A 122380-nucleotide genomic window follows, 5' to 3' on the forward strand; every position below is an offset into this window, starting at 1 on the left:
AGAGCCAGTGCCCGGCCGAACCCCGCGAGGCGCTCTTTCCCCGCGCCTTACCCCCGGGGGCGCGCTGGGGCTCGGGCAGAGCTGGTTCCGCTGTTAGGGCGGCTGCGCCCAGTCCCGGGTCCCAGCGAGAGCGCCCGTAGGCGCCCGTCGCCAGCAGCTCTCCGGGGCCTGGAGCGCAGCGCAGCTTCGTGGCGCCGCCGGCCCTCGCAGCCAGGGTGCCGGGGTGCGCGGGGTGCCGGGGGCCCGGGAAGCAGCGCAGCGGGTCGGGCTCCGGGGAGCGCCGCGCGGCCGTAGGGGCGGGAGCCTCCCGGGGGCGGGGCGCCAGCTCCCCCCGCGGGGCGCGCGCTGCTCGGCGACAGGCGGGCGCCGGCGGGCCACCCGGCCGACTGGGCCTCTGCGCCTGCGCCGGCGCCTGCGCGCAGCCGCGCCGCCCGCTCCCCCCCCCCGGCCCCGCCGCGCGGGGGGAGGGACCCGAAAGGCGGGGCGGGCGGGGCGGGGGCCGGCGGGGCGGGGCGGGGCGGGGCGGGTGGCCGCGCCCGCCGCGAGGACCCCCGGAGCCGGCCGCCGCGCGCTGGGGGCCCCTTGTCCTTCCGGCGGGGGGTCCGGGGCCGCGGGGCGGGGCCTCATGGAGGCCCGGGGCCCGGGCGGTTGCGGAGGGGGGGACGCGGCGCGGGGCGCAGAGGGGCGGCCGGCGCCCGAGGCCAGGGTGCACTTCCGAGTGACGAGGTTCATCATGGAGGCAGGTAACCGCGGCTCGGGAGAGGGCCGGCCTCGCGGGGACCCGCTGCCCGCAGGAGGGGGCGCCAGGGCGGGAGCCGGCGCGGCCGGCCGGGCGGGGGGGCTCCCGGGGACGGGCCTCCGCGTCGCGCCGCGCCCGGGGCTCGGCTCTGAGCTGCGCGCGGACGGGCGGGGGCCCGAGGAGAGGACGTGGGAGGCGCCGGCCCCCAGCCCGGGCGCCCGCCGCACCTGCCCGCCGGCGCTGCGGCCCGGGACGAGCCCGAGGGCCGGGGCCCCGCGCGCCCCTCGAAAGCTCCGCCGGCGCGTCCGCAGCCGCGGCGGCCGCCCGGGCTCCCAGTGGAGACAATGAAGCGAAGCGGATTCCGGTAGAAACACTGTCTCTCCCCGGCCCTTGCATCGGCTCTGGCGGCCACACAGTTACTTCCGATCTTTGTTACTTTGTGCGCCCCGTGCGCGTGCGGCCTCTGGGGGGTCCGCTTTCCAGGCCAGCTCAGCGGGGCCCGGGAAATGGTGCAGGACGATTGAGCCCCGGGATTCGGACGCTGCCCGGGGCGGGAGGGAGGACGGCGGGGCCTCTCGGAGGCTGCCGTGCTCCCGCGTGGACGCTCCACGTAACGCAGGGCAGCACGCGGCCCTCTGAGCACTCGCCACCGAAACAGGACTTGGAGGGGCATGCGCAGCTCTAGTGCCTTCTCTGACATCTCTGGGAATGAGGGGACCCTCGTCCCAACGTGTAACTGAATTTCAAAGCTTGAAAGGCCGAAAGCCCTTCCGGGTCCCTCTCGGAGGACTTCTTGAGACAATGGCCTGCATATGCCCTTGCTCCCCCGTGGGACGCTGAACACTGGCCCTCCGAAGGTGTTCCCATCCCAAGCCCCCGCACTGGTGACTGTTCTTACCCCACGTAACGACACGCAAAGGAGAGATTTTGCAGATGACATTCAGCATCTTGATGTGGAGGGCAAACTGCCCTAGATTACTCCCCGGGCCCAGGATGATGCCACCCACCACGTCCTTAGCGAGGCAGGAGTGATGGGCAGAGCGGAAGGCCACGTGAGGACGGAAGCACGGTTAGAAAATGCTTCCCCGCACTTTGACCAGGGAGGAAGTGGCCACGGGCCAAAGACTGCAGCCACCTCCAGAAGCTGCAAAGGGCAAGGAAACGTTCTCCCGTGGAGGCTCCAGGAGGAATCCACCCTGCCCACGCCTCCAGCTTAGCCCCCTGAGACCCATTTCAGGCTCCTGACCACAAGGGCCGTAAGAGAAAGGATGCGTGTTGCTTGAAGCCACAGAGTCTGTGGCGATCTGTTAGAGCAGCCCCAGGGGACTAACGCCCCTCTGGGAGAGGCTAGCGAGTGTAATCTTAATGATGTTGGTTGTCCTCCACCTTCTTTCAGTCTATTGGATGCCATTTAATCTTCTCATTGTGAACTTATATTGGTTCTGTGACCCAATGCCGTGATTTCCTTAGGAGCTGTCCAGAGGCGGGGCCGGGGCGGAGGCTTTCCCCTCTGCTGTCATCTTGGCAGGATTTTTGTTAGGTGAGCTGTGGGGGTGGGGCGGCCTCTAGTTAAATGCCCCCTAAGGTAGCCACAGACACACGACAGCGTGTGGCCCTTTCCGTGATGTGGTGCAGAAGCCGACAAGCCAGCTGCTAACGGAGCACTAGTCTGAAGCCTTGCCTCTCCTAGTGTGGTCTGCACATCTGTAGCTTGGGTGTGACCCGGGGTTGACCCCGGGTGGCGGGGGGGCGGGTGGCTTGGGAGAAGTGTGCAATCCACAGTGCTGCTGGAGGGGACACCGCATTTGCACACGACCCCCCAAGGGCCTCACTGCCCCATTAGGACCTGAGAAGCCTGGCTGCAAACCTCTCAGGTAGAGGGCCCAGTGAAAGACTCAGCACCCAAGGCCAGCTAGGCTCCAAGCTCCTGGTCTTGTCTGAGCAGTGGGGTACCCCCTTAGTGCCCAACAGCAGCTCCACTCACGCGGTAGCACACGCTGAGCACTGGACTGAAGTAGCCTCCTGCCTGCTTTCTTTTGGTAGGTGTCAAGCTGGGGATGCAGTCCATTCCCATCGCCACTGCTTGTACCATTTACCATAAGTTCTTTTGTGAGATCGACCTGGACGCCTACGACCCCTACTTGGTTGCCATGTCTTCCCTTTACTTGGCCGGCAAAGTGGAGGAACAGCACCTGCGCACTCGTGACATCATCAACGTATCCAACAGGTAATGGCTTCCAGGCCTGGGCCTCTGGGAGGACTCACTGGTGTCCACCCAAATGGGAGGGCAGAGAGGTCCTGCTGGGCCCTGACCCCCCCGGGTGCCAGCAGCCAAGCTCAGAAGGAAGCGCCAGGGTGGTCTTGAACCAGGGCAAGAGGCACTAGCCACAAGGGCAGGAATGAGGCCAGTGTCAGAAACCCCCGGGGGTCAGTGGAAGAGAAGCTGGGGCCAGATGAAGGGAAGTCTAGAAGGCCAGAGGGAGTGTAGTGGAGCCAGGCTCATGGCGTGGGGAGCTTGGCTAGAGCACAGGGAGCTTGGTGAGATGTGTCCAAGTGGATCGTTTGGAGTTTTGGGGCAGGATGGATCAAACCAGCTGTGTTTGGTGGGACCTATAGGACCTTTCCATGTGGGGGGAGGGCGTGGACCCAGTTGGGCAATGATTTTATTACGATGGTGTGAGAAGGCGAGTCAGAGTTGCTAACCAGCGTCTCTTGCCCTGCTGTGGCTATGGTGCTCTGCGCGCAGCACCCTTGGGCGCAAGCAGCCGTATTCCCACTGGGGAAGGGTATGGGGGTCCAGCCAGCCAGGCTGCATCGACTCCCAGGGGGCTCAGGAGAAAGCAACTTGTGGAAAGTCACTGACCAGCAGAATGGCATAACCTTTCTAGAAACCAGTCATTAGGAAAGAAACCTGTTTTGTGCTGCTTCTCTTTTAATAAACAGGTAACGGAAAAAGCACTCCCTCCCCCGCTAAGCATGACAGGTTCATGGTGTACCGCTAAAGGCTGAGAGAAAAACCGGAGAGGGAAGCAAGGGAGAGCTGCCAGAGTCCACCTGTAATTGCCAGGTCCCCAGCAGGGAGGACCGGCAGAGGGGAAATTGTGTGGCTCGCTAATTGGACATGAGCACCTGGGTGGGATTCCGTGGGGGAAGTTGGAAAAGGAGTGAGGAACTAGGAAGGCTGAGTCATCAGCAGGGAATTTTGATCACTTGAGTGTGAATTCTGTTCTCCTGCATCTTGGTGATCCTCCTTAGGTGGGAGTGTTGTGGATATATATGGTGTAAATAAGGACAGAAGGATCTGGAACAAAGGAAGGACGATCTGGGAAACGTAAAGCTGAAATACAGTTATTCTTCTGCATAGAGCATCGCCACCACATGTTCAAATACCTCCCGTGGGCCCAGAGTAAGAGCCCTGGGCACTGCCGGGCCAGGTGATCCAGACTGTCCCTCACAGCGGGCCGACCGTAACGGGAGCACGAGCAGTGCAGGGTACTGGAGCTTCCAGGGCTTCTGGAACAATTGCACAGAACTCGTCTTTCCCCTGGACATCCTGTTGAGTGATACGGGACAGCCCATGAGGGCTGAGACTAGAAGCTGGCTTCTTTTTGCTGTTGGTTACCGTTTTATCCTAAAGCCTAGACAGGTAGATGACGAATGAGTTGAAAAGCACCAGCAGAACTGGCCCGATCTATGGCCGAAACCCCCTGGAGTTTGTGTCTCTCTCCACGCAGGTACTTTCACCCAGGCAGTGAACCCTTGGAGCTGGACTCCCGCTTCTGGGCGCTCCGGGACAGTATAGTGCAGTGCGAGCTCCTCATGCTCAGAGTCCTGCGTTTCCAAGTCTCCTTCCAACACCCACACAAGGTACCTGCTGGGGAATCGGCAACTATTTCTACAGGCATGAACCTTTCCGTCTTTGATCCAGAAAGCGCGCCCACCGAACCCTCAAGAACATGTGGGATATGTGCGGGACAGCAGAGGCGCCACCGCCGGGCACCAGGGCTCCTGACTGCGCCCAGTGACCGGCTCAGGCGGCCTCTCTTGTCCCACTCACCGGGGCTTCTCAGACAGTTCCGATTTCTGCTTCTGCCTCCCCGCCTGCTCGGCCGAGGCCACCAGCCGGGATCCGCGCGACTCTTGAAGTCCTTGCAGATCCCGTGACCCATATGGCTTGTGTGCTCAGTGAGCCACAGGGAAGCAGGACGGGTTTCAGGACCTCCCAGACACCCTGGCCCGCAGAGTTGCTGCTCTGCCTCAGAGCTCACACGCAGCCTGGCTGCGCTCAGAAACCCACCAAAAAGCTGAGTCACAAAGTCAAGTAGCACACTTTTCACCACTAGGAACACCTAGGTCCCAATCGAACTGTTTCAGGCAGCAGCAAAAGGGACCTGTGACACCCCTAGAGCCCTTGGGCATGATACCTTCAGGGCCCCAGGCCCCCACATGGGCAGCTGGGAAGCACGGCCTGCAGGGAAAGATGTGGAGCCGTGCGGGGCTGGGACATGGGCTGCGAACAGGATTTTTTTTTTAATTGGCATTTTTATTGAGGCAATGGTAGATTTACAAGCAGTCGGGGGGAATAACCCGGAGATCCTATTTGAGCTGGAGACTTTGCCCAGTCTCCCCGAACGGAAACATTTTGCAAAACTCCAACCCATATACGAGCCAGGGTGTCGGCACCGACACAGCCCCGCCCCTGCCAGGGATTCCGGGTCTTGCCTGCTTGTTACCTGTACCGCGTGGTGCTGTAGGACTTATGACATAGCACCTGCGTATATCCTCCACCGCAGTTAACGTACAAAGGTCCAGCGGCACAGGGGCCCTTATAATCACACCCCACCCTTCCAGACTGCCTTTCCAGTCCCAGAAACCCCTGGTGGAGATTTTGAAATAGTTGTGTCTCCGGTCGGTCGGTCGGTCGGTCTGTCGGATTGTTGGTTGCACGACGCAGGGGGGAAGGCAGCAGCCGCCCTGCCTCTGTGGGGCAGTCACGGTGCCAGGCGCTGGGTCTGGGGAAGAAGGGCACCTGCCAAGGGGGCTGTCGGTGCCTGGAGCCTCGCGGCCCCCGCTTCCATCAGGTCGGGACGGGGCATACGGCGCCGAGGAGCCCCCTCTTCCGGGGCGTGCTGCAGTCCCGTGCGTGTGTGTTCGAGCCCGTCGAGCGGGCCTCTCGGTGGGTTGGCAGGTCGGGTGGTTCAAGCAAAGCAGCCGGCTTCCCAGAGCGGGAGCTCACAGGCAGCTGAGCCAGTAAAGCCAGTAAAGAATTTCCAGCTGAGGACAGCGCTCCTGGCAGTCACCAGCCTCGATCCCGAAAGTGGGCGTCCTGTCTCCGGGCAGCCCCTGGCCTCGGGCCGGGCACGGGGGTGCCATGGTCTGTTTGGAAGATGAGGACGCTATTCCTGGAGCTTATGTTGAGCTGGGCCAGGGCATACACAGAACGATTTTTGACGATGGCTAAGTAGGGCTGTGTGACAGAGAGGGACCGTGGTAGGGGTGGCCACCAAGAGTGGCTCGGGCAGGTCGGGGAGCAGGCCAGGAGTTGAGAGCGGGTGGGCACATGGGCCCTGGGGCGGAGAGAGAGATGATTTGGGGCCGAGGGAGCAGCAGGGAGCAGCAGCGAACGCCAGGGCCCACGCCAGGGCCCGAGGGGAAGCTTGCCTGGCAGGTTCCAGCACGTCGGGCGGGTGGGGCGGGGGTGGGGCGGGGCCCCGAGGCCCGAGGAAGACACCAGGGCCTTTATCCAAGTGACGCGGGCAGCTGTTGGAGGGTAGGACAGAGAGATGATTCGATCCAGTTTGTGTTTGGTTCCTGAGACAGCTCAGGGGGAGAGTGGCCGGTGGGTGGTGTGGGGGGCACAGTACCTCTCAGCGAGGAGTCAGGTGTCTCGGGGGCTGGAGCCCCGAAGGCCAATTGGCTGACTGGTGTGTCTTTGCAGTACCTGCTCCACTACCTGATTTCCCTCAAGAACTGGCTGAATCGTTACAGCTGGCAGCGGACCCCCGTTTCCGTCACTGCCTGGGCCCTGCTGCGGGACAGCTACCATGGGGGGCTGTGCCTCCGCTTCCGGGCTCAGCACATAGCCGTGGCAGTGATCCACCTGGCCCTGCAGGCCTACGGGGTCGAGGTGCCCGCCGAGGCCGAGGCCGAGAAGCCGTGGTGGCAGGTGAGGTGACTGCTCAGTATACTGGCCTGTCCCCCTTTCCTTTGCCTAAGGATTTCCAGATGTCCTAGTACCCAGATGTCCATGTTTCTCTGTAGTAACTGTCCACGAAGGAGGCTACGGGCTGCTTTGGAATGTAGAGGCTGGAACAGACCCCGTCATAGTCGTCTCAGGCGGGGGCTGTCCCCCTTGGCATTGTGGACTTTTGGGGCTAGGTCATTCTCTGTGGCAGGACCGTCCGCTGTAGATGCCAAGGAGCATCCCCCACCCGGGTCATGACACCCAAAAATGTCCCCGGACGTTACCAAGTGTCCTAGGGTGGGGATCACCCCCACTTGAGAGCCACTTTGTTCAGCCAAGCACTTTTATTGAATTGAGCGCAAGCTTGTCACATATCACAGGCTAACAGACTTGGAGTCACATCAGAAGAGGCATAGGGAGCCCTCTAGAAAGATGCATCGATGTTGGAGAGGCAGATAGATGACAGCTAGAACGACACATGACAGAGGGGGAGCGGGGTGCGGGACAGACACATGGAGGACAGAAGAGGGACGGGTGGATGGCTAGACGGCAGATGGTGAGGCTGACAGTCCAAAGGTTTGCCGGCCTGGCCCAGGCCTGCCGAACCCACAGCGCGGTTCGTAGAGCGCGAGCGTGGGGGAAGGGCCGCCGTCCAGGACGTCTGCAGTCCTCTGGCTTGGCCCCGAGGAGTGCCCACTGTTTCCCAGGGTGGAGTTTTGAGATCATTTCCCGCTTTCCCTTTCCCACGCTCGAACTTTGCTGTTCCTCTTCTCTCGCCTCGTTGTCTGGCCTTGCCCTGGACGCGTTCTCTGCGAGCAGTGTTTGCGCTACCTGGAGCTTTCTCGTCCTGTGCACCCGCCCTCCCTGGCAAAACCCCGAGGCCAGAGGTCCTCTAGAATGTGCCGTCTGTTTCCTGAACAGAGGGTGCCTCCTGGGCGCCCTCCTGGGGCCGCTCCGGGCTCCCCCTCCCTTCCTGCAGCCCCCCTCCGCGGACACCCAGCTTCTGCTTTCTGTTCTCTTGTCCTTTATTGTCTGTGGAACCCCTCCACCTGACCAGATGGTGGCTGCCAGGAGGTTAGGGCTCTTGTCTGCTTCACCAGCTGCCCTGGGTCCGGCGCCGAGACCTGGCACACAGTAGGTGCTCGTGCATCCTCGAGCAAACACGTCTGTCGCCCTGGTCTCCGGCGAGACGCCCCTCCTCTGGCAGCATGGGGTCGAACGCCATCTGCATAGACAGCAAGTACTGCTCCATGCTGGGCTTCTCAGGGAACTTCCAGGTCCTGTGACCATAGTGTCGCTGCTCGGCTGGAACCGGGTGGCAGCAGGAGGGGCTGCCACTTGCCAGCCCTGCTCTCCGAGGGCATCTGGTGGGCAGCCCCTGTCTCTTGGCTGCTTGGGTCTGCGATGTCATCACTTGCTTCCCACGTTTTCTGCTCTGCCCGTGTCTTCCTCTCCACTCTCCTTTCTTGTCGCCTGCTTCTGAACTTCCCGGGGCGCCACCTCACCGCCTCTGCCTCCCACTCCCGGCCCTCCGCAGAGGAGGGTGCTGGGAGGCAGCTCCCCCGCCAGCCTGCTTTCACAGGCTTACCCGGGACCTGTGACGGCTGCAAGGAGCGGGGTGGCATACTCGCTCAGCGCTTCACCTTTCCTGGGTGGCTCCGGGCCTCGGGCGCCCGGAGTATCCACAATCTGGGTGCCTTTGGGCTTGTGCCGTGCCAGGCCCAGCACCTTATGATAAACGGCTCTGGATGACGCCCCCCGCCTGCCCGGCTGTGGGCGCTGCCGCCTGAGCTCGGAAATACTTTTCCTCCTTGCGCTCGCTCCCCGCCACTCCTCGCAGCTGCCTCTGTCGTCTCTTGTCTCTTGTCTGCCGGGGGCTGGGGCTTCGCCGTGCTGGTCAGGAGCCCTGGGAGAGCTTGCTGTGCTTCCACACCCGGAGCCTGCCTGCACTTGAGCGTGATAGTGGCGAGGCAGGCTGCGTGCCAAGCTGGGTCGGGCCCTGGGCGGACGAGGCACCGACTCTAAGCAGTAGCGTGTTGTGGCAGGTGTCAGCATCTCTGCCCTCACGAAGGCTGAAAGCTGTTCCTCGCTACGGCTCGACACATCGTGTCCGTGCTTTCCTCCTCGGGGGGACTCTTGGATTGCTTCCACCTTTTGGCCCTGGACTACTTTTTAACAGTCTTTTCTCGGCTTGGGCTCCCCAGGAACATGCAAGTAGCGGCCCTTGGCAAGCAAGCCCAAGCCCATATTTCCGAGGCATTAATTTTCTGCCGAGAGTCTGGGGCGAGCTGGCCCATCTTCCTGAGCCAGGGCTTAGGGGATTTTCGGGCCGCTGTTTCCTACCTGCAGCAGTAGCTTATGGAGGGCCCTGGCTTTCTACGGGGGCCGTGGAGGGGGTACACTCAGGTCTAGTGTTTGCCCTGGCTTGGCCCAAGGTCTTGACCCTTCTGGTACCTTGGTTCCCCAGGCAGCAACCCCCGGCCCAAGGGGCCACAGCATCTAACCAAGATCTCCTTGTTTTGCTTTTTATTTGTGGTATCAGGGCTCCCCTAGCGCACCCTCGGGCTTGGTGCTCCACCAGGGGGGCTCCCAGGACTCAGAAGAGCCGTAGATCAGCTCACAGTTATGGTGGTTGTGGTCACTCACGGTGAAAGCACATGGGTTGGAACCAGCAAGGACGAAAGGAGCTCAGGGCAGGGTTCGGGAGAGAGCAGGGGCGAGCCACCAGGTCCCTTGCCGGGGGAATCTCCTGCGGTGATGTGTGACAACACGCACAGGGCGCTGCCACCAGGGCTGCTTCCCCGTGTGCTGGTGTCTGGGGCCTCGGGTGCAGGGTCGGTCCCGGAGGCCCGGAGCTCCCGTGGGGTGACCTCGGATACCCAGGTCCTGCCCCCCAGACGTGAGGCCGAGAGGTGTGGCCCAGGGCCCTACCAGGAATCACGCTGTCAGCACAGACTGCCTGGCGGAGCCCTCGGCCCCAGGGAGACAGAGACCCTCTCGTCAGGCAGGACACGCCAGGGGCCTAGAGGTCCTTTCCCAGGGGTTGGGCAAGGGCCCCAGCTTCCTTTGGGGACATGTGGGGTTGGCCCTAAGCTGTACAACCCTGTTGGTTTGGGCCCCTGGGGGTTTACTTTACAATTTTATAAGCTCTCCAGCATGGTCTGGAGGATGGCTGGTCCAGGTTATAGAACCAGGCCCCGGGTGTTCTCCAGGGGCCAGCTCAGGGTGGGGTGGGGTTCAGCAGTCTAGCCTGTTTACTTCTGGAAACGCGCTCCTGGCCCAGCTCTGTCACCAAGTCCCTGTCCTATTTGGGTCAGATGATCACCCAGGCCTCTTCCATCTGGAACGTTCTCTGCTTTGTGATCAGCCTTAGCAGGCTGGAGGCGAACTGGCTTTGCAGAGAGCCGCTCTCATATCTGAGAGCCACCCCCCCCCCGCCCCGTGTGATGGGATGCCCTGCTTAGTGGTGGGTGCCTCGTTTAACACAGAGGGAGTCTAATCAGCACCTGTTTTCCTTCTCCTTTCTAGGTGTTTAGTGACGACCTTACCCAGCCAATCATTGATAACATTGTGTCTGATCTCATTCAGATTTATACCATGGACACAGAGATCCCCTAAGGCCCTGGGCCAGGCCTGCCCAAAGAGAAGCCCGGGATGCTCAGCTGCCTGGGGATGGCACCACCGCATCGCCGTGACGGCTGGTCCCCAGACGACCAGCTGGGAGGACTGGTTTTGTGCTGCTGGAGACGGGCTGGCGAAGGCGATGACCTGCAGCCGCTTTGGTTCTCATGCTTTGACTGTCCCTGGCAGCTGCGGTCCGGACGGTGACGGGAGCTGTGCCTCCTGCGGGCAGGCCGGGGTGCGCCAGGGGAGGGGCCCCCAAGGCATCCGTGTCTGCTTTTGTCCTTTGAGAGGACACCAACTGCAGTTGAATGTGGAATCATTGGAAGGAAAAATCAAAGAACACATGAGACTGCACTCTTGGGGATTTTTTTAACGCCAGATTTATAGGAAGTATGAATGTGCAACATAGATGGAATTTTATTTTGTGTAATAAAAGATGATGCAAATCAATGGAGATGCCCTGTCTCTGCTCTGTGGCCGAGGCTGCTCTGGCTGCTGGGGGTGCCGTCCAACCTCAGTTTCCCCTGAAATGCTCTCCTCGCGTGGAATCGCCCCTTGTGCTCCGGAGGCGTCCTGGAGGCAGGCCCCTCTGTTGCCTTCTGAGGGCGTGGCGGCCCGGCGTGCACTCACACCGTGGTGGTGTCCCCCGACGGAGTCCCCGTGTCCTCCCTCCTCCACTACTGGGATGTTCGTGGAGCTTGGCGCTCGTCCTGTTCGGTGGGTGAGCATCGGTTTTGGAGAGAGGGATGAGGGCCTATCCTTTGGGTTCCCCAAACCCAGATCTGACCAAAATGTAACTGGAAAGTAATTGATGGAGTTTTCTTTAATGTCAAGACTGTGACTCTAGATGGAGAGCCTGGGGAATCTCGGGGCCACGGCACCCTCCTGACCCACTCGAAGGGCAGTTCTTCCAGAAGACCTGCTTTTGGGTGCATTAGAGAAACCGAGCAGCCTAGGTGGTTCTCCTGGGAATCCCCACTGGGCTCCACATGCCATCGAGGTGGGACTGTCCCTCAAGACATGATGGTGTGGGGGCCCGGGGACTGTCCCAGGTGCTTCCCCGGATTTGTGACGTTGTTGCCAGGGGAGCACGGGTTTTGGATACTGGCTGCTTACTGTCGGTTTCCATGGAACTGGGCCACGGCTGTTTCACCTTTGGAATCTGTCTTCTCTCCCCTGACCAGATCACAGGCTCTTAGAGCAGCTTCAGTTTCTTTGGATCTGTTCAGCTTCAGCCTCCCGTGAGGCAGCTGCCCTCCACCCCTCCCCGCTGGATGCGAGGTTGTTTTCTCAGCTCTCAGAAATCAGAACCGCCTGCTCTGGATGGGAGGGCTGGGAGGGCTGGGTGGGGGGGTCCGGGCCAGCCCTCTGGCGAGTTCTCTCCGTCTGCACCTGTTCAATCTGTTTGCTCGCCACCCCCTGCCCCGGGGCCTACCAGAAGGAAGGGAGGATGGTTGGATCAAGCCCTGGAGGGATTGGTGACCCTCCCCACCCCAGGTTGTGAGGCGCCGAGCTGAACTGGGAAAGCATAGCTCGGGGCTAGCGGCGCTGTGTGGAGATTATGCAGCTCTAGGTTTCCTTTTATGCCTGCCGCATAGCAGGCCGCATAGCAGGCCGGTTCCTTTCTTTCTGTGGGACTCGGTTTCCCACTTGGTAAATTGAGCAGGTTGGACCAGATGATGTCAGACTGGGATTGCTGGTTGCTATTTTTATTTTCACTCTTTTCTGACTGCTGTTTTAGAGCCCTTGGCCCGCCTGTGTGCCTGTCCTGCTGCCCGGCGGGACTTGCAGGCCTCGCGGGCTGGCCCCTGGGCCTTGTCCTGTCAGCGCCGGGCGCTCTGGGGTCATCCGTCTGCCTCGCTGCGGCTGGGGCCCGAAGCTGTACCTTCAGTGTGCCATCCTCGGAACAGAGAAGCAGGGAAGGCACCGGTCAGCAATGCAGGAGGCAGATAAGATGTTCTGAAACCCCAAGCTTCCACGAGCTTCTCGGTTCAGAGCACGTCTTCCTTACTGGAAAGTGATAAATCGCCGAGCCTTGCCTGGCCTGTTGAACCGGTTGAAGGAGTGGGGTGGGGTGGGGTGGGGGCAATCCGGGTTCTAGGACAACCTGGGCCAGTCTCTGGAAAGCTGTGGTGCAGTGGACCCGGCCCCCAAAACATGTGTTTGTGTCCTAACCCTTGGAACATGGGGTCTTTGTAGGAATTGTCAATGTAAGATGAGACCCTATGGGAGTCGGCTGGGTCCGAAGCCAGGGTGGCTGGTGACCTTATAAGACACAGTGGTGGAGTGTGCAGAGGGAGACGGCCGTGTGACAACAGAGATGGGAGCCATGCGTCTGGCAGCCAAGGAAGGCCAAGGGCAGCAGCTGGACGAGACGAGCTTGGGTGCCAGAGCCCTGGGAGGGGGCTCCGCCCTGCCCACACCCGCGTCCCTGACTCCTGGCCCCCGGAGCTGGGGGAGCTGGGGGACGCTAACTTCTGCTACTTTAACCACCGCCCCACCCGCCAGCGTGTGGAACTTCGGCAGCTCACACCGGGCCTTCCCTGGACTCCCACACCTGCTGGTGAAAATGGTGAAACCCTGGCGGGCTTCGTGAAGGAATGAGCGCCGGAGCGCTTCCTTGCGCCCCCTCAGTTGGCTAGCTACCAATCTGTGCACGGGAACCTGTGGTGTCCTTGATAGCGGGAGCGGAAGAGTGTCCACAGGCAGGAATGAGCAACGTGGGGGGGCGGCATCGCTCCCTAAGGTGCCAGCTGTCTTGACGTGGCATCCGGCCCCATCTAAACTCGCTCAGCCTTGTGCTTCGAGGTGGATTCACACATCCGTGAAGCAAGGGCTCTTTGCTATTTGTTTGCTGTTTTGTGTTATTTGTCTTTTTGCCTTTTTTAGAAGTATGGACTCGTGGTGGTGGGGAGGGAGCTTTTTTATGGGGAGGGTGGAGCTTTTTCTCCTTTCTTGGCAGCTTCCCTGGAAAAGGCATCCGCTGGCATTGCCAAGTTTGGAAGGGTGATGTGTGGAGTGGAAAAATAGAAACACAGGGAAAGGAGATGTGGGTAGTCTTGGCTGTCACCGTGGTCGTCATTTGCAAGGGTTGGACCCGAGCTGCCTTTGTGGGCAGGGGCTGGGTCGCAGAGCACAGAGGCCCCCCTCCCCACAGGTGTTCAGAGACACCAAGTGTGCGAAGGAACGGGTAGGGGAATGACCCGGCGAACAAGTGAATGAAATAATGGATTTTCTTTCCATGGCTTTGGCTTAAAGGGGAAGTCTGTGATTGCAACCCTCGTGTGCTGCTGGCGGGAGTTTAAAATGGTGCGGCCGCCGTGGAACACAGTGTGGCACCTCTTCAAAAAATGAAGCCTAGCACTACCGAATGACCCGGCAACCCCACTCGTGCATGTAGACCCAGGAGGATTGAAAACAGGGACTCAAAACACACATCTGCACACCCGTGTCCACGGCAGCATGGTTCACGGTAGCCGAAAGGCAGAAAGGAACCCAACGGTCCACTGGCGGGTGAACGGGTAGGGAAACTGCGGTCCATCCACGCAGTGGAATGTTATTCAGCTTTAAAAAGGCGGGAAATACAAAAATTAATAAATAAAAAAAATAAAAACAGGAAATTCTGACACAGGCTACAACGCGCGTGAAGCTCGAGGACACTAGGCAGCGTCTCTTGGAGCAGTCGATTCAGGGACAGGAAGGATGCTGGGCACGGGGACCTCGGGGCGCACGATGAGGGATTAATGTCTAATGCGGACACGTTTCAGTTCGGGGAGATAAAGATATTCTGGGGACAGATGGTGGGGATGACTGCGCAGCGCTGTGAAAGTACTTGATGTCATCGAGCTGTTTGCTTCAAAACGGTCAGGACAGTGACTTTTATGTTCTATATCTTTTGCCACAATAAAAAAAAAAAAGAGGGAGGCCGCATGTGTGCCAGGGTTCTAACATTTGGGTTGGTGGCCTCTGCCCTCACCTTCCTTTGAGGACCCCGGCCTGGACATTCAGGCTGGGAGCCTCTAGGCCACGACAGTTAGAGGACCACCATGCAAACCTCGGCTAGCAGGGCCTCCGACCCCACAGGGCAGCCGAGCCCTTTCTTCCTTCCAGAAGGATTGGGCAGGTGGCTGCATACCAGGGGGCGCTCCGCACACCCTTCCTGGGGCTCGTCGCAGCTTGGTGAAGCGGATGAAGACACCTCCTTTTCATTCCAAACGAGAATTCACCAACTAATAAATCACACATGTTACCCAGACTGGGACTGTAGCAGCCTTTCATTTTTTTTTTTTTAATACACAGAAATTTTGGTCTATTCTTTAGGAAATTCAACTACAGACTCGAAATTATTATGCATCTGGTCTTCCTCACGAAGATAATTTTTGTTCAACTTTATAACAGGCAAATAAAAAGGTAAAACATATTTAAGAACTGAACACAGTTGACCAAGCCATTCCGTATAATATGCTTTTATAGAGAGGGGCTTCCTCACGAGACAGGTCCCTCGGCCTGAAGACTGTACAGAAACCAGAGCGACAATCCGAGGTCACGGCGCCCCTTTTCTGAACCCCACACCCCGAGGAAAGGCAACGTAGAAACTCAACAATGGACACACACAGTAGGCAACTTTGTACAGCAGCAGTGAGGGTTTTTGTTTAATATATATTGACCGTTTGTTCTACCGAAGTGTCTCTAACAGAGAATGAAAAGAAGCCCATGAGCAGAGCGTATGCAGCTTATCTTCTTCAATTGAAAGATTTCCGATTTTATTTCTAGTTTAAGAACACACAGACCCTCAACAAATTGAGTTGCCCTTTTTGTTGTTGAAACAAGGACATTAGGGAACAGTTTACAAATGGGTAACATTCTCGATGTGCCCTTTGGAATAAAGGGATGGCTTTAAGTTATCTGTAGCTGGCATTTTGAGTGGGATTTTCTTTTCTAACTGAAATTCCTTTGCCCGAGATTGGACTACTCCTGCTCAGGGGTGACATGGCATTCGCGTTAACGGTAGGGACCGAGCGTGTTTGGGATGTCGACCCGGATGCTCACACAGGCAGGTGGAGGTGAGACGAGTCCCCTGCCGGTGGGTGCAGCACAGGGGACGTGACGGGTGAGCCAGCCTCGCTGCCCATCCACACCTGCGTTTCCGTTCTGACCCGTGTCCCTCAGCCCCCCGCTGTCCCTCAGTGGCTCAGCCTCAGGCCCAAGTGATAGGCACATGTACAAGCTGTGGTCGGGCCTCAGTGGCCTCTCTGCAAAACGTGAGACAGATGAATTCAGAAGGTAAAGGAGCCTCTGCTTTTCCTGCATTTCCCTCCCTGGTTAGTGTGCGTTCGGGGGAAACTGAGGCTTGGCACCAGCGGTGCCCATACGGCAAGGAGAGGTCCCCGAGGGAACCGTCTGGGGAGCCCAGGCCCAGCTCTCCCACCCGCAGACACGGGGCTCCGCCGGCTCGGCGAAGCTGACCTCCTCAGCCTTCCGGGGCGCGCGAGGAGGAGCCACAGGTGTGGCAGGAGCAGCAGCAGCCAGGTGCCCTTGCTCCCAGGTGCCCTTGCTCCCAGGGGCTGCACTTCTGCATCTGCGTCCCCTGCGTCGCCGCAGGTGGCCGCAGACACGAAGCCATGCCTCCGTGGGTCAGAGTTGTCCTTGAACGAGAAGACCCGGGTCGGAAGAGTGCTTTGGCGGGTGGCGACTGAGACCTTGGCCCAGTCACTCGACAGATCCCTCAGCCCACCTTCTCGCTTGCACTCGCGTCCGCTCCTCTTGGGTTTGGATGGTGCCTCTTCCTGTGCCACCTTCCACCTGGCTCGCGCTGCTCTCCCCGCCACCCCACTACCTCGGGGCCCTGGGGCTGCTCCGGGATTCTGGGCTCTGCCAAGGGGTCGACGAGGCGGTGGGGGGGGGGGCGGCACTTCATGCTCTTGAACTTGGGCTGCGGACAGAGAGTCCACGAGGCCGACTTCAGGACTGGGAGCCGAAACCGACGGAAACCGAGAGCGAAACTCCCCTTTCCACCTACTGGAGGGGATCATTCTCGTCAATACTTTGGTATTTTCCTTTTAAATAAAAAATTCCATTGAAAGGGTTTGTTTCTCCGCTATAGGCAGGGGTCTCAAAGTGCAAGAGTTCCAATTAGATCCGCCCCGGCCTCGTGTCTCTCTCCCCGACCTTCCCAGGGGTCTGCACAGCGACGGTCCCCGGGACTGTGTGAGACAGAGGCCCGGGGTGGAGAACGGAGGCTGGGCGGGAGGTGGGGGGGCCGCGATCGGGGAGGCCGGAGGGCGGGGGGGCGGGCAAGCAACCAAAAAGATATTCTCGCAGTCTCGTTCCCTGAAAAAAACCTGCCACAATAAATAATGAAATTTCAAAATCAAAACACCTGATAAGAGGAATGGAAAGATCATGCTGATAAATAGCTCCTTATTCTTTAAATATGCATCTGGTCATCTGTGCACGTATATGTCTATACGCACGCACATACCTACGCACACACGCACACACATACAGACCGCACGTGGTCCTGGGGAAGGGGCGCTCGGTGATGCGGGTACATTTGCAGGCGGCTCCCAGCTTTTGGGGGGCTGTCCGGGCGGGGCCGTCCCCCCCGGCCCTGCGGAGCAACGTTCATCCTTTCTCTTTCCGTCTGAACCTACCGGGCCCACCGCTCTCCGGCGGGTGCAGGGAAATAAAAAAAAACAAAAAACAAAACCTGACACCAGCCCCCTGCCCCACCGCACAGCCCCAGCAGCCAACATCTGGTGGAATTGTCGTGTTCATTAGAAAAAAAAAAAAAGCTTCGATAGAAAAAAGGGAAACACAGCTGTTCTCACGCTCCGGCTTCTCCGTCCTCGTCCTGGGTCCCAGGTCAGAAGCCCCGGGTGGGGAGGCTTCTTGCCAGCGCCGTGCTGCGAGCCCCGTCTCCAGCCGCCTCGGCCACGTCCACGTCCACGTCCACGTCCTTGCAGGCCCGAGCCGTCCGTGCGCGTGTGTGCGGCGCGCCGAGAGCGCTCCCCTAGAGGGACGTCTCCACGCTGTGGAGGGGGCTCCCCGGTCTGGAAGAAAGCACTGACGAGGTAGCTGACTTGGTGCCGTGCGTGCTCAGGTAGATGCCGCTGTCTATGGCGTTGTTGTTCTGGTTGGGGGACGGGGGCGGGGGGGCCCGCAGGCGCTCCTCGTTCTCGTCCACGTCCGTGTCATCGATGAGTGGGATGTTGTGGGTGTAGTCGTTGATCAGAAACTCGGGCGTCGCCATGAAGTTATGAATGGACGTCTTGGATTCGGGTTTCTCCAGGCCTTCGTAGAGCGAGCTACGGAATGCTTTCACCACCCGGATCTGGAGGGGGACGGGGGAGCCCAGGGGCCCGCGGCGGGAGCAGGGACGGAGGGACGGAGGGAGGAGACAAAGAAGGAAACAAGGAGACAGTCAGTGGCTGGCCGGTGCTGGCAACGTCCACCCACACCAAGAGCGCAAGCTAGGCTGCGTGACAAATGTTCATCCGCGGGAACGGGACGGCGGGGGTGGCAAGGGCCCTCAGGCTGGGGTCCGCGTCCCACCAACCGGTCCCTCTGCAGGACACGTGGCAGCGGCTCTCTCTGGGCCGGCCTGGGCAGGTAATTAGGAACTCGAGAGTGACCACTGCGCAGGACTGTTGGCTGTTGCCTCCCGCTTCCCAGCACTGGGAAGTGGGGGGGGGGGCGGCTTAGGCGGCCCCTGGGCCCTCTGCCACATGCGAACTCCAATTTGGGAGGACAGAAAGGTGACCCCACAAAGGGACAATGCTACAGAGTGGACTCTCCACTTCCTCTTACCAGAAAGGCGGCAGAACTTTCTGGTAAGAGAAGGTCCCCGGCCTATGGGCGCGTGGCTGGCCTTTCTCCAGTGGGGTTTCCCTCCCTGGCTTCTCTATAGTCCTCCACTCTGTCCCGCCAGCTCTTGTGACTGTCGCCAGCACCCGCCATGCCCAGACCCATAGGGCCATCAGCCTTCCTTGCTGCTAAGTCCAGTGGCTGCTTTTGTGTCCCTGTCTTATGTGGTCTCTCAGGGGCACCCAACAGAGCTGACTGCTCCTCTTTCTGGAAGCTCCTCCCGCCTTCCCTGACATTGCCACGGCCTGGCCCTCCTCCTACGTCACCGGCCGCTCTGGCCCTGTCTCCTCCACTTCTCCTTCCTCTGTCCCACGGGGCCCCAGAGCCCTGGCCTGGCCCTGGTCCTCCTCTTCCTTTCCGTTCATAAGCCCGGGCCCGCCTCCGGGCCTGACCACTACCACGGGGCTCACCTGGCTGTAGCCGGGGGCTGTGGCCCAGGTCCCCCCCTGCCCCAGAGCTCCAGGCCCGAGAGCCTGCCACTCTCCCGTCTGGAGGCATCCGACCCTGAAAATGGCCCTACTTTTGATATGCACCCACTAAACCTGTCCTGCTTGGGTGCCCTGATCCCCCGCAATGCTTGCTCCTGCCTCCTAAAGCCCCCCCAGCCCGTGGCTGGGTGCCTCTGACTGGTGGTCACTTCCCTTCGCAGACCCCGCTGCCTCCGTGTCTCCTGCCTTCACAGGCACTTTGCAATCTGGTGCCGCTTGCCTCTCCAGCCCTCCCCGGCCTGCACTCTCCTCCTCCTCCTCCTCCTCCTCCTCCTCCTCTTCACTTTCCAAGCCAGACAACTTCTTTTAGTTCCTGGAATCTGCCCTGTTCTCCCTCTACTCAGGCTTTTCTACGTCTTGTTCCCTGGCTGTCCCACGGTCACTGGCAGACCTCGGATCAGCATAACTCCACAGGGAAGAGCTTCCCACAGTGCCCTGGGCCCCGGCTATGGTGGCCCTTGGCCCCAGCCGAGCTCAGGCACCCTCTGACCCCCGCACCTCCCCTCCTGCGGGATCTTGCTCCCAGAACTAGCCCGTCAGTCTGTGCGATCACACCTTCGCCTCCGTGAGTGCTCAAATGTCGCCGGGCCCATGAGCCACAGAGCCGCTGCCTCTCTCTGTTCCCTCCCTGGTGCCCCCACCTGGGCTCCCTCTTGGTTCTAGAAGCCCGACTTGCTGGGAAGGCCTCTGCTGGGCCCCACAGGAGCCAGCTGGCCTGGTGCTGAGATGGACCAGCCAGCTCTTCCCCACGTGAGAGGGTGGACATGGCATCAGTTCTAAAGTCATTTCCAGGTCGAAGGTTCTAGGGCTTGGTGTTCGTGGTCTAGACTAGGCGTTGGCCAATTGTGGCCCAAGGGCTCACGCTGGCCCTCAGCTTGGTCTTCTAAAGTGTTATTGCCACACAGCCACGCCGTTGGCTTCTGCATCGTCTACGGCTGTCTTCGAGATCCCAGGGCAGGGCTGGCTAGTTGTGACCAAGACCTGGCCTGCAAAGCTAACCCTGATTACTTGAAGGTCCTTGAGAGGAAAAGTCGGTGGCCCCTAGGTTAGACCGTGAATCGTACCGCTCACAACGAGTCCCTTTCGACCCTCCGCTGTCTGGATCCCGGCACTGCCATCGCGTGGCCAAGCACAGGGCTCCTAAGTCACCTGAAGCAAAGACAGTCAGCCAGAGCTCGGGAAACTGGGATTTCCTAACCCCAGATCTCACATCTGGTGAGGATTTTCTCGGAAGTTGGTGAAGTCACATCTTCTGGGTTACGGATGGCCAACTATTTGCCCTCACTCCCTTGACTCCCCCAGGCTGGCCTCTGAGAAAGGAGCCACCCAGAAATCGAGGTGAGATTCATTTGACACTTTAATGCAAAGAAACAGAATTCACGTTTTGGAGGCATTGCAGATGGAGCCTCATTCTTTGGGCCTTTTCTGGTGCCAGAATTGTGGGGGAGCTGCCGGGACATTTGTGGCGGCTGCGTGGCGGTGCTGCGGTGTCTGCCCCAGCTGTCGGCCACAGCCCTCAGGTCACCGCACCCCAACGCCGCCGGGCCTGGGGGCCTGGGGGGTAAGCCTGGCAGCAGTGACCTGGCCACGCTGGCTACACCCTTTCCTGTAGCTGAGCAGCTCCCCTCAATTGGACCGGGGTCCCCTGACGGCTGGACCCCTGCTGAAACCCATCTTTGGGTCTCCCCGTGCCTGGCTCAACTCCAAAGCCTGCCCCCAAACGGCAGCCAGCCCTTCCCTCTCTAGCTTCTGCAGTTCTGGAATGTTCCTTCAGGGCGCTCCTCCCGGTCTAATGACCCTCTTGCCACCAGCTCGACGGAGCGAGGTGGCAGGTGGCGCCGGGGCTGCTCACGCACCCACGCGGCCGGGGGCTCGAGGCTAGGCTTGTGTCACCCCAAGTGTCTGAGAGCTGGCGGACAGTCAGCTTTCCTCCACGTCCCACTTCCCTGCGTGAGACCTCAGCCTGTCATCAAGGTGCTCGGTGTTGGTGTTCTGATGGGGTGTTTTCAGGCCCCCCAACCCCGAAGAGCCCCGAAGAACTAACCTCTTGGGATGCTGGTTGGGTAAGAACCAGCCAACGCTTCGAGAAGAGAGGCCTGCCCTAGAGACCCGAGCTCACGCGCGGGGTGGGGTGCTGGGGGGACCTGGGACCGCCCCACGGCAGAGCTCAGCGTGTCCCGGCACGAGAGGGAGCGAGGCTGAGCCAGAACAGGGCCCTTCCCCCACGCCCTGCCCTGCTCCTCAAGCTCCAGCCGAGGCCCAGGGCGGGCTCCCTCGGGTCACCTCTCCAAAGGGACCTTGCCGCCCTCCAGGCTGTCCGTGCCACCGCACCACCCGTGTCCGCAGCCGCACGGGCCCGTCCCAGCGCACGCGGTGGCTGACGGCTCTGTCCAACCGAAGGGGCTGAGGGTCACCCCGGGCTGCCAGTCCCAGGGCCGCCGATCCCCGACCCCAGTGCCATGCTTCAGCATGTCCCGCAGCCCCCGGTTCCCCAGCCTCTCCACCTTAGAGCCCTCCGTGGCTCCCCTGAGTCCCTGGCGGCCCCTGGGGCTCGGCCCCCAAGGCCAGAGGCCCTGACTGCCCGGCCTCTTGAGCCTCCCTGCCTCCCGCCCGCGGGGCGGACGTCTCTGGGGCCCCTGGCAGCCTCCTTCCCCTCTGCCTAGCGAACCGCGCCCTGCCCTCCAGCCTAGCTGGTGGGGACGCCCAGCATTCCAGCAGGCGATGGGGCTGCCCTGGCTCCACCCTGAGCAGTGGCGGCATTCACCCCGCTGGACCCCGAGCCCCCCAAAAGTCCAGTGACTGTAAACGTTACAGACAGACACGACAAGCACTTCCCAGTAAAGATGCCTCCTAGGGTTACGGCCACGGCGTCTGGGAAGGCTGAGGAGGATCAGGTCGGGGCCCGCTGTGCCCCCCATTTCCTGAGGCCCGAGAGGCAGCTCTGCTTGCCCTGGCACTGCCTGGGTGCCCCCTCCCCCGGCCCCTGCACCCACTTAAGCATGTTGCCCCCCTCCCTTGCCTGCTCACACATCTTGTCTGAAAAAAGAGACCCTCTCGGTGCCGTGGTCCTCTCTAGCCGCTGCCAGTGGCTCCTTCCTGGCCCCCTGCTCCCCAGGGACGTCCCCAGCTGGGCACTCAATGCTCCCCACACCACACCCCTGCTGCCTGGCTGTAGCCGGGGCCCCAGGTTCTCCATCCTCTCCCCATCCCCCCACACCCGAGGGCCCCGGGGCTCATCTTTGGGCCTCCCCCCGCCCCCCACGTTTCCTAGCTGCTGTGACCCCAATGGCATCTGTCTGCTGACCAGCCCCACATCTCTATCTCCAGGCTCGGGGCTCGGCCTGCCACTGTAACCTCACCCCCCACCCCACGCCTCTTCCTCGGTCTCCCTGCTGCTGCCCTTGGCCTCTGCGGTCTCCTCTTATGGCAGCCCAAGGAAGCCGGTCAAACCGAAGCCAGAGCCTGTCACACCCTGCGCCCGTCTGAACCCTTCAATAGGCGGGGGTCAGGGCCTGCCTCAGTTCTTATCCTTGACTGTCTCCGGCCTCAGCCTCCTGGCTCTTCCCACGCTCCTACCTCAGGGCCTTCGCACAAGCTGTTCCCTCCGCTGGGAAGCCTCCTCCCCAGGGAGCCTCCTGGCCCCCCCTCACCTTTTCTGTTTCCAGGCTCAAACCTCCCGGCTCCCTCAGAAACCCTGCACCTGTTCCTTTCTTCCCCGGCGTGGCTCACTTTCAATTCACCGCCCCTGCCCATTGTTCTCTCCTCCGCCTCCTTTCCGCAGGCCCCTGAACACTGGGGTCTGTCTGGTTCACTGACCACCCCGCTCCCAGCACCCAGCACGGTGGCCGCGCGGCCGGGGCCCAGTGGGCGGCTGCTGAAGGTACCTCTCACCAGCTAGCTCGGGTCCCCCCGGCAACATGACACCTGCCCTTTCCGCTGCCTAGATTCTTTTGCCAGGATGTCCCGTGCTGGCCTTGTCTCTTTGTTCAGAACCCGGCTCACATATCCATCCTTCGAGAGGCCGTCCCCAGACAACCTTCATCCAGAATAGCCCCCCTGACACTTCTCTTGCTCTGCTTTCTTCTCTCCTGGGGCTTGTGACCATCTACACTTAACAGAAGCTTACTTCTCGATTTGTGCTTTGCTGTCCGAGCCGAGAGCTCCGTCAGCGGGGACAGGCAGGGTGACACTTCGAACCCACAGCACTGCTCCAGCCACACGGAGCCAAAGCAGAAGGGGTGCTTATGTCACACTGTGACACATGACCATGCTGCTGATGGATGGCTGGGGACGGGGCGGCAGCGGGGCTGAAGGTCGCGGTTCCAAGTGGACGTGCTCCGCTTTTGGTCTGACCTCCCATCGCTCAAGTTTGCAATGCAGGTGCTGATGGGGGTGGAGAGGGGACGTGGAAACGGGGAGGCGAGGCGAGGAGGGAACACCCACCCAAGGAAAGGAATGCAAAAAGGGAATGAAAAGAAAAGAAGAGAAGAGAAAAAGAAAAGCAAAGGCCCCCGAACAATGATGACAACGGCAACAACAGAAACTGGGTTCGACAACCTTCTGGCCTTTTCTGCTCTGTACCGTGGGACACGCAGACCCCGGATGGGGAGGGGTCGTCATGCTATCCGCCCCCTGCTTCTGTCTTGCTGCTGCTCCCTCAAAGCCCCCTCATGCCTGATGGGCACGCCTGCCTCTGTACCAGCCACTCATCCAGAGTCTTCTGCGGGAGGAAGGGGACCTTCTGCTCTCCTGGCATCCAGGCTGTGGGTTTATAGCACATTCTGCACATAGCGGCTGGGGAGAGCCAGGGGGACTGCTTTCCAGGAACTTCGGGGCTCCCAGGCCCCAAAGCATCCCTGTACGCATGAGGGGGTGTCTCGGGGCTTGGATGGGACACCAAGAGGCGTGGGGTGACATACCCACAATCGAAGAGGAAGGCTCCCTTTCCTCACCATGGAATCAGGACATGTGAAAATGCAAACTCCTTTCTGAGGGATCGAACCCCAAACCAAACTAAAGACAGGGCTTTGTGCGCGTTGGCAAGTCAAAAATGCTAACGGCCGGCACCTTTCGTGAAGTTTACCTCCCGTCCTGTGTGCATGCACCTGGGCCCAGCCTGGGAGAGTCCAGACTCACGCTGCTGCTGTCAACAAGCTGCTGCACTGAGCTGACCCAGGCACGGTGAGTCCCGGGCCTTTCGGGTGGTCGGCCTGGCTTTTCATCCCGGCCACGTCCGGCTGCAGGGCCTTGAATAAGTCTTGAGCTTCCCGGGCTCTGGCTCCCAGCCCCGGGAGTCAGCCTGGAAGTGCCTACTGGGGAGGGCTGGGAGCAGGGGTTCTGGGTCTGCCTCAGGCCTCGAGCCAGCCGGCACGTTAGGAAGGAGCCGGAAGGTCCCTCCCTGTGGTCGGGCCCTCGGTGACGGGAAGGCTCGGGCAGGGCACGGCTGATGCTATTCCTAATGTGGAAACAACGCTGGCGAATAGCTGAGACAAGATGCCAGCACACTGTTCCCAGAAGCCCAAGTGGAGAGACTTGGCTTGGAATCAACGAAGTTCCCGAGAAAGGCGCAAACTCCAGCAAACAAGACTGCTTGCCCTCCGCAAGGCTCCTTCCTCCGCGGGGCTGCTGCCCTGCGAGTGTGCGATGAGCTCGGCTCCCCAGGCCCCAGAGGGTGGTCCCAGGAAATCGGGGGGCGGGGGGGCTTACCTGGCATCGGCTTTGCCAAGTTGGATGGAAGGCTTTCGTGTTGCAAAAGGCAATTCAAACAAAGCAACTGCTACGGTCTGTTCCTGGCACGGAGGGTCGGAACCAAACAGCCCCGGGGAGCCCTTTGGGCCGCATCTGACCAAACTCCCCGGCCGCCCCTGCCGCTGTGGCCCGGCTGGGTCAGGAGCCCGCTCTGCCGCCGCGGGGGGCTGGGGGAGCCAGGGGGGCAAGCGGGGTGGGGGGAGCAGGAATGCAGGTGTGGCTGGGAGGGGGCGCCGGGGCGCTCAGGCCTGGGGGCAGCCACCTGGCGCCCGCCTGCTGCCCGGGAGTGAACCCGAGTGAGCACAACACCCTGTCGGGCCAGGCCTTCGGGCCCCCGCAGCCAGCCGGGGAGTGGGCCCGGGCGTCCTGCAGCGCGAGTGGGTGCGAGCGGGCCGGGCCTGACGGGCCTGGGGACGGGGCACGGGATGGCAGTCCCTGCTAGCTTCCGGAAGACGGACAGGGCTGGTCAACGATCGCAGGGACGACGACGGCCGAGGTCCCGTGCGGGCCGGGGGGTGGCCTGGAGGTGGCGGCCCGTGAAGGGCAGGTGTGATGCCCCGGCCAAGAACGAGAAGGCTGAGTGAGCCGTCCTGGGGCTGCGAGGTCGCCGTGTGTGTGGCCAGGGCAGTGGGGGCCGAGTGGGGCTCCCAGATCCAGAAGCCGCAAAGACACGTGGGTGTAGAAAGCCCGGGGGCCCGGAGGTTGGCTGGAAAGCTTGGGTGCGTGTGAGCGTGGGTGTGCTGAGCCCCAAGGATCTCTGCGCCGCCAACCGTCCTGCTCACCCCTCCAGGGGGCTGTCCCTTGCCTCCGGCTCCCCCTGCACCGCGCTGCGCGCTGGGACCTGTGTCGGTGAGCCACGTCCCCTGCCCTGCGGCCCCGGGGCTCCTGCACTCGCCCGGCCCTGGGCCTTCGGCCGGGAGAGCCCGGGTTTCTCGGCGGGAGTGAGTCAGAGCAGGGGCCCGGTGTGCTGGAGAGACTTGCCCCGGCCTGTGCGATCACGGGCAGACCGGCGGGGCGGTGGGCGCAGGGGACAGGAATCTTCCTGTGAGAAAGGGCTGGGTTTTCCTGGGGAAAACCTTGCGGCCTGTGAGCACTGCAGCCTCTGCCAGGCTGCCTCTCGGCTAGGCGAGGAGCTGTTGTGAGCCGCGCCCGGCCTTCCTTCCGGTAAGTTCCCAGAGGGGGTGAGGGCCAGTGCCCAGCCCCCCTCCCCGTCCCCCGTGCCCTGTCCTGATTCGTCCAAAGAGGGTGCCGGGCTTAATGATTTCTCTAGGTCCTCACAGCTTGCACTGGGGGCCGGTTCTGAGTTCCAAACCCGTCTGCCACACAGTGATGATGGCGGGAAGTGCTTTTGGTTGGTGGCTTCCAGAAGCAGGCATGTCCCCTGGTGTTGCCAGCATCTTCCTCCACAGGGGGGTCCTTTCTGAGGTGCGGCCGCTCAAGTGGGATGAGCCTTTTAGGCTGGTGCTCGTAGGTTGGGACCTGGGGACCCCCTCGCTATCACAGCAGCACCCTCCTCAGACAGAAGGTGCTCCGCTCTCACTGGGGCCCGTTCCTCACCCGGCGGCACGTGGGTGGAAGGGACGGTGGCCCTGTTTTTGGTCAGGCACGAGTTCGATTCCCCGGGAGTAGCTCGTGACCGGGGGGCGGGGGGTGTCTCTCGCACTGTTCTTACCAGGCACTGCTGGGCTCCCCAGAGTGGGAAGTGGGATGATAGATGGCTGCAGAAGGAAGGAAGGCGCTAGGAAGACAGGAGAGAAAGAGCCTACCGCCAGGGAGGAAGCCCAAGGAATCCAGAGGGAGCCAAGAGACAGCAGGCCTCGCCAGGTTCCCAGAGGGTGGCCCTGGCTGGCCCTGGAGTGGAGAAGGCCTGAGGGGTGTGACGAGTGGGGGCTCTGTCGGCTGCCTCCCCTCCCTCGCAAGTCAACAGACAGATGGACAGACAGACAGACAGACAGGAAGTGCAGAGAGAGCTGGCAAAGAAACGTATGGAAAAAAGTCAAGGGAGAGGGAAGAACAGGGGCAGGTCAGTATGTGCCCCTTGGGCCGACCCACGCCCCCTTTTGTCCCTTCATTTCCAGGAAGGGGGGTGCTGCTGCCTCAGCCAGGCCCTAGCTGAGGTGCTCCCGGGGGCCGAGACCCGTTTCTGTCCTCAAGTGACCTGGAGCTGAGCCTCCTGCACACCTCTCTGGGTGGAGTGGTGGCAAGACCCCTCTGGGACAAGCTCCCGCCTACGTGATGGCTGTTGGCTAATGTTTGTGGCCCGGGTGGGGAGCCCATTGAGTGTGCAAGGGAGCTGGAGGTGTGTGCGGCCCGTGGTTTGGGGAAGGGGTGTGTGTGTGTATGTGTGTGTGGGTGCGCGTGCGTGCATGCACACGTGCTGTTTCCGGAGGGGACAAGGTGGTCCGGCGGGGACTGGTGCGGCCCACATCCCTTCCTTAAAGGGCAGAGTGGCCTGAAACGATAGTGTAAGCAAGAGGAGGGATGCCCCCCACTGGGGACCTCTCACCAAGTCCTAAAAAAGGAAAAAGAAAACGAGAAAAAAAAAAAAGAAGAAAAACAAAGAAGGGGAAGGGAGGGAAGACAAAGAAAGACAAAAGAAAAAAGAGAAAGAGAAAGAGAAAGAGAAGAAATCAAGCAAAAAGAAAATCCCAGAGTCTGGTGAGGGAAAAAGCGTAGTTAACGGCTCCCATCTGGGGGGAAGCGATGTGTTCACGGAGGTGAGAGTTGCCGGGTCTCACTGGAAGGAAAGGAAAGAGGTAGCATCGAACCATCCCGGGGGGCTCTGGGCTCATACTCGAAGGCTCACTGTCTGGTGTTTGACATCTCGAGGTTGTTACAAGAGGCAGGAGGCCCGGGAGGAGCTGGGGCTCACACGGTTCCCGGCCCTCTGGCTCGTTGGGGAAACCCCGCCGTGGCGGGTTCGGGGGGGCTCTAGTGGCTTTCCTTTTGTCTTTGTAAAAAGATGTGAGCAATGGTGGAAGCTTCTACCTCGCTTAGGGCAGCCCTTGGGGGGGGGGTTGCCCTGGAGCACAGAGGAGGGAGCCTCCTTCTCCCAGCTTCTCGGAGGAAGGAGGACAGGGCATGTGGACCGGATCGGGGTAAGACCTGCCAATGCTGAGGCCTGTTCGGAAAGAGCGGAGGTGCCTGGGGGACAAGTGGAAAGGTGGCAGGGTGCAGGCTCGGGCTGTGAGGAGGACTCCGGGCCCAGGAACACCTTGGACGCCTCTAGCGGCGTGGGCTCGGGGCACGTGAGCACAAGCGGCTGGCCACCCCGGAGCCCGCCCGGGACCCGGTGCCGGGGCCTCCCGAAGCCCGCCTCCAGTGTGACACCTCCGCAGGGGGAGTTCTGGAAGCTGCCGCTCCCGCCCCACGTAGGTGGGCTGGAGCCCTGCGCTGCCAGCGATGCCCGGGACGGCAGCTGCCTCCCCGTCCGGCCCTGGAGGGCAGCCCCGAGCCCGCGGGCCCCCCCACGGGCCGCCCCACGGAACCTTAGCAAGGCCCTGCCCCGACACCAGACAGCACCAGAAGCGGCCCGAGTTCATGAAGAACCATCGGCAAGTGCAGACAAGTTCAAGAAAAGAAAGACCGATGACAGAAGGAGCGCTAAACGAAAACCAAAAAAAACCAAACAAAGCAAAGAACAGGAGGTCCAGCAGTGCCATGGACTCAGGACATTTCATAAGAGAATATGGCTTTGGAGAGACACACCGTCTGGGCGGGAAGGACTGGACAGGGCGGTGGAGGAAGAACGGAAAAGCCACGGTGAGCGGAGGATGCAAGACTGGAAAAAAAGAGAAGGAAGAGGCGGGGAGGCTTTTCTCCCCCCGAGATGCCATTTATGAGAGAAAAGGGGACTCAAGACTCACTCCCAGCGGCACTGGTGGGATTGGCGGCGGAGAGAATTGCGTGAGTAGGGGTAGAAAGATTGGTTACGTCATGGAGCTGGCTGAGGACCGAGGACCTCCGGCGCACGGCACCCTGAAATGAAGCGCTTCTCTTGAAGGTACTCACTACCTCCATCTGTGGGAGAGAAAATGAGATAAAGGTTGGCTTGCACTGTTGTCCCTGCCAGCGCGCGGGGGTGGGGCTGGGTGAGGACGGGGCGCCACGCTGGGCTCGGGGTGTGACCGCGACGCCTCATCTAGGCCGCCCCGCTCCCTGGGAGCCGACAGTGCGTCCGCGCCGTCCAGCAAGAGAGGGACGGTTTGCTGAGCGAATGACGAGCACCCACAAGACCGGGAGGGCGGGGTGGGGGGGGCGCCGCAAGCAACCGTCGGGGAAGGAGCCGCTTGCGTTCACCGCATGCTCATCGCAAGCCGCGTGTCAACAGGTCCCCGCGTCGGCCGGCTGCGGGGGGCATGTGACAGCTCCCCTTAGGACGAGGCCCCCTGCGGCCATCCTCGCGGGTGGGGTGGCGTGGGTACAGGGGCCCTTCCCTGGCCTGCCCTGGTCTACGCGACACGCATCGACCGCTTGGCACTCCGCTGGCCTGGCCCGCCCTGCCCTGCAGTGACTCAGGGGGCTCCCCCGTGGGCGTGGGCGCTCTCGGTGAAAGACTGGACTTAAAAAGAGAGAGGGGGGGATTTTGCCAAAGCACCCGCTCTGTCTTCCCGGACCCCTTCCGCAGGGCCACAGGTGTGGCGGGAGGGACAGCAGAGAGACCGGAGGGGCCTGGGAGCAAAGACGGCTTTTGCTTTGTCCTCCGCCCTTTAAGCCTCCCAGGCGTCAAAAGGCAGGTGGGTCTATGGGAAGTGAGAGCCACGTGGCAGCTTGCTCGGAGTCCCCGGGCCTTCCGACTTCCCGCCCGCGGCCCTTCACCGGCCTGGAGGCCTGGGGGTGAATCAGGCCTGTGGCTCAGTGGCCTCGCTGCATGTGGCCCCGTCGGAGACCGTGTGCCTGGGTTCCGGGAGGGGAGGCCGGCCCAGCACGGCACGCTTTTGGCTGCCTCTTTGGGGATGCCTTCCAGGGCTGGGGTGGGGGCAGGCCGTTTTGGCCTTCGAGGGTGGCTCTGATTTCTGGAAAGTGCCATACAGTTCACTGGATGATGTGAGCAGCAAAGCAAATATGCAATTCTGGACCTGATGCACACTGGCTACCTACTCTGGCCCAGAGCGAGGGGCCCCATGCCACCCCCAAGTCCTGCGGTGGCTCTGTGCTGGCCACTAGGTCCAGCGGGGTGTCTGACACGGGGCCAGGCTTCTCGGAAGAAGGCAGTTGAGTGCTCAGACTCCCCCACCCCAACCGAGATGAAGATGTGCATGATTTCGATTCCTAGACGCGCAGTGGAAAAGGCTACTGCCGTGTACTCTGCCGCCGAGCCCCCTTCCACCCACACAGCCCGCTCTTCAGCAAGGGCACCTCACTGCCGGGACGGACACCCATGCATAAGGCACACTGAGTGGCCACGGGGGGCTGGCACGGCGTCTAGTGTGCCCCAAGGCACGGAAGGAAGACGACCCAGGCCATAGGGCCCCCTCTCCCTGGGGGCAGGGAGGCTCTCCTCCCTCGATGGCCAACAGGTGTCTAAGGTCTGTCTCAAGAGGGCACTCTCTACGGCAGCAGAGGCGACGAGGGAAGGAAAAGATGCTTTTCCTGCCTCTGATTTGACCTCTCCTCACGGTGGCCCGATGGGATGATGGTATCAATCAAAATACCTCACACTGGCCCCCTGCCCCCCAAAAGCCAACTTGCTGCTGAAGCTTCTCATTGGCCCATAATGCAACGTGAAGTAGACCGCAGCATGAGCGCTTCAAAAAAGCTCCATGGTCTCCATTTCAAGGACTCTTAGCAATTCTGGAATGACCCCCCCCCCCCCCCCCCCGGTCCCCAACCCTTTGGGTGTATTAACACGTTAGTATGGAATGATGGTGACAGCAGGTAGCAGGTTACAAAATGCCTTCACTTAGCAACGTAAAATGCTGCGCTGGCCTCCCAAATCCAGAGAGCAACTTTGTGGTTCGCAAAATCCAGAAATCTAGGGCCGGCTGCCTGGAGCGATGCTTCCCTTGGCTTGGGGGATGCCTACAGCTGGAGGACTTGATTTGTTTCTCAAGCAGGTATTTTGAATCACAAAGAACAGATGCTCTTTAAGAAAATGAGCTCAAGTATCAAGTAGCCAATTGGTTTGGCACTCTTGATGAGCATGGGGGATGTGAGGTGACAGTGTGACCTCTGGAGGCAAGAGTGGCTGTATGGGGAGGGCTAGGAGTACGCTAGGGGATGGGGAGGGGAGACTCTTGCTGGGTGACTTCGGACAAGTCCCTTCTGTCTGGGTCCCATTTCACCATGTATAAAGTGACTGGTCAGCGTCTACATGGGCGGTGATTATCAGAACGGCCCGTAACTCCAAGACCCTGATTGAGGGGACACACTTGACTAGCCAGGCAGCGGTGGCAGGCCCGGGAGCCCATGGGCACACCGACACAGCTGGCCGGGAACCGCTGACCCCCAGATGCCTCACACTGGGCAGGGCTGCTGTCTCAGCTGCTAGAAAAGCACCATCACCTTGGGCTCATCAGCGGAAGTGGAGGGGGCTGCCTGGAGGAGCGGGGTGCTGCTGCAGTCACCCCCCGCCTGCCCCCTGCCGTCTCAGGCTGACTGGGCTCTGCCGCTGAACTGGGGCATGACAGATGGGAGCCCATGGGGCCAGGATGGGCTGGGCAGGGGCTCACGGCGTGCTGCAAGGCAATGAGGGGAGACCTGGACATCTGGCCACGGAGTCGTTCCTGTTCCTCTACTGGGCACTCAGCGGTCCATTTGGACCTAAGACATTCGTCCCTGGCCACGTTGGCCTAGGTGCTCGGGATGCAAAGACGAACGAGCCAGAGAACTGGCCTCCTGCTTCTCCGCTGGAGAAGCCCCTTGCATCCCTGGGGAGCTCCTTGAAGGTGACTTATTTGGGGCCGCCTCACCCAGCCCTACAATATCCCCAGCCCTGGGAGCAGCCCAGGACTCTGCAGTGTCGGTAAGTTCCCTGGGGCATTGTGCTCCTCGCCGATTCTAGCGCCCTGGGCTGGGAGCACGGAGGGAGTGGACTCAGAAGGCTGCAGGAGGAGGAGGGGCCCCGAGGGAGCACGTGGGAGCCGGGGAGTCCTGGGGCCCCGAGTGGCCAGCATGGACGCATAGCGAATGCATGTCTAGAAAAGCAGCCGGGGTAACAGGAACACAGGGTGCGTGGGATGACGACGCCAAGGGGCAGGGGCTGGAAGGCCACGGTCGGGACTCGGGACTCGGCCCTTAAGACAGGAAGAGCGGCTACACGGCCACGGCGGGGACGGGGGTCACCGGAGGGGCTCGGCGAGCAGAGGCTGGAGGGGCAGGCGGGAGGCCGAGAGCCTGTGGCCGGAGCTGAGGCTGGGGCCCGGGGAGGGGGCCTGAGGCTGCGCCCCGGGACACTGCCGGGGACCGTGCGGCACTAGCTGGCAAGCTGCGTGCGCCAGGAGCGTCAGGCCCGGGCGGGGTAGGCACGGCTGCTGAGGGCACCTTTGTGTGAGCTTCTTTGGGACGAGCCCGTAGCGCTGCGTGACAGGCCGTGTGACACCCCGGAGGCACACACTGGGGAGAGGTGTGCTCTCAGGTCATGCCCCTGGCCCAGGGGCCCTCGCGGGAATGTGCAGAAGGGCGGGGCTGGGCGCGAGGTGGGACCCCCAGCAGAGCAGTGGGAGCCAGGTCAGGGGCACGGGGCTGGGCGTCCTGGACAGAATGGACAGAATGTGGAGAGAGACCGGTGTCACCGGGGGCGACAGAGGCAGCAGGGAGACCTGAGCCAGGCAGACACTGGCGGGTAGGCCAGGAGGATGGGGGCCGGGGTGGCTGATTGAGGACATGCGTTCGAGGGGGACGGCTGGCGTACCAGCTGTGTGCGGACACAGGAAGAGCGTCTGGGATGGCACTGGGGCCCCGGCTGGCTCAGGGGAGGTGACGGAGCCATCAGCCAGCAGCTCAGGGGCTGGGAGGAGTTGGGCTCCGGGACTGTGGTCTGGGCCAAGGCCACTGTGGGCGTCTCGGTTCAGGCGTGGCACTCTGGGGGCTTCGGGTCGGGCAGAGGAGGAGACGGGGAGTGGGGGGCACTGGGGCGCCGTGCGAAGGCTGCCAGGGAAGGGGCAGGCAGCGGGGAATTGGCCAAGAGGCGTCCACAGGGCCCAAGCAGAGGCCACGGGACAGGGTAAAAGGAGGGGGACTGCAGCTGAGGCAGCCGAGGGTGGGGTGAGCTCTCACCCGCTCTTCCTTCCGCCCCTACTAGGTCCCGTGCCCCCAGCTCTGTGGGACTGTGCACGTGTGAGGGCCGCAGCAGCGGGGACCAAGGTGTGGGTGGGAAGTGGGGGTGCCAAGCAAGCGAGGCTGAGGAGCAGACAGTGGGATGGAGGGGACGGCAGAGAGCGGGGCCGACTGCACTCATGGAAGGGCGCTGGGAAGAAGCCTTGACGCAGGATGGAGGGACAGCCCTTGGTGACAACTGCCTCTGGGACGTTGGGGCAGAGGCCAGGCTGTGGTGGGACCACCAGTGAGTGCGAGGAGAGGATGTGGAGAGACAGCGAGTACAGAACATTCCAGCAGGAAGGCCACCTGGGAAGGGTTGGGGGCAAAGAACAGGGGTTCCTCGGGCAAGCGAGTCTCGTGAAGCCTGGGAAAGCGCCCGAGGCCGAGTGGTCCCCGTGACCAGGTGACTCCGGAGACCCCGGGCTCCCCGAGCTCTGATATTTGGACACTGAGATGAACAGAAAGGCCCAACCCTGTGGCCAGAGTCCGCTTGCACAGAATTCACAACACAGGCCGTGAACGGCGAGCTCGCCAAAGGCTGTTTGTAATGGGCATCTGGCTCCTCCAGGTTGTCACCCCCCTGCCACCCGGCTGTGTCCGGCAAATGACGCAAGGCCCCGCAGCCACGCAGACGGTGGCTGGTCTGTGCCCCCCAAGAGACAACTATCGGTCACAACAGATACCTTTCGGTGACACCTGCACCCGGCACGGGGGAGGGCCCCCGGGCTCTGAGGGACGTGACAGAGACAGGCCATCGAGACACCGCAGCCGCCAGCAGGCGCACCTGGGGATGGCCCTTGTCGCCGAGGCAGCAACACCCAAGGGTTTCCCTACTGGTAGGGGGCTCAGGTCGCCCGCTCTCTGCCTCTTGCTTGCTTGCCACCCTCCGAGGGCGGGAAAGCCAGGGTGGCCGAGTGGCACGGCGGCTTACCTGCGTCTGAATCCGATTGAGGCCCCGGAACCAGAGGATCTGGCCGCGGCGGAGCTCCCGCTCGGCATGGTCGATCTCTTCCTCCCCCTCGGCCAGCTCCTCGTCGGTCATCTCATCCTTCCCGGGCCCGTGCCCTGCTTCCTTCAGGCACTTGAGCTGGCTGGTGGGGATGGTGGCGATGACCTGCGGGGCCACAGGTGAGGGCAGCGGACACAGGCGGCTGTCAGAGCAGCGCTGGTCCTTTCCGGGGTGTGTGGGGGTGGAGGCGGTGGGGGCTCTGCTGGGCCCGGGAAAGGCCCCAGCCCGCCCGCCGCCCTCTGACCCAGGCCGAGGCCCGCGTCTATGCCCCTTGCGCTCCGGCCTCGTGCACCACTGTCTCCCCAACGGCTCTTCCTTGCGGGTGGAGCCGGGGACGGGATGTCCTTTCCTGGTCCCCGAGGCTGCCTGCCTGGGCCACCTGTGCCTGCTGCCAAGTGCTGCTCTCCAGAGAGATGCCAGCCTCTTTCCCCTGACCCGGAGCGGTCCTGGGGGAGCGGGGCGTGGAGGCCGTCGGGAGCAAGGAGTGGTTTCCAGCGAGGGGAGGTGTGGCCTTGGGCCTCGGCTCCCGATGGGACCTCTAGGCCCCCAGTGCGTCCTGCCTGACGAGGGGGTCTCCGTCTCCCTGGGGCCGAGGGCCCGCCAGGCAGTCTGTGCCGACGCGTGATTCCTGGCGGGGCCCTGGGCCACACCTCTCGGCCTCACGTCTGGGGGGCAGGGCCTGGGTATCCGAGGTCACCCCGCGGGAGCTCCGGGCCTCCGGGACCGACCCTGCACCCGAGGCTCCGGACAGCGGCCCTGGTGGCAGCGCCCCGTGCGTGTTGTCACACTTCACCGCGGGGGGTTCCCCCCCGGCAAGGGACCTGGTGGCTCGCCCCTGCTCTCTCCCGGACCCTGCCCTGCACACACTCGATCTTGGACTTGCAGCTGCCAGAGCTGTGACAGGATGGCATCCGCTGTTTAAGCTGTGCTGTTTGGTTGGGGTGGCCTGAAGGGACTAAGACGCAGGACAAAGTGGATCCTGGACTTGGCCTCCTGTACAGTGTTCTAGAACTGCAGAGCAACGCTCTTGGGAGCCTCCTGTGCACTGTGGCCTGGGCTGTTTCCTAACGTAATCGCTGGGTGCCACCAGCCTCCCGCCGCACGTGGCTTTAACTGCCAAGGGCTTGAGGTGTCCGACTTTCACCTTCCATCATCTCAAAGTGTTTCTTCACTTCCCTTGACCCTTTCTCTTTGCCCTTCGGAGAATTTCACAGGGTTGTTTAGTTTCAAATGTATGGGTACTTTCCAAGCCACCCCCATTTTAGGGGACGATTTTTGGCTTCTACCATGAAAAGGGGAGTGGTGGGTGATTTTGCTGGGGCTTTGTGACATCCCAGCCATGGCCCTTTGCCTTTCCTGTGCTGACACTGTCACCTGCGGCCTTGCCCCCGAGTGGTGACACGGCCCAGCCCTGAGCCCTGCTGTGAACCCACCGGGTGCAAGGGCCCCGAGGCGCCACGATCCCCCCGCATCGTGCCCCTCTCTGGTGCTGTTGTGAAGGACACAGCTAAGGCGTGGGGCTGGGGAAGGCGACAAGGCAGACACTCACCTGTCCCCAGACCAGCTCCCCAACGCCAACGAACAGGCACCAGAGCCACTGCTCCGTGGACAGGGGGGAGCAGCTGAAGGGCTTTCCACCGAACTGGACGATGACAATCTGCAGGGGTGGGGTGGGAGGGAGGCAGGTCCAGCCCGGCACAGCTACTGAGGCCCCTCCTCCAGCACTCAGGGCCCGCCCTCCAGCCCCCCTCCCCGTCAGAGGTCACAGGGGCTGTTGGTTCCCCAGGCAGACGGGCCTCTGGCGGGGCTCAGCGGATGGGCCGCATTTCCAGCTTCTCTAGACCCGACGCTTTAACACCTGCCCTGCGCGCGTGCTGGCAGGCCGTGATCCGGACACCGAGGACATGCCCCGCTAGCCCTGCCCGGGCCACCTGATGCCCCGCGGCCCCTTCCTAGGGAAGAACAGCCCTCCGTGGGGTGAGCTTTTTCAATACAGACCAACCAATCCGGGGCCCACGCCGCAGCCACCCCTGTAACTGTGCTCTCCTCTCCAGGCCACTGCCCCTGCCTGCCTGACCCAGGGCCAGGGCCCAGACCAGCAGAGGCAGCCCTGTGGCCCCCAGAGCCCTGAAATCATTCATACCGTGAGTCCTCAGCCTGCTCACCCCACCTCAGTTTCTCCCAAGAAGCCTCCATAAGCCTCCCCGCTCCCTGCTCTGCCTCCTGACTGACCCAGGTGCTTCCGCGGGCGGCCCCCCCACGGCAGGGCGGCCCCCTCCTTCGGGAAGCGAGGAGCTCCTGTAAGGAGCGAACTGTGCTGGCCTGTTGCCCTCACCACGCCTCGTGTTTTCTATTAATACACCCCATTTCTGAAGGCTCAGCCTCTCCTCGAGAGTTGACTGGCCAGCCTGTCCACAGCACGGGGCAGGCAGAGGCTGGTGTGTCAGCACCGGAGCTAGGAAGCGCATCCCGAGGAACTTTCCGGGGTTCTGGTGGCCCCCCACCAAGGAATCATATGCTGGAAACGGGAGCGGCAGATTCCGAGAGGACGGTGAGGGGGTTCATCCTGAGTAAGGCCCTCTCCGGCTCTCTGGGACCCAGCGGGTGAAGCCAGGGCAAGGCCAGGACGCTCTGAAGATGGGCACAGAGGACACGGGGTCCCAGGGAACGCGGGCAGGGGCTGGGAGAGCACAACGGGATGGGCGGGCCCCTCGCGGGCCCGGGACAGAGCCCCTGCGCCCCCACCTGCTGTAAGAGTGGGACCGCCCCTCCTACCTGAATTGCAAAGGTGCCCAGGACGATGGTGCAGAAGATGGGGTTGCTGAAGATGCCATGGAAGACGTTCCGCTCACCATGGATCTTGCGGGCATTGATCTCGTTGAAGAGCTGCATCATGACGAAGGTGTTGAAGATGATGGTGTAGTGCTCGGAGGGTGGGGAGTGCAGGGGTGCGTTCCTCCCGCTGTCGATGTCAAAGAAGAGCTCCCCTGCAAGCCAAGGGGCGCGTGAGGGGAGCCAAGCCCTGGGCGGACACGGCTCCCTGCCGGTGTCACCTGAGGGGTGCCGGGGGGCCGTGCCGGGGGCACACGCAGCCCCAACCCTGTGGCGGGACGGCTGAGGGCAAGTAAGGAGTCTCACCCCACAACCTGACTCGCAGCCAGGTGAGAAACCCCAGGTGAGAAACCCTCCCCAGGGCAGGAACGGAGACGCTCAGGCCAGGTTGAGCCGCGGGTGGGCCCGGGAGGAAGCAGGCTGCAGGCCGGGCCTCCTCTCTGCCCTGTCCCTAAGCCCGGGGCCAGGCGACGGCCCTCAGCCAGGCCACGGGGCGCTTGGGCTCCCAGGACATCAGAGGAAGGCCCCCCGAGAGACCCCCTGCGCCCCCCTCCCCGGGACTGCTGTCCCGCAGCAAAAGCTGTCATTGGGGACTTGCCCAGGGCGCCCTGACATGAGGGACAGGGGCCAGGACCAGCAAACCCAGCCCCGCTGCGAATCAGGGGAAGTGCCAGACACAGAGGCAGACGGGAGGGGGGCATAGCTGCCACTGCTGAGGCTCGGGCTCCCGACTCCTCCCGCAACTGCCTTCCCCTCCTGCCCTCGCCCCCCTTCCCGCTTCCTGACCCTTAGTGCCTCTCCCCTCCTCCTCCTCTCTGCCTTCCTCTACCGCCTTCTTCTTCCTCCTCCTCCCCCTCCTGCTCTCCCTCCTCCTCCCTCTCTTTCCTCCCCATCCCCCTCCTCGCACAGGGCTCTGCTCATTGTCCCCTGGAGAGATGGTCGTGGGGCGCGTGGACGGGTGTGCGCGATCTGGCTCTGGGTGGAGGGTGACACATGCTGTCTGTTCTCTGGGGAGTGGACGGTTTCTCGGCTGCTCAGGGGCCTGTGACCCCTGGGGGGGGCACACAGACAGGGCCGGCAGGGAGGTGAGGGAGGGGGCTCCGAGGTGCTCATCCGTCCCTTCCGCGGGCGACCTACCGACGAACAGCAGCGTGAAGATGATGGTGAGCTGGTACACTGCGTGGCCCAGAATGTTCTTCATCATGGTGCGAGAGATCAGGGGCTTGTCGCGGCCGTACGGTTTCCGCAGCAGCAGTGCCTCGGTCGGTGGCTCCGTGGCCAGGGCCAGAGAGGCGAACGTGTCCATGATCAGGTTCACCCACAACATCTGCACGGCTTTGAGGGGAGAGTCCTGTGGAGAGGAGGCAGTCACCCGAGCGCGGGGCGGGAGGCCCGCCGGCGCCACTCCCGGCGACCAAGTCGGCTTGGGGGCAGCGTCCCTGGCAGGACATGCGGCAAATCTGACTCCCAGAAAAAACATGACCTGGGGCAGCCCGGGTGGCTCAGCGGTTTAGTGCCACCTGCAGCCCAGGGTGTGACCCTGGGGTACCGGGATCGAGTCCCACGTCGGGCTCCCTGCATGGAGCCCGCTTCTCCCTCTGCCTGTGTCTCTGTCTCTCTTTCTCTCTCTCTCTCTCTCTGTGTCTCATGAATAAATAAATAAAATTAAAAAAGCAAACGTGACCTCTCCGTCCCTGTCGTTAAGGTTGGCGGCGAGTTTTTGGTGTGTTTTCGGAGTCCTGCTCCCTGTGTCACCTGGGGGCAGTGGTCTAGAAGGTGCGGTCCCAACTGTCAGCAGGAGCTTGGCAGCCCCGGCCACTGCAACGGGCGCTCTCCCGACCTCCCGCACCCAAGGGGCAGGAAGACACAGGGTCTCCCCCGCACCTTTCTCCTCATTGCCCCTGTGCTGGCGAGAAACCAGCCCCGTTCTGGATGATTGTGTTGCTCTGAAACTTCCAGAACTACAGATCCACAGAGGCAGAAAGCAGATGAGTGGGTGTGGGGAGCTGGGGGCAGGGAGGCTGGCATCGGGGTGAGGCAAAGGTGGTGGCCCGGGTGCTGCCGGGCGGTGCGCGTCCAGTGGCTACGACAGGGCAGCGTATGCGATGTGGACTTTGTCTCCCTGAGGAAGACTTTTCAGAGGGACGCGGATTCTGGACACTCAACTACGGGGGAGAACTGGACTATCGAAAACGGGGAAGGGGCTCCTCCGTGGGTTTAAATACGGAGCTCCCATCGGAGCCGGCACTGGCCTCCCGGATCTAGCCCCACGAGAAGGGAGAGGTCCCCACAAACGCTTGTACGCGCCTGTTCACAGCCCACAAACGGTGGAAGCGACCCCAGTGCCCATCGATGGAGCCAGGGACAAACGAGAGGCGCTCGCTCCATGCGACGGAGCACGGGTCTCACCAGAAGGGACGAGGTGCCGATCCAAGCCATCGCATGGATGGACCCCGAAAACATGATGCGCACCGAAAGGTGCCAGACACAGAGGACCACGTGTTATTTGGTCCCATTTGCACGAAAGGTTCCAGAACGGGCAAGTGTGTAAAGATGGAAAGCAGACCCGTGGGTGCCAGGGACTGGGGGACGGGCACGGGGATGGGGTCTTCTTAGGGGCTGTGAAAATGTCCAGAAGCCAGACAGGGGCAGGGGCTGCACACACTGTGGCTGCACCGAATGCCACTGAACGGCGTGTGCTCTCAGATGGTGACCTTTTTAGCATGTGATTTCCACGTCAGTTAAAAACAACGTGCAGCGGAGCAAAGACCTGGCTGTCGCCGGCGAGCCCTCGGGCAGGGCTCTTCGCCCGCACGCTCCTGGGAGGGGGGGGTCGCACTGGCAGGGGGGGGAGCGCCGCCTTCTGCAGACCCCGTGGCTGGTGGGAGGGCGAGCCCGGGGTCGGCCTCGGGCACGGCACCCCCTAGTGCCCACCTGAGTGATGCAGGCGCCGGTGAAGGCCACGATCACGGCCACCACGTTGACCGTCAGCTGGAACTGCAGGAACTTGGAGATGCTGTCGTACACGTTGCGTCCCCACATGACCGCCTTGACGATGCTGGTGAAGTTGTCATCGGTCAGGATGATGTCCGAGGCCTCCTTGGCCACGTCAGTCCCTGCGATGCCCTGGTTGGGGGGTGCGGAGACACGCACAGTGTCCACGGGCCCCTTCCCCAGCCCCCCACCTGGGCCGCCGGCCCGGCCTCCCTTCCAAACGAGCCTCCCCACCAGCTAGACACGGATCTTGTGTCGCGCATCGCGGCCTCTCCTACGGGGCAGGTGGTCTCACGGCAAGGTGAGGGTCTTGGCTCAAAAACCGAGAGGGTGCCGCCACCATGGCCACCGCTGTGGCATCACGTGCGGGGCCCAGCTGCCAGCGCGTGGCCGCCGACCAGCCTTCCGTGCGGTGTGAGCGTGCCAGGGCCGCTTGCCATAGGAGCTCCGGGAGCGCTGGGCCGGGCGCCTCGGCAGAGCAGGGACATGGCTGTCCGGCCTGCACGGAGCTGTTTGGAGGAGGACCTGCGTCCCTGCTGCTCAAAGCCCCGGGTGCCCGGACAGCTGCGGCCTGGCAAAGCTGCACACCCCGTCTGCTGCCCCGAGGCTGGTTCTCACCGAGCCTGGGGGCTGGGGCTTGGTCCCCTTCTGGGCCCGGGGTTCTGAGCCGGACTGGCCTGTACCCCTGGCGCCCGCCCACGGCGCGCTGCAACCACTGTGGTGCCAGGCGGGGAGAGGGGCTCGCAGGGTTTCCGCCTTCGGCCACCGAGCGGGCCTCGTCGCCCTGCCACCCGGGCAGCGGGCTCAGGGCTTTACAGCAATACTGGCTCCACAGAAGCAACAGGAGAGCAACACAGAGGACAAGCTCGTCTGGGGGGCTGTGGTGATCACACTTGGGCCTGAGGGTCACTTCATTTTATTTTATTTTATTTTATTATTTTATTTTAATTTATTTATTATTATTATTTTTTCTGAAGGTCACTTCATTTTTTTAAATTTATTTTTAATGTATTTTTATTTTTTTTGTTTTTTTGTTTTTTTTGAAGGTCACTTCAAATGACCCAGTCCCGGCCGAGGCGGGTGCACAAGTGCCAAGTCCCCCCGCGTCACCTCGAGCATCCCCACACCGAGTGCCTTTAAACAAATCGCACGTTTGTCCCCTGCCCCGCAGAGCCTGTGGGGGCCCAAGTGGCCGGGATGAGAGAGGAGGAGGCCTCGACACCAGCTCCCACCTTCCTGCATGAAGCTCACATCCTCGAGACATAAGACACTACCTGGTGTGGCGAACCAGGTGGGCGCGGGGTGGCTTACCATGGCGAAGCCCACATCTGCCTTTTTGAGGGCTGGCCCGTCGTTGGTGCCGTCCCCGGTCACGGCCACCACCTGCCGCTGCTCGCCCGTGTTGCTGTCGATGATGCCTGCAATGCAGAGTGGGGCGTCTGTGCCCAGGGCTCCTGCCTGGGCGCCGTGGGGGGCTGGTGACTCACGAAGCCCTTCGGGCTCGCCACCGTGCCGACGGCCCCCCGGCCTCTGCACTTCTGTCACCTTCGCGGTCCAGTCCCTGTGCCTTGACAGCGGCCCGGCCCCCTCCCCCGGCCCCGGCCCCACACCCGTCAGATGAGACAGGATGGTGCAAAGGGGCAGAGGCAGGGGGCTCAGCACCGGGGGACTTGGAAAAGCGTCTCCCTCCCCGGCGCCTCAGTTTCCCCATGTGTTACAACGAAAGGCCATCCTGTCCTGGCGTCTTCCACCCAGGTTGTCAGCCAGGAGGGGCAGAGGAGTGAGCCCTGGCCTGTCAGCCCTCGTTACCCCCTGTTTTCCTGGCGAGGAGACTAAAGTGCGGGGGGCGGGCATGTCCAGCAGCAGCCCAGGACCCCACCTCCTAGGCAGGCCCTGGAGCTGGGCTTTGGGAGTCTGGCGGGGCGGCACCTCGGGGAGGGGTGGGGCGTGGCGGGGCGAGCCCCATTACCTTTGACCAGGGTGTGCTTGTCGGTGGGAGACGATCGGGCGAGGACCCTCAGCTTGGGCCACACCTTGTCCAGCCGCTCCTGCTCTATCTGGGAGGGGGAAGCACACAGAGGCTGCAGAGCCCGGGTGGGGGGTGCCGGGCAGAGGTGGGGGGACAAACAGCCAGAACCCTGCACTGAGGCCGGGGCGCCGCCAGCCCGGGACTACCTCGCCTTTCTCATTGCGGATCCGCCGGTTGAACTCCTTCCCCTCCAGGCACAGGAAGTCCTCCCCAGGCTGGATGATGCCGCACTTGGCCGCGATGGCCCGGGCCGTGTTGATGTTGTCTCCAGTCACCATGCGGACCGTGATGCCAGCACGCTGGCATTTGCGGATGGCCTCAGGGACCTGGAAGAGACGAGAGAGTCACTGAGGCCGGGCCCATCTGTGTCTGGGCTGTTCCCTCTCCCTCTGTGCCATCCAGATGTGTGGCACCCTCCCCCCATCGTGGTCCCCAAGGAGGGCATCTGGGGAAGACACAGCTTGTCTCCTCTACTGCCTGGTCCGCAGCGGGCAGGGTGCCTCCTCAGGCCCCCAGCACCCCTCCCCAGCCCTGGTGCTTGCTTCACGGTGCTGGGCCCCAGGACCGGCGATGACTCAGACCCAGGCCTCCAAGCACCAAGAGGGCTAGGAGATGGCACTGGAAGCTTTTGCGCTGTCGAGGAGGCACCACCGGAGTCGTGTCTGGAAAGGTGACCAGAGAAATCGGCCGGCTCCGTCAACCCCATTTTCCACTGGGAAACGGAGACGCAGAGCCGCCAAGCCAGGAGGGGCCCTGGTCACCAGGCTGGCTGGCAAGGTGGCTGTGTCAGTTAGCTCTGCGAGAGTGAGAAGGCACCTCTGTCCCCAGCTACCCTGCCAGATGGCAGGGCTGACGGCAGGCCTGTCCCTTTGGGGCCCTGACTCAGGGCCGGCTCCTGGGCATCAGCAGGCTTGTGGCCAAGCTCTCACTCGCCCGCCCCAGCCCGCTCGTTTTTACGACAACACAAAATCTGAGACACATAGAGCCACAGGCTTCACGTGACAAGGTCCTGTCACTCCTCCTTAGGGGAGACGGAGCAAGTGGATGAGCTGCTGAGGTGGAAGGGGGGCAGGCTGCCTTCGGCGGTACAGAGATGGCTGTGGCCAGGGTCCTGGGAGTACAGGGACGATGCCCCCCTGGGTCCCGGGGGTGTTCCCACACCCAGCAGCCTGGGAGCACCGTTGAACGCCAGCCAGGGGCCTGTGGCCGTGCAGGGCTGTGGGGGGGCGGGGGCGGTGGTGGGCAGCTCCGTCCAGAAGGCGAAGGCCCTCGGGTCTATGCCAGGGGAGCAGAGCGGTGTGACTCGGCCTCCTCGTCTGTGCCTCCCCTCCCCTCTGGGTCGAAGAGGAGAAAGGCCCAAGACCGTGCATCCCCAGGGGTGGCCCTGCTTTTGACACGACGTGGGTGCCACCGGAGAGGCCTCGGGAGGAGACAGAGGGTCCCTCCGTGCCTCTGGCAACCCGCGCCGCCTGCACCTTGCACGGTCCCCATGGGGCCTGGTGTCCTAGTGCTGCCGTGGGCGCTCCACCCTGGGCTCAGCCCCGCGGCTCTCCCTCTCTCAGGGACCTCCTGTCCCTGGGGACCGACAAGTGGCCCCTGTGTTCCTTTGTTCTACGGCCTGTTCAGCTCCCGCCCAGTTTGTCCGTTCCCTCTGCAGAAAAGCTGCTGGTAGAGCCATCTACGCAGACCAGCTTCCCATCTGGACCCTTCCTACAAGTCTCTTTGAAGCCTCCTCCCCCATCTGTCCCAGCTGCACGCTCACTCCATGACATCCCTCAGATAAGGATGCTTCCGGAATCTCTCCCCCGCCAGGATCTTCTGCTTTGAGCTCCCCACTCCTACAGATGCCTACCCCTTGACATCTCTACGGGGATGCCCCGAACCTCACTTGGCCCCAACCGAACCCTTGACTGAGGACTGCCCCCCACCCCCCAGACCTGTGTCCTCTCGGACTCCCAGCCCAGTGACAGCACTGCCATCCACCCGTGTGTCTGAACCAGAGCCCTGGGAGTGGCGCCTGACTCTTCCCTCTCCCTGACTCCATCAGTCCTGCGGGTGTCACAGCCCTCGAGGTCCTACCGGCGCCGCCTCTCACCTGGTGGAGGCAGAGCATGAGCAAGGGCGGGAGGGCAAGGGGGATCGAGTGTGCCGGGGAGGTCTGACCTGGGGGACTCCGAGGCCCTGCCCTCGCCCGCCTTTCCTGACCTTTCTGGACTCCAGCAGGAGGTCGTGCGGTGGCAGGGCAGGCAGGAGAAAGGGGCCATGCCACGGAGGCCGGATGGGAAGAAGGGCTGCCCCTCCACCCAGCCAACCACCTGGGCCGCTCGCAGAGAGGCGGGTGGCTACCTCGGGCCGCACGGGGTCCTCGATGCCCACGACGGCTATGCAGGTGAGGTCGCCCACGACCTCGTTCTCGTTGTCCCAGTCGGGCTCCTGAGCGGCGGCGAAGTCCCGGTAGGCAATACATATAGTGCGCAGGCCGTCGCAGGCCATGGGCTCGATGATCTTCTTCACCATGTCATCCCGGTCCCGGGGGCGAAAGCCACGCAGTTCACCGTGGCTGTTTAAGATGTTGCTGCACCTGGGGGGAGGCGGGGGACAGAACGACACGGCTTGGTGCCAATGAGGCGAGGGGAGCTGGACCAGCCGGCGGTCTCAGCGGGCGCCACTCAGTGAGCCGTCCGTCCTGTGTGGCAGAGGCTTCTCAGGGAGGACGTGGCCTGCCTCTGCGGGGCCTAGCGGGGTCCCCCCACGCCTTCACGTTCCTCCCAGCCCCTCAGAATGTGACCTTATTTGGAAAGAAGGTTGTTGCAAATTCAGATGAGGTCATGTTGGTTTGCAGTGGGCCCTTGGTCCACTAACTGGTGTCCTCATAAAAAGGACATCGAGACAGAGACACACACGGACGGGGCAGCGTGAGGACGCAGGCAAAGATGGGGTGACACATCTCTGCGCCGAGGAGCTCCAAGGACTGCTGGCAGTCGCCAGAAGCTGCGAGAGACCAGGAAAGAGCCTCCTCTGGCAGCTTCGAAGGGAGCACGGACCTGCCCACACCTTCGTCTTGGAATTCTGGACTCCAGAACTCTGAGAGAACAGTTTTCTATGCTTTTAAGCCATCAAGTTTATGGTCCTTTGTCCTGGCAGCTCCAGGAGCCGGAAACTCATAGACCTGTGTAGGCAAGGCTGACCCCAGCCTCACAGGGACTCTGGGAGTTGAGGCACATTGTTCTTGCCCCTCTAGGCTTTAGGGCGAGAGTGTGGGACACCAGCAGAACTGTCACTCCATGGAGTGAGGCCATGACAAAGAAGCCACGGTGGCGTAAGCCCTGGTGAGCCCACGATGGCGGGACTGGTGGGACTCAGGTGCAGAAAAGAAGGGGCAAAGGCACCAAGGACACCAGAAGCAGGCGGAGGGCGAACGGGAGCCCCAGACAGATTGGGGAAGGGCGGGAAGTCACCATCACAGGAAGAGCCGGTGGGGACTCCAGCCTTTCTGTGGATTCAGTCACGTAAATCTCACGACATTCCCAGGAGGGAAGTATTTGTGGTGTCTCCGTGCAGGGGAAACTGAGTCTGTGGCAGAGGAGTAACTCGATGTTCACATGCCGGCTAAGAGCAGAGCACGGGCTGGAGCCCAGCGCCCAACTACAGGAATCGGGCTTTTGGGCATGGTACTGCGCCTGCCGGAGGGGAAGGGAAGCACACGAAGGGGGCTGGGCCCCCAAATCCAGCTGCCACACCCACTGGGATGCGGCAGGACAGCTTCAGGGAGAGGAGATGAACCCCGGGCCTCCCCCAGTTGCAGCAACAACTGCTGCAAAGGGGGGGGCCTTTGCACCCGGGGAGTCTGTGCCTGGGCCGAGTTTTGGGGGAGGATATTCTTGTTTTAGAAGGTGGCTTTGGAGGAAGTGAGGAGCTAGGTGGGCAGAGTGGAGGGCGGGGGTGGGGGCCTGGAGGTGGAGCTGCCTGCTCCCCCCAGTTTAGTTCTCATTACAGCTTTATTGAGATCTAATCCACACACCACACAATTTGCCCATTTAAGATGTAGAGTCGTGGGCCGCCTGCGTGGCTCAGTGGTTGAGCGTCTGCCTTCGGCTCGGGGCGTGATCCCAGTCCGGGGATCGAGTCCCACATCGGCTTCCCTGGAGCCTGCTTGTCCCTCTGCCTGTGTGTCTACCTCTTTCTCTGTGTCTCTCATGAATAATTAAATAAAACCCTTTAAGAAAAATGTGGAGTCGTGCAACTGTCACCACAGTCGATTTTAGGACATTTTCATCACCCCTAAGAGAAACCCCATACAAGCAACACAAGAAATAAAGAGATGAACTGGACTTTGCCATTGGAAGACACTTGTGCATCCAGGGATGAGTCAAGAGGATGAAAAGAAAAAAAAAAAAAGCCAATCAGGAGAGCGAAAGACGGACCTCGGCCGGGGAGAAGGTAATTAGAAATCAGGTGTGGTGAGGGTCTGGTACCCGGCGTACAGCAAGAGCTCTTCCAGCTCAGCGACATCAAACCCAAAAACTCAAATCGAAGAAGAGCAAAGGCCTGGACTAGCTTTTTCTCCAAAGAAGGCACACAAATGGCCAGGGAGGGTATGGGAAAGTGCCGACATCACGAGTCGTCGGGGAAGCGCAAAGACAACCACCGAGAGGCCCCAGATCACAGCTAGTGGGATGGCTACGAGGATGATAGCAGTCGTGACAGTCCTAAGGGACGCAGAGGGACCCATGTTGGCGAGAATGAGGAGACGCTGGAACCCTCAATTCAAGTGGCCGGGCTTGATGTCACAGGCACTCTACCGCCATAGGGCCCCCGTCCTGCGTGGCCGGCCGCCAGCCCCCGGGCGCCCGCTCACTTTTTCAGCAGGATCTCCGAGGCGCCCTTGCTGAAGAGGCGGAAGCCGCCGTCAGGCATGCGGATGACTGTGCTCATGGACTTGCGGACGGAGTTGAAGGTGTACACTTTGTAGAGCTTGTCTTCTGGAATCTGCTCCCGCACAGGCTGGAAGTCCCGCTTCAGGTCCAGGACAAAGCCCAGCAGGGCACACTCCGTCTTGTTGCCCACCTGGCGTGGGAGCGCGCCTTCCTTCTCTGGAGGCTACGAGGCAAGGGGAACCAGCATGGCACCGGGGCGGGGGCCGCGTCTGCCCTCCTGGTGGCCCCCGGGGCCCCGCCTGGCTGTGGCCGCCTTGTCTCTAGGGGGTGCTGGCAGGGAGCCGACGAGGGCCTCCGCGGGGACTAGATGGGCAGGCTGCCCACCGCGCACGGGGCTTGGAAGGGGTTTCCAGAAGCTATGGGTGCCCGCCCCGCAGCCAGGACCGGAGCCCAGGGATGAGTGGAGGCCGACCAGCGTCCCGGAGACCACGGCAGCCCTGGTGCCAGCTGACGCTGCCGTCTCCCGGCTGGTCCCCTTCCTTCGCCCCGCCCCAGCCTGGCCCGGCCCGCGGCCCGCTGCCCGCTGCCCGCTCACTAGTATTTTCGTGGTGTAGGCACTGTTGATGGAGATGGCGTGGACCAGGAGGTCGAGGATCTTGGGGGTCAGGGTGCTGGGGGCTGGAACCTCCTTGTAGTGGGTGTCCCCGAGGTAGGACTGGACCACGGTCATACGGTTGGTGGTGAGTGTGCCGGTCTTGTCCGAGCAGATGGCTGTGGCGTTGCCCATGGTCTCGCAGGCATCCAGGTGGCGGACCAGGTTGTTGTCCCTCATCATTTTCTGTAGAGGGCACGGACGGGGGCTTGGGTAGCCAGCTGTCCCCGGGAAGCTTGGCCCATGGGGTGGGGGAGCGGGAGGTTGTCAGCATGTCCCGTGCCAGTCTGCTCGGGCGTGCCAGCCTTCTGGGTGGCACTGACAGCCCGGACGGCCTCGGTCAGCTGGCCAAGCGGTCAACTCTGGGCAGCCGCTCTCCCTAGAGCTCGCCTGGGGCCTCCCTGCTTCCAGGACACCCCCCTGCGTGTAGCCCCCTCTCAGATCACCCGCTGTCTCTGTGGTCCCCCCACCCCGCCCCCCATGATCTCCCAGTGTCTTCAGCCCCCTCCTGGTCACCCACTTTGTCTCCGAGCCCTCTTCTGCGAGTGACACCAGCACCCTCAACGTCCTGCAGAGGCCAGGGCTATCCCACGGCCTCCCTGCTTCCCGGCTCATCTCACGGCTCCCCTGCTCAGCGCCCCCGCGCCCCCCACCCCGACCTGATCCCAAATTTCCTCCAATCCCCGCCGCGCCAAGTTGCTTAATGGCTTCGAACTCCGCCTTCTGGGTCTGTGTCCTGGTATCAAGGGATTCTCACTCCTACTGTGTTGTTCATTATTATGATTACCTTGACCGAGTAGGCTAAGGAGATGGTGACAGCCAGAGGCAGGCCCTCCGGGACGGCCACGACCAGCACAGTGACACCGATGATGAAAAACTTCACAAAGTACTGCACGTAGACGGGCGTGCACTCCGCCAGCCACACTCGGCCGTCCACGACGAAGGTCTCGATCACAAAGTAGAGGACCAGGATGATGACAGTGATGGCAGACATCACCAGCCCTGCGGGCCACGGGAGCCACCGAGGGTGGGGGGGAGGGGAGTTAGCGGGGTGAGGGAGGGACGGGGGAGAGCGAAGGAGACGTAAGGGGGGCTGCAGCAGGGGCCGCTCCGGCTCAGGGGGGCTGGGGGGCACTCCCTTCGCCCGGCCTCGCGGAGGAGGTCGGGAGCCCCGCTCTCTGCCTGGGGCTGCGCCAGACCCCATGGCCACTGCGGCCCCGGCGGGCCCCTGGCTGCCTGGCTCCCCCCCGCCACCTGCGGCCCGAGCCCGGAGCCCAGCGTGGGCACCCACGGGTGGCGCCGCGGCCCCGCCTCCCCTGGCCGCACCTGCTTTCCCGATCTGCACCGCCAGCTTGGTGAGCTTGCCCTGCAGGACCGACTTCTCCTTCTTGGGCACGCTGGCTTTCTTCTTCTCCCGTTCCTCCATCTCCCCGCCCTCCGCGCTCTTCAGGGGCTGCATTTCCATGGCCACCGCCCCGTCCTGCTTCTTAGCTGCGCACAGGGGAGCCCCCCAGCCCAAGTTAGGGCCCCGGGGCGGCTGCGAGGGGCTGGCGGGCTCAGGGGCTGTCTGTGATTTCCGAGTGACACAGCCCAGGGGCGCTGTCCTCTCCCTCCTCTCTGCCCGGCAGCCCAGGCCCTCCTGACGCGGGCGGGGGCTCCAGGGCCGTCCTGGCCGGGGTGGACGTGGCCGTCTCGGGCCCTCTCAGCGCAGAGGACACGCACCAGCACGAGTCACTGGGACACACACACACACACACACACACGGTGGCCGGTCCCATGAGGCCCCAAATCTCGACACCTGACAGCAGAGGCCCGGGACCCAGGGAAAGTTCCAGAACCTTGAGCTGACCAACTGGTCCTCCGGTGTCCAAGCCACCTCCCTGCTCTCCCCAGGAGGCCTAGGGCCCCCTGCACCCTTCTCCCCTGCTCCCTGCCTCTCCAGTGGGTGCCTTGACTTCCATCAGGCTCCGGGCCCGCCCTGGGCGCCCCCTCGGCCCAGTCCCTGGCAGCAGGTGGCTGCCGCTGGGACGGGCCAGGCCTCTACGGGCAAGCCTCGCCCCTCTCTCTCCTCATGGGGCCCTCGCTACTCTCCTGCAGCCACTTTGCTGTCTTCTGGGACAGGTGGCTGTCCCCCTGACCCAAATGCCCTCCCAACCTTAGCTATCCTCTGAACTCCAGTGTCCTTGTCTGACCTCCTCTTGGTCTCTGGGTCCCTGGGTCCCACAATGCACTGGAGTCTTGCCCCAGGTCCGTTCCTCTGCACCGTCACTGTCCCAACATCCAGGACCGTGCTTATCCACCTGTGCATCCCCGGCACCTGCATCTGACCACTGACAAGCCTCATCCGGCCCCAGAGTAGCAGCACCCACAAGACACTCGGCTGACAGGAGAGCGGGCGCCAGATGGCCACCCAGTCACCCTGCCTCAAAGCTGCAGCCGAACTGGGAAACCCACAGGCCTGAGCCTCAGTTTCCTCACCCGGAAGCCCACTCACAGGTGATCTCTGCATACTTCTGGCAGGGTCTGCGGATGCCCCCCTCCCCCCGCCACCCCACTCACCTGGGTGCTGCTCCTGCAACTGAGGCGGGCGGCCCCCACCCCGTGCCACACCCCCGCCACCCCACCCTGAGCACAGGGCGCACATTACCTTTGGTCTGGCTACTCTCCATCGCCCCGTCCTGCTGCTTGCCTACAGTGGAAGAGGAACGACAGACACGAACACTTGAGAACACCCACATGGTCCTGGCACACCCCCATGCACACGGGACAACGGGACACAGACAGCGAGGCCAGAGAGCACGGTGGAGAGTGCGGAGGGAGGGGACGACGGCTCCGTACCCCCAGCCACACTCCGGCGGCCCATCGCGGCCTCCCGGCACGTGGGCGCCCCGCTCTGGGCTTCCTGACGGACGCCCCAGGCCTCCAGTGATCCCTCAAAGCCGGCCCTGGACGCACTGTGGGTCACGCGTGGCCAGCAGTGGGAGGTCTCCAAAGAGGCCGCCACCGTGGGGAGCTAGAGCTGCCAGCTGTGCCGACGTGGAGCAGGGCCCCGAGCGGCTGACCCAGGGGGCCCCTAGCCCCGACCGGCCTCGACATCGGCTCTGCGCACAGCCAGCAGGTAGCTCCAGGAGGGCGAGGCTCTAGAAACCTGCCAGCTCTGGGTGCCCGCCCGGGGGCCCTGGAGGGGGGCCTGCGGGGGGGGTCATTCACGAACACGCTCTGTGACCACAAAGCCGGTGCTGCGGACCGTGGCAGTGGCTGGCTCCCCAGGCCAAGGTCAACAGTGCTGGCGGCGAGTCCGGCACCGCGCTCAGGGTCAGGCTCTGCAGCCAGCTCCTCCGGCCCCGTCTCTCCAGGGCATCAGGGGTGGGCCACCGGCGGGCTTTTGCCCAGCTGGGTGAGGAGGGGCCCAGAACCGAGTCCTGGAGACCTCGGACACTTAGGGGCCAGAGCTGGAGGCGGGGAGCCCGGGGAGGAGGGTAGAAGGAGCGCCCTGCCAAGCAGCCGTCGCCGTGTCGAGGCTTCCCTGGAGAGGGGGTGGGGACTCCGGCCCAGCCCAAGGCCCAGGGCCACCCACCCACCTGCCTATGGACCCCAGGGGGCTCACCGTGGGAGCCACTAGGCTGAGCCCTGCAGGGGGAGAGGCTTGGCACGGCCAAGCTGGACAGGGCCCGCGGAAGCTTCTAGGCCACAGCGGGTCATCCGTCCCCTCCTCACCGCCTCCAGGAGCAGAGTAGCCTAGGGCTGGGGACGCTAGCACACCCTTTCCCATGCTGACCTGCCCCCTTGTTGCCTATTTTCTGGGCCTAGGGGCCCTGACTGAGGTGCAGCCGGGGACTGGCACCCCGATGTCCCACTGCCCCAGGGGCCCCAGCTGCAGGCTTTTTACACGCTCTCCGCACACACGTGCAGGTTCTCTGTGCTTCTAGTAGACCCGAGTGAATTCTCTCGGAGGCACACATCTAGAAAGTTCTGCTCCCCACCTGGCTGGACTGCAGGAGCAGCCTGAGGGGAGACCCAGGTCAGAGCAAGGTGAGCGCTGAGCTGGTGCAGGTAATGGGGTCCTGACCCTGGGATTGGGACTCTGGGAGGGGGCTGGTGCCGAAGACAGTTCTGTCGTTTTGTCGGCGCTGCTCTGAGGACTGGAGAGGAGGACGCTGGCCACACCCGGGGCTCAGAGCAGGGGCGGGAGGAGGCAGCAGGAGGGCCGTGTGCCGGGGAGGCCACGGTGGCTACAGAGCTGGGCTCTCACAACACATCCGTCCCTCAACACTGTTTTCCCTGGGGGTGACGGCCCCCACCCCGTCCCAGCTTCCTCTGGCCCTGCGCGTCCTCTGGGGGCGGGGCGGTCCGTTCCGCTTGGGATGAGCGCACCCAGGGTGGGCACAAGGTCCCCGGCAGCACCGTCCCGAGCCCAGGTGGCTGGCCCCTGTCCCTCCAACCCCATTCCCACCCTGGCCCACACTTCCCAAAGCCTTTGGGGAATAGCTGCCCGAGGGAAGCTGCCCTTACGCAGAACTGCCCTCTACCCCATGCTGGCTCTGGGCAGACCCCAGAAGACGGGGTCCCCGAAAGGAGTGAGAAGAGAGGGTGTAGCCTTTCACCCCTGAGGGCTGGAGCTGGAGCATGGAATGAGGCCACAGGGGATGAAAGGAGCAAGAGGCGGCTGCACACACAGACGGCCAGGCCCTCGTCGCCGCTGGGGACGGACGTCGCCGTTTCCTTACCTTTCTTATCCTTCTTCTCCTCCTCCTCTCCACCGGCTCCGAGCAAGGTAAAGATGATGCCTGTCTGGGAGTTCACACCAACGGCAGTCACCACCATTCTTCCAGAACCTTCCATGACATGAGTACCTGGCAACACAGAGGGACCAGGACAGGGATTTGTACCGCTGGTAGGAGGCGCACCAGACACCTCCAGTTCTCTCCTACGAATCCCAGAAGCAGGGACTCATGTTTGCAGGCCCCTGGAGGCTCTGCTGACCCTGGCTCCGAGGGGACCTGGAGGCCCACACGGGAGCAGCTGCCTGCCCAGGAGCATAAGGCGGGGTCCTCGCAGGTCCCACCTGGGGTCTCCGGCCTCTCTGTCCTCTTTCCCCCTGCATTTGCCGCTGGGATAAGCACTGGGCTTAGCCAAAACCTTCTGGAAAGGGAACGCTACCCGCCCTGGTTCTTCCTGAGTGTCTGGGTTGGGGCGGCCCACCGCAGGATGCTGACTCAGCCAGTTCCCCACCTCTAGGGGTTTTCGTCTGGGTATCGGGGGGCCCTTGGGGCTTGGAGTGCCCATTTCCGTTCCCAGTGGCTGGAGCCACCACCACCATGCCTGCCACAGGCCGCTCTGGCTCCTGGGTGGGGGGCGTCTTCAGACTCTCTGACCAGGGGACCCCTGGCTGCGGGGTGGCGGGGCCGCATGGCCTCCCAGGCTCTTGGGTGCTGAGCTGGCCCCCAGGGCAGCGGCAGCCTGCGTCCTGGCCTCCCCACAGCCTGGCCCGGCGCCCCGGGCCTCACCTGAGAGCAGCATGGGGTCCTTGTCAGCTGATTTGCGCACGTGGTCTGACTCGCCTGTCAGGGAGCTCTCGTCGATCTTGAGGTCGTTGCCTTGGATGAGCACGCCGTCAGCAGGCAGCAGGTCTCCTAAGGCCAGCCAGGTTCAGGTGGCCTTCCTCCCTGCCGCCTCCCAGCTGCCCCAGGAGGGCTCTCGAGCCTGGAGTGTGGGGCCCTTGTCCCCGGGCTCCTCCCTTCCGGGCCGGATTCCCCCGACCCCCAGCCCTGTCTCCGCCCGAGCCCCCACCTTCGGCCCCCCGACCCGGCGGGTGAAGGCCCAGGCGCTCCTGGGGGGCAAGGCCAGCTCGGGGTGCACTCACCGTACTTGACCTGGGCGATGTCTCCCACCACCAGCGCGGCCACGGGGACCTGCAGCAGCTGGCCATCCCGGATGACGGAGAACCTCTGCTCCTGCTCGATGCGGCTCTGCAGGCCCCGGAACTGCCTCTCCTTGCTCCAGTCGTTGAAGGCCGTGACCAGCACCACGCAGGTGACCGACAGCAGGATGGCGGCTCCCTCGATCCAGCCCGCCTCGGCCTCCCCTTCGTCCTCTGCCCCCGCTGACACGTTCCCGCACGCTGTGCCCGAGGGCGGCAGGGAGGGACGGGGTGGCACACAGTCACGCCGCGGTCCCTGGGCTCAGGCCCCCTCCGTGCTCCCTGCCGGGCCCGCCGCTCACCTTCGCTCTCCTCTCCGGGCGGCGCGTAGAATGACAGGCCCAGGGACACGATGGCGGCCACCTCGAGGATGATGAGGGTCACGTCCTGCAGGGCCTCCCACACCAGCTGCAGGAAGGTCTTGGGCTGCTTGGGGGGGATGAAGTTCTGCCCGTAGATCTGCCTGCGCTTCTCCAGGTCGTTGGCATTGTTGGCCAGGCCTGTGTGGCGCGGGGACGGAGAGCGGGGACACGGGGGACCGTGGGGGACCAGCAGCACCAGGCCCTGCCCTTCCGCCCCGGCTCGACCCGGGCGTCCGTCCCGCCCCCCAGCCCGCCGCACCCCAGCCCTTCTGCAAGCCCCGAGGGCACGGATGCGGGGGCGCACGCCCCCCAGCTGCCTGGGCCACCCTGGCACGCCAGCACCCAACATGCAGCGAGCGACGTGGAGCCCCTGGCATGCGGGGGGCTGGACCATCCCCCCGAGGGGCCCGGGGACATCTCCGGGCTGCGCTGGGTCCCCCAAAGGGCTGATAGGAAGGAGAGCAATAACACACAACGTGGGGGGGGGTGGGCAGAGGGAACCCAGCCGGGCCCGGGATGGCCGAGTGTCACCTGGACACAGAAGAGAACGGAGCTTGGTACGAGACTGGGGTGCACGGCCCGGGGGCAGCAGGCCACCGTCAACTGGGCCCAGTGGTTGGTCCCACTTGGGCCGTGAGCCGGCCAAAGGGCTCGCTCCGTCCCTCCAGGCTCCAGAGGAGGAAACTGAGGCCGGAGAGGGAAGGGGCCTTGTACCCGTGAGTCAGAGCTCTGGACGGCAGCCCAGGACTCCAGGTCAGGACGACAGGGGCCTCACGGATGCGCAGCCACCGAGACGGGGGCAGGGCCAATCACTGCGTGTGGGCCCCGGAGCCTTTATCATCTGACAGGACATGGGGGAGGGTCGGGCTAGGGGCCCCAAGACCCTTTCACCCGAGCATGGGAGCGTGGGCCTCGCACCCATGGCGCCTAGGAGGTGCGCAGGAACCATCCCCGGCCCTGTGTCCTCACGGCCTGCCCTCTGGACACAGCTGGCTCCTCCCTGACGCCTTCTCTAGACCCCGCTGCCGTGCCAACCTTGAGCTCCGCGCTGGGCGCCCCGGAGAAGGGCGGCGATGGGACGCGGGACACCCTGCGCACGCGCACCTGCTCCGGCCTGGGCGGCCGCGTAGGTGGCAGTTGGTGAATGAACATGTATGAGGCTAATGGGATTGCCGGTGATTCATGCTGATGCCACCGTGTCCCCGGGCCACCAGGCAGAGGACAAGGAGGGTGAAGGATGAGGAAGCCAGTCCCAGTGGGGACCCCGTGCGCTCAAGGCCCGGGAGGCCCCGTCCACATCCCAGACAAGCTGCTGTGCCGGCGCAGGAGGCAGGATGAAGGACTCAGGATCGACGCCCACGGAGGGGCGAGCTCCGGCGTCTGGAAGGTGGGCCCTTAGCTTACTTCTCACTCTTGCCACAGCCCACTTCCTACCCAGGCCGGCACCCAGCCCTCTGGGTCTGCCTCTAGAGCACGAGCCCCGTCCGCTCCATGCCTGAAGCTACCAGAAGCTTCCATGTGGGAACCGACACCCAGGCCACCGCCCCCCAAGGCCAGATGCCCACTTGGCCATCTTCCCCCGAGGCGGGCAGCCGGGACACAGTCCCCTGGACCCGCCCTCAGCCCTCAGGACGCGGCTTCCTTCTAGGCCTGTCCCCCGGGTGTCCAGTCCCACACTGACACCTGGTGGACGGACGGCGGCTCGCCGCTCCCGGTCCAGAGGAGTTGCAACTCCGTTGGCCTCCTGAGGGGGCAGGGAGCAAGCGGCAGGGCGACGCGAGGTGGGGGTCCCCATCCCCAGCCTCTGGGGTGTCCCCAGCTGGCTCGGGCGGGCACACAGGACGTGGCCCCCAGGCACCCTGAGAGCAAGGAAGTGAAGTGCTACGTGGGGGCGCGGAAGGACTGGGGAGGGAGGAGGGTGGGTGTCCCCCGGCAGGGACATCTGGCTTTGGGGGGGCGCAGTGGGGCCCACCTGAGGCGGGAGTAGAGCCAAAGGCCGCGGGCGGGCGGCACAGCCCCGGCGCGCCTCCCCAGCTGGGCCCCCCACCTCGCCGAGCCCAGCTGTCCCTGGCCTCCTCCCTGGGGCCTCCCGGAGCTGGGCCCTGCAGGGGCTCAAGTTTCTAGAGGCTGCAACTTTCCAGTTGGGTGCCCGGGAGCTCAGGACCTCGGCTCGTGGGGGCTGGGGGCCTGGCTGAGGGCCTGGGCCCCGCTCCCCACTGAGGCTCGGGCCTCTAAGCTACGAGACGTGTGACAGGTGGGGTCAGGACTCTGGAGGCCCCTGCACCCTGGCCCTCACGGGCACCCAGAGTTGCCACGATGCCTGCCTCAGGAGGCCACAGGTCCGGAGACCCTCAAGAGAGAGCCCACGGATCCCCTCGGCGCCCTAAGTCTGCATCCTGCCTGCCTCACTTCCCGCGCCAGCTTGTTCCCAAGGGAGGCCAGGCCCTTGGGGCCCCTTTCCCAGGACTGAGCTGGCTCGGTTCCTCCCTCCCCCTCCCCCCTCCCCCCCACCTTCAGCCTGTCCCTTGGCCTTGGGTTGCCCTTGGTGCTCCAGCCATGCTTCCTCTCCCTTGCCCTACCGCAGCCCGAGGCCACGGCATTCCTGTCGGGCTTGGGGGTCTCGGCTGCTCCCGGTAGTCATGTGGGGGTCAGAAGGGAGCTGCGGCCGCCCGGTTCCAAGCATGTGGCTGCCCGGCAGGCCCCCAGCAGCGGCCGGAGTGCCGGGGCAGGGGCGGGCCGGTTGGCATGGACACAGATGAGGGCCCTACCCAGAGCAGAGGCCAGATGCCATCGGAATTGGATTAGGACCACGCCGTGCGGTTCCTGCATAACCCGCCCGCTCCTTTCCACGGCTGCTGGTGAAGGCCAGGCCGGGGAGGGCTGGGACTCGGGTCCCTCCGGTCGCCTTGCCACCGAGCTTGGCCCAAACCCCAGTTCCCCCAGCTTCTGGAATCCTCTTAGAATAGCTACAAGGGCCGAGCCCATTGATGCGCTTATTGCCGGGAACAGACTAGGCCTCCTGCCCCGGTACGCCCTGCCCCCCGCCCCCCTGGCACACCTTGCCAGGGCATTGATGTGGGGCCTGGGGTGCAGCTAAGCCGCACAGTGGCCTCGGCGTTGAGAGGGGCCCAACGCCGAGGCCACCGTGTCTGGGCAGGAGCGGGGACATCTGGGTGACGGGCTCCAGGGCCGAGTCGGCCTGGGTGCAGGGGGCCAGGGCTCCGGGGCTCGAGAGGGGAGGGGTAGTCCTCACACTGCTGGTGCTTCAGGATGCAGATCAGGCCCGGCTGGCTCCCTCTGTCGCGGCCTGGCCACCCACCTGGGCACTTGCCCTTCCCTCCACCCACCCTCCACAGGCACCGGGCAGGCTCCAGAGCCACTGTGGCAGAATCAGGCAGGTTCCCAGGGGCCTTGACATTTTAAATATTTAACAAGGCCTGACAGGCAGAGGAAAGAGCTGCCAGCTGAAGCCCATCTGCTTCCTTTTATCTGGGAGAGGCCAGAGCCCTTGTGGCTAAATGGCCCTCCACCCCAGCCTCCCCCCAGCCCCAAATCCTGGGGGGGGGGCAAGGAGGAGGGAAGGAGAGAGATCCCTCTGGCCCTGAGCCAGGCCATCTGCCCTGATAACACAACACACCAGGCTGAGTCCCTTTGGAGCACAAAGAAGAGAGACCCAGGCGGCCCGGGGAAGGCCACTTAGGCTTGGAATTTCCTGACCTGGTGCGGTGGGCACCCTCTCACCCAGCCCTCGGGCCCACTGCCTCCTGGGTGGGCCACCTCTGCCCCCTGCCCCAGCCATGTACCCCCCACAGATGGACAGGGCCAGGGAGCGGGGGACAGGGGTGACGGCCAGAGCCCTGGGTCGACAACGGTGTGACAGCTGAGATGCGAGCTGATGAGATCAATCAGTGCTGGCTGAGAACAAGCCTGGCACTGGGCTGGGACGGGCCTAGTGGCCCTGCCAGGGAGGTGCCAGCTGGGCCAGAAAACACTCCAACTGCTGGAATCTGGGGCCAACCTGGCTCCTGGTGGTCCCAGCCTCCCAGCAGCCCCAGCGAGCAGGACTGGGGAAGGCTGGTGCAGGGTAGGGCAGAGCTTTCTCTCCAAAGCAGGGACAAAGGGCTACTGGGCCTCAAGATGGCAGTCAGGCCTCTACCTCTGGAACCTTCTCGAAGTGGTTCCTCAGCCTTCCTAAGGCTCTGTGCGGCAGCTCTCTTCAGGTCTACGCCGCCTCAGGCTTGCACCCCGTTGGCAGGCGCCAACTCTACCAGCGAACCTCCCGTGCACCAGGCTTGTGCGTCTCTGGGACGGCCTGCGGCCAGTGGCACCTCCACCCAGCACCCTGCTCCCCTCGGTTTCCAGAGAGAGGCCCCCCGTAACCAAAGCCCTCACAGGACCGGGGCCCTGCACCCCTTCCTCGTCTTCCTGCGCCCTCAGGGAGCCCTGGGGCCGATAGACAGGGCCTTGCCCGCGTCCTCCGCCGTGCGCGGGAGGGTGCCCATCCTGTTGCTCACAAGAGCTTCTGGGCTTTCTGTACCGTCCTCTTCCTGCCCCTTCTCTGTTGCTCCATTTCTACCGAGTCCAGAGAGGCGAGAGCAGAGAGCTGCTGATTATGGAGCGGATCAGACCACAGCTCCTCGAGGACCCCAGGTCACCGAGAGGAGGACCTCCACACCCCACACACAGCAGCTCCCGCTGGAGGGTGGGGGGGGGGGAGGTGGGCAGCCACCGTGGGAGGGCACAGTCAGGGTCAAGACTGCCTCTAGGAAGCGGCTGCAGTAGCCCCACCCAGCCTTGACCAGGCCTGCCCTGGGGGTACGGAGCACCCTCAGGACCCCTTGAATGGGGGGTGTCGGGTGGCCCGTGACCGTACGTCCCTGATGCCCGCGTGGCCTGCACCGGGGCCCTGCCGGGAGCCTTACCCTCTGTGGGCGAGGTCTTCAGCCTCCTGCAAAGCCCACTGACGTCGCCGTAGGCTTCCTGGACCTTCTGCAGCGCTTCGGCTCCTCGGAGCTCCATGAGGGAGCGCAGCTCAGCCAGTGTGCACCCGAAGCCGCCGGCATGGGGGGCCTCCCGCTGCTGCTGGGGCTTGGGGTGGAACTCGATGGAACTGTTGGCCATGTCGCCCATCCTGCCTGCCGCGCTGGGAGGACAGGGCGCCCGACCTCTTCACAGGTGCAGCCTCGGCTAGGGGCGGGCGGCCACCCGAGGTCCCAGGGCCCGGGTGAGGAGGGGTGCGGGGAGCTGCAGCCGGGGACGGGGACGCGGCTGAGCACGGACACCTGGGGAGAGGTGAGAAGAAGCCAGGGGTGAAGGTGAGACAAAACTGGGGTCCACGCTTCCCAGCCATTTTCCGCAGCTCTGCACTCCTTCGGGGCCACGGAGATGCCGACCGCAAGGTTCACCTCCGAGCCTGGGCCCGTGGCCCTCGTGCCCTGCCAGGCCCACTGCCGGGCGACCCCTAGTCCTGCGCAGCATGAGCTGGGGCAGGAGGACTTGCCTCGGTGCGGAGGGAGCCAGCGTTAGTGTCCCCTGGAAGGGACCTGCTGCTGCCGGCACAGCCTAGCTGGGATCCGGGGGCTCTAACTGCCTCCCAATCTGTCTAGGAGCCAACAGCGAAGTGGAGGCGATGTGCTGGGGGGCACGGCGGCACGGGCGGGGGTGCGTGGACCACCGTTCTCCGTGGCCGAGCCCCACAGCGGCGGGGGCGCTGGTCCAGCACAGCCTCTGTGGCTCCCGGTCTCAGGCTCGGGGCCGAGGGGGGGCGGCGGGCAGGGAGCGGGCCAGGCCCGGGCTTAGTGTGCAGGGGTCTCGGCTGCCCTGAGGGCACCTGGGCGGCTTGGGCAAGGAAGGGAGGTGGCCCGGAGGGAGGGAGCGCGGAGGGGGAAGGAGGGGGGAAGGGGAGAGGTGGGGGCGGGCACACAGGAGAGAGCGGAGGGCAGCGCGGGGGCCCTGGCCACTTGCGCATCAGCCCCCCCGCGGCTCGGTGCCACCCGCCCCGTGCACGGCCTCCTGCCCTCCACGTGGTGGGTGGAGGAGCCGCCACAGACACACATACTGCCAGCGTGAGTGCAAGCGTCCCCGAAGGTCACACTCCCAGGACTGCACTAGGCTAGGTGCACGCGGCCTTGGCCTTCACAGCCGCGGGCGGCCTCCTGACAGCGAGGCCCAGGTGGGCCTCACCCTTGCCTTCGGGGAGGCTCCGGGCTCCGAGGGATCTTCTGGGAAGCAGATCGTGGCCAGCGCCCCAGGTTTCTGACCTAGGACCGCCCGTGGAGGCCCAAGGGCCCGGAGCCCTGCGGCCTCTGCTCCCGGGAGAGCCCCCGCCTCCTACTGCGGGCCCAGCAGACACCACAGGCCCCGGGGGACAAGGCCAGGGTCCCTGGGAGGAAAGGGCCAGCCCCCGTGCCTACAGCCCCGACGGGCCTCGGTTCCTCCGGACGCTGGCCCTGCGACGTCAAGAAGCAGCGCAGGTCCCTGGGCCGGTCCCCGCCCGTGACGTCCCCCTGCGGTGGGGCGCAGACAGGCACCTCAGAAGGCGCCTTCCACACTCTGTAAACTCGAGCACCGAAGTGTTAATCCTCTAGCCTCTGCACAGGGAGCAGCCTCCGTCCAGAAGATGCGGGAACATCTGCACCCTCCCCCCCGAGGATGCGCGGCCTCCGCCCTCCCACTCGGCCTCCCGCTGCCCGCCTCCCTGTTTGCCCTCTGAGGGGTCCTTACTGAGCACCTACTAGGTGCCGGGGCCCGGCCGCCCGGGGGGCTGACAGAGAAAACGGCTTCAGTCGGCGCCCGGGCCAGGGGGCACATTCGAGAAAAGACCAGAACGTGCTGGAGGAGTGATCCATTCCTCCGAAGGGAGGAGTGCTCTGATAGTAGGGAGAAGGCGGGGGCCGGGACAGGCTGGGGGGCGGGGGCTGCAGACCCCGCGGGTCCACAGGGGACCCGGGCGTCACCAAGCAGGAGCTGCCGGCTGAGGACAGGCTGGAGGGGCGGAATTTGAAGGAAGTGAAGCTTTCATGTTCAGGGCGTGTGAGGCAGAGTGGGCTCCCTCCGGGGTGCTATGCCAGGGCACCCCCTCGCCTGGGTGGTCGCAGGAGGGATCACCGGGAACAGAGGTCGGCCGGATGCAGTGGGCCACCTGGGTACTCTGACCGCAGGCCATTTCCGGAACCTAAGGAGGCAGCCGTGGCCGCCTTGGATCTCTCTAGATGCCTTGCCTGTTGCCCCCCGACCCCCAGGATCCTCCCCTGCTGCTCAGGACAGTGCCCCTACTGGGCGCACCTTGTCCCCCCCTCTCTCGGACCCTGAGCGCCGCCGGTCTGCCTCTCCCTTCCCAGTATGTGGCGACCCCAGGGGGAAACCCGCAGTGTTGGGCTCCGTGTCCCAGCCCTCTAGCCTGTCGGCCGTGGGGCACAAGGGACAGGTCTGGCTCATCTGTGCAGACATTGGTCTCACCCCGCCGATGGGCACAGATGCCTCCGCGAGCAGGCCCCAGGCAGGCAGGGCTGCTGCGAGAAGACCAACCAATGGGCTGTGGGAGGTGTGAGTCCTGGTAGGGGTCGGGGTGGGGGATAGGGCGGCACTTAGCAAAGATGTGAGTCAATTGTCCCGGAGCAGAGTCCCATGCCATGTCAGTCCGGGCCGGCTGGTAGGTCCCCTCGTCAGGCTGAGGGGAACGGGCGGCACTCACCCCAGGCTCTGATGCCTCTGGCAGGCAGGCCACTGGCCAGCACCCTAGACCTTCCACTTGGGCTCCCGGGCCCCGGGGGCCAGCTATGTGTCTGCACGGCCCCCCCAGAGCTGCCTAGGGACTCCACGGGGCTCCTTCTAGAAGGGAAGCCAGGTGAATTATTTGGTTCCTTCGGAACCCTTTTATCTCTTTGGCCTCTACACCCACTTGGAGAAGGTTCGGTTGGAAGGCACCCAACCCCACCCAGATGGCGTCAGAGGGCTTCAGGGGTGACAGAATGAATGGTCCAGGGGCGGGCGGGCTCAGGGGCAGGTGCTGGGAGACGGCAGCACAGCCTGGAGGAGGGCACCCCTCCGTACACCTGCTCACAGCGGAGGCACAGCCCCCCCAACAGGGCTCCCCGAAGGTGAGCTCTGGCCTCCCCTCCTGTTCCTATGCCTGCCCCCTGGGGTGGCCCCGCCTTTGATTAAGCAACAGCGGTGGCCCAGACAGCCACACAGGGTCCTTGAGCCGCTCCTAATTGGTGTGCTGTCATCACTGCGGCCTACTGGGCCTGTGGTGACTCATGTAAGGGAACCGGGCAGGGAGGCGAGGCCTGACCTTCGGCGGGACACAGCGCGCTCCTGCCCTCGCCGCTGCCTCTCAGCTGGTCCTGCCGCTCCTCCGCACTCAGGATCCCCTGGCTCCCCGCCTGCAGCTGTGGCCGCTCCCTCTCGCTCAGCGCCCACCGCGCAGGCCCCACGTCTCCACCTGCCACCTCACAGCTTGCCCCCAGCTGGGCAGCTTGTCACCGCCCTGCTCTGGGAGACCACTTTCCCCGGTTCAGATGCTGCCGCTCTCTCTGCCTCTGCGCTGCCTTCTGGGAAGCCATGCCCCCCGTTTCAATGTCCACCTCCCCCATGAAACAGAAACCAGCTCCTCTCTGCCTCCGCTGGTACCGCAGCTGCCTACCCGTGGCATCATGCGCCCTGCCCCAACGGCCCTGCCCGCTCCGCACGCCCCGCTCGCTCCACAGGCACCTCGCCCCGCACACCCTCCGTCCCCTCTCCACCGGATGACCCCTGACACATCTGCGTGGCAATTCAAGGGGAACATTCTCCACAAAGTCTCTGCCCAAATTGATCACTGCTGAGTCTGTAATCCGGCGACCGTCCCTGTTCTACGGTGCTCGCCGGTGACCGGTGAGCGCGTCTTCCCCGCTCTCGGGGTCGTAAGCCGTTGGCGAGACGTGGTCATTGAACCGGCAGGAAGTCCACCCCGTGGCCAGCCCTGAACGGGAACGGGGGCCTGGAGGCGTGCGTGACCTGGGGCCTGGCTAGCGAGGAAGAGCTGGGAGTGTTTTGTGTGAGGTGGGGTCACCATCCCGAGAGCACGAGGATGAAGGGCAGGAGTGCCTGGACCCCCAGCACATCCCTCTCAGTGTGCCCAGGGGCTCCGCCCGGGTCTGGGGGGCCCCTGGAGTCCAAGACCGTGCTCATGCTAACCTTCCTTGGCTTCATTAACTCTACAGGCAACAGGGCAGCCAGGAGCCATCAGTTAAATCGAAGTCTGTCTTGCGTGACTGTTGGCTCCTGTAGAGACCGAAGGCAAATACTATCGTTTTTCTGGGGGGTTCTCTGTAAGCTGGGCAATTCATTCCCTCGTTCCGAATAAGGACAGTAACCGTCGCTGGAAGGGCCGAGAACAGAAGCGACCGGGCCTATCTGCAGGCCTGACGGAGACTTTCTGGCCTGGGCTGGCTGCCTAGAACGGACTGTAGGCACTAAAAGTGCAGGGAACATACCATTTTGGTACTTTCATCTTTCAGACCTTAATTGGCTTAATTGAATTGCAAACCTCCACAGAGAGGGACTCGCGCCTTCTGATATTTGCTCCATCCTGACCCAAGTTGGCCAGCACGGTAGGGCGGGAAGGGGGGGACTACAGCAGAGACCTGTGGCGGGTCCTCCGGCCCGCCACACCCCTGCTCTGTCACTTTCAACAGGGTGCTGCCAGAGGTCAAGTTCGGGCCTGTCACCTTCTGGACCCTTCCCTCCTGTGGGGCCTCAACACCCTGAGGCCTCCTGTCCCCCCGCCCAGGGACTCACGGCGATGTGATGAGAGACCCGGGAGTCCCCGTCTGCTCTGTGCCTGCCCTCCCTGGCCACTTCTAATTAGGTTTTGGAGGGTCTCCCAGCACCCCTGACTTACCCTGCCCTGATCTCCCACTTGGCCTCCTGGATCTCCTCCCTCAAGGCTCTGGGCAGCCCACCACCCGGCAGGAGGCTAGGAGCTTCCTGAAGGAGGTGGGGGCACCTCTGTTCCCAGGCTCCCTTCTCTCGGGACCCCAGTCCAGATGCTTCCCTCACGGTACCTCATAAGCAAGGGGCAAGAACACAGCTGTCCGTTTCACGGATGCAAAAACTGAGGCTGAATCCTAACGCGTCGCCACCTCTGACTTGCGGGATTTCGTTCTCCAGTCCTTGTCCCCTCCGTGAAGGCGAGCGTGGGCAGCCCCCACGGGAGACCAGGCCCCCTGGGGGAGCACCGGGGGGGGTCTCCCTCCTGGCAGCCAAGGAATTCAGCCCATCCTCAACTGTGGCGACACGGTCCCCCTGCAGCCCCTGCCCGCTGCCGCCGGGGTCTGAGTGGACAGGTGTCCCCAGGACGATGGGTCCTGGCTGGCAGCAGAGACTAAAAGCCAGGAAGTCCCAGGTCCCTGCGTCACTCCAAGTCACGGTGTCCTCACCCTGTGGTCAGTAAACTGGTGACAAGAACATCCCCCCTGTGCTTGCCCAAGGCAAGAAAGGAGCAGAATCCGGCAGAGCCAAGTCACCTCTGAAGCGGGGTCGGAGGGCAGGACACGGGCCTCAGGGCCCTCCCGGGCACATGCCCTCCACCACCGGCCTCCTTGGGGCACACTGCCTGCCGCCAACTCCCGACAGACCCACCGAGCCGGGCCGCTTTCCAGAAAGACCCATGGCTCAGCAACGTGACTCACTGTGGGGATTCCTTGGAAAAACTGTCCCCTCCTCTGTCCACCTCCTGGGCCCCCGGAGCCTGAGGGGGGACAGCGGGAGGCCCCCCAGGCTGGCCCTGGGCCTCCCTCGCACCTGCAGAGGTGGGGCGTGGCCAGCGGGAGCAGGAGCAGGTGGGGAGTGGGTGCAGGGGCCCTCGGCAACCCGCCGCCAGAGCCCTGCCCTCTCCTGTCCCAGGCAGGTGAAGAGGTGGCTGGGCGCCCCCGGGACCCCTGGCCGCCCCCTCCCTTGCGGGGGGCCCTGTTCCTCCTGCCCAGCCCCGCCCCTCCCCTCTGCTTGACACACCTTGGCTGGCCACCAGGTAGGGGGAAAGAGGGCTCCGGGGATGAGGCCTGCATTCAGCCGAGGAGGGAGGGAGCGCGCTGGGAGGGGGGAGCCAGGCCGAGAGCAGCCTCATTAATATTTCAGAGGCACCGTCACTGCAGCTCCTGGGCCCTCGCAGCCCCAGCACTGGTGCTAGCCGAGGGAGGAGGATGGGAAGAAAGAAGGAAATCAAACAGAGAAAACAGATTTAAAGGGACAGTCCCCCCTCCGCTCCTTCCTCCTCCTTGTTCCTGGTACAATCTGTGCACAGCCAGGCGGCTCTCACGGGGAACGGCTTTGGGCAAAAACAGAAACAGCAGAGAAGGGCCAGCCCCCCGCTCCCCCCACACCCCTGTACCCCGCAGCACCCTCTTCCCAAATTCACGCACACACGCCCCCCATCAGCAGGTCCCTGCACCTCCGCCCCCGCAGGGCCGCCCCCAGGCCACAACCAGGCCACGAGGGCCACCTCAGGGACCCACTGGGGGCTGCCAGCAAGGGCAAAGGATGCTCCCTACCAGTGCCTGGTCCAGGCTCACACGACCGTCTGAGGCCGGCAGAAAGACAGATGCACAGACGCCAGACATTGGAAGTCTGCTAATTAGAGCCGAGCCAAGGAGGATTCTGGAACCCGGAGAAACTCAAGTCTAGATTCCTAGAGGCGGCAGGGACCTGGGGTTTAGCCCCGGCCTACAGGTGCGTGAACTTCTACAGTAGCCCTGGCTACTAGGGCCCAGGACTATTCTAGAGAGGTGGATGCCAGCCGTGCAGGGCCCCCTTTCCACAGGGACTTGAAAGATGCACAGCCCCAGCCGAGGCTTCGCAGTCGCGAGAGGGTGGCCCTGGGAGCGTGCAAAGCCCCTGCCCGCGGAGCCCCGGGGCCCAGCCAGCTTTGATGCCCCACGTTGGCCTGCCTTCGTGGCTCGGGGAGGGCCCAGAAGCCTCCAGCTAAAACACGCCCCGACGGATAATGTAAAATGGTGCAGCTGCTACGGAAAACAGTACAGCCACTCCTCAAAAAACCGAAACACACAATCACCGTGGGATCCAGCAATTCCGTGTCGGGGTCCAGCCCTAGAAGAATCGGAAGCAGGGTCTCTAAGAGACTCGCACACCCGTGTTCGTAGCGGCTTGATGCCCAGTAGCCAAAAGGCAGGAGCAGCCCCAGGGCCCCGGGGGCACGGGGGGATAAGCCCGATGTGGCCGGCGGTGCAATGGCACGCCGTGCGGTCCCCCAGAGGGAGGACTTTCAGACACCTGCTACGACACGACACGCGTGAACGCGGGAGACATCCTGCTGAGCCCGAGAAGCCAGACACAAAAGGACAGATGCGCGGGAGTCCGCGTCTACGAGGTGCCCGGAGCAGTCGGATTCGGAGGGACGGGACGTGGGATGGTGGGCGCGCTGGGGGGGGGGTGGCAGAGGGGGCGTCCGTGTCTCACGGGACAGGGTTTCAGTGGGGACGCCCGAAAGGTGCCGGGGCAGGGTGGCAGGGGCGGCTGCACAAAATAGGGACGCTCTTGGTGCCACCGCGCCGTGCACGTGGTTAACATGGTGAATTTGAGGTCCTCGGGGTTTAACCACAATTGAGAAACCAAACAGGTCTCACCGCCCCCTTTGCCCTGTGTCCAGGGATCGCAGGAGTCCCACCGCCTTGACTGGCGGGCGGGCCGGTGGTCGTGCCCACGGAAATTTTAACTTTCAGGAGCATCCATCCCCTATCTGAGGTGGAAACCTAAGGCGAGCCGTCTGGGCGGCCCTACCCCCACCCTTTGCGCTGGCTCGTCGTGACCTTTGACACCGCCCACATCCTGCCTCGGCTGGGTGGTTGCCCTATTAGGTGGCAGAGACGCAGAGAAGCCGGGAAGCTGGGCTCACTGGCGGCCACTGGCACCGGCTGTTGCCCTCCTACCTGCCGGAAGTGTGGCCCCCCACTTCCCACGCGCCCCCCACCCTGTCCTCAGAAGGGACCAGAAGGGATGGCCAGAGCCGTTGGGGAAGGCCGGGCCTCCCCCTCTGCATTCTGCTTACATAAGAGGCCTGCGGAAGTGCTAACGAACCCCCAGGAGGTTGTGGCAGAGACTTGCTAGACATTCCCCGATCTCTGCGCCTCTTTTCCAATGTTGTATTTTAATTTTTAATCAGGCGTCTTGTCATCCAGCAGAACGACTGCATTCCCCCAACTCTGGTGCAGCTCCCTGTGACCACGTGACTCGGTCCTGGCCAACGGCAGCGGGCACAGGGACAGGGCCTCAGCTCACTCTTGGACTGCACGTGGGATGGCACACGGGACAGAAGGGGGACAGGGCCAGCTTCAGGGCCGCGTCGGAAAGGGCAGGAATGCCCCCGCGGCTCGCCGAAGTCTCTGCCACCTAACCCAGGCCCACGCGTCCACGCGCTCCCTGGGACACGCGACGACCCGGAGCTGGGCTCCCGCTCACCTGTGTATTGGACCCTGTCCCGGAAGTTGTAGCCGAAGCAGAAGACGCAACCGCGCTAGTACTGAAGACAGACAGAAGGACAGTCTGGTGACAGGCGATGCCCCGCGCCTGGGCCTGGGCCACGAGCAGCGCCGCTCCCCGTGCCTGACGGAGGCACGCAGGAACGGATTTGTTCCGAGCGGCCGGCCGCTCAGCCAGGAAGGGGGGTCATCCCCACTTCTGAGCTGAGGCCCAGAGAGGTTGAGGAGCTCCCTCGAGGTCACACAGCCAGCAAGGAGCAGAGGCCAACGTGAACCCGAGTGGTCTGGCTCCAGAGAATTCTACATCGCTCCTCTGCCAAGTGACTGCCCAGGAAACCCCAGAAAAGCAATGAACACATGATTAAAACCAATTAAAAGAGTTCAACAAAGTGGCTAGACAGGAAATCTGTTCCCATAAACCTCAGGGCTCGGGAGTGCAGCCACCGGAGCCAGGCCTGGCTGTCCCAGGCGGCTCAAGGCACAGTAAGCAGCAGCTCTCTGGGGCTCCACGTTCGCATCTGGGAAATGGCCATCGTTCCTCCTGGCTGGGTGGCTGTGAGCTCTGAGGACGGTCCCGCAGGCCCGCGTGCCTAGCCAGGTCCCCAGGGCACCTGCTTCCCCGGAGGGAAGATGAGGAAGGCCCCGCCCCTTGTTGGCTGCTCCCTCTGCCACGCCCACCTGCCCGGAAGCCCTGAGCTCTCTCTGAGCCCATGTGGACCCCAGAATTCAGAGGTCGGAACCAGGCTCCACTAGAGAGACCAGAACATTCTGCTTGGTCAGACGCCAACCCCATGCAGCGCTCGGACGCTTCCCCATTCCTGGGGCCATGCCCCAAGCCGGCCGGGGCCACGGATCCCTCCTGGAGAGTGCTAGACACTGCGGGGACAGCTGGCTCCCCACGATGCTTCGGGAGGGAAGTCCACACCCCCACACCCCCACACCGGTGCCTCTCAGAGCACCAGGTGCCCCTGGGTCCCACAGGGAAGTCGGAAGCCCCTTTCTGGCTGGGGCCTTGAAGTGTCATTATAGGGGTCACAACTGTACCCTGGGGAAGGCAGTCATTTGTTTCCTGCCAGAGAAGGCGAGAGCTGGGGAAGGAGAGTGCGAGAGAGCAGGAGAGGAGAGCTGATGGGCAGGAAGCATAATGACACTAATTATCCAATTACAGCGGGCTGCTCAGGACAGAGCTGCATTGCAGCAGGGAGCCCGAGCCAGCCGCCCCTTCCCCCCCGGACTCGTGGCCTGGCACACTGTGGCCCACGCCCCTCCTGCTCTATCCCACGAGCACTTGGCAGGTAGTGAGGTCCCGGGCCTGCCCCACAGAGCGCTGAGCCGGGCCCGGCCTATGGTCTCAGGAGTGACTGGCGGGAGGGGACCCGGGCACACCATGGCTGGCCTCTGGGACCTGCCTCCAGCCCACGAAGGGGCCGAGAAAATACACGGGGGGTCTCGGAGGTAGCAGATCCCTGTTTCCCAGGCTTTCGTAGAGGACACACGGACAGAAGGAGGGGTGCCCCATCCCACTCCTCTCCCGTCTCCCCAGCTCTGTCCGTGGTACCACACACTGGCCGCCCCGCCAGCTTCTGATCCCCAAAGCCAGCATCGAGCCACTGGAAGCACCCAAGGCCCAGACAGGAAATTAAGGAAATGGCAGGCCGCTGAAGGCCACGGGACGCTGCAGGCCCACGGGTGACCAGACAAGGAGGCTGCCGGGAAACACACGTGTCCCCCTGGGATCAGGCTCCACGGGGGTCCCATTGTGGCTCCTGCTGAGGAGAGGATCTGGTTTCTGGAGTCAGGCTGAAGCCCTTGGGAGGACGGGCTTGGGGAGACTCAGTGGGTCAAGGTCAGGGGCCAGGAGGACTGTCAGGGAAGGAGACCCACTTCTTGGTGGCCAGTAAGAGTCTGGAAGACCAGGTGCAAACTCCCACACATGTCCCATCCCACAGACAAAAGGGTGAAGCCTTGTAAGGCCCCAGTTGGCTGAGGTTAGGGGCAGGTCCCTAGAGCCAACTCGACGTGGAGAAGGAGCTGACCGGGGCCATCACCATCTGGGGAACTTAGGCACAGGTCACTCTGAGCACTTAGGAAAGACCTGGGCCTTGGCCATTGCTTTGCAAGGGGAGTGGCAAGGGTGCGGGCCGAAGCGGAGAAGCCGTGTTCAGACTGCAGATGGCAGTTGACTCTAGCTGGCCTTCCGTGACCCAGACACCAGAGCGCTCACGCCACCTTTCCGGGCTGACTTTGGAGGAGTACCTGCTGCTAACGGCGGTGACAGAGGAGCCAGTGACGGGCAGGGAGGGCTAGCTGCAACGCCTCCAGGCCCGGCGCTGGCACCCTTACTAACCCCGGCCGGCCACTGTGGCAGGAAGCACCGGAAGGTCACCGAGGGCCTGGCTGCCATCTCCTGAAAGATCAAGCCCCGCCACGTCCCGAAAGCCTATTTCTGGCAGAGGACCCCAGGACACAAAGCCAGAAGCATCTCCTGCAAAGCCCTGAGAGGACACTGCAAAGCTCTCGCAGGCCCAGGAGGTGCCGAGAGGGACGGAGGGCTGGCGCAGAGGCGCGAGGGCCCCTCCCGTGTGGGGACGCCTCGACGGTGACGGCAACGTGGCGGGCGCTGAGCCTCCCCCCTCGGCATACCCCACACCACGGCCCATCGGCCAAGGACCAGGGGCCTCGACAAGGAGGCACCAGGCGGGGGTGGGGGCACCCTGCACTGGCCTCTGCCGGGCATGTGCCCACACCCCTCTCCTGCAGGTGTTGGACCGATCAGGTGCGGGCCTTCCTCTGACCGCGGGGGCGCCCCACTCACGGGGCAGCACTCGGGGACCCCAGCAGCCCAGGGAGCCCAGGCTGCCTGTCCCCGGGCCACGTGCCTCTCTCATGGGCCTGTGGGTCCAAGGCAAGATGGGAAAATCGGGCCCCGAGGCACCAGCGGGGCCCAGGAAGCACTCGCCCGGGCACCTCCCCACGCTATGCACCCAGGGCGCTGAGCACTCCCTGCCGGCCGGGTCGACTGTGGAGAAGGACCCTCCCCGCACGGTCGCGCCCCGTGCCACCCTCGAGGCCTGTGCCAGCAATCTTGCCCACGGAGCTGCTGCAGAGACGGGCTGCCCACGCGTCTCGACCCCGGTGCGGGGTTTGTGCCCAAACGGCAGCGTGCGGGGATTCCCAGGGTCCGGATGGTCCAGGGACCCACGCCGTCCCCAGGCCACTTGGGGGGAAAGCAGGCGGTGGTGGCTCTTGGGACTCTCCTTCATTTGGGGCAAGCCAGCGACGTGACTCAGCCCTGTGGTCGAGTCCCACGCCCCAGCCGGGTGAAGGTGGCCAGCGGCGATCCCCACCTCTCCCTGCCCCTTCCCGGCTTTGCCAGCTTTGTTTTCCTGTTTCTTAATCAAGAGGCCCTGGTGCTCCTGGGCTGTCTGGCCGTCCTCAGCTGTGAGCCTTTGCTGCGCACACTCGCCTGCCCACACCCGCCTCCCCCTGGGCATCTCTGTGAGGAAAACCCACGGTGTCTGTGGACAGCAGAGGACGTTCGTCTGGCTTTAAGATTTCTAAGGTGTGACCTGCAGGTCGGGTATTAAGAGATACAAGGTGTGGGGCCACACACAGGTCCGCAGAATGGGCCGGGCAGCTCAGAAACGGGCCCTACTCCACATCAGGACCCCTGGGCTTAGGAGGCCCCCACGTTAGCTGGGGCCAAAGCATCCGAGAAAAGAAACGGGGATGACGGGCTGGCCCTCAGGGAGACAACGCACCCCAGAGCCTCACCTTGAATTAGTCCCCAAGGCAGGTTTCCTTTGGATGAAATGGGGTTTGGTAAACTATGGCCCAAGGGCCAAAGCTGGCAGCCAAGTGTTTTTGTGAATAAAGTTTTATTGGCGCACGGCCACATCCATTCATTTCTGTCCTGTTTGCGTTTGGGACAGAGACTGTGTGGCCTGCAAAGGGGAAAATATTCACTCTCTGACCCTCTGTAGGAAAAGCTTGCCCACCCCTGAATCAAAGGGTTGAACATCTTCGAAGTGCAAACTACACACACACACACACACACGCACGCATGCACGCACGCACGCACACACGCACACCCAGGGCAAACCCCAGAAAGGCTAGCTCTCAGATTTTTGTCGGGGGTTTTGTAAGCCCAGAAGCAGTGGAAGAAATCACAAGAACCCGTGACATAGAAAGTGTTTATCTTGTACGTGAAAACATTCAAAGGCAAGGAACAAAGGATTTTCCAAATCACTTGCAACAGGCACGCTCAATTGTCAACAGCGTTCATGTGTCGAGTTTATCCAAACCCACGAGAAAACCACTAGGGTCGCAATAAAGGCGGGGCAGGGACAAACCCCTAAAAAAGCGAGAGACGCAACTAAATGAACGTGGGAAAACGCTCACGCTCACAGACAATTAAAGAAATGGATACTGAAGTCGATATTTTGGACCTGGATATTTCTGCCAGGTTGTTTGATTATAATATCTGATGCTGGCACGGCTTCGGTGAGCCAGTCTTTCGGATGTGCTGAAGAGCCCTTCTGGAGAACAATTTGGCAGAACGAGCTTCTGTCTGGGCACTCTCTCCTCGGGACAGGATGAGCATTACCCACCAAGATGCTCAGCAGAGCCTCACGTATGACAGCAAAACGGATCTGACTGCCTGGATCTCCACAAATAGCCAAATAATTAAGCGAATTATAATCTCTTGAGAGAATATTATTCAGCCATTAAAAATTGTAATTACAGCCCTGAGGACTGCCTTGATACATCCTGGGTGCCGGGTAAATCGCTGTTGAATGGGCAAATGAGCATTCGCAGCTCTTTCTTCGCACGATTCAAATGCCTTCCCGATTTTTGCAAGAAGCACTTACTGCTTTCGAAAGCTTCAAAAAATTAAACCATATCCATTTTGGGAAAAAAAATTCATTTAGGAAGGGATTATATTAATAAAGAAAATGCTTATGTGAAGTAAAAAATAGATTACACGATTGTGCCCACGGTATAATTACAGTAATGTGAAAATAAACGGCCTATGCAAAGAAAGCGGAGAGGAGCCCAGTCCAATAAGATGGAAACCCTGGCTTGCATTCTGGTGATAGGATGGAGGGGGTTCCTACGTCGTCTACGTCTCTGTGTTTTATGAATCTTCTATAAAGAGCATGCATGTTAAGAGCATGATTTTTAAATGGAAAGAAATAAATGGTTTTTTTTTAATTTTTTTTTTTAGACCCAAGAACCTCGCCCATCTGTGCAGAGCTGTTCGGGGCCGCCAGCATGTTCCAGGTGAGCAAGCCTGAGGCGCAGGGCAGGGCCAGATCCACATTTGCCCTCAAGCCAGTGTGCCAGGGCCTCGTGCACGTGTGCTCCCAGCATGAGGTGCTCTCTCGCCATGTTTGTGGGGGCCCCTGGGCTGGCCTTCCGCAGTGGTGGCAAAGGTCCCCAGGCTCCCCAGGGGGCAGGCGGGCTGCCCAGAGGCCTCCACACCACCCTTGACCCAGTCCCTTGCAAGGAACCATGGGGGGATAGGCAGGGCAGTGAGCTCGGGGTCCGGGTGACGACTGGAGTCTGTACTGGCTCCGGTGGCGCAATGTGACAGAAGCTTCTGGAATGATGGAAATGTTCTCTGTCTGTGGGCTGTCCGGTACAGTAGCCACCAGCCACGTGTCGCTACTGGGCACTTGAAATGTGGCTGCTGAGACTGAGAAACGGAATTTTTAAGTTTACTTAATTTGAACTAAATTACCACTTGTGGCTAGTGGACTGCGAGGCTCTCTGGACAGCGCCTCAACATCGTTGCTGCAGGAAAGGACGTCCCGTTTGTATAAGGGGTTCCCTTTTACTGAGGGACCCACCTACGGAACCTCAGGCAGGCTCAGGACCATTTCAAATAAGGCGCTCCCCGATAACATGGGCCCGGCACCCCATCCGCCCAACTCCGATTCCGAGCCAAGTCTCTGGAAACCTCTTGTGCTCCAAGGCCCCCGCCAGTGCCCGGAGGTGGGAATCGGGAGAAACCTCCAGCCCTTTCCTCCCCCCGGGCCTTTCCACTTGATCCTGTGGCTCTGGCCCGGGCTCTGCCAGCGACTCGGCCATGTGACCTCGACCTCTGTCCCCTCCCGACCTCGGCAGCCCAGGACACCCAGCCTTGATTGACTCCCGCATCCGAGATCCTTTCCCTCCATCCCGGCGACGCGTGGGCTCGGATCCCGCTCTCCAGGCGGTACCCCGGCCGCCTTCCAGCGCCTCCCACCCGACAGAAGGTGCACAGGCAGGGGACGGCGTGCCAGCCGGGCGCCACTTGGCCCGGCTTCTGCCAGCCTAGGCAGGGCAGGGAAGAGGGGCGCGGTGAGGCGCCAGAGCCCCAGCCCAGGACGCGGCCCTCCGGGAAATGACGGCGCCCGGGAGGGGAGGCCACATCTGCGCACGCCGCACCTCTGCCCTGCCCCGCAAGCACGCAGCCCGAGCCTGGCTCGCGGGCCCATCTCGGAGATGGCACCGGCGAGGCTCCCGCGCAGCTCGCCGTCGGAGGCAGGCACCCGCCTTTCAAGCCACAGCCGGGCCCGTCCACCAGCTGCCGCGGACACCCGCGGAGACGCTCCTCCTAGAGGTGACCCGGAGGGGCCAGCACACTTGCTGAAGATCGACCCCCAACTTGCTTGGGATTGACATCCACCCACCGTGGGTCCGACCCCCAACTTGCTTGGGATTGACATCCACCCACGGTCGGCCGTTTGCCTCAGTGGCTTCGGGGCGGCGGGGCCTTCCCGGGGCGGAAGGGCCCTCGATCATCGGCTCCCCCGTCCAGCTAAGGGCCTGCTCTCCGATCTTGGTTTTGCCACCTGCCGGCTGCACGACCTTGGGCAAGTCACCTAACCTCTCTGGGCCCCATCCGAAAAATGGGACAGTCACAGCCCTTGCTTCATTTGGTTGTCCTTTCAACGGAGTGAGGGAATGTGCGTGAAGCACTCCAGGGAAAGACGAGTGCCATTATGACGACTGTCACTACTGACTTTATTGAGCGGGCCGGTGACCTCCGACGCAGATGGCAGCCCCGAGTTTAAAACTGGAAGGCAGTGCAATGGGCAGAGCCCACGTGCGTGCTGACAACTTGATCCGTAAGTGGAAGCAGGAAGTGGGGCCTGAAGCTCAGCCCTCAAAGCCCCCAGGGGCCCGGGCACTCCGGTCCCATCCAGCGGGAAGGCAGGGGGCCCCTCTCTCCAAGCCACGCTGAGGAGGGGGAGGGGCCGGAGCTGCCCCCAGCACCCTTGGTTGCCTTCCTGGGCTGGGAGATGTTCTGGGGTGGCGAGCGCGCACTGACTCAGGGCCCGGCCTCTCCCCACTCGCTCACAAATGATTCAACCTCCAGAGCTCTGGGCTCAGAAGCCTGAAATGTCAGGGGAGCCTCTGAGACCCCCCCCCCCGCCCTCCCCAGGCCTGGAGCAGGGAAGGGACTTGGCCAAGGTCACGACGACCATCAGGCCGGGAGCTGGCAGCAAAGTGGAGCTCCCCGTGGGCCAGGACACCTCCGACCAGCGTCCCTGGCCCCTGGGTCCCCTGCAGCATCTCTGCTGCGCTCTCCCCTGCGCTCTTAGCCTCGGGGGCTTCCATCCCCAAGGCATGGCTTTCCTTCTGGCTCTGCACAAAGCCCCCTCCCACGCCACCCCAGTTCCATCTGCCTGTGCCCCCCCAACACACACACACTTCTGTGCTAGAGCTGCCTGCCCCTTCACTTGAACCACCTGGCAGCGCTGGGCAGGGACCAGGTTGATTTGATCAAGACTAGCCGTGTCCTTGGCCGTCTGTCTCCTCTGGGCCGGCAGTGGGGACAATCAATGCCCTGGGACCGACGCTGCCCGGCCCCTTCCAACCGGCTGGCTCTCCAGGGGCCAGCTCTACCCGCGGACGCGCCGCCAGGCTAAGGCCCTGGCAGCCCCGCGGCCCTCTTCTTTGTGGGCCAGTCGGTGGGGGCTCCCAGCAGCCTGCTCAGCAACCACATGGCTCGCCTGAAAGGGGGCAGTGCAAACAGTGCGGGCCTGTGGTGTTGACAGAGTCGGCCTCGGGGTGGGGGTGGGGGTGAGGGGGGTCCAGGAACCTGCTTTGAATGGTGCTGGGACACGTGGGAGGTGCTCTGTCCCACCAGGTGCCTGGCAGTGTCCCCAGCCATCCACCCAACCAGTCAATGCAGGGCCGAGGCCCGTCCCCTCCTGAGGCCTCAATGATCCCAGGTGAAAAATGGGAACAGAGAGCCCAGCCTTGCCTCCCTTGTTGGGTGATTCTGCAGATTCAGTGAGGTCAAGGTCGCCAACGTGCCACACAGACACCTGTGCCCACTGTGAGCCAGGCCTGTGCTGGGCACTCCAGTGCTCCCTGCCTTAAAGGGCTCCCAGAGGAGTGAAGGGTGATGGCCGTGGAGAGGGCACCGATCTCGTGGGTGAATGAGGGGGATGACTTCCGGGCTGGGGGCCAGGGGAGACTGGGATGGCCAGGGTCAAGGCTGGACTCGACTCTGTGGCCCGCAGGGATCCACTTTCGGTCCCAGGCTCAATGACCTCATCTTTGAAATACGGAGTGGGAGAGGGTGCACTCACCTGCCCGGACCTGGGGAGTGTCACGCTCCCAGCTGAGGGATGCTGGCCCTGCCCTGCCCTGCCCCTTGAGGGAGTGTTCCCCAGGGTCTTCCACGCCCTCACAGGCTCGCACCCCAACACTGCCAACACATCAGCCCTGGGCCCTGCCTCTACCCTGCTTGCCACCCCTCCTCGCCTGGCCAGCTGCTAAGCCTGCGGGGGGTGGGGGGCAGCAGAAGGAGGGAGACCAGGTCCTAGAGAGAGGATCTAACTGTCAAAGGCGGAGACCCAGGGCTCCCTCCTTTGGGAGATGCCGCTCGCACCAGGCTCCAAATTCCAGAATCCTAAGCCCAGAGAGCACTGAGGCCCGATAGGAGAAGCCATCTGGCCAAGGTCACACAGGTGAGGAGGGGGAGGACAGCTGTGCGTGGAGGGATGGAAAAGGAGTTACCGAAGTGTGGCCTGGGAGGCTTGTCGTCGGCGCTGCCCGGGCCAGCGGCGGGGTCTGCTGGGCAGCTGTGTGGGCGTGCTGGGGACAGTGTGGGAACGCGGGAGGGTTTCTCGGTGTGCTGGGGAAGATGACACGGTGAGGGTGCACGGGGGGAGGGGGGGGTGTCAAGAGACTCCGGGAGGGTGCTTCGGGCGCAGCCTGGCTCCAGCCCAGGCCCCGGCGCCCAGGCTATGCCCGCCCAGGACCCCGCCCGCAGCCCCCAGCGCCTTTTCCCCCCCACCGCGGCGCAGATGCGCGTGCGCGCGGGATGCGGGGCGCGGGGCGCGGGGTGCGGGGCGCTGCCCGCCGGCCCAGGGCCCCCGGGGTGACGCTCGGCGCCGCAAGGACACGCAGGCCGGCCGCGGGGCGCAGGTGCCGTGGGCGGGGACCCGCGTCCCCCCACCTGCCGGCCGCGCCACCTGCCGGGCCGCCCGCCCCGCCCGCCCTTGCCTGCGCGCCCCAGGCACCACTCACCCGGTCCTGGGCACGGCCAACGCCGCGGCCTCGGCTCCAGCGGCTGCTGTCGCTGCAGGCGGGCGCCCGGCGGGCAGCGATCCGCTCCAAGGACGGAAAGGCCCGAGCACAGGGCGGCCTGGCCGGAGGCGCGGGGCGCGACCCTCCGCGGCAGGCGAGAGCTGCGGCCGAGTGCTCCCCACGCTCCGCACCGGCGGCGGGCGACGCGGCGCGCTCGGCTCCAGCCGCAGCTCTGAGCGCGGAGGGAGGGAGGGAGGGAGGGAGGAGGGAGGGGAGGGAGGCAGCGAGCGAGCGGGGGGGGGGGGGGGGGAGGAGAAGGGAGGAGGAAGGAGGGAGCGGGCGCGGGGGGCGGCGCGCTGCGAGGGGGCCGCGGGGCTCCGGAGCCACACTCCTGGCGCGCGCCCTTCGGTCCCCGGGATGCGCGGGGGTGTCTGTCCCTCCTGGCCTGCCCGTGCCCCCGGAGGGCGCCAGGGCGCCGGCGGCTGAGAGGTGGGCTTGGCTGCAAACCCGGGGGCCCTGGCACCTGGGAGCGCACAGAAAGAGCGCTGAGCGTGGGAGTGGGCGCAGGGCGGCTGCTCCCCCTCAAGACCCCGTCCTCTGGGTCCTCGCCCTAACAGTCAGGTGGAGTGAGGCGCTGGGTTACGGATCGGTAGCCTGGGGTGCTTGGGCGCCTGTGGTTTTCCAGGGGGCGGAGATACTCTAGAACCTGCCTGCTGTTGGAAGCATGACCATCCAAGGCGTCTTTGGGAAGGCCACTGGAGCTTATGACCCGTTCTCAAAGTTGGTGACCCCAAAAGGTCATCACAGAAACACCATTACACAGGACACCGAGATACTGCACGCAGGTGGACACCCAGAGACATGCACGGGGACGTGTACACTCCAGACGGAGGCCGAGACAGACACACAGACCCCAACTCGGAGAAGACCCACACCCACACCCACACCCACCGACACACATAGGCACACCCCCGGCCAGGGACCCGAGGGTGTGCCCACGGACACCTAGCAGCGGGGGGGGGGGGGGGTGCTGGCTGGCCCATGCGGCTCCTCCGGAGAGTCCCTAGCTTCCCCAGGTCCAGGGATAGTGGGCGCCTCCAGACCCGGAGGAGGCCTTCCCCACCTTCCTCGAGCATCGCGAAGAAGTGCAAGGGGGCTGGGGTGGCCTAGGAAGGGGACCGGGTCTGTAGGGAAGAGAAGCGACAGGCCCACAGTATGCGCCACCACCTCAGGGCAGGCGGGGCTCAGAGCCCCAGAATGTGGCCGCTGGAAGACACTTGGACCTAGCCACACGGTCTTTCTTGCCTTGCACAAACAGGGCCCCGGGGTGTGCAAGGTCCATGCTGGGCGCCGGGGACACAGCGGGGCGCAGAAAACAGGGAGCCGGCAGGCAGAGACGTAAAGGACACAGAGGGTTTGCCCTGGGCCGGGGACTGTCGCACCTCCCCAAAGTGGGGTTCCGAGGGTGGCCCTGGAGACCCGGCACCTCTCCCCACAGGCGGAGGCTCACGCTCACATGTGCTCTCTCACACACACCGATGCTCGCTCACATTCATGCCTGCTCAGTCGCACTCACACACACTCACACGCAAGGTCACATTGCCACAACCCACACTCTGTCACTCACACACCCTCGTGCGGACACGTGCTCCTGTGCACTCGCCAACCTACCTGCGCACACCCACACCCGGCTCTTCACATGCACTCACCTACTGTCGCACTCACACACTTGGACACGCTCAGTTATCCACACGTGTATCTAGTCAGACACATCCACACTTACAATCATTTGCATCTATTCACACGCACACCCACTGACACCCATTGAGCTACGCACACTCTCGTACACCCCGACACAGAGAGCTCTCCCACGCACGGCTGCGCACAGTCGTTCAGCCCTGCTCCTGCACCCTCGTTCTCACGCACGCTCACGCGCTCACGCGCACTCTTGCACACCTCCTGCGGGCCTTTCCTGGCTGTTTGCTCTTGGAGAGCTAGCAGGCGGCCCCCGGCCGGGGTTGCCCCAGACGGCTGCAGCTGTCCGCCGCCCCAGAGCCCAGCCTGCCGCCGCACGGTGCCCAGAATAGGGCCCGTCAGAGGCGGGGCGGGCCGGGGCTGCCCGTGGAGCCTCCCGCCACGTGACGGGCGGCCTCGGAGTTGTTCTTGCTGTGCCGCCCTCCGAGCGGGCGCCCACCGGGCCCCACCTGAAGCCGGCTGTGAAGCTGGGTGGGCCTTCCCCCGGGGCCAGGAGATGGGGTGCCAGCCCAGCCCCGGGGCAGCCACACGAGGCAAGAGGAACCCTGAGGGGTGCGAGCGCCTCCTGAGAGCCTGTGGCCTCCTCTACCCCACAGACTCGCCCTGGGTCCCCTGCTCAGCCCCCCACAGCGTGGCAGGCCACCGAGCCTGGCCCAGTGGCATGTCCTTCCGTCCCACGCCCGAGGCCCCTGACTCCAGAGCCAGAGGAGGCCCTGGTGGCCCTTACGAGAGCCTCCCTGGGGCAGGACGCACACTCTGCCCGAGCAAACATTCGGTTATTGGTCAGCCTCTGAGCACAGGTGTGCGGGGGAGAAGTGGGTGCTGAGCTGGAGGGGGGCTCTCTGGTGTGCAGGCCTGGGAGTGGCTGAAGAGAAGGGCTGAGACTCCCTTGGGACCGCGTCACTGCCTTCCTTCAGGGACCAGCGGACACATGGATTGCCCCTGGGGACACGTTCATTTCCCCGCTGGCTGCTGTCGCCATGGGGGCAGTGGCACCAGCACGTGAAGTCCCCGAGAGCTTGGAGCCAGCCACCTCAGCTGGACAGTTACGTGGGCCCCCCTCCTTGCTCTGCATGGGGTTGCCCTTGAACACCCAGGGGGAAGAAAGGAGTCAAGGGGAGAAAGTGAGAGGCGGGGCGCACTCACCACCACCCCTCCGCCTCTTTCCTAGGGGTACTGCCAAGGGCTAGCCCAGGCCAGAGTTGGCCGGGCCACACGCCTTTGTGATGAGGCCTGCTGTGGCCCAAGTCAGCTGGCCAAGGAACAAGGTATGTGGCCTTCAGGAGAGCCCAAGGGACGGAGCCACAGCTCCACGGGGTGTCGTGAAAATCCCCAGTCTCTGGCTAACAGCCAGCCCCAAACAGCTCATGAGCCAGGAGAGGGGATGGCCCCCTTTCTGTGCTTCAGAACAGTTGATCCGAAGCCTGTGGCCCCGAGGCCAAGAGGGAGGTCTCAGGCCAGTGAGGGGGCCTGGGTGCTAGGGAAACTGTCCCACCGTCGTCAGCGATGGCCCTTGCTCATTGGCCAGCCCCTCTTGGCTTCTCCGTCTCTACAGAGGTGGGGGGGAGCTTCTCTAGAAAGTTCTTGTTTGCATCAGGCCCTGTCCCCTGTACTGGAAATGCTTAGGGGGCAGCTTCGCGGGGAGGCCCACGGCTGGGGTGTGAGCAGGGGAAGGCGCTGGGCTCGGGCCGGGCCTCCCTGCTTCCCTGTACCCTCCCTTGGTGGCTCCTGCAGCCCCACACCTGTCAGCACTGTGCTCGAGCCCCCTCCTGCCCCCTCGGGAGCCTCGGGCCTGGGCCTGGGTCACTGCCCCTCACTCCCGCTCTCCTCCTGGGACGTCTCAAAGGCACTCTTGGCCCAAGAAACAAAGCCAAGAACGGGAGGCCCGCCCTCAGGCCCGGCTCCCTCCAGCCCTTCCGCACACGCTCCGTGTAACAGGAATCCACCCTCCCCCTTCCTGCTGACCACCCCCTCCTTGTCACCTGCCTCCAGCTCCCCTCCCCCACCGCCGGGTGCTTTCTTTCCCAGGTCTTCAGCCAACCGTCCCCACTCCCCTCTTCCTGGGCCCAGCAGCTGCCGCCCCTCCTCCCCTGCCTGGTTTCTCTCCTGCTACTTTCGCTGGGGCCTCCGCAGCCACCTCTGGGGAGGGCAATTCTCAGCCCAGCCCTGACATGGGGGGCCTCTGGCTGGGCCCCGGGGCCTTCTCTTTTCTCAGTGCTCCCTGTCTCCCTGGCTGAGATCATAGACCCTTCCTCTCCCTGACCCCCAAGGCCTTGGGGGCCACCATCGTGCTGGGGTCCCCGGGTCAGTACTCCCCTGCGGCCCTGCGGCGGGCTGCCATGCCCCCCAAGAGCTGTGCATGTCCTAACCCCTGAAGCAGGCTGGGATCTTATTTGGAAACGGGGACTTTGCAGATGTGATTGAGTTGGGGATCTTGACGTGGAGAGATGATCTTGGCTTATCTGGGCAGGCCTGAGATGCAGTGACAGGTGTCCTCATAAGAGGGAGGCAGAAAGAGATTTGACACACGCACCCACGGAGGGGGAAGCCACGTGAAGACAGAGGCAGAGACTGAAGGGGTAGCCGCAAGCCAAGGGATGAGCGGGGCCACCGGAGGCTGGGAGAGGCAGGAAGGATCCTCCCCTGGAGTTTTCAGGGGGAGCAGGGCCCTTGACTTGAGCCCTGAGACAATCAGTGTTTGAAGCCAGGTGCAGAAAACTCATACCAGTCCCTGACCCGGCCCCCAAGAAGTCCTGGGTGTCCCTGAACCCTGCCTGCAGCATACCTCCCCTTGGGCCTCGCGGGTGCTTGGCCTCAGTAGATGATACCCCAGAGGTTCTGGAGAGCCAGGCTTCCCTCTCCATCCTCAGGAGCGGCTTGGGGCTGGCTGGGGGGAGGTGGCCTTTTGGCTCTGGGCTGCCCAGGGCGGCGGCCCCTGCCCTCCCAAGACCCAAGCCCAGAGCCCACGGGGACGGGCCTGGAGACCACAGGGGGAGCAGAAGTGAATGAACACTGGCCCCGCTTCCCAGCTTCTCGAAGCAAGCCCTCCACCTGCCCGTTCAGGTCCTTCAAGGAGGGGTTGTCCTTCGGAGGCGCCCTGCCCCCAGCCCCGGCCATGGGCTGTGGACGCCTGGCTGGCTGCCCCTCCGACAAGCCCCAGCTTGTCTAAACCCGAGCAGTGGATTCGGCTTAGGCTCCAGCTGGGCCCCGCTGCATTCAGAAGGCACCTGACCCGCAGTAAGTACTTGGAAATGTCCCCCACCCGGGCCCCGTGTCACTGACAATGCTCCTTGGCAGCCACTTCTTGCACGGGACAGCCCTCCCCGCGACTGAGCTGCTCCCGTGACTTTTATGGCCCTGTGTGCATGCGCGAGCACGCGCGTGCGTCTGTGTGTGTGTGTGTGTGTGCGCGCACGCACTTGTGCCCGCCTCAGCTCACTCTCTGCCTTAGGTCCCTCTGAGCCGCATCCACACACTCAAAGCGCCGGGGGGCCTCCTGGTCCTCATGTGATATTCCTGGCCTCCCCTTCCTCTGCCTCCAGAGGCCTAGGACCTGGGGGTGCCACACCCCCATCCTGTCACCATCCCACCCCCTTCCTGTCACCCCACATCCAATCTATCCCCAAGTGCAGGGGCTGGAGCCTGGTCCCTCCTAGCATCCTTCCTGCCGCCTTTTGGGCATAGCCGAGGCTTTGAAAACGGGCACCCCTGAGCCCATCTGCGTACCCACAGCTCATAGTGGGGCACCCCAGCCCTCTGGGGCTTCCTGTGACCTCGGCCAGGCCCTGAGCTCCACGAGGAGGGCACTCTGCATGGCCTGAGCCGTAGGTGGGGGCTGGCGGCTGGCAGGGGTAACCTTCATGTTGCCCTGGGTTTTATTTATTTATTTATTTTTAAAAGATTTTATTCATTTATTCATGAGAGACAGAGAGAGAGAGAGAGAGAGAGAGAGGCAGAGACACAGGCAGAGGGAGAAGCAGGCTCCATGCACCGGGAGCCCGACGTGGGACTCGATCCTGGGACTCCAGGATCACGCCCTGGGCTAAAGGCAGGCGCCAAACCCCTAAGCCACCCAGGGATCCCCCCTGGGTTTTATTTTTAAGCCCAATCAGTCCCCACTTTTGTATCGTCATCATCACCACCTAACAGCTTGCGACACACTTGAAGCACAGGGAGACGACGTCCTCCATCTCTGACCAGCTGCTCTGAGGATAGAACCCTGTTTTCCAACCACGACTCACAAGCTTTTGTGGGGTGAGGCCCTGTTCACCTCGCTGGGCTCCCGCCACGGGCCCAGATGGTCCCCTGGGTGCCTCGAGGCCTCTGGTCTTGGCAGAGTATGCGTCCCGACTTCAGGGCATGGTCTCCTATTGTGCAGGGTGACCCACAAGGTCCACGGATGCTTTCCCTGGAGCCCAGCCACCGGGATCTTATCTGAGCCTAGCAGCATTATTACAGTTGTCCTACTAGTTTTTTTTTTTTTTTTTAGAGAGAGAGGGAGAGAGAGAGTACACGTGTGTGAGTGGCTGGGGTGGGGGGGACAGAGGGACAGAGAGAGAGAGAATCCCAAGCAGACTCCATGCTCAGTGCAGAGCCCGAGGGGGGCCTCTACCTCACAACCCTGAGACCCCGTCCCCGGGCTCAGATCAGGGGTCAGCGGCTTAACCAACTGAGCCCCACTCGTCTCACTGGTTTGTCAGGGCACCTCTGTCCCTGCGAGAGAGGGAGGCAGAGAGGAAGGGAAGGGCGGGAAGGCTGGGAGAGAAGACCGAGACCTACGGGGACTACGTTGGACCTGCACGACAGGGTTCAGTGCCCCGGGCCGGCCCACAGAGAAATGGCCTGAGGGCTCCACGTCCCTGGCTCCTGCAGGCCCCAGTTCTGGCTCTCCCTCCTCACAGCCAGTGAGGGGACTTGACTGAGGCCCTGTCTCTTGGCCCCTGGCCAGTGCCCTTGCCCTGAGCCTGCCCAGCTCAGCAGAGATTGCTGGGCTGTGCAGCACATGGCCCAGAATAGTGCTATGATGCCGACGGGTGACATTCTATCACAGGGCCACCATGCTGAGCGGCGCCTCCCATCCCCAAAACGGGAAACTCAGGGACGCCGGGCACCCTGGTGCCAGGCCAGGCAGAAGGGCACGCAGCTCTGTGCTGGGAGCCAGCACGTGGAGCCTCCGAGCTCCTTCTGTCCTGGGCTGGCACTCGTCATGGGCTCCGCCTGCTGTATTTTCATGGGTGACCGGTGGCTCTGGGGAAGCCCTGGCCCCCCACCACCCGAGGCGGAGGGCCCTCGTGGGGGATGAAGGAAGAGCGGCCAGGCTCTGGCCCGCCACCACCTCAGTCTGCTGGGCCTGCCAACTGAGGGCACACTGCTCTGGGGACCGTCCCTCCCCTGCCCGTGCTGCCCTTTCTGGGGCAGACCAGTGTCCCCAGCGGGTAGGCTTCTCAGGCCGTGTCCTGGATCCTTTGTCGGGAGCCAGTGGCAGAGCGCTGCAACCTGGGCTTGGCTCTGCGGGCGCACGGTGCGAGCTCCTGGGCCGAGCTCCTGGGCCAGGCTCCTGGGCCAGGCTCCTGGGCCGAGAGGCCAGCGCAGGTGCGCGCTCGCGGCCCGTCTGAGGCCTGTCCTGCCCAGGTGTGCGCCCCCTGGTGCTGACTGGGGTGCTGCGCACGGTCCCCCCACAGCCGGGATGTAGCGTTGCTCGCAGCCTCCCCCAGCCCATCAGGACAGGCTCCCCTCTCAGAGCGAGGGTCTGGTTGGGTGCTCTGAAGGTGGCAGGTGCTTGGCAAATGCTCCGCTCTGGGAGGGCGGATGCTCCCTCAGCCAGGCCCGCTCTAGGGGCCCAGTATAAGGACCGCTGGGGCGATGGAAGTGCCTAGAAAGAAGTGGAAGGGATCTCCTTGTCCGGAGTCAGACCTGGAGGAATTGAGGACCCTGGCCTGCGGGCAGGGAAAGCAGCAAAGGGGAAGCCCACGGCTCGGAGAGGGCACGAGGAGGTGGAGCCTGGGCCCACCCCGGTTCCCCTCTCCGCTCGGTCCCCGGTGCCACCCTGCGAGTGGCAGCACACAAAGCCATATTGCACAGTGTTTCTTTAATTGAAAGACAACAACCGACCTCAGAAGCAGCCCCTCCTCAAGCTGGGTGTGATCGTTAGAAACCCCCACCATACCAGGGGCCAGAAGGCGAAGGGAGGGGAGAGCTAGCCATCTCGTGGGGAGAGGGGGACGATGAAAGCTGGCTGGGGCTCCAGTGGGAGGCTGGGCCCTTTCCGGGGCCAATGCTCCCCTTTGGAGTGCGGAGTGCATGCAGGGTGCATCGTCTCCACCTGCTGACCTCCTCCAGGACTGTCCAGGCTTGGGGGCAGCTGCCCTCTGCCCCGGGGCTTGCCTGGGTAGGGGCTGAGCAGAGGCCCCGCGCCACAGACAGCGGACCCAGCTGGGAGATGTGAGAGAGGAGAGGGAGGATGAGACGGACACGTGGAGAGGGACAGGGAGAGAGAGCGAGCCAGGGAGGAAGATCCTGGTCTGGAGGCCAGTAGAGGAAAGGGGCTTGGATGGACGGGCCAGGCCATGAACTTGCAGAAGGGGGGGCGTGGGAGGCCAGGAGCAGCAGGCCAGGCCAAGGACGGTTGGGAGCCGGAAGCACACGAGAAGGAGGAACGTGCGCCCGGCAGGTGCGGTGGGCTGTGTCCATCCTTGTTAGCCCCTTCCCACCCCTAGACCCAGGGCCCGTCTTTCTTGGACTGGAGCCTCGGGCCGTTTGATTCGAGGGTGAATGGGAAGAGAGCTCTATGAGGGGGCCTCTGAGTGGCTAGGACGGTGGGGGGCGGGCAGGGGCAGCTCTGAGGCCAACAGGCATGTGATGGGCGGCTGGGTCTTGTGCCCCATCTGCGTGCTTGGGAGCCAGGATGAGGGCGTCAGGAGGCAGCGAGTCAGGGTCCGGGATCAGGGCGGGGCTGGGTTGGGCGCAGCTGGGCGCTGGCTCGGCTCCTTGGCTCTGCCCTCCCCTTCGGGATGTCTGCTGTGCTCCCCAGAGACCCGGCCCAGGCCACCACGGCGGCTGCCGCTGCCTCTACTTTTTGTAGTTGCCAAACTGGATGGCCAGGCGGTCAGTGACGCAGCGGAAAGTGGCCGGCTGCACCTCCCAGTAGGGCACGGGGTTATTGAAGAGGCTGATGCCGTTGTAGTAGGCCCGCTTGACCCCGAAGCCCACAGGGCAGAAGTCGTTGACGCCCACCTTGGTGATGTTGTTGGTGTGCAGGTACACCACCTGGGGGCAGAGGGGGTGGCTCAGGCCCAGCGCCTGCCCTCCCAGCCCGGTCCAGCCGGCCGCCCAGTGGCGGGCAGACCAGACGGCAGAGGGCTCGGGCCTTCCCTCCTGGCTGAGTCCCGCCGGGCCGCCCCACGGGTGGGGTTTCATGGCCGCGCTTGCCCTTGGAGGGCCAGGACGTGGTCCTTCCATTGTTGGGAGGAGCCAACCGAGGCTTGGGGGTGGCTCTCCGGTAGGTGTTGCTTGGGATGTGGAGGCACAGGTGCGTGGCCAGGGGCCGGGATGAGGGGCCCGGATGCGGCGCGTGGCGGTGGGAAGTGAGGGGCACGGGACGTGGGTTCGGGTGCAGGAAGGAGGGCACCTGGGGCTCCCCCGGGCTTCCCAAACTCCAGGCCTGCCCCTGGGCCGCAGCCGGTCACTCCGGAGACCCCGTGGCATAGGTGCGAGAGGAGAAGGAGCCCGGATATGACCTCCTCTTCCTTCCGGGCCCCAGGGGCGCTCGCTCTCCGGCAGCCCTCAACCTCCCGAAGCCCCCCTCTGGATGGGGGGGCGGAGGAAACCCCCAAGCGAGGAGGTGCTCAGACTGCAGCAGCGCCCTCTAGAGGCAGAGCGGACAGCGGCCGCTAGAGGGCGCGCTTAGCCGGGAACGGGCCTCCGTGAGGCAGCATCTGGGCGCCCCCGCCAGCCCCCCTCCCCGGGGCAGGGCCCGTCCGGACAGCCTGTGAGCGGGCAGGTCTCCTGGCCAGTGCCAATGGGGCCGAGGAAGAGACTGGAAGCCAAGCCAGGGACGAGGTCCCTGAAAGAACCCCAGGCAAGACCCTGCACCCCCCTTCCCACCTCGACCTACTTCCTGCCCTGAGCTGAACCCCCCCAGCCGCACATCTGTGCACCTCCAGTGCCCAGGCTGTTCCCTGACCCCCCAGGCTCCGCCGTGCCTTTCTGGGGTCCCACCGCCTACGAAAACTTCAGCTGCAAAATCTACCAGGCCAACTCCTGCGGGCACCTCGCACCCCCACTCCACGCACCCCCAGCCCGCCATCCCCAGTGCAGTCCCCGCTCGCCTTCCCTGCTTCCTCAGCACGGATCCCTGTGATTGCTTCTTTCCAGATGACGAGGGGGCGCAGGGAGAGCAGGAGCGGCTGGCCAGCGGCACAGCAAGGCCCTACTAGGCCCCTCCGGCTCAGGGCAGCCGGCATGGGGGCGGCGGGCGGCTCTCACCTGCAGGAGCTTGAGGTCCGGAAGGCCGGAAGGCACCCTGGACAGCTTGTTATTATCCAAGTGCAGCTCCCGCAGGGTGGGCAGGAAGCTTAGGCTCCCGTTCTCGATCATGCGGATCTGGTTGTGGCCCAGGCCCAACCTGCAAAGGACACGTGACATGTACCGAAAGGTAGAGGAGTGAAGAGCAGTGGGGGCAGGGCGCCCGGCTTGGATCCCCAGCCCACCTGTACAGCTTGGAGTAACGGAGCAGGTCCTCCAGCTCGATGGCCTGGATTTTGTTGTGGTCCAGGTGGAGTTCATTCAGGGTCTCGGGGAGGTCTGCCAGGAAGACAGGGTGCTTGCAGGGGAATGCAGGTGGGGGGAGGCCAGGTGTGTGGGCTGGGTCTGAGTGCGGGGTGACGACGGGAGCACAGGGCTCCCCAAGCCTTCCCTGAGTTGACTGGTGACTCCAGATATCTCCGGGCCCCCCCCACTGGCGCCCACCTGTGCCATGGACGCTGGACAGCAGGGGGAAAGGGCTGCCTTCCTACCTTTGGGGATGCCGGTGAGCTTGGCCTCAGAGATGCGCAGGTAGTTGAGCTTCAGGCCATCGAAGGCTCCAGGCTCAAAGCCACTGTTTTCCAGGGGGTTCCCGCCCATCTCTAGGAGAGAGGCCCTGCTCAGCCCCAGCGCCGGCGCTCGGTGGCCGCCCGCACAGCCCCAAGTCCTGCTGGCCTCCTGGCTTGGGCTGGCCTGACGGGCCCGGCTCCCCCAGGTCCCCCAGAAAGCAGCCCTGCTAATGTACCGGGCTGATCGCGAACTCCTGGCTGTCCAAGACCGTGACCTCCCAAGGGTGTTGGCCCAGGCATCGGCCTCCGGGAGGAAGGGAGGCAGGAGGAAAGGGACGGGACCCAGAGATCAGCTGCTCAGCTCCTCTGGCTGGGCCCTTGGTGGACCCCGGCTGGCCGTCTGGCTGCACTGGCCCTTTCCCTTCCTTCTCTCTACGGACCCCAGGTTTCTCTTCATCTTGCCATGGCAGCCCTGGGGCATGCCCCGAGACCAGCCTCTGGAATGTTCTATGAAGCCCACCAGGCTTGTCCATGGCACCCGGCCACGCCGGCTGGAAGAGGTCCCTCTCCCTGCGCCCTTCCCGCCGGCCACGGGGTTGGCCAGGCCGCACTCACCGATGCAGTTCATGTTTCGCAGCCCGCTGAACACGCCCTTTGGCACCTTGCGGATGCGGTTGTCATGGATGCGGAGCTCCACCAGGGAGCTGGGCAGGTTGGGAGGGATCTCCACCAGGTGGTTCTTGGAGATGTAGAGCTTCTGCAGCTTCCGCAGGGGGCTGAAGGCCTTCTCGTGGATCTTGGAGATCTTGTTGTTCACCAGGACGAGAGCCTGGGGCAGGGAGGGCGTGGGACGTGAAGGCACCGGCTCCCCACTCCGCCCTGCCCTCACCACTTTCCCCCTCCCTGGCCGCCCGGGGTTGGCGATCAGTGGGGCTGCCAGTGGGGCCTTGAGGGGATCCTGCGGGCAGCGTGTAGAGCCCGGAGCCAGCGCTCGGGCCTGGCCATGTCATTATTGCCCGCATGGCCCACCGCCTCGCGGCACCCCGGTTTCCTGGCTGGCACCCGGGCCGTGAGAGACTGTTTCCTTCTCATGTCGCTGGGATGCAGCAGTACAGCAAGAAGTTCTCAGCTGGAGAGGGAGTGGGGCTGAGCGACTGTGTCCCGTGCTTGTGGCTGCTGACATCCACACATGTGACCTGGGTCCTGGGGCACTCCCACCGAGCCCTCGTCCAGACTCCACGGCCCCCGCCCCCTCTCGCACTGCACACATCTGCCCCCACAGCCGTAAGCGCCCAACCCCTGACACTGCCACCTCCGAGCCCCGCGGCGGCCCGGGCGGCCTTACGTAGAGGTGGTGGAGGCCCTTGAAGTCATCGGCGCGGAGCTCTGAGATGTCGTTGTTCTGCAGGTCCAGCAGCATTGTGTCGGGTGAGATCTCCTTGGGCACGGCCTTCAGACCTGGGGGCCGGGGCCGCCGTCACCAGTGTGAGCGCCTCCGAGCAGGGGACACACACGCACACACGCACACACGCGCTCGTGCAGGGGCTCTGCCACAGGTGAGGGCCCTTCTCACTCTCCGCTCGCCGGCAGCCGAGCAACCGGACACCATTCCACGCTGAAACCAGGCTCCCCACGCCCGCGCGCTGGAGTCACCCCATCCCTGACCCCACCCCTTCGTACCATCCCGCCGGGCAGGTGTGTGTCTCCCCAGTAGGGCACCGAGGCCGGCCGGCGCCTTCCTGCACCCGCCCCGCCCTGGTCCCGGGACTGACCCAGGTCGGAGCACTGAACAACCCGCAGGTGGCAGTGGCAGCCAAAAGGACACATGGCGCTGTAGGTGGGCGTGAGGGCGTCCAGGTCCGGGACGCCTGAAGTTGTCTCAGCGCCTGAAGCCTCCTCGTCGTTCAGCATGGGCAGCCCGTCGTCCAGGGTGAAGTCCCAGAAGCCCTTCTGCTCAAAGGGCAGGGCCTGGCTCAGGGCCAGCAGGGAGGCGACGAGCCACAGGGGCCACATGGTGGGCATGCCTGGGAGGCTGGGGTGAGGAGGGGCGGTCAGGAGGGCCCGGCTGGCACCCGTACGTGCCCCCTGGGCCCTTTCCCGAAAACCTCCAAACACCAGGAGCTGAGGACCCGCACGTGTTGGCACCGTGTTCACCATCCCTCACATGGGGCCAGCCGGACCCCAAGGCGGGAGTGGCGTGGGGGAAGGTGGCAGAGGGACGGGGCGTGGGCAGGCGGGAGACACCTCCTTCCGCTCCCCTCTGATCCTGGGCAGGACAACGGCTTTCATGGGCAATGGGTCGTCTTGCCGGTCAGTGAGTCGCGTTCACCCCCCCCCCCCGCCCACTGCCCCCCACACACCCCCTCAGCTGGCAGCCTGCCTGGGGACAGGGGTCAGTGAGGCGAGCAAAGGGAGTGGAGGAGGCAGAGAGGGAAAGGCAGCTGTCTGCCCCATAAAGGCTTTGAAGAATTGGGATTTGAATAACCTATTGTGGCCAGGGCCGATCCCACATGCTCCGGGCCCTGTGGTGCAGTCAGCATTGAGCTAGACCACCATGAGTCACTTCCTTTCCTGCCTGAGCTCCCCCTTGCAGCACACCCACATTTTCTGAAGAAAAGTCGAGAGGCCAAGACACCCTGCTGGGCACGCTGGGCTGAGGCCTGGGGGAGCCACGGAGGCACTGCGGACAGAGAGAGGGGCGGCCTCCCGGCCAATCGCTGCCGGGGAGGGGGCGCGGCCCCCAGCTCCCCTCCCTAAGGCCCCCCAGGGCCTCGGCACCCTCTCCTGGCCCGCAAGACTCCCCCTGGCTTGGCCTGCAGAGCCCCGGGGCTCCCACACCGGCTCCTGCCTTCCTTCTGCCCGTGGCCCAGCCCCCCGGAGAGGCCACCAGAGGGGAGCTGGCTGCTGCCAAGGTGGCAGGCAGGATCGGGCTTGTCCGAAGTCTCCCCCAGGCCAGGCAGCGGGGTGGGCGTGAGGGGGAAGCTGCCCTGCCCGAACCTGCCCCAGGGGCCCGTTTTTACCACCTCCTTCCTTCCCCCATCCAGAGGCTCCTCTGCTGGAAGGTCCCGTACAGGGAAAGGCCGAGCCCCTGCCTCTCCCACCACCCTCACCCTCCCGGATTTCCCCCAGAAAGTCCCAGCCAGCCTCATTTCCCCATGTGTTCCGCGGGCGTCCGTGTGCCTGCCCTGCTCCGCTCCCGGGCTCCGGTGTCCGGGGTTGCCCCGCGTGCATCTGTGGGCAGTGAGCCTGGCCGGGGGCCTGGGGCTTCCTGCAGACCCTCCTCACTTGGGGCCGTGACGGGCTTCAGTGGGGCCCGGGGCACCTCTGAGCCTGACTGCTGCAAATAAACGTGGCAGGAGTCCCCGGGGACTGGAGGGCTCTGCTGGATTTAAGCCTCGAGAGCATCTCGGCCCGGTCTGCTGCTTTGTTGGGCGAGCCCGGTTGGTGTGGGGCTGGGCTGGGTGCTGCGCAGCCCCCTGGAGCCCTCCCACCAGCAGGCCAGGGCACAACTACTCTGTGCCCCAGGTTCCCATCGATCCCAGTCCTGCCAGCCCCTTGCATGCTCCCCAGGCATCCCCTAAGTGGGTCATGTAGCTTGCCCCGGCTCCCACTATCCCCGAGGACACTGGTGACCCGGGGTGCAGTGTGCTGGGCAGGCCGAGGTCACAGACCCAGGACATGGTTCAGTGGACTCGGCTGGAGGGCCAGCCCCAGAGTGCCCCCAGCAGGTCCCAGCGGCCCTCCTGAGTGCATGGCCCCCAGTGGCAAGCTCAGAGAAGCTGCCTGCCTGTCCCAGGTGACACAGCAAAGTAAGCGTCCCCCACGTCAGGGGAGCACCCAGTCTGCCTGGCTCCCTCAAGCCCCAAGACACCACGATCACACCCCAGGTCCTGCCAGCCCCAGACTGGCCGGGCAGGACCCAGCGGAGCCCCCGGGAGGTCCTGGTGTCGAGTAGGGAGGAGGCCCTGTGCTTGCCTACCTGACAAGGTGTCCCTCCTTCTTCCCCTGATTCTGCAACCTCCAGCGCAGAACAGGACAGGCCGAGGCCCTGGGTGCCTGCTGCCACTGCTTGGGACCCTTGCTTGGGAACCACTGGAAGCCCGGGGCTGGGACGAGGACGAGTGGTCGGAGAGAACAGGAAGGGGAGGATGGAGGCAGGAGAGCAAGATGGAATGGGAGAGAGGGAGGAGACTGTTGTCTTCTTGCCTGGCACCCCTGCCAAAGCCGCTACCTCACAGGGGGGATGAGTCAGGGCTGGAACGCCCAGTGGGAGCCTGGGAAGGCCTTGGGATCCACGGCTCACCTGGATAGGTGGGGGTGGATGGGGTCGTCTGGCCGGGCCCAGGGGAGGCTGTGGTGGGAGGTGGGCAAGACCAGGCCTCCTCTAGCCCGCCGGGGGCTGGGAAGGGCCAGGGGTCTCCCGGGGAGCCTCCGCCCCCAGATCTGGCCCGGCCGCCAGAGTAGAGCAGGACGGCACTGGAAAGGCCAACCGGGGTGAGACTGGCCACCCAGGCTCCACGTGGGCTCGTGGGACGTGTCCTGGAGGAGTGGGGGCTCGAGATGATTCGGCTCGAAGCAGCCAGGCTTGATGTTGCTGCATCTGGGGGCCACAGGCAGGGGCCCTGGGCTCTAGTGCAGGCTCACTCTCGGGGCGTGGGGTGGGGGGACGGAGGCTGACGGCCGGGAGGCCCTCCACCAGGGCCCTGTGACCGAGGCCGAGGACAAGGCGTGGCTGGTTCCCCCGCCGCCCGCTCCCGGCTGGGCCCGGGCAGTGGACAGGCTGGCAGGGTGGGGGCTGGGCGGGCTTGCCAGCAGAGCCTCATTTCCACTCTGGAAGCTGGTGGAACTGCACAGGGAGGGGAGGGCTGGCCGGACAAGGAGCCGGGCAGGGTGTCCCCGAGGACTCCGGGGAGGGCCTCGAGCCCTGTCAAGCTGTGCTTGGAGCTCGCTGGACCCCTGGCCCTGACAGCAAAGGCAAGAAGTGGTTGCGGCGCCGAGGCCTCCGGCCCAGTGCCCACAGGTGTGAGCGAGGGAAAGGGCCGGGCTTCCTGGAGCCCGCGCCCCAGACCAATAGGGCCTCCTTGTCTCGCTCTCTGAAAGCAGGCGCAGTCCTGCGAGCGAGGTTGCTCCCGGTCCGCGCCAAACAAGACGCATTGGCAGCCTCTGAGAACATGGAGCGGCCGTGCCAGGCATTCAGGCCAGGCCAAGGGCGGCGGGAGCAGGACTTAAGGTCTGGCATGCCCTGGGAGCTTGCTTGCGAATGTGTGGCCTGCAGCTGCCAAGTCGGAGACGCCGGGCACCGTCCCGAGGCCTCAGCCCGGCGTGTCCCCCCCCCAGCAACCCGACCTGAACTCTGGCGCGGGTGCCACCGTCTACCTAGCCTGCCGGGTCCCCGGGGCTGTGTGGAAGAGGAGGGGCGGGAGGGGACGGGCAACACGGGGTCCCCTTTCCCTCCGCACCCCTCTGTCCGCCAAAGGCCTCGGAGGCCGGCCTCGAACAGCCGGCGGGGGGCGGGAGCGCCGTCCAGAGCTGCGTTCCGCAGGTGGGTGCGCAGCCGCTCCTCCTGCCCCAGGCCCCAGCCCGCCCGCCCTCTGGCAGCCTCTCACCTGCTCTCGGGGCCACCCGTGGGCCTGCTGGGGCCCCCGCACGTGCGCGTGTGTGCGTGTGGGGGGACCGCGTGAGGGGCTGGCGGCTGGGGTGGCGAGGGCGCAGGCCTGTGCCCGAGCCTCCTGAGGCTGCAGGGCGAGCAGACGCCTGCACGTGGCCGGCCAGGGCAGCTCCTTCCCGTCATGGCCCTGGCACCGCGGGGTATTCAGGGAGCGATGCGAACTGGACGTGGCAGGCGGAGGCCGTGGGGAGCTGGCAGGGAGCCGGCCCATTGGCGGGAGAGGGCTGGGACCGGGGAGCTGGCGGGGTGGCTGCGCGGGCGAGGCCAGACCTCTGTCCCCACAGCATTCGGGAGAGCCCTCCGCTCTGTCGGGAAACCTCTGGAAGGTGGGGCGGGGGTGGGGTGGGGAAGGGGTTAAACTGCCGGCCAGGGGCCAGGCAGCCGATGACCCAGGTCAGCTGGGGGTCCTGAAGTTCCCAGTCCCTTCACACCTGGGCCCGGTGTCCTTCCTCCTCCTCCTCCCAACTCACTGAAGAAATCCTGAGCTCCGCCTCACCTCATTCTAGAATGTTTGAGGAAGAGGGTGGATGCTATCGCCTCCCACGGATGGGGCAGGGGACTCAAATGATCCCTTAACGTAGCCCTCCCAAAGACCAAAAGAAGAAAGTGCTGTTTTTGCCACTTGATGAAAAGGTAAACTGAGGCTCACACTTTGCCCAAAACTCTGGCCCGAGGCCACACAGTAAGGAAGCGGTAGGACTGGGGCTCCCTGTCTGTCCATCTGTCTATCTGCCTGTGTGTCTGGCTCCATCCTCTGCTGTTCCAAAGCCACGAGACCCTATACTCCCTGGGCTGTGCAGGGGGTGCTGGACCAGCCTGTGGGGCCCTGGCGAGGCTCCCCGGCAGCTCCCTCACCCGAGCTGGGAGGTGATGCTGTTGGAAAGTCAAAGGGCCCTGCTCTGTGGGCCCTTTGCCCATCGTGGCTCCTGAGGCACAACGGCCCCTGGCTCTGACCGCCACTGATGGTAGGTCTTCGGGTGCCTCGGGCCAGCCGCCCCGCTGGCCCCAGCACCCCCAGCGGGCTGGCCACAAGCCTGGGGCTTCGGCGTGCCCCGGGTCTGCAGGGGCATGGAAAGGCCATCATCCCAGCCAGCCAGGGAGCTTCCCTGGAGCCGTTTAGGTCCCAGCTGGCAGCAGCCCCCACAGGGAGATGTCCTCAGCCTGGCTCCCAGAGCCTGGCGCCCCCCTCGCCTTGCTCCCTGGCTGAGCCCGGCCGAGGCGAGGGGGCTGGGCCCCGCTTCCCGGGCAGGACGGTGGCCAGGCACCCCTGGGAGTGAGGAGTGAGGCCCTGCCCTTCCTGGGCCCAGGGTTTCCTGCAGCTCCTTCCGCGCACCGGCTGTCAGCCAGGGGCTCCGGCTGGTGGTGGGAGCCAGCCCTCGGCACCCGGCCCTGGGCAACCCCCAGTGCACCCCGCCTTGCAGCCGGGGGCCTCCATGGCCCTGCTGGACCATAATCAGGGGTGAGCAGGGACTCAGACTGAAGGATGATCAAAGTCACCTTTGCCTCTGGTGTCCTGGGACAGAGCTGCTGGAGCCAGCCTCTCCTTGCCCCTTCCCTCTCTCCTCCAAGTCCCACTTCAGTTCCCCAAATCCCCAGCCCTGTGTGCTGGGTCCCCCTGGGCCATCTGTCTCCCAAGGGGTGGATGGTGGAGGAGAAACCAGGGTGAGTCTTGCAGCTCAGCCCAGGCTGGTGTTTTTGTGGAGTTTGGCTTTCAGGTGCCAGGGACCGGGAACGCCGGGTGCAAGGAGGCTGGACAGAGACCCCAGCCCCTTGAAACCCAGAGATGTGTCACCACAGGGAGGGGCCGGTGAGTCATCTGAGTTCCCGGCTGGGGAATGTCAGTGATGCTGCTCTGTAGGCTGCCGTGGGAACTGAGGCTGGTGGGCCCTAGGCGAGAAGGCTTCCTCCACGGCCACCCCAGGATCTGCCCTGACCCAGAGCGGGGCGGGGGGCGGGGACAGGAGAAGCCAAATGGGGGGGCTCTGGGCAGCTCCCAGGAGCTGGAGTCCCGGAGGGAGTGAAGGAGGCCCCGGGAAGCTCGGGCTGGGGGCTCCAGTTGAGGGGGGACAAATCGCAGTCACCCATCCCTAGAGGAGGTGGCCACGCGGGCCCCACGCCCACCCCCGGGGCCACTGGGAGACTGGCTCTGGGAGACGGAAGAAGGGCCCGGCCGTGTAGCCTCCATGGGTCTCAGGCCCCGGGGGACGCGGCGGAGCTGACACCCTCCCGCCCCCAGCATAGCCCCTCTACCTGCCTCCTACTGCTCCCTGGGAGGTGGGACTTCCAGAAGGCCATTCTGTGGGTGATCAAGGTGTGGGCCCCAGCGTGTGAGCAGGGGACAGGAGGGAGAGGAGGGGCACTGACTGCCACAGGGGCCAGCTGACAGGAGGGGACAGAGCTGCCACGACTCTGCCTTCAGGGGGAGCCCTTGCTCACTGTCACCGCCACCAGCCAGTGCCGCACACGGAGGCCCACAGGAGGGAGGGTGCCCTGGGACAGCCACCATCACTCCTCAGCCTCTCGATTTGAGCCGAGCCCTTGGGCTGGTGTGCCCCCCTTGCACCAATGTAGAGGGAGACAGCTCCGGGCAGAGACTGAGCTCTCTCACCCTGGGGTGACTGATGAGGAGGGTGGGGAGGGAGTCATGGTGGGGTGGGAAGAGCTTTCTTACAATCAGGGGTTTGGGAAGCTCCGCAGAGACGTGTGAGACAAATGACCCCGCGGCCCAGCAGATGAGGCTTCAGAGGCCCTGGGGCTGGGGCCAGGGCTGGGACCATCCTTGGGGCGCGGCGGGGAGGGGGTGCAGAGTGGACGGTGCCCGGGCCACAGCCTACTGCTTGTGTGTCCCAGGGAGATCCTGGGGGACTGCCACTCTCTCGTGCCTCAGCTGTGTCCCCGGGCAACTAAGGACAACTGACTGCTGGGACGATCCCGTGCTGCGCTGTCTCCACGGGGCTTCTCCAGGGAGTAGGCGAGGGATGGCAGTGGGTGGCCCGGGAAGCAGGGCGGCTGGGAGAGATGGGAGGCCCTATTGAAGGCTCTGCCGTCTTCTGGGGACTTGGCACTGGCACCGGAAAGGCCACTCTGGGGTCTCTCCTCATTTACGCCCCCCAATGAGCCAGGGCCACTGGTAGGACTGGGGCGGGTTCGGTCAGAGGATGGCATGCCAACTTTCTGGGCCCCTGAAATGAGCCTGCAGAGAACTGCCAGCAGCCACAGCTGGGCTTCAGACTCCCCACACACGCGACGGGGACTCGGGGCCCTGCTCCAGGGCAGGGCACAAGAGCGCTGGGACGGTTAATGCCCACCGTGGCCCGGGGTCTCGGGGCTTGCGGGTAGGCCCCTGGGCGGGCGGGCCCCTCGGCAGCTGCCCCCCGGCTCTCCGTCTGTTCTCGCGGTCCCGTGGGGCGCCCTCCTTTCCATGCACCCCACAGTCCCGCCCTCAAAGGCCGCCCCATGCTGTGGGGGGGGGGCAGAGGGCAACTCCCCAGGGAGGCACCCACTGGGGGAGGCACAGGCGGCCTCGGGGCGCCAGGAGGCGCTCACCTGCGCGCTCCTCACTGCGGGCCAACCCGCGCCCCCGAGGGAGATCCCCAGGAAGCTGAGCATGTCCAGCTTGTCCCCGGGCCAGTCGGTCCCTCCAGGCGGAGACCTGGCAGGCCAGGGAGCAGGGGAGGGCACAGATGCAGGAGCACACTGAGGATGGGGCTGGCCCTATCTGCCACCCCAGCGGCCCTTCACCAAAAGTATTCAAGAACAACCTCCCTGGCCGGGACGAAGTCTACCCTGCCCGCCCCAGCCCCCCACCCTCTCCTGGGGTACCCCGGGCCTCCTGCTGCACCCAGCAGAACCGACCTGGGCAGCCCCCACTAACCAGTGCCCAGGCCCAGGCCCAGCCCCACCCACGGAGCAGTGGGAGGGGGGCGCTCCCCTCCCCCAACCTCCCAGGAGACCCCGCGACCGGGAAGAGAGCTCCGTTCTGCCTGTCTCCCGTCCTGGGTCCCCTGGCGGCCCCTCAGCACTCCAGCCATCCTGGGAACTTGCAGGACAGCGGCCAGGGGCCCTGTCACATCCCTCTCCAATGCCCACGCGGTGCCACAATTGTCAGTATCCATGGCCCGGTGACCCCGAGGCTTCCCCGGGTGCTATGGTGTCAATAGGCAGGGCTTGTGGGTCAGGAGCCCTGGCTCGTGGCCCCAGCTTTGTGTCCGACTCGCTGTGCAACTGCGGGCACGTGCCTGCCTGTCTCTGGGCCTCGGTTGTCCCTTTTGTACAATGGAAGGAGTGAGGGTGAGACCAGCAGGGGCCCCTCCTCCCCTCCCTGAGAACTCTGGGGGCAACCTCGCAGCTAGTTTTGCTTCAGACCTGGGGTGCACCCTCCGTTCTGGAGGCGTCCCATGCACCAGTAGGCGGGGGCTACTTTTGGGGGACAGAGCAATTAGTCAGCGAGCTCTTGAGCCTCACCGGTCGTTAAAGGCACCCATCCTGGGACCATGGTGTCCGAGTCTGGAAGTGGGCCTGTGGTCTCACTCCTCCCCAGGGTCCCCAGGGGCCCTCCAGGGCCCCAAGCCAGGCCTCACAGGGTAACATGGCACAGTCGCCTGCATCTCTCTGTGCCCACCCCTCCCCATCCTGAGTCTCAATCCAACGGGGTTCCGGGGACAGACAGGACCGAGCCCCCCAGGCAGCCGCACCCAGGGGACCCTGTGGCCAGGGCCTTGAGGAGCCACCCCTCTCTCAGGAGGAGGCAGAGGAAGGGAATTAGCCTGCGGGTAAGGGAGAAATATCTGGGCAGGCTGCCTGGGGTGTGCCGGGGAAACCAAGTCTCTGAGCCCACGCCAAGGACTGGTCCTGGCCGCCGGGGACCGCTCCCCGGCGCGGAGCCCTGCCAGCCCTGTCCCCAGGCTGCCCTCGGGACCCACAGTGAAGGAAGAGGGCTGGGATGCCGGCCACCGGGCCATGCCCAGGCCATGCTCGGGGTGGGGGGGCGGCAAGGGGCAGAACCCGAGGGGGCGAGGGAGGCAGGGAGAGTGGAGCTGCGTGAGGTCAGAGGGGAGAGGAAGGCTGGGCAGAAAATGCAGGAAGGGCCAGGGACGGCGGGGCCGTGGGAATCACAGGAGCCCGGGAGCAGGACACGGAGGTAACGTGGCGGGGCCGAGGGGAGGGATGCGGAGGGCTGGCGGGGGGCAGCAGGGACGTGGGCATCTCCAGGGCGGCGAGAGGGCAGTGGCAGCAGGGATGAGACAAGGGGGGGACAGCGGGCACAGCGGGGTGGGGGGCGCTGGGGTGGGGACCCTACCTGGGGAGGGCGAGCGGCTGGGCACAGGCTGGCTGGCAGGCTCGGGTGTCTGGCAGTCAGCGCGTCCGTCCGTCCGTCCGTCCGGGCCCTCCGAGAGCAGCTGCTCGCTCCTGGGCAGTTCGCGGAGAGAGGGAGCCGGCGGTGGGAGGGAGGCTAAAGGCGGGGCGGGCTGGCCGCCGGGGAGGGGACGCGGGAGGGGGCGGGGAGGGAGGAAAGGAGGGAGGGGGCTGCCGGCGGAGAGGGAAGGCGCGGCGGGAGGGAAGACGCAGGGAGGGGGCCGGCCTCCGGGCCCCCCTGGAAGCTTCAAAGGGAGCAATTTTCTCGTAGACGGCTGGGCTGGGCGAGCTGCGCACCCCCCTGCCGCCCGCCCACCCCAGGCGCGTGGGGAAGGGACACGCTCTCACTCACACAAGGACCCTCCGTGTCTCTGGGCCGGCACAGCCTCAGACACTCAAACTTTCCACTGCCCAGATAGGGACACTGAGGCCGGGAGAGGGGCGGGAGCTGGCTTGCTGGCACTTGCAGGCGGAGGGCAGAAGGGGAAGGGCGGCGAGGGGGAGGCGGCCTCGGGCTGCCGGTCCAGTGAGTGGCCCCCGGAATTCTGGCCTGAGCCCGCCCAGAACCTCCAGCAGCCCAGCCTGAACAAGGAGGTGGTTCTCCCCAGTCGGGGCGGGGTGGGGGGGTAGCGGCTGTGGCTTTCTGGAAGGCCTTGATGCAGGCTTCCAGGTACTCTGGACACCCCAGCCCCCCAGCCCTCGGCAGTCTTTGTCCCCCCTCCAAAGCAGGACTGGTCCTCTCTGCGTGATCTCACCCCGGGGCTCAGCTGGGGCCTGACGAGAAGGCGTCCCAGACTCTGGGGGGCTTCCCCAGCCTGCCTGCCCCGAGGCGCAGAGGCCCGGGCAAGCTGAGAGTGGAACAGTGAGTCATCTTTCTTTACTCCGTCCGTGCGGTCCCCCAGGAGGCAGTGAATGCTCTGTGGGTGGGCACTTCCTCGGGGCTGAGCCCCACGCTGGCCACGTACAGGGGCGAACCGGGCGGGCCTGCCAAGGGTCCCAGGAAGAGGCCGCCAGCGGCCACCACCCCACGTGGTCGCGCGGAGCTCAGCTGCTCCCCCAGGGCCCGGAGGAGCCCAGCTCCACCTCGGTCCCGAGCCCAGGGCCTTAGCACACGTCTTCCCTGTCCTGTGGGGTCCCCTTCCTCCCGTGGTCCGTGTACCCCACGTGCAGCGGAGCGGGGCCACAGCCAGCCTCTGTCACCGGCTGACACGGCCTGGAGGGAGACTCCCACCGGCGAGGTGAGGGTAGACACAGCTGGAAACCGAGGTGAGGAGGCCCACTAAGGGAACAGCCGGAGAAGCTAAAGGCAGGCAACAAGACGGGAGGGCATGGCCTCGAGATCGAGAGACGAAGGTGCATGGAGAGAGGACAAGCTGTCCAGGGCCAAGTGCAGGTGGGCTCTAGAAGGCTCTGCCTGGGGATGTGGCTGGGCCCAGAGCCCCTCCCTTCCATGTGCACCAGTGTCAGTTCAGGGCCCCCCGCTGAGGACCTGAGACACATGGTGGCCTGATCAAGCCGTGGCGCCTACCTGCAAGAAGCTTCCAGGCCATGGAGAAGGGAGACGTGGGCAAAACGGGGTCTGGGGTGGGAGCTCTTATTTCCCTGGGGGAGATGGCTGCAAATCCCCGGGCCCGGCCAGAGACTGGCGAGAACACAAGCCCTTCTAGAGAGGGGGAGCCATTGGTCTGCTTGCTCGTTGGTGTTTTTAACGTTTTTCAGAAACATCCTGAAACTTCTCTGGCAGCGGAAAGACGAGATCGTAGAAGCCCCCGTAGCCTCACGGAGCCTCGGCATCCCCACGCACAGTTCCTGGCCGTGCACAGAACACTGTGCTCTGGGAAAGAAGCCGGTCACAAAGCCCCACATATTGTATGATTCCACACGAAAAATCCAGAATAGGCCAACCTATAGGGACAGAAGGTGCATGAGCGGCTTCTAAGGAAGCGGGGATAGAGGGTGACGGCTGAAGGCGTCAGTTTTCTTTTCTGGGTGATGGAAGTGTTCTGAAGTGGACCGTGGCGCTGTTGCACACCACACATACTAAAAACCACTGAACTGGACGTGTTAAATCGGTGAATTTTATGGCATGTGCGTTATATCTCAATAAAGCTCTTTTGAAAAATGAAAAAAACCCCACAAAACCCCGCGTAAGACAAACCTGTGGCCCCAGGAGCCTGTAGCTGCGCCTGAGGCCCCAGCTGGTCTCAGGCCCCCGGGCCGCCCTCCACTGCACCCCGCACCGTCCTGGGGGCTGGGCCCCGGGAGCCATCACTCAGCTCCTCGGCCCCAGGAGTTGCGGTGGGGCAAAAAGCCGTGAGTATGGTGGCCGGAGCTCTGCTGGGGGACGCCACTCTGGGGGCTCGGGAACTGAGCCCTGCATCCTGTGGGGATGGGACTGGGGCACTCTTGTTTTCGGCCTCTCCGGGGCCACACACAGCACCAGAGGCTCCGAAGGGCTTCCTGGAGGAGGTGACTTGGAGTAGACAAGAGAAAGAGGAGGGAAGACAAATGTTGGTAGTGGAAGGAGTAGCACATGGCAAGGAGCAGCGGGGTGGGGGGCAATCGGCACAGTGGCACCCAGCAGCCTCAGTGTCCCCTGCACACTGCACAGCCTTGGGTGTTGGCCAGGCCCGCTCCTGGAGGGTGCTTGTCGGGGGGCGCGGGGAGGGACGATGGGCAGCACCCCGCACAGGGCCCATTGCGCGTCCTGCAGCTCTTTTCTGCACTTGGGGGACGCATCTGGAGCAATCCCTCTGTAAATACGGTTCTTGCGCCTGGAAGGCTCTCGTGTCTGTGGTTTGCAGTCTGCAATAAGGCCGGACTGCACGCCCGGCCCAAGGCCCACTGAATCACTCGGCCGGCCGGGCCCTCTAATTTGGGGGCCACTCCCAGCCCAGCCAGGCAGCACCTCAGTCCGGGCCTTCCCCTTCCCCCTCTTTCTCCCCAGGCCTCTGCTCCTCCCGGAGCCCAGGAAAAACCTGCCCCCCAGCTGGGAACAACACGTCCCTGCGGCCGCACAAGAGTCAGCGGGCCCCTGCCCTCTGGCCTCCCCGCGCGGGGAGGAGGCGGCAGGAGGCAGAGGAGGGCAGGCGTCGGGGGCAAGGCCAGAGGAAGAGCAGGCATTTCCTGAGGCCCCGGGCTGCGGAGGAGGCCCATGCGCAGCTGTCTTAGCTCCCCCAGAACACGTGGTGGACAGGGCTGGCCAAGTCAGGGGGTCCGGGGGCTGGGTGACGAGGGCGCTCTCCTGCCCGAGCCCGCACGCTTTCCCACCAGGGCTCCAGGGCGCTGGCTGAGCCTGCTGCTCCAGGCTCCAGGCCGCTCCCTCACCTGGCTGTCCTGCCCGTTCCCCCCGCACCCAGACCCGGGCCCCAGAGTTCGGGCGAGGCGCTCGAAGGGAGCGGGGCAGGGGCGGCAGGCAGGGGACAGGACAGGGGCCAGGCCGAGGGCGAGTGCAGGAGGGAGGGGGGCCGGGGACGAAGGGAAGGCAGGGCTGCTAGCAGCTGCGAGGGGCTCCTGGGGCAGGGCCGTCTAAGCCAAGCCCACTGCCGTCCTGTGTGCCTGTGTGCGAAGGGCCTGGACTCAGCTGCAGCCTGTCCTCCGACAGCTGGCTCGCAGCTGTGTGTGCCCGGCCCTCGGAGTCGGAGGGGGACGAGGGGCAGGAAGCAGGGCACCCAGCAGGCGGGCTGCGAGTCTCCTTTGCACTTGAAACCCCGCATCTGCTGCTGCTGCTGGCGCTCCCTGGGGCGGGGGGAGGAGGCTGGGAGGTGGCCCAGTGGGTCAAGGCCCAGGGGCTCCAAGGGGCCCCCACCAAGGTACCAGCAGTTGACGGAGCTCCCTCTGAGCTCCAGCCCACCCAGCTGCTGGTCCCATGAGCCTCCGGGGCCTGGAAGGAGCGGCATGGCCCGAGCTGCAGGGGCCCTCCGCCAGCCCCCTTCTGGCCTCCCTGCCGAGCCCTGTCTGCCTGGGCCCCTGCTCATTCGCTCATTCGCTCATTCGTCTCTGCCTCTACGCATTGTCCTCCCTGTCTGTGCTTCCCGGTTCCTCACTCTTTCCTCAGATCTCCCGTCTGTCCCTCTGTCCCTTCCCTGGGGACCGCGTCAGCCAGCCTCACTGTTCTCCGCCCTGCCGAGCACATGTGTTCCTGGACCAGAAGCCAGGATGTGCTTGAGGAAGCACGATGGTGACCAAGTGTGATGAGCGCTACAGAGGGAGGGGCACCAGCCTAGGTACTAGCACCACTGGGGGTGCAGGGAGGGCTTCCTGGGGATAGGGGTGGCTCTCCAGTGGCCCCCTGGGCTGCCTTCCAGCCTCTCCCTGGAGTGGCCACACGGGGCTCCTGCAAAGCCAGCCCAGAGCAAGTGCTCTCACCCCAGGGAGGAGCCCCTTACGCCCTAGCCTCCAGGACAGATGCCCAGGCAGGGACGCAGCACATGCACACACGGAGGTCACATCCTGAGCAAGCGACCCTGCCCAGAACTCAGCCGAGATCCCAGAGAGGGCCCTGAGGATCTCGGGCACCGCAGCCCCCAAAGCCAAGCTCACGTCGTCGTTGTGCATGGGCCTCACTCAGCCTGCTGGCTTCCTGCACTCCCCATCTCCACGGCCTCGGGGGCTGGGCAGTGAGGGGGGAGGCGAGCCACTGGGGGGCAGCCCCTCCCACCCCGAGCACCCCAGAGGCTAGCGTCGGAACCCTCTGGAGCCCAGACGTGGCCTACCTAATGGAGCTCAGGGGCCCCCTGGGTGTGGGAGCCTGGGAACCTTTCCCGAGGCTCACATTAAGCACCCAAGAGGGAGCCGACTAGTGCAGAGTGAGCCGAGCCTCCACTATCTGGAAGCTTCCCAGCGCCGATAGCCGAGGTGTGGCCAGTGAAAGCTGGCACTCTGTATGCCAGAGCTTTTTTTGACCTTCCCCCGAGGACATAATCACACAGCGGCTCTCTGGCCCAGGCCGCCAGGCTGTAATTTCAGGGCCCGAAGGGGTCTCCACGGAGGCTGGGCCTGTGTCTGGCTATCTTTAGAGAGGCATGGCCTGGGGTGTGGCCAGATGAGGGAAGGTGGACAGGGGGCTGTGCCACCGGGAGGCGTCTGCGGGCTGCCCGGCAGGCCGGTGCGACACAGGGAGGCCCTGAGGCACCCCGGGAGGCCCTGGTCTTCCGCCAGGGGGAGGCCGGCCCCCAGGAGCTGTGCCTGCATCTGGCTGCTGCCTGCAGGGCCAGGCGGCTCCGGTGGGGACAGTGGGTGAGGGCAGCACAGGGGAGGGGCCTGGGCAGCCCGTGTCTGGCCGACTGGCTCCGCTCACCTGCCATGGTGGCAACTGTTACGGGGCAGGGCCTGGGGGGCGGTGGAACAGGCATGGGGCACACCATGCGACACATACGCTTTGCTCCGCCCTGGGCCTGTTGTCCTGGAGGTGGGGCCTTGGGCTAAGCTTGCCACCACCTGGGGTACGAGGCAGGGGAAAGGCTTGGAACCAGATGTGCAGAGAGGTCGGCAGGGAGCCTGGCCCCCAAGTGGGGGTGCTGGGGATAGAAAGGAGAAGGCAGGTCGGAGGATTTGGAAGGCGATGGGCAGGACAGCGGGACTGTGGCTGGGCGGGGCGGGCAGAGGTGCGTGGCTCCACGGAGGTCCTGGGGAGGAGACATCGGTCCAGCCCCAAGGGCTACACCTCTGCTCCCTGTCCCCGTTCCCTACCACTGCACTTGTTGGCTTATGTGTCCCCCTTCCTGGTCCCCACTTGCCCCCACTGTCCTGACCCTCCGCCTCCCCCCTACATGGGACTCCTGTCTCAGTTGGAGGGCTGACAACGGCCTCCCTTCCTGCCATCTGACTGTAGTCACCCCTCAGATGCCCAGCGCTTTGGGTGTGACTGACTGGGCCTTGCCTACCCCTGTACCCTCCAGTGGGGTCAGTGGCTGCCCTGAAGAGGAGGGCAGTGGCCTCTCTCATGCTGGCACAAGAGCTGTCAAGGCTGACCCAGGATGTGGGTGAAGAAGGGGCGGCTGCAGGGCAACAGCGGGGGGGGGGTGCGGGGTGCTTGGTCCTGCCAGCCGGTATGACGTGTTCGTTCGCTGCCCGGGCTGGGGCTCCGTGGGGACGTCTCCCTGGGGGTGTGCCATGCCGCCTGGGCAGTCTCCCCTCTAGGCCGGAAGCCCCTGGCCTCTAGCTGCTGGCAAGCCTGCCCTGAGCTCCTGGCCCCTTTGCGGGCACCCCCGTGTAATGACGATGGGCTACGCACAGGCCGGGTCCGCTTGCCCCCCTCAGGACCCGCTCAGCTCCAGAGCACCTGCGAGGCTTGGCGTGGCCGTCATCCGTCACCGGCCATCTCCCCCCCCCCCACTGCTATTCCTATCCTCCCATCCCCGGGGTGGTGGCCCCAAGAGCCTCCCAGTCAACCTCCTGGGGGCAAATCCAGTTTTGGGGGGCCCAGTGGCAGACAGCCACTCGGGGCTTAGATGCATCTGTGCCACGTTGGGCGCCAGTCTGCTCAGGCGTGGCTTCCAGGCCTGGGTTCAGCCCACCTGACAGCACCCCAAGGGCCCAGCAGCTTCGATCCGAAGTGGGATTTACCCCAGTAACCACCTGGGGCTGCCCACCTCCTGTGTCCCCTGCCCTCCTCTGCCCCTCCTCCTGCCTCCAGGCCAGTGGCCTTGACAAACTGCAGGCCCTGGGACCTGGGATATGGCCAGACTCCTCCTGAGCGCCCCCCACTCCCCGCCCCCCCATCTGCTCGGCAGAGGTGAGAACAGCAGGGGGGAGAGGCCAGCAGGGGAGGGGGTTCGCCTAGCCTGAACTCTCTGTGCCTCCCAGGGCCTGACCTCCGCGACTGCAGGGAAGGGGGGCACGGGGGCTGACCAGAGCAGGGGAGCAGCGGCCGGGCGGGCAGCTGGGGTGGAACGGTCATGAGAGCTGGGAAAGCAGCAAGCCCTCCCTCCCATCGGGGGCCAGCGCCTCCAGGGCTGCTGACCTCTGACCCAGCCCAAACAGGATGTGCCATATCTGTGGGCCTGGGCCCCGGAGGAGAAGGAATGCTCCGATGAGTCCAAAGCAAACACTCCCCAAGCTTCCCAGGCCTCTCCCCGCCCCCTGCCCGAGTCTGGCCCTTTCTGGGCTGAGAATTCGGGGGTGGGGGGGTGGGGGGCTGGCTCAAGAATGGGACCCACACAAGAGAGTTCCCAGGCCCAGACCCCAGCCAGAGGCGGTGGCCAAGCGGGGTCTCTGCAGCGGGTACTCGCTGCCCTTTCTCCCTCTCTCCACCCACATCCGGCGACACTGAAAGCCAGGGCCGGTCCTGCTCCCGCCACATCCTTGATGCCTGTCGCCGGGCTCTGTCTCTGGCCCCCACACCACTGTGAGCCTCCCACTGTCCCAGGGGGAGGGCAGGGGCAGGCTCAGCTGTGCTCTCCACTGGTTGCGGAACTCTGCCTGGTCCCTCAGCCTCCCTAGCATCGGGTGTGGTGGCATCGTGAGCTGTCAAGGCTGACCCCGTGAAGCCACTAGGGCAGTTGTCCCGCTGCCCTGGTGGCTTCAGGGAGCTCTGCAGATCCCATGTCCCCACCCAGCACAGCTGCCCTGTCCCGTCCTCGGGGCTTGGCCGGGCTGCGCTCTCACAGCTTGCTGGTGTCCGTGTCTGCCTCTCCACCAGGCAGACAGGCAGCAAGTCTGGCCCGGGGGACAGTCACCGCTGGGTTCCAGGGCCAGGCCTGGCCTTCCACAGACCAAGCACTCTCCACCCTTCCCTGGTACCGGGTCTCATGAAGGTACATTCGGGTCCTGCAACACTGCCTGAGGACTTTGGGTGCGGCCCTGGTGACCCACAGGCTGGCCTGGGGATGTGCCTGCACCAGACATGGGGGGAGGGGAACCAGGATCAGGACCCGGGGACTTGGATTAGGGGTAGAGGGGGAGGCAAGGCGTCCCTGGTGTGACTGTGAGTGGCTTTAGGACAAAGGGCGGGCACCCTGGGCCTCCACATCAGCGTGCTCTGCCAGCAGAGCCAGGCCCTGTGGGTCCACACCGGGACCCAGATGCCTCCTGGAAGAGAGGTACTGATGCTGTCCTGAGCCGCCGCACTGAGCTTGGCCCCCAGGTGGCTCGGAGCTGAGCTGCTGAACTGCCACATCCTTGTGAAGGGTGACTTCAGTACCCTGGCCAGGGCAGGTAGGGGTGGGGAGGCTCTTGGAGATGCTTCTGGAACCAGGCCCTCTTAACTCCCTGCTAATAGAGCAGTGTCCAGGATGCAGGCCCTGGGGGCTCTATGCACCACCGAGAGCCAGCATGCAAATGCAGCTTAAATCCAGGAGGGAGAGGGGGAGGCTGGTGCGGGCTCCGGGGCTTGAATGAAATGCATTTATTATGTTCATTATGTTCGAGTCCAAACCAGCGCTGCACCCTGCTGAGCCATTTACTAAGTGAAGGGGCCTCAGCCCTCAGTGGGAAGTGGGAGCATCTGAAGTGGCCGGGTCCTCTCGATCTTTCTCCTAGTAGTGCAAAGATCAAGTGGAGCTAGGCCTGCCCACCCCCTGCCACCAGTCCTAAAGGAGCAGGAGGCTCCTAGGAGCCCTCCGCCACCCCCTCCCGCTGCTGAGGCCGGAGGACCACGCTGCGATAGACCCGGATGCAGGAGAAGGCGGTGGGCGGGATGCGGCGCCGGTCAATAAGGTTGTTCTCCAGGTGTGTGGAGATGAGATTGGAGTTCTGAGCCACTCGAGCGTCACAGATGGAATTCAGGGGCATGTGCCTACAGGGTGGGGGTGGCAGCGTCAAGCAGAGGGGAGAAGACCTCAGAAAGGGGAGGCAGGTGTCACACAGGAGGAGAGGAGCAGAGGGCTCTGCGTGGAGGGGGCGGTGCCACCGAGGCACAGACACCAGACCCAGGGCAGTGGGTCAGGCAGGTCGCTGCCACCACCTGCCACCTCCTCACCTGAGGCTCAGCCAGGGCCCTCTCACCTCCCCTTTGCCAGCCCCCGGCCAGATTTTTGCCATCTGCAGCCCTTGGCTGCCCGGGCCTGCCAAGCACCGGGCACAGCCTCCCGTGGTGGCAACCGTGATGGACAGTGGGGACAGCAAACGGTTTCTCCCGCGGGCCCACCTGGCAGGCAGGATACCCTGGCCTCCGCTGCCCTTCCCCCCACCCCCGGCCGGCAGTGCGGGGGGCTGGGACGGCGTGAGGGGTGCAGGAGGCGGCCCTACCGGATCTCGTTGTGGCTCAGGTGCAGCACCTGCAGCCCCCTGAGGCCCAGGAGGCCGCGTGGGATGGCCCGCAGCTGGTTGTGGTCCAGCAGCAGCTTGGCCAGGGAGCGGCGAAGGCCCAGGAAGGAGGTGCCGCGGATGCTGTCGGTGCGCAGGCTGTTGTGGGACAGGCGCAGGAGCTCCAGGCCCGGCCTCATGTGCGCAAACACGTAGGCCGGGATGCGCTCGATGCGGTTGTGGTGCAGCGTCAGGCGCCGAAGGCCCCGTGGCAGGGAGGAGGGCACGCGCGCCAGGCGGTTGTGCGACAGGTCGAGGACCTCCAGCTTCCTGCGGGCCGGGGTGCAGGCGTGCAGTGAGCCGGCGGGCACCCCGGTCAGGTGCCCAGTGCACACCCCACGAGAGAGCAGGGTTTGGCTCCCTCCCTGCCGGCAGCGCCCAGCGGTGGGGAAGGGCCGGGAGGCCGGCCAGGCCCTGTCTGGCTTCCGCGTCCTCCTCTGTCTAAAGAGGCTGCGAAGAGGGGATCCGGGTGGGGTTCCTCCTTGTTCACCGCAGGGCCACTGAGGCCAAGGGGCTCCTCCAGTGCACACGGGACGAGTGAGGCGCTCGCCCACCTCCGCCTGTCTCTGCTCTGCCCTCCTCGGCCTGGGTCTCGGCCCCGCGGCCCTTGCCTCTCATCCCTACGCTCTCCTGTCATCTTCCTGTCTCACCCCAGGCCGAGAAGCAGAAGAAAGATCGGGAGGGAAAGGGAAGTCAGGCTCCCGGGGGTCAGGGCCGGGGACCCCGAGGGGTCAGGCGAGCAGGCGGTGGGGCTGGGGTGGCTGTTAGCCCGGGTCACTGGCTCCACGGCGGGCTGCGGGTCGGAACCAGGGCCGGGCAGGGGAAGAGCAGGAACGGAGGGTAGTGATGCTTCCAGCCCGGGGCCGAGCAGGGGAAGCGGCTTTCCCGGGCGATGCCCCCAGCTCCTGCGGCTGAGGTCGGCCCTTTGGCCTTGGGGCCCACGCGGCCCCCAGTCCCCGGGGGTCGGGGCTCCAGTGTCTCCCTAGCCTGCTTTGCCAGCAGCCCCCTCCCCTTCCCCGGGCGGGGACGAGCTGGGCGGCGCCAGCAGGGCTTGACTGGCCGCCAGCCCCCTGCCCAGGCCCCGCGGTGGGAGTGGAGCGGCTGCGTGGCCCCGCCCTGGGCCGCTGTCTGCTTTCCTTTGCCCCCTTGGCAAGAGGGGGAGAGGAAAAAAGAATAATTAAACCCAAACGTCCTGGTAACTTTTTCCTGGAACGTGAGGGTGCAGGGCGGGAGGCGCTGGTCCCTGCAATGTCAGGTTGGAGTGTCTGTTGACCCCGGCCTGCCACCCCGCTGCCCGGCCATGGTGGTCTCCAGACCCCATGGATTGCGCTCCCCAGCCCTCCTGCTGCTTCCCGGGCCGCAGCCTTGCCCCTTCGGTAGGCAGCGCCTGTCACGGCCGGCTCTCCTCCCTGGACCCCTTCTGTTGGCGCCTCCACCCTGCTATCCAAACCAGACCATAAGGACTCATCCTGGACCCTTCCTGTAGTGGGGTGACTAGTGGCCCCCAAATATGTGTCTGCCCAGAACCGGTGAGCACGACCTTATTTGGCAAAGGGATCGTTGTCGATGTAAGTGAGGGGTCTCCAGAAGAGCTCATCCTGCATTAGGGATGGCCTGAGATTCAGTGACAAGTGTCTTTATGAGAGACACAAGAGGACAGACTCAGAGACGGACAGACAAGGCCACATGACAACAGAGGCAGAGACTGGAGCACCGTGGCCACGAGCGGAGCCGAGGGACACCTGGGGCCGCCCGCAGCTGGAAGAGGCGAGGAAGGACTGTCCCCTAGAGCCTGAAGAGGGAGCGACGCCCTGCTGCCACTTGGCTTTTAGGCTTCTGGCCTCCAGAGCTGTGGGAGTAGAAAACTCTGTGGTCGTAAGCTCCCCAGTTTGTGGTATCTGTCTGGTACCCTGTGTGGCCCCAGGAAGCTCAGATGCTGTGCTTTCCCATGCCCACTGCCTCTTCCGTGCCCTTCCTGTCCCTGTCACCTCCCCGCTGAACTGCCCTTCTGTCCAGGCCCATGGCACATCCCAGGCCAGCTGGCTGGGGGCCTGTGGGGTGAATCCGGGTATGGGCAGAGGAAGGGGTTCCTGTGGCTTTGGGGATTTTGCTGGGTGGGAGCGACATAAGGAAATCTTGGAGGAGGACATAGGGGGCTCAGGACCACCCTGAGCCCTGGGCACGGAGGCTCATGACCCACCTGACACCAGACCTGAGCCACAGAGCCACCCCTCCTCCTGTCTGGGTTCCTCTGGGTGAATCCTCCCTCTCTGGCCTCCGTGCACCTGTCGGGGTAAAGCTCAGGCGGTGCCAGGGCAGGTGGCAGCACTCACGGGAGATCAGTCCAAGCTCGGGGTGCCAGCCGGTCCTCCTGGAGCTGGTTGTTGCTGAGCACCAGCACGCTGAGGCTGTGACTATGGTTCAGCATGCCCTCTGTCACCTCCTCGATGACATTGGTACCCAGGTGCAGCTCCTAGGGCCAGGGCTGACAGTGAGGGTGAGGGGCCCACCTGCCCCACCTGGCTCCCTCTCCCCTTGTACCTGGCCCCGTCCGTGAGACCCAGGTGTCAGCATCTCTGTGCCTCTCGGGGCATGGCCACGTGCAAAGGAGCCCAGCAACGTGTGGGAGCTGTGCCGCGGCTCCCCAAAGCCACACAAGACACAGCCCCAAGGAGCACCGTCCAACAGGGGGACCATGTGGCCCAGCGAGGGCCTGAGCCCTGTCCAGGGACACCCAGAAGGTCCAAGTCAGCCCCCAAAGCTCAACTCCGGGCCTCCGGAACGTCAGGTCAGCCAGAGAGGAGGCCGGGGAGCGCAGAGGCTTTGTGGGTTCATCTCTGAAACTCCCTTCCCAGGCAGCTGGACCCGCTGGTGGCAGGTGCTCCAGGCTTTTGCCTGCAGCGCTGCCTCCCCGGCCTGGGGCTCACCCGCAGGGAGGCTGGCAGGCCGGGTGGGATGGTCCGCAGATGGTTCCGGTCCAGTCTCAGGTAGAGCAGGCTGTGTAGGGGCTGGAAGGCCAGGGGAGAGATGTTGCCATCATGCAGCTGGTTCCCTTCCACCTCCAGGGTCAGCAGCCGGCTGAGCCCTGCGGGGTGGGGGTGAGGGTGGCGAGGCCCATGTGAGCCGACCGCAGAGCTCTGGGCGCCCCGCTGCCCCTGTACCTGCCGGGGCTCCGGAGACTCCCTGCCCCTAGACTCCAGGGTGCCCCTCCCCAGCCGCTGCTCCCTCCTCTGCCCTCCAGCTCCCCAGCCCCCCAGGCCCCTTCAGGCCCCCCGCCCCAGGGGCCTGCCCGCACCCCGGAAGCTGCTGTGCTGCAGGCCCTGCAGGACGTTGTCGTTGAGCTTGAGCTCCTGCAGGGAGGCGGGCAAGGCTGGCACTGCGGCCAGCGAGTTCCCATCCAGGTTCAGCCGTTTCAGCCGGGTCAGATTCTGCGGGGGTGGGGGGGGAGCAGAGGGGGCTGGGGACTGGGGTGCCACCAGCCAGGCCAGGCTTTCTGGGCGTGGCTTTGGGCCGAGCCCTCCCCGGGGACCCCATCTGGTTGCACTGTGGCTTCCTAGTCTCCCAGAACCGCTGCTCCCTCGCGGGGCCGCGTCAACCGCAACCACTGAGGCCCACCGTGCTGGGTACTCCGAGCACTGCCTCCTCCAGGCCTGAGACCCCAGGCAGCATCGGGGGTGAGGGGGACATCCATGGACACCGGGAGCCATCTCGGATATACAACTCCTGCCGCCGCCCCCGGTCTAGACCCCCTGGCGGCACAAGTGGAGAAGCTGCTGCACACCTTGAAGGCATCCGGGTGCAGGCCCTGGGCATCCAGCTTGTTTTTGCTCAGGTCCAGCCACTGCAGATTGGGCAGCCCCCGGAACGCGTGCGCTGGGATCTTGGCGATTTCATTCTCTGTGCAGACACAGGGTGGCTGTAGTCCCCGCTGCCTTGTCCCCCTGCGCTTTGCCAGGACCTCCCCAACCTGGGCCGGAGGAGCTGGCTCTTCTTTGCATTTATTTATTTTAGAGAGACGGAGAGAGAGAAAGTGGGCCAAAGCGGAGGGGGGCAGAGCAAGAAGGAGGAGCAGACTCCCTGCTGAGCACGGATCCCCCCCCACCCCGCACCCACGCCAGGACCTCAGGATCGTGACCGGAGCCGAAGGCAGACGCTTCACTGACTGAGCCACCCGGGCGTCCCTGGAGCTGGCTCCTCTCACTGTCCCAGGTCGGGGCATCTTCTCACGGCCAACCAGGACCCCCAGGGAGGTGGGCCTTCCAGCACAGCCGCGCAGCAGCCACCCTGGCTGGGGACCCACTAGAGGGCAAGCCCAGGTGTGTGGCCTTCTCAGTCCTGCCACGGGGGTGAGTGTGGGGGAGAGGGGTCACCTACCGGCCAGGTAGAGCGTGGCTAGGCCGGGGTCAGTCAGGGCAGGGATGTGTTTCATCTTGACATTGCTGCAGGCGATGGCCGCCCGGGCCAGGAGGCAGGAGGCTGGCAGGGGGGGCATGGCCTGCTCGGCGGCACCCAGGTCCGGAAACCTGTGTCCGTGCCCTTGCCTGCTCCTCGGCCTCTTCCGCTCACGGTCTGTGGTCTCCTCGGTGCAGCCGCCACCTTGGCCTTGGCTGTCATCCTTCTTTTGAGGCCGGCTCCCTGAGCCAGGTCGGCGGAGGACCCCTGGAGGACAACAGACGTGGCCCCAGCTTGGTCACATGGCACCAGAGGTCTGTCGAGGGGCAGGAGCTCACCTGGGGCCCCCTGGACCTGCCGGCAAATTGGCCGGAACCAGGCCGCTGGGCCCCTTCCCTTAGCACGAATGGGGGCCCCCAGGCCAGGGAAGAGAGCCAGGCTTCGAGAGCCCCCTCTCCCGCCTGTACACCGGGCCGCCCGGCTTGGGCTCGCTGAGAGTTGGCCGCGGTCCCAGGGGCGGGTGATGCCGGTATGATTGCGGGAGATGTGACCCGGCTTCAGCCACCGGAGGTTCGGGCACAGCCCTGTTACCCCCTGCAGGCTCCTGTCCTGGCCAGTTCTCACCTTTGGGGGGCCTCCTGGGCTTTGGGCCCCTTCTCCTGGCCCCCCGGCCTCCTGTCTTCCTGCCTTGACCTTCTCTGGTGGCCACCGCCCGCTCTTGGGCTTCGGCTACGGCCTGTGGCTGGGCCCACTTGCTGCTGGGCCCCTTGTAGTGACTCCACTCCTGGTCCCAGGCTGCTGGGGGCGACGCCTCCCTCTGAGCCGGCCCTGGCCTGGCAAGGGCCTTCCGGCTGGGGCCTGGGGGCTGGGTGCAGGCTTCATGGGCTCCTTCCTCAGGCCTGTCCAGGCCGCTGTTGCTGAGGGTGGGTCGCGCCTGACCTGCAGAAGGAGCCAGTATGGGCTGGGGTGGCTGGGCCCCCCGCCTGGCTGAGAGGCTGCATCTCTGTCCTAAGAGGGGGATCAGCCACAGGCTGCCCCCCTTCCCTCCCCTCTCTGCCCAGGCCTCACTTCTTCCTCTCTCTCCTGTCCTCAGGAGATCTCAGCCTTCTGTCACAGACCCTTACCTCCCGAGGTCACCAAGTATCTCCTGCCCGCCTTTTCATGGCCCCAGACTGGAGGACCCCAAGCACCAGAGAGAGAGCAGCGTTCTGCTCAGTGTCACAAGCAGGCCAGCGGCCGCTGGGCTGGGTCATCCCACCTGCCTCCCCTCTAACACATGGCAGCCCCACCTTAACGATCCATGGGCATCCCTTGCAGGTCCTGCTGTCTGCAGAGGGTGGGTGCCTGGGCCCACCCACCAGCTCCTCTTATCCCAGCCCTGCACCTTGGGGTGGGGCAAGCAAATGTGGAGCCAACCACTGGCCTGTGAGATGGTCACATCACAGCTGGTCTCCCGGGGCTACTTGTGCCACCCCTCCCAAGCTCCGGGTCCCCCACTTGCAGCCTCCCACATGTCTCCCAGTCTCCTCAGGAGGTCTTAGGGCACTTGGATCCATAACTCCAGCCCTAGCTGCAGTGGCCCCTCCTAGGGGGTCTCCTTCCCTCCCCTGCCCTCATCCTGGGCTATGGGTACTGGGCCTCCCAGAGTCTGCAAAGCCCCTTACCCTCAGAGAGGGTTCCCTGAGGCCCAAGGGTCTCTCCTAGCCCCCTTGGAATTATCCAAGGGGAGCACTGGGTGGGCAGCCTTGGGGTTACCAAGCCTTCTTCTGCCCCTGCTCCCGGAGGGGGGATTCTAATAACAAGGCAGAGTGCTCCCCTCCTGCCAGCCTTTCCCTGCTGGTGCCACCTACTTACTCACCATTGGGGGGCCCAGGCCAGCTGGGCGGTGGGGGCTGCAGGGTCAGCATGCCCGGGGAGGTTGGCGTTGCCGCGGGCTCTCTCGGGCTCAGCCTCTGCTCGGCCAGGGCCCCTCCAGGGCAGCACCCCACCCAAAGAGCCAGGACTGGGAGCATCATGCTCCTCATGGCCACTTCGCTTGGGCCGCGCAGACCTCCTGGGCCAGCAGAGGGGCTGAAGAGCTGGGAGAGGTGGAAGCGGTGGCCACAGCGGGATGGGACACAAGAGGGATGGTGCACACGGTCCTGTGCCCTAAGCTCCTGGCCCTGGCTGCAGTGCTAGGAGCCTCCCCCACCTGCCCCAGCCCTCCCCCAGGAAGGACGCCCCCCCCTGCAAACAAATACCTCCTAGGCCTTGCCCCCAACCTCCCCCCATGTCCCCTTCTCGCACCTGAAGAGAAAGAGATGTTGATTTTTCTTGGACTCCAGTGCTCCCGGTCTTTTGCTGGAAGGCCTGCATTCTCCACTGGACCAGGCCCAGTGGCCCCCATGAATGGGGTTTCTGTCTCTGCACACAGTGGACCTGTGAGGCCCACCACAGGGCGAGCCGCCCGCCCCGGGCTGCCAGGTCCTCCGTCCACGGCCGGGAAAGGAGCGGATGGGCCGTCGGGCTAGGGGGCAGGTGCCAGGGCCGCCCAGGAGCCGCCAAGCCTGTGGGCTTCTGCCACGGGCGCCCGTGCCGAGGCCTCCCGATTCCGGAGGCGACCACGCTTGGGCAGAGCTAGGGTAGCGAGCCCCTCGGGTTGGGCCCCCCAGCGGCTCCCTGACTACCCCTAAGCAGCTCCCCTCCCTCCAGAACTCCATTTTCTCCTTTGGAAAAAGTAGGGGGGGGGTTACACATCCCGCAGCCTCTCCCGCTGCGCCACCGTCCCTCGCTAACCTGCACGTGCACCGGGGCTGCTGGGTCCGGGTGACCACTGTCAGAGGCGGTCCCGGGATGCCCCCTTGCCTCAGGCGTGCCCTCTTGGTCACAGAGGCACTCGAGGATCGGCTTGGGCCAAGGTGGAAAGGAAGCCGGTCTGAGGGGTCTGAGGGAAGGGGCTGCAGGGTGGACCAAGAGGCGAAGCAGGGGGGGTCTGACCGCAGGCCTCCGGCCGACCCTCGGAGGGCCCCAGCCCCAGGCCCCGCGGTGGGAGCCGAGGGCGGGCGGGCGGGTGGGGGCTGGCAGAGAGGCCCCGTCTCACCACATGGCTCTTTGGGGCCAGCTTTGAGGAAGCTTTTCCTACAGCTCTGTCCAGCGTTGACTTATGTTTGGAAGCGATCTGAAAAAATGAGTTAATTGTGGGCAAGGCCCGGGTGGAGGGGAGAGGGGGAAGCTTGGGGAGGGTGCAGGGATCGGGGAGCAGGGCCAGGAAGGGCCATCTGGATGGAGCTTCCCACCACCATCTGGGGTTCGAGGTCTCTGTCCAGGGCACAGGGGAGTGTGTGAGATGCAGGTGGAGGGGGCGGCTGGGGGAGAGTCAGGGCGGGGAGGCCCCAGCAAGAGGGTCTTCACTGGGCTCCTCAACATTTTTGCACACGCAGGTCTGAGAGCAGGGTGCGGCGGGGACATGGGACTTGCTGCCTCCAAGGAGCCCCCATGCGAGCGAACAGTCCCATAAGAGCTACCCGGGGTCCACCGGCACCCTCTCCTGTGTCCCGTCCAGGGCTCTGGGTTATGGCCTGAATCTGGGACCGTGCCACTCACAGATCAGAGACAGTCTGTGGAGTGAGCACGACCAAGGGCCTAGGGAGCCAAGGTTGAAGCCAGCAGTGTGCCTGTGTGGCCCGGGGTGACACAGGATGTCTTGGGCTGCGGGGCTGCTGAAGCCCAGGGACGGGGAGCACTCAGGCAAGGGAAGGCTGTGAGGAGTTCGCCCGCGGATCCCGGAAGACCGAGTGCTCCCAGCCTCCCCAGTACAGACAAGGAAGCAGGGGGCGGGGGTAGGGCTTGCCCAGGTCAGGGCATTGCCTGAGGAGGGGTAGGACCCTTTGTGAGGGGGCCCCTGGAGCCGGACTGTGGCTGGAGCCCTTGCTCTGACCCTCCCCCTGCCTGGTTCTGGAATCCTGGCCCCCAACCCATTTCCCCTGTTCGTGCCGCTCCCCAGGCGCTGACTAAACATCCTGCCATCTGGTTCCCATTAGCTGGGCTGGGGGTGGGAGGAAGCCTGCTCCCAGGTTTCTCTGGCACAGCAGTCTGGAGGAGGGAGGGACCCCGCTTCTACCCACCTAGGCAGGAAGGGGCGAGGCCTGGGCCCCGTCGAATCCCCAGCTCCCATGGAGTCCTGTCCTGCTGTCCTCCTGCTGGGGACCCAGGGGCCACCTGGCCACCTGCTTGTCCGGTCTTGGGGCACCTGGACATCATGGGGACCTTGAGGCAACCCCCCAGGGAGCAGAGCCAGCCTGCGGGGGTGGGGGTTCAGCAGAACTTGAGGTACCCTCCCACGCCCACCCTTCGTGCACACAGAGCTCGCTCGTGGACTTGGGCTGGGACAGGCAGGGCCCCCGGCCAACACTAACCCTGAGCCTAGTGTCTGGAGCGCAGGGCGGGAGGGGTGTCGGGATTTTCCAGGAACCACGGATACAGCCTGGGGGTTGCTGGAAAGAGTTTTGGGCTCACAGCTCTGCCCTGGACAGACTGGCCATGTGATGTCGGGAGCGAGTCTCCCCGCGCAGGGCCTCGGCCTCTCCATGTTAATGAGGTGGGTGTGCGCTCTCTGCAGAGTTCTAGAATCTGAGAGCTGGAAGGGGCCTAGAGTCACACTGGATGACCAAGGTTGCTTCCAGCCGCGGGGTCCTAGGACTCTAAGGGCAAGGAGCAGACTCCGGGTTCTCCTCCTCCCGCCCTGCCCTTCCACGTGGCCCACTGTCCACACACTCATGCACACCCGTGCGCACATGTACACCCGCCCAAGTGGGGCGCTCTGATTGGCAGCCGGGAGGATGCCAAAGCAACACTCCTCATCCATCGAGCCTCCTTAGAACCGCACAGCCGAGAGCCCTCCTCCCATCAAGGGAGGATCGGAAAACGGATTCTTGGCTCAGGGAACATTCCTGAGCCCCCGCTGTGGGCAGGCGCCATGCGGGGCACTGGGTGGGGAGCGCAGGGACCCCTCATCATGGTGACTGGGCGGAGGGAAGCTTTGGATGGCGGTTCAGGTGAGGACTGTGAGGAAGTGACATTTGGGGAGACTCTTCACTGGAGCTCTGTCCTCCCTTCCAAGGGGCAGGGTGGCCGGTGCAAGGCCGGGAGGCAGAAAGGGCAGGAGAAGCAGCGAGCGGACGGTGCGCTGGAGCAGGCTGAGTGAGGGACAGGCTTGGGCAGGGTGGCGGGCTGATTTTGCCTGCGGCCTTGAGGGTAGCGGGGAGCCACCGTGGGCTTCGGAGCAGAGGGTTCGCAGCACCCCACTTACGTTGTAAAGGGATTTCACAGGCAGAGGTGGAAGGCCGGCTTGTGGGGGGACACAAGGGAGGACACGGGAGCCAGGGTGGAGACAGCTGCACCCCCTAGGGGAGTGGCGCAGGGTACAGGCCACAGGTCAGAGAGTGAGTAGAGTCGAGAGCTGAGTGCCGAGTAAGCCCGGGGCCGAGCTCAGGAATCCACCTCCTGACCCGTCAGGTGGAGGGCGGGCAGTGGTGAGACAGCCAAGCGGGGATGTCCAGAGGGTCGTCCCGCATACGACGACTCCAAAGCCCGGGGCCAAGGTCTGGCTGCCAGTCCCGCCCTCCCACTACCTGTCATCTGGCGAGTGCATCAAGGCCCTACTGTGTGCCAGGCCTTTGGCCGGGAGCCACGCTGAACGAGGGAGCAGGCCTGTTCTTGAGCCTCGTCATCATGTCCAGGTCACACTGACACCAGCATGTCCCTGTGTGCCCGGGCACAGGTGCCGATGCACTTGGGTGCTGGCCCTACCCACGCGGATGTGTGGGAGGGCCTCTCGGGGAGCGCACTCAACCATCTGTAGTGCGTAAATAAGGGTACGGGCCGTTTCCCCCTCAAGCTCTGAGAAGAAAAGAGCCAAACTTTCTATGCGCTCTTCCTGTTGCCCACAGTTTCTTCCTGAGAGAAAACCCATCTTGTTTCAATGCCATTAAAACCTCAGAGGATCTGGTCCCAATTAAACAACTTTTTTTGGCAGATGCTTTTGTGAGCACTAACTGCATCAGCCCGTCCAGAGACCTGGTGTTCCTGAGCGAGCCGGGGAGGGGGTAGATGGACGGACAGACAGACAGAGGAAGGGGAAGGAGGCAAGGGGAACACAGAACCCCAAGCAGCCCAGCCATGGCTGGGGATGGGGTGTTGGAGAAGAAGGTGCATCCGTGGTCCCCGTAGAGGAGCCATGGCCTTGAGCTGCTGGGGCACAGGCATCCCTGGGAAGGTCCTGTGGCCCGCGGCCTGGAGGGGGTGGAGTCCGGCAAGGGGGGCTTTGGGCCACAAAGGTCCCAGGTGGCTGCTGTGGCTGGGATGAGGGAGCAGGGCCATGATTGGAATGGGGGTGCGTGGGGGCCACTGGCCCATCTCCATCCCGGCTCTGAAACCCAGTTGGATCCTACCCATAACTTGGGCCCCGGGGTGGGCGCGAGGGGGTGCTCGGGCAGGGATCCGGCTGGGTGCCGGCTGGGGGCGTGGCTCTGGGGAGACCAGGTTGAGCGCCCCCTCCCCCGCCGGGCCCTCAGGAGTGGGCACGTTCGTGTTCCAGTCCTGGCGCCTGCGTCTCCAGCTCCAGACGCATGTGACTCAGCCCTGCCGGCCTTGCCAAGCCGTCTAGACCCGAGTGTCTCCCTGCGGAGGGGGCCATCCCGCCCGCCGTTTCCTCTCCTGCTGCCCCGGCCTGAGCCCCAGCACACACGTGCGGCAGCCCCCTCCCCCGGCCCCCTCCCTGGCCCCACGGCGCCCCCTGTCAGCACCTCGCAGCCACCCCCAACCTTCACCCTGCAGGGTGCAGCACAGTCCCTGCACTAGGGGAGCACGGTTGGGGGGGCTTTAGCTGGGATCCCAGAAGCCTCCAGGGGCCCAGCCTGCACCCCTCCCCACGGCATTTTTGGAGCCTGGGTCAAGAAGGCAAGTGAAGCCCCTCACCATGTCCCTCCCCCTGTCTCCTTCTCACCCCGGGATCCATGGGGGCCAGGAGCCGACTGGTGGGTCCACCCCCAAGCCCGCAGCCTGGCTCTGTCCACACCCCTACAGATGCCTGCAGCGAGGAGGGACTTCTCAGACCCTCCCAGACCCTGGGAGTAGCCTGAGATCTGATCTGGGTCCTAGGCTGTGAAATGTGCCCTCGCAGGAGGTTGGGGCCTGGGAGCCGCTGACGTCCCCGCAGGCTCCAGGGGCCCCTCAGCAGCGGGAGGTGAGGCTGGGGCCCTGGAGCAGGAGGCCCAGGCCAGGCCTAGGCTCCCTTAGGCTTCCCGTGGGCAGGGAGCCAGCTGCCCTGCCTTAGGTTGCCGTGGTCCCTGCCCCAGCACGGGGACCAAAAGTGACAGGAAGAAGAGGCCAAGGTCCCCGGACAGCCTCTGCATCCTCACGTGCCAGTAGCCTCCCAGTGTCCACACAGAGGTCCAGAAGGACAGCATTCTAGAATGGGTTGTCATCAGTCTGCTCCTAGATTGACAGTCCCATCCATCCAGTACTTGGATGGGAGCCGACTGACTCTCCAAGCCTGTGCCTGGGGCAGGCCCCCATCTGTCAGGCCCATGGTGGCAGCTCTGTCACCCTCCAGACTTAGGAGATGCCAGTAGCCTGTGCTTGGCCAGACCAGTCCCCAGGGCCTTGAGGTGGGTGGGTCACTCTTGTTCCGAGGACCCTCTAGGCCTCATTGCCCATGTGGAAGTTCGGGGTCTCGGCAGCCTTTGTGGCTTTCCTGTCTCCCCTGCCACGGCCCTTCCTTCCCAGTTTTCCACTCGCCCTCCCATCTGTGTGAAGATGGCTGGCTTTGGGTGGGCTCCTGGCTGGCACCGTGTCATGGGCACCAGGGTGGATGGTGACCGATGGCTCAGTGCGGTGGCTCAGTCAGGGGCAGGAGGGAGCAGGTGGGGAAGGAGGACGGGGAGCCGGAGGCAGGCTTTTCCTCGCCTGTGGAGAGTCCTGGCCTCAGACCATCCTCAGCCTGACCTCATTACCCTGTCTCGTCCCCCCTTCCCCCCCTGACGTCAGGACTGGCCTCTTACTTCTCCCACGGACTGGAGAAGCTTCTTGTTCCATGAGTGAATTCTTCCTCTGTAATGTCACACACGCACTCGCCACTTGCCTTTTCTTCCAAGGCCTGCATTGGTGCTCACCAGGGCAGGTGGTGAGGAGTCCCTACATCCCCTCTTCCTACTGGGGAACCACGCAGGTGAGGGGAGTGGGAGGGGGAGGGAGCCTCGTCCCTGGACGGTTCTGGCTGTCGGGGCAGGAGTGAATGGGCAACAAGGCCTCCTGGATGCAGCGGAAGCCGGTCTGCTCTCTGCTCCTTGATGGGGAGGTAAACCCTTGCACTCCACCTTCCCTTGATTGGCAATGCCTGCTGCGGGGTGGGGGGCCCTGGTTAAGACCCCCCCACCCCCGACCCCTGGGATCTGCTGCTAAAGACAGCTGGAACGTTGCGGTGGAGATGCTCCCGGGGCCTTCCTCTGGCCTGATGCCCCGCATCTCCCACCAACAGCTGCTGCTCCGGGGCAGGGAGGCCATCGGGGGAAGGCAGCTGGCTGGCTGTCCGCTCCTGTGCCCACTGCACAGACTGAGGTGCCTCACGCAGCTGGCTGCCTTGGCCTCCACTGCCTGCCAGCCCATCCCTGGCACAGTGGGGCCAGTGCCTGTCAACTGGCCTCATTTTCCAACCTGTTTTCCAAGTTCTGACACATGGCTGAGGCCCTGCTGGGACCCATGGCCAAGTTTCCCCCATGATCAGGAGGTTGGCTCTTGTTGCACGAAGTGCCTCGGTCTGCCCGGGGTTCCACACTCTCCACCGACCCCCTACCCCTACCCCTACCAAATCCCCTCCTAGGTGGATGGGTCCTCGGGCCTCATCTTTGACCTGTGACCTGCCGAAGCCTCTTTCACAGGACCCAGGGGCTTTCAGCGGGGATGCTCCTTACAGGGTCGTGCTCTCCTTCCTCACTGTACTTACCCACCCTTTGGTATCCCTACCCACGTGGCTCCCTGGGCTTGTACACCTCCCAAGACAGGGAGCACTCTCCCTTTCCGGGCAGCCAGCCACTGTTTCGAAAGTGACCTCTGGGAGACGTGCTTCCTTGTGTTGAACTCCAGTCCAGGTTTCCAGAAGGTTCTACCAGCCGGCCCCTTCTTTCCCCCTCCCTGAGAGGCCCGGCAGTCTCTGTTCTCATCCCAGCCTCCAGCCTTTCCAGTGGAGGATGCTTGGGAGGAGGCACCATGATTTAGTGGTGGTGTGTGCAGGTCTTCAGCAGCCGTCTCCATGAGCTGAGGGCTGGCCAGCACGTCCTCCGCTCAGGACGATGGACCCCATGACCTCTCAAGACGGTTTTCTCCCTTCGAGGCCCTGCCAATCCCTCCACGTCCCACCCCATGCCATAGACGGAGCTGCTGAATTGGGGAAGGGCTGCTCAGAGTACTGGCTCCATCGGGCTGGGTGGAGAAGGGGAACTTTCTTCCAGAATACACAGGGGCTTGTTTCTTCCTGATCCTCAGGAGCAGAGGATATGGGGAGGGTGGGGGAGGCCACCACACTGCTGTGGTTTCTCCCGCCAAATTCCCCAGTCCTAGGAAAGATCCACAGAAAAACCCACAAGAATTTGAATGTCTGAGCTGGGGCTGTGATTGAAATGAAATTTTTTAAAAAGAAAGAAAGAAAAACAAAAACAAAAAGAGAAAGAGAGAGAGAGAGAGAGAGAGAGAGAGAGAGAGAGAGAAACGATTTAAAAAAACAGCCCAAAGCCCCTCCAGCCTTCAGCTGCCAGAGGGCCCAAGGCAGCAGGCCTGCTGGCCAGGGGAAGGGGCCTTAGGGTGGTTTGCATGAGCCTTCAGCTCACTTGCAAGGCTCTGTGTCGTCAGAATAGCTCGGAATTCCGAGTTCAGTAGGGAACCGGGCCCTGCCCCGCAAGGCCAGGCTCGGGTGTGTTTGTGTTGACCCTGACTCCTGCATACCCCCGGGCCTGGGACGGAGCTGAGAGACATTTCCGGTCACTCACATGCCTGCAGCTGCCTCTGCCAGGTCCCTGGGTCCCTCGTTTCTGGATTTGCCTCTTGATCCCTCTCTCCGGGAGGTGGCAGGGCAGGACACAGAGGAGGGAGACCCTCCGGAGAGGGCTGAGTGGGCAGCAGCTGCTTGCCACAGGCTCCCGACTCCCTAGGCACCAGGCACCCTTCAACCTTTCCTGCTCCTCACATCAGTAGGCCCCAGGGATGGGGTGTTGGAGTCTGGGGGCCGATGGGTCGTCACATTTCGTGCCAGACTCTTTGAGCTTGAGGGCTGTGAGAGATGCAAAAATATATATATAAGTGGATGGGGCAGG

General features: G+C 64.1%; 4 protein-coding genes across 16 annotated transcripts; 1 reads left to right on the plus strand and 3 right to left on the minus strand.

Annotated features, from left to right (window-relative positions):
- Positions 1–587: 587 nt before the first annotated feature.
- CCNQ (cyclin Q) lies at positions 588–10997 on the plus strand. 7 transcript variants are annotated; one of them, XM_072818331.1, is made up of 6 exons: positions 611–739; positions 2210–2279; positions 2783–2966; positions 4474–4606; positions 6678–6905; positions 10452–10997. In XM_072818331.1, exons 1-6 carry the CDS (start codon positions 626–628, stop codon positions 10539–10541), a joined length of 819 nt encoding a protein of 272 aa, XP_072674432.1. In that variant the 5' UTR covers positions 611–625; the 3' UTR covers positions 10542–10997. The 7 variants fall into 7 exon arrangements, with proteins under 7 accessions (XP_072674434.1, XP_072674435.1, XP_072674432.1 ...); XM_072818332.1 differs by having other exon boundaries at positions 10512–10997; XM_072818335.1 differs by having other exon boundaries at positions 632–743; positions 2136–2279.
- Positions 10998–14803: 3806 nt separating this feature from the next.
- ATP2B3 (ATPase plasma membrane Ca2+ transporting 3) lies at positions 14804–76769 on the minus strand. Of its 5 annotated transcripts, XM_072818046.1 has the most exons (23): positions 76590–76768; positions 58506–58865; positions 53524–53721; positions 53165–53422; positions 52809–52934; positions 52029–52154; positions 49949–49990; positions 48628–48792; positions 48089–48303; positions 47245–47487; positions 46631–46872; positions 44119–44353; positions 41919–42098; positions 41713–41800; positions 41055–41161; positions 39684–39875; positions 37887–38100; positions 36693–36904; positions 35467–35574; positions 33840–34022; positions 28516–28669; positions 19966–20050; positions 17732–17880 (listed from the first exon to the last, which is right to left on the minus strand). In XM_072818046.1, exons 2-23 carry the CDS (start codon positions 58711–58713, stop codon positions 17868–17870), a joined length of 3594 nt encoding a protein of 1197 aa, XP_072674147.1. In that variant the 5' UTR covers positions 58714–58865; positions 76590–76768; the 3' UTR covers positions 17732–17867. The 5 variants fall into 5 exon arrangements, with proteins under 5 accessions (XP_072674149.1, XP_072674145.1, XP_072674146.1 ...); XM_072818048.1 differs by lacking the exon at positions 19966–20050 and having other exon boundaries at positions 14804–17880; positions 28556–28669; positions 76590–76769; XM_072818047.1 differs by lacking the exon at positions 19966–20050 and having other exon boundaries at positions 17706–17880; positions 76590–76765.
- Positions 76770–84415: 7646 nt separating this feature from the next.
- BGN (biglycan) lies at positions 84416–98937 on the minus strand. Of its 3 annotated transcripts, none has more exons than XM_072817845.1 (9): positions 98752–98937; positions 98344–98453; positions 89149–89408; positions 88722–88834; positions 87992–88205; positions 87359–87469; positions 87053–87146; positions 86829–86967; positions 84416–85610 (listed from the first exon to the last, which is right to left on the minus strand). In XM_072817845.1, the coding sequence occupies exons 3-9, from the start codon at positions 89396–89398 to the stop codon at positions 85413–85415; spliced, it is 1119 nt and encodes a 372-aa protein (XP_072673946.1). In that variant the 5' UTR covers positions 89399–89408; positions 98344–98453; positions 98752–98937; the 3' UTR covers positions 84416–85412. The 3 variants fall into 3 exon arrangements, with proteins under 3 accessions (XP_072673946.1, XP_072673947.1, XP_072673945.1); XM_072817846.1 differs by lacking the exon at positions 98752–98937 and adding an exon at positions 91356–91482 and having other exon boundaries at positions 98344–98488; XM_072817844.1 differs by lacking the exon at positions 98752–98937 and having other exon boundaries at positions 98344–98692.
- A 7816-nt stretch (positions 98938–106753) lies between these two features.
- LOC140627374 (extracellular matrix protein 2-like) lies at positions 106754–114144 on the minus strand. Its single transcript, XM_072815612.1, has 9 exons — positions 113896–114144; positions 112662–112976; positions 112020–112304; positions 111427–111542; positions 110941–111073; positions 110573–110730; positions 109979–110118; positions 107589–107915; positions 106754–107136 (listed from the first exon to the last, which is right to left on the minus strand). Exons 1-9 carry the CDS (start codon positions 114059–114061, stop codon positions 106950–106952), a joined length of 1827 nt encoding a protein of 608 aa, XP_072671713.1. The 5' UTR covers positions 114062–114144; the 3' UTR covers positions 106754–106949.
- Positions 114145–122380: the final 8236 nt, after the last annotated feature.

Source organism: Canis lupus, chromosome X (assembly GCF_048164855.1).
Source record: "Canis lupus baileyi chromosome X, mCanLup2.hap1, whole genome shotgun sequence".
NCBI classification, from domain to species: domain Eukaryota; kingdom Metazoa; phylum Chordata; class Mammalia; order Carnivora; family Canidae; genus Canis; species Canis lupus.

What these genes read in the sequence shown, in the direction of transcription:
- CCNQ (XM_072818331.1), top strand. Translation starts at nt 626, where the DNA reads ATGGAGGCCCGGGGCCCGGGCGGTTGCGGAGGGGGGGACGCGGCGCGG. An exon ending in CCTTCCAACACCCACACAAG is followed by an intron (nt 4,607 to 6,677) that starts GTACCTGCTGGG and finishes GTGTCTTTGCAG; the next exon opens with TACCTGCTCCACTACCTGAT. An exon ending in CCGAGAAGCCGTGGTGGCAG is followed by an intron (nt 6,906 to 10,451) that starts GTGAGGTGACTG and finishes TCTCCTTTCTAG; the next exon opens with GTGTTTAGTGACGACCTTAC.
- LOC140627374 (XM_072815612.1), bottom strand. Translation starts at nt 114,061, where the DNA reads ATGAGGAGCATGATGCTCCCAGTCCTGGCTCTTTGGGTGGGGTGCTGC. An exon ending in GCCCAGGAGGCCCCCCAAAG is followed by an intron (nt 112,305 to 112,661) that starts GTGAGAACTGGC and finishes GTTGTCCTCCAG; the next exon opens with GGGTCCTCCGCCGACCTGGC. An exon ending in AGCCACGCTCTACCTGGCCG is followed by an intron (nt 111,543 to 112,019) that starts GTAGGTGACCCC and finishes GTGTCTGCACAG; the next exon opens with AGAATGAAATCGCCAAGATC.
- ATP2B3 (XM_072818048.1), bottom strand. Translation starts at nt 58,713, where the DNA reads ATGGGCGACATGGCCAACAGTTCCATCGAGTTCCACCCCAAGCCCCAG. An exon ending in GGACCCCATGCTGCTCTCAG is followed by an intron (nt 52,155 to 52,808) that starts GTGAGGCCCGGG and finishes CTGTGTTGCCAG; the next exon opens with GTACTCATGTCATGGAAGGT. An exon ending in GGTGCAGATCGGGAAAGCAG is followed by an intron (nt 48,304 to 48,627) that starts GTGCGGCCAGGG and finishes CGTGGCCCGCAG; the next exon opens with GGCTGGTGATGTCTGCCATC.
- BGN (XM_072817845.1), bottom strand. Translation starts at nt 89,398, where the DNA reads ATGCCCACCATGTGGCCCCTGTGGCTCGTCGCCTCCCTGCTGGCCCTG. An exon ending in GCTCACCGGCATCCCCAAAG is followed by an intron (nt 87,147 to 87,358) that starts GTAGGAAGGCAG and finishes TCTTCCTGGCAG; the next exon opens with ACCTCCCCGAGACCCTGAAT. An exon ending in CGTTACTCCAAGCTGTACAG is followed by an intron (nt 86,968 to 87,052) that starts GTGGGCTGGGGA and finishes TGTCCTTTGCAG; the next exon opens with GTTGGGCCTGGGCCACAACC.